Source organism: Malus sylvestris, chromosome 9, assembly GCF_916048215.2.
Source record: "Malus sylvestris chromosome 9, drMalSylv7.2, whole genome shotgun sequence".
Lineage (NCBI taxonomy): Eukaryota > Viridiplantae > Streptophyta > Magnoliopsida > Rosales > Rosaceae > Malus > Malus sylvestris.
The window spans coordinates 13,286,903-13,410,915 of NC_062268.1; the positions used below are offsets into that span (position 1 = coordinate 13,286,903).

The window sequence follows — 124,013 nt, forward strand, 5'->3', positions numbered from 1 at the left end:
CAATCATTGTAGTTGATTACTTCACAAAGTGGGCTGAAGTAGAACCTTTGGCAACCATTACTGAGGCAAAAATAGAAGACTTCGTATGGAAGAACATCCTTTGCAGATTCGGCATTCCCAATGCGATAGTCACTGACAATGGGCGACAGTTCGACAAGAATAAGTTCAGGATGTTCTGCTCTAAATTCAACATCAACTTATGTTTTGCCTTCCCAGCTCATCCCCAGTCTAATGGACAAGTTGAAGCCATCAACAAAATAATCAAGCGAACTTTGAAAACCAGCTTGGACAAGGCTAAAGGTTGATGGCCAGAATTTGTACCCCAAGTTCTTTGGTTATACCGCACTTCGTATCAGACATCAACATGAGAAACCTCATTCTCACTTGCCTTTGGTACAGAGGCAGTTGTCCCAGTTGAGCTTGAGCAAGCAACGTTCCGAGTCCAGAACTATGTGCAAAACGAAAATGACAAACAACTTACCCTCAACCTAGATCTAGTCGAGGAACACATAAACCAGGCTCACTTGAGGAATGTCGCCTACAAGCAACGCATCTCCAACTACTATGACTCAAGGGTCAAACCTCGTTATTTCAAAGTAGGGGACTGGGTATTGAAGAAAAGATTACTTTGCGACAGAGTCCCGAGTGAAGGAACACTTAGTCCAAACTTGGATAGACCGTTTGAAGTTGTTGGCATTAGTCGCCCTGGCTCCTACAAGCTTAGAAGATCCGATGGCAAGACCCTTAGCCATCCATGGAACGCTGATCACTTGAAGTACTATTACAAGTAAACTCACATTGTACAAGTGTTAAGCTTCAGCCGTTTGGCATCTTATGTAACGAAGACTATTTGGCATGAATTCAATAAAGAGGTGATTTAGACAACTCGATCTTAATCCTCTTACATTCTTACCAATGAAACACTCGGGTTCAAAGCTTCAACATGAATGCTTCCAACATGAAACAAAGTCTAAGTATATGTCAACAAGACTATACAAATAAACGAACAACTTTACAGTATATTCGTTCAATCATACATTCCAACACATTCATACATAAGTTAACTGTGCTTTGAAAGTGTTCAACATATTTTGTGTCATCCGACACTTGCTATAATGTGCCTAAACACCTTGCCCTTATTCTCACCAACCAGGTGATGAAATGTACAACCCGTACTCTCCTTCATGCCACCAACCAGGTGAAGAAGGAACTCATCTTCATGCCACCAACCAGGTGATGAAATGTACAACCCGTACTCTAATATCATTTGGCAACTTGCCATTCATGCCACCAACCAGGTGATGAAATGTACAACCCGTACTCTAATATCATTTAGCAACTTGCCACTCATGCCACCAACCAGGTGAAGAAGGAACTCATCTTCATGCCACCAACCAGGTGATGAAATGTACAATCCATACTCTAATATCATTTGGAAACTTGCCATTCATGCCACCAACCAGTGGAAGAAGGAGCTCATCATCGTGCCACCAACCAGGTGATGAAATATGATGAAAGGTGATGAAGGAACTCACCTTTGTACCACCAACCAAGTGATGAAAGCAACTCACCATTCATTCCACCTACCAGAAGACGAGTAGTACAACTTGTAAATGTGAACTCCTAGCATTCATAAATAAGAAAAAACCCTCAAACTTGACAACTCAACTAGGGGAGCACTTATGCCCAACAAGAGTTATAGTCACAAACAAAGTCTTATTGCAAGCCAACAATAACTTCAGTGCATGGCATACGAAGATCAAGCTATTCAGCCCTCTTGCATCTGCTTCAAACATTCCCCTCTATAACAATGCAAACACTACAACTCATAAAAAGCTTCACACACTCTTGATCAAGACAGTGTGAAGCAAAACCAATTTATGGTGCCAACAAAAGCTTCATCAAAGGAGTTCAACCACAATTCTCAAAAGCTTCACACACTCTTGATCAAGACAGTGTGAAGCAAAACCAATTTATGATGCCAACAACAAGAGCTTCATCAATGGAGGGCAACCACAATTCTCAAAAGCTTCAGACACTCTTGATCAAAACAGTGTGAAGCAAAACCAATTTATGGTGCCAACAAAAGCTTCATCAAAGGAGTTCAACCACAATTCTCAAAAGCTTCACATACTCTTGATCAAGACAGTGTGAATCAAAACCAATTTATGATGCCAACAAGAGCTTCATCAATGAAGGGCAACCACAATTCTCAAAAGCTTCAGACACTCTTGATCAAGACAGTGTGAAGCAAAACCAATTTATGGTGCCAACAAAGCTTCACCAAAGGAGTTCAACCACAATTCTCAAAAGCTTCACACACTCTTGATCAAGACAGTGTGAAGCAAAACCAATTTATGGTGCCAACAAAAGCTTCATCAATGGAAGGCAACTACAATTCTCAGACCTTCGAAGCAAATTCAATTTATATAGTTCATCCAAACCTTCGACTACTACAAGGTGTGGCTCGCATCACAATCTCTTGCTCAACAGTGTGGAAGCAAAATTTGTATATGTTGTCTCTCCCACATTTTCAAATTTCTAGTTTCCCAAAAAAATAAAAAATAAATTGGGAAATTCAACAAAGCTTCATCAATGAAGGACAACTACAAATTCTCAAAAGCTTCACACTATCTTGATCAAGATAGTGTGAAGCAAAATCAATTCATGGTACCCAACAAAAGCTTCAACTCCAAAGCTTCACCTACAAAGCTTCAACTTCAAAGCTTCACCTACAAAACTTCAACTCCAAAGCTTCACCAACAAAAGCTTCATCAATAGAGGACAACTACAAATTTTCAAAAGCTTCACACTATCTTGATCAAGATAGTATGAAGCAAAATCAATTCATGGTACCCAACAAAAACTTCAACTCCAAAGCTTCATCTACAAAGCTTCAACTCCAAAGCTTCACCAACAAAGTTTCGACTCGAAAGCTTGACCCACAAAAGCTTCACCCACAAAAGCTTCACTTACAAAAGCTTGACCCACAAAAACTTGACCCACAAAAGCTTCACCTACAAAAGCTTGACCCATAAAAGCTTCACCTACAAAAGCTTCACCTACAAAGCTTCAACACAAAAGCTTCACCTACAAAAGCTTCACACTATCTTGATCAAGATAGTGTGAAGCAAAATCAAGTCATGGTGCCCAACAAAGCTTCACCTACAAAGCTTCAACACCAAAGCTTCACCTACAAAGCTTCAACACCAAAGCTTCACCTACAAAGCTTCAACACAAAAGCTTCACCCACAAAAGCTTCAACACAAAAGTTTCACCTACAAAAGCTTGACCCACAAAAGCTTGACCTACAAAAGCTTCATCCACAAAAGCTTTACCTACAAAAGCTTGACCCACAAAAGCTTGACCCACAAAAACTTGACCTACAAAAGCTTCACCCATAAAAGTTTGACCAACAAAAGCTTGACCCATAAAAGCTTCACCTACAAAAGATTGACCCACAAAAGCTTCACCCACAAAAACTTCACCTACAAAGTTTCAACACAAAAGCTTCACCTACAAAAGCTTCACACTATCTTGATCAAGATAGTGTGAAGCAAAATCAATTCATGGTGCCCAACAAAGTTTCAACCTCAAAACTTCACCTACAAAGCTTCAACATCAAAGCTTCACCTACAAAACTTTTTCGAAAATTTGAAAATTCAAAAATTTGAAAATTCAAAATTTCGAAAATTCGAAAAAAAAAATTGAAAAAAAAAAATTGCATAGGCCTCTTCTTATTTGGGCCTAACAACTTTCATAACAAATATATATGAAGAAGGAGTTTTGGGCTACCACTTAGAAAGGAAATGCCTCATTCGTCAACTCCCTCGACCGGAGACTTGGAGGACTCCTACCATATGCTACTGCACATTGATACTCGGAAGTCTCACGACCACTCAGTGACTTGGATTTTTCAAGTCTCAAAACGAGAAGTTTTCCTCACTCAGGAAATTATGGGAGCACTACCTCAACCTACATGCTTCACTCACAAAGCTTCAACATACAAGCTTCAACAAAAGGAAAAATTCAAAAAACTTAGTGAAGAAGGCCTTGGTGTATTTAACACAATACGTTGAAATGAAGCAAATCTTGTTTATTGATATCTCTGATAAGTTACAAATATGTACATATACATGAATCAAAATAAACAAACAAGAGGGAGCCTTCACAAAGGTTGCTCAAGAGAAGTCTCAGTAGTCGGCAGAGCCCTAGAAAGATGAGGCACCAGAGAGAGATTATTCGGAGCCTCAGTACTAGGCAGAACCCCAGAAGGAGAAGGCACCGAAGGTTGAACATTTAGAGCTTCATTACGCGGTACAGCCCCAGAAGACGAAGACAATAAAGGCCTTTGGAACAAACCCACTAACATCTGATGATCAAGTAAAATCTGACCATCAGATTCCTGCAGCTGGTCGAGCTTCCTCTTCATGTTTGTAGCATAGTTATGTGCGAGCCTGTGCAACTATTTATTCTCATGCTTGAGCCCTCTGATCTTCTGTTTGAGACTTATCACTTCAGCCGCCAATGATTCAACTTGGTGGGTTCGAGCAAATAAACGTTGGGCCATATTAGACACATAACCTGCACACTGAACAATGAGAGCTAGAGAATCCTTAATAGCCAACTCATCATATCGTTTGGAAAGTAGTATGTTATCTTTGAGAGTGAAAATGTTCCTGGCCACCACCGCAGCGGTCATATCATTCTTCATCACAGAGTCCCCAACGGTAAGAAGACCAGTAGGGGATAAGAAGGATGGGCGTCATATGTTGTCTTGAGAAGGCATGGCTGCCTCTTCACCAAAGTTCAAGTCAAAACGACGGTCGGATGGGCCAGACATTCTCAGAAATAATGAATGAGAAATGAGGTGCAATAAATCTCTGAAGTAAGGGGAAAATTCCTACAAGCAATAACTCTTTGAATGTACTCCTTGCACACAATTTGTGCCCTTATAAAAGAAATGGCAACAGGGTTGTTGGTTCAAGAATTGAAGAGGCACTACTTTTCGGATTTCGAAGAGGCACCACTCTCCGGATTTCGAAGAGGCACCACTTTCCACATGCAACATCAGCTCATTGGATACCACATATAACTTTGCTAAAGATCTCTGACAAAGTTTAGACACATAAATTTTGAAGGTCCAGCTACCCTACTATTACCCATAAGGGTAAAGGAACAGCACCACTGCTTGATAACTAGAAAGTCCCAATGTGTGTCAACCTTCGTGCTCCGTGGCAAGGCAGATTGGCAAAAATGCACAACCTTTACTCACATTCGAGAAAACACTCATAACAAGATTATTTGCTTAAAAATCGAAGAGGCGCCACTATTTGAATCTCGAGAGCCAGACTCCCAACATGATTACTTTCTCAAAAATCGAAGAGGCACTGCTATCTGAATCTCAAGAGTCAGACTCCTAACAGAATTGCTTTCTCAAAAATTGAAGAGGCATCGTTTTCTGAATCTCGAGAGTCAGATCCCCGACATGATTGCTTGTTCAAAAACCAAATAGGCACCACTCTTCGAACTTCGAGAGCCAGATTTCCTTGGATAAAACTTGTCTGCAATCTTCACACACAACATCAGCTTTTCAGATACCACAGACTACTTTTTCAAAGCGCTCTGACAACGTTAAAACATGTGAAGCTTGCAGCTCTCACTACATTGCTATGACCAAGAAGGGTAAAGGAATAGCATTATTACTTGCTCAAAAATCAAAGAGGCACCGCCCTCCGAATCTTGAGAGTCAGACTCCCAACATTATTACTTTCTCAAAAATCAAAGAGGCACCGCTCTTCGAATCTCAAGAGCCAGACTCCCAACAAGATTGCTTTCTCAAAAATCGAAGAGGCATCGTTATCTGAATCTCAAGAGCCAGATCCCTGACAGGATTGCTTGTTCGAAAACCGAAGAGGCATCGCTCTTCAAACTTCGAGAATCAAATTTCCTGGGATAAAGCTTGTCTGCAATCTTCACACGCAACATCAGCTTTCCAGATACCGCATACCACTTTTTCAAAGTGCTCTGACAAAGTTAAAACACGTGAAGCTTGCAGCTCTCACTACATTGCCACGACCAAGAAGGGCAAAGGAATAACATTACTACTTGTTGTTAGGGAAACTCCTATATATGTCGACCTCCATCCTCTACGGCCAAGACCTGCAAAAATGCTCAACCCTTCCTCATATCTGAGAGGGCACTCCCAATGAAGCCTCTCGAAATACTCAGCTTTCTTCCCCCCCAATAATACCTATGCAAACTAGCCACACCAGAGCAAGAGTATCTCATATCATTAGGGTCAAAAGCAAGAGTATATCATATCATGCTTTTTCCCTATCTTTTCCTTTGCCCTTGTTCTTACCTGCAAGACAATGAGAAAGAGAACAATCAGTCAGCACTTGGAATCAAGCTTCCAGTCAGGAACTGACTTCCTGGAACCCGTTGTCTGACTACTTACGTGGAATTGCTCTCGAGTACTCATCTTCAACATCTTATGCTTCCAGAAAAGATACCATATCTGCCTGAGGAACAGATAGGGCAAGTAAGAATGATACAAGGAAACATGTGGAGATAAGCGCAACAGAACACGTGTCGATTCATCCACTACTTCATTAACAGTAAAAGTATCCCATATCATCAAGGTTGAACGCACTCTTGATTTGATGGACCTGTTTTGACCCTCAAATTCTTGAGTCGGCCTTATACTCTGGACGAAACCATAAAACCCTTCAGCCCAGTTCAAGAATAAGCCTGTGGAAAGTTACGTCTTCAAAAGTAAAAGTATCTCATATCATCTCTTCTCTATTTGCTTCTCCTTATCCTTGTTGCTGTTTACGACACAAAGAGAAGGAGAACAATAAACCGGAAGCCGAAGTCGAACCTCTGATCCAGGTTGCTTGCTTGGAAGTTTGATTGCTTACTTTGTTTGTTACCTCTTTCGGCAAATCTTCTAGCTCGGCGACTTGGGGGACTCCTACTATAGGGTTTTGTATCGCACTTAACCAAGCCCGAAACTACAAATAAGCTTCAAGTGAAATTGATACATTACCTGTGCATCTTCATCAGTTAAAGATACCACCCCTGGATGAAGGAAAAGTACTTCCAAAGAAGATGCCACATCTACGTATGAGACAGATAAGGCAACTGAAAATGATACCACACTTGGGTACTTAGAAGTTTCGGGATTACTCAATGGCTTGGATCTTGCAAGTCCTCAACCGAGGAGCTTCCCTCACTCGGGAACTTAGGGGAGCACTATTTGTACCATACTTGACCAATCCCGAAACTACTGAGCACCGGTCAACGTTATACCGTCAAGGACCCAGAAGAGTTTCCTTCCAACCAAGAGGCCAATCACAACGCGACATGTGTCGACATCAGAAGCCAATCATAGAGCGACACGTGTCAACATCAGAAGCCAATCACAACACAACACGTGTCAATGTCAGAATGAAACTAGAAACTCTCTTCTATAAATAGAGATCATTCTCTCACAATATTTTCTAATGTCATTTGTACTAAATCATTCACTAGTACCCATTAAAGGAGAGCTTGAACCTACATACTTGTGTAAACCCTTCACAATTAATGAGAACTCCTCTACTCCGTGGACGTAGCCAATCTGGGTGAACCACGTACATCTTGTGTTTGCTTCCCTGTTTTTATCATTTACATTCTTATCCATACTAGTGACCGGAGCAATCTAGCGAAGGTCACAAACTTAATATTTTATGTTATACCAAAGTCCTCACTGATTTTGATTTTGTGCATCAACAAGCCACATTATTGTTAGCTCATTGTCAGGCTTAGCCCACTCCCTCACCATCTTAAAGTAGATAATATCGTTTATTAAAAAAAAAAATCAAAACAAACTTTAGCACTCACTGATTGCATATTTACAAATGTCCTTAATGATCAGTAAAAATAGTTACAAACATAAACTTCACTAAATAATCAAAAACATTTTTTTCTTAAACAGCCAAACATGAAAAAAAAAAAAACATCGAACCTCTAACTTTAAAATTTCACTTGAATGTATAACATTGTTATATAATAAAATTAAGAAATTGTTCCTTTTCAAGGTGTTATTATTGACACTCAAAATATCTCGTTGTACTCCAAGTTTTTATATTTAGAAAGAAAGAAAAATACTCTTATAAGGAGTGCACAATGCGCTTTAAAGTGCTAATAAAAGCAATTTTTTTAAATACAAAACATTATTACATGATGTTAGATGACAAAAATTTAAAAACCGTTTCAAATTTGAGACATTGTGCGAGTGCAACTTTTGCTCCCCTGAACGCCCCCTCTGCATGTGACATGTTGCATGCTCATGATTTGGAGCAGTTGGGTAATTAATTAGAGTTGTCAACTATTTGGACATGTGATGTGATAAATTTCCTCTAACGGCGATGCTTGCTTGTTATTAAGCAAATGCCCTCTCTCTCTCGGAGATGGATTGTCTGCCCTCCCTTTCCCATACCCTCCCCATGCTCTCCTGTTTTGTGCGGTCACGGTTAAGCCACGTCAACATTTTATATTAATATTTTTATAAAAATAATAAGACAAAAAACAAATGTTGACATGGCTTAACCGTGATCGCACAAAATAGGAGAGTATAGAGAGGGTATGGAGAGGGGAGGGCAGACAATCCATCTCTCTCTCTCTCTCTCTCTCTCTTTCTCTCTCTCATTGTCCACCATGAAATGGTTCCCACAAATTCCACATGTTGAATCGTAAACACTCTTCATTTAGGGATTTGGATCCTTGCCGGGATTTTAGGAATCAACTTACATGAACCGTTGATCCATGAAATGGTTCCCACAAATTCCACATGTTGAATCGCAAACACTCTTCATTTAGGGATTTGGATCCTCGCTGGGATTTTAGGAATCAACTTACATGAACCGTTGATAAAAAATCGTGCGGCCACAATTAAATACTTTTTATATTTTTAAAAGTAAAGTAGCCTTGTTTTACGTGAAATATATAAAAAAAGAAAAAATTGTAGCAGCATGATTTTTTATCAACGGTCCATGTGCGTTGATCTCTAGGATCCAAATCCTTCATTTAGCACAAATCTTTTTTTGTTTTTTTATTATTATTATGGAGGAAGATTTCAACTGTTATGTTTTCAGACTATTTAATTATTACAAAAGATTTAATAATTACAAAAGAACATCATTATAATCTAATACATCCATGTTGATGATTTTAAATTATTTATATAGACCCATATGTTCAGGGATAAATTTGACTTTTTATTTTGATAAAAGACAATTGATGATATGGTTTTACCCCCCGAACTTGCCAGCTATTTGGGGGTAAATAAGCGATCATTGTAAAATTAGGTTTATAGCTATATACGCAACGTTGTACATATATAATTTCTTGTTGGAACTCAATGCATAATAAAATTGAGAGTTCATATTACCACATACATGTGAGAGAAATGTTATAGAAAAAATATGGATAATAATTTTTGTCAGAAACCATACCAATTACGGTGTGGCCGTAGTATTTTTATTGTGAACTTGATCATCATTTGTTTTCCTTTGTCATGAAAAAAGCATGATTGGAGAAGCCCCATAAAGATATGCTAAACTAACAATGGCCACAAAATGTATATGATAAATGAAAAAATGCATGATTGGAAGGGTCCCATTGGGATTTGCTTGCTTTTTTATTTATTTTTATTTTTTATTTTTAGTGGAAATGGGATATACGTATATGTATTTACATCATTACATGTTAGAACTGATTCAGTCAGTGAGAGTCACCAGATTTGATTTGTTATTTGGTTCACATTTTGTGAGAGTGACCCCGTTCAGCTCACTTGGTTTCTTTATTCCATGCAAACCTGCAACTGAGGATGATGATATATATTATCCGCTCCCTCGATCAATTTGTAGGCAATTTGAGAAAAGACCTGACCCTTCCCACTTGATATTTCTCTTTCTGCCTGCTGTATCAGTTCTAGGAGAGAGATGCACCTCTTTTAGCCCATATCTATCTGTGCTGCATTAATGCTTTTGCATGCATGCATTTGCATTCTCACTCATTGCAGCCCAAAGAGAACCTAATTATGTTTGTGTATATATATAGTAGCTTAGATCATTCTTCGCATGGAATAACACAAAAAAGATCGTCATCATTTTTATTGATTGCTAGCAAATATTGAAGTTAATTGGTTACAAAATGTTGAGTAATGCTGGGAAGACTACTGTATCACCGTTTAAAATATGATGTATCAAATAATATGCACAGAGAAAACTTTCATGTACCGAAGATATATTGTTAAGAATGAATAAGACATTGACGATAAAATGGACTTTGCATGAGCTTATAAGTAAGTTGAGGCACTTCCTATAATGCCAATTGGTTTATGACGGAAGCTCAACTTCCTGGTATCAGAGGTTGTTCCACAAGTGAAGTCCAAAGGCCACACATGCTCCATGTCACCTCGTTTGTGTTGTCCACGTGTTAGGCTTGAAAATTCGCCACATTTGAGGGGGCGTATTGAGAATGAATCCCACATTGATAGGATGATGGACCTTGCATGGGTTTATAAATAAGTTTGGTTACTTCCCATATTATCAATTGGTTTTATAGTGAAACCTCAATTTTTTTTCTTGTATCTCGCTATCACTTTCTTTCTCATCGATCACTTGACTTATCAAGTGATCATCATGAAAGATAGGAAAAGCAATATATACCCCAATAGAGAGAGGTGTTTCTTTTCCTACATCTACAACCAAATACATAAATATTCATGAATTGATATTACATGTACGCACCAGCTTTTACCTCATATGGTATTAAAATGTTGTGCAAAAATATCATACTCCCAAAAATATTCATCAATCTTGAAGCTTATAATCTTGGAAAACTTATTACATTTTTAAAACATTGCTGCAAGCCTGCAATTACCATTGTAGATGGATACACTTCCCATAACCTCTTATCTTTAAGAGGCCTGGCTTTTTTTTTCCTTGTTGAGGATAAGAGTTCCGTAAAAAAGTGTCATACTGAATATTATATTTTTTTTTTTTAAAAGCCAAAAAAATGTGCATAAGAGAAATATTTGTATTTTTTCAATATAAAAAGGGTAAACAAGTGGTCATTTACCACAGTGGTGAAAATGAGTTGAACTCTTGAATGAAGGCGTGAGTTCTCCTGATGTAACTTTTTTTTTATTTCAATAAAATATCATACAGTCAAGGTTTCTTTATAAATAAATAAAAAAAACTAATTTAGTTGGTATAGCACTGGAAAACAGCAAAGTTGACAAAATTAGTGTTTAACATTCTAAGTGGAATTTCAATATGTATAGATAAAAATGCTGGTAAATAAAATGATTGAAAGTGCTTTTGTTGAAATTATTTTTGGAAACAATCTTTAGAAAAAATGCTAGTAAATCTTGAAAAAACATTCTTGTAGAAAGCACTTTAAGTGCTTTGGGAATCCAAAAACATTTTCTCTAAAAACACTTTCAATCATTTTAAAAGCACATCCAAACCAGCCCAAAGCCTTTTAGTTTTCCTTTCTATCTTCCAAATGAACCTTTTGCATCGTCTACCAAGAGACTTTCCATCAAATTCTATAGATCATTAATATAAGGATTTTATGATTGTGTGTGCCACTGCCAATTAAGTATGGTAGTCGATTGATCATAATCTGTGGAGGCACTATATAACCAGGTACGTGTAGCCTGTTTTTACACATGCATAAAGAGCTTTTATATTTCTTTATTTGATCTCTTAATAATTTGTTTAATTAACGCCCATAACCAAGCTCATGTCATGTGCTCAAAAACACAAAGAAAAGTTACATTAGATTCCAAACCTTTCGCAGAAACCAGAATTAATAGTTAAACAATCAAAGTACGGAGATTTTGTGCTCTTAAAGCCCCTCCATGCATCATGTGCTTTACAACCATTCAATGCTTAAGGTAATGAAAGACACCTATCCCAATATCTAGATAGTAACCAATTGCCATACCCTAGTTAAAAAACCCATTTACATCTAATTGTACGATTTGTTCATCTCCTTAATTGGACCCTTGACCAAAAAATTATTGTGCATTATTACTTCCTATTTTAATACATGTTGGTTGCATAACCCATAGTTTCTTTCCCAATTTGTTAATTGTTAAACTTAATTGGGATCTATTTCATAATGCATTATATATAGTTGAAGGTGGTGGATTGTGGTAGTGATTATGAACTTTCTCTTTAATTTATCGTGTCTCAAGTTCAAAATCTTTTGTAATAAAACACTCGGTGTATTTAGTTGAGAGCGATCATCTCCAATAGACTCCTTAATTAAGAGCATCGATCTCCAATGAGAGATGTTAAAATGTCTTTAATATGTATTTTATTTTTTTAATTAACTGAAAAATTCTCCAATAAAGAGATATAAAACATCCATCTTGACCGGAAAATATAAATAAAACTTAAATTACATTTTTTTTTTCTATTCCCATCTTAAAATATAACAAAGTTTTCTTGTATGAACATGAACATGAACATGCCACAACTAATCATTTAATTAATCCAGTGTTAGTCAAACCCATTAGAAAAGGCCATATAATTAATGATCACAAGGTAGAATGAAAAGGACTTCCATGTTCACTCTATGTATCTGTGTGTCAACTTGTAGGTTAAGCATTATTTTATAGGAAAACTAATGAAAAAAGTTTGAAAACTTTGAGTTTTAACGATAAGGACAAAATAAAATGTAACGTGAATAGTACAAGGATTGACTTTTTAATGTAAAAATATGGTTTTTCGTTAAAGTGAACAGTACCGGAAACTTTTCGTTAGAGTTCCTTTATTTTATGAGTAAATTGTAGATATGGTCCCTTAACTTTAACTCAATTGGAGCTTCTGTCCCTCAACTAAAAATTCATTACCATTGGTCTCTCAACTCATCAAAACGTGCAGCTATGGTCCCTCAACTAAAAATTCATTATCATTGGTCCCTCAATTTTAATTCAATTAGAGAAATGATCCCTTAACTTTAACCCAATTGTAGCAATGGTCCTTCCAACATAACTCGTTTTGACAAATTTTTTGATGTAGTTGACGAAAATGACCATAATTACACACTTTGATGAGTTGAGAGACCCTAATTATATAAATGGTTATTCCAACATAACTTATTTTGACAAAATTTTGACGAAATTGATGAAAATGACTATAGTTACACATTTTGATAAGTTGAGGGACCAATGGTAATGAATTTTTAGTTGAGGGACCATTGCTCCAATTTGATTAAAGTTGAAGGACCATTGTTACAATTTACTCTTATTTTATTTGATCATTTCTCTTTAATTTTCGATTAAAATAAAGGTCATATCACATGGAATAGCATTGGGTGCCGTCTTCCCCGATCTTCCAAGCATCTCAAGACCTAATAATCTAAAAAGAAATTCAATTGGAAACATTATTATACATCCAGTGTGGATACCAAGACAGAAAAGCTTGGAGAGTTAATAATTTTGGCAAAGCAATCTTGATGCCTTGTGGGTTTTGACTGTTTATGGTAATGCAATATAAAATATTTCGGGTACGAAAAATACTCCAATTGCAATAAGAAAAATACGGATTTGGATCATCTCCAGATCTATTTTCTGGGAATCCTAATGATTAACACACGTGGACTGTTGATAAAAAATCGTACGGTCATAATTTTTTTTATTTATATTTTTCACGTAAAACGAGGCTACTTTACTTTTAAAAATATAAAAAGTATTTAATTGAGGCAGCACGATTTTTGATCAACGGTCCAGATGTGTTGATCCCTAGATCCCGGCGAGGATCCAAATCCGAAAAATACTACATTCCAAAAGTTTTCTGACATCCAAACATGCATGAGTATTAGAGGTAAAAGTAACTCAACTTTAATTAAAGAATAATGATTTTTCTACTACAGTCTTCGAAAGATATTATTGCATGCAAGAATTTCTCTAAAAGATTGAGTGGGTGTGAATCACTAGAATATTAATTAATGATTATATATGTATGTATCGATCGAATGGAGTGGATTGGCTAAACATATTAATGAAAATAAAATGTGTACGGCTAAACATATTAGTGAAAATAAAAGGTGCACGGCTAAGCATATATATGTATATTGAACACATTAATATGAGTTCGTAGGGGCAATGAAAATTCCCTATGTTACTAGATTCTATTTGGGATATGATTATTTATAAGCTTAAATTGTGGAATATTGTAGCAAATCTTTGTAATGCTATTTAATCATTATTGTCATGATCAATAGAACTAGTTTAAACTGGTAAAACATGAATTAGTTTAATTTGAAATGTAGCCAAATTTTGAACATGCATGCTGAAGACTTTGCCAATTTTATCTTTGGACTGAGAAAATTTTAACCAGTAATTCAAACACTGCTTGATGGGGCCTCGACTGGCTATGTACGTAAAATATTGAAGAAGAATAAGGGTTTAGTTTTTCAATTTCCCCTAATTCCTATATGAGGGTGGAGCTATGAATCATGCTAGTGCTCGTGAAAGAGTGGTGAGTGAGGGAGAGTAAATAAAGCCGTAAAATAAAATGCAAAAACCAAGGTAGTCAGGCTTCAGAAACCTGGAAGGTAGCAGCTGCCACAGGGCACCTCCTCGGGATTAAACAACAAAAGACATTGATGGGGTTATGATTCTTGAGGCAGTTGCCCCAGCAACCGACGTACCCGAAATTTAATGATAATGCAATATAAAATATTTAGCCCTTAGAATTAAAATATTCCAATCAATTCATCACTCGAAGCCTCCCCAACTCCTTTAAATCCTGCCACCTGCTTCAGACTTCACACGAAAGACCACAAAGCCAATCTTTTTTCTGCATCTACTAGCCCCCATTTCTGCTTCATGGATTCAAAGAAGTCTAACAAGATTAGGGAGATTGTTAGGCTCCAACAGATCTTAAAGAAGTGGAAAAAGCTAGCAAACGCTCCTAAAAACACCACGACAACCAATTCCTTATCAGCTTATAGCATAATTAATAATGCCAATAGCACTACCACTAGTACCAGCAGCAATGGCAGCAGCAGAAGCATGAAGTTCTTCAAGAGAACACTCTCTTTCTCAGATGTTTCCAAGACTCAAAATGTCATCGTGCCAAAAGGGTTTCTTGCAATGTGTGTTGGGAAGGAGCTGAAGAGATTCGTCGTCCCAACTGAGTACTTGGGTCACCAAGCTTTTAGGATTCTGCTCCAGGAAGCCGAAGAGGAATTCGGGTTTCAGCGAGAAGGTGTGCTCAAGATTCCATGTGAAGTGTCAGCGTTTGAGAAGATCTTGAAGATTGTTGAAGAGAAAAGGGAGGTCTTTTCCTTGCACAATGAGTTTGGATTCATTAATGCAGAGAAAGACATGATTGGTTTTTGCTCGTCTCCATCAGATTGTGAGATTACACCTCATCACCCTCAAATGTGCAGATGACGAATACTTTTGATATATTTTGATATTATATGCTCTTCACCATTTTTTTTCTTCTTTCTTTTGCTTTATTTTGTGAAGATAAATGTAATGGAAAGAAGGCAGAGTGTGATTAGAGGAGGATCTAGGGTGGATAATAAGGTAGAGTTCTCGTTCTACATGGAAATTATTAGTTAATAGTTGGATTGGAGATCTTTAATTAAGATCCAAGTTATGTTGTAGCTACCAACACATTAGTGCAAATGATATGAAACTTCCATCTTAATTTGAAGAGCCAAAATTTTATTCAGTTTAAATTTAAATGTCATTGTAATTTTTGTAAGGAGTAATTAGGTTTTCATCCTTATTTTTACTACTCTATTGATTAAAACCTTATTACTTTTCAATTTTTGATCAAGGTCCTTTTTATTAATAATATCATTAATTATTTCAATAATAAAATATTTTTTATTTCTAAATATATTCATTTAATATTAAAAATGTTACAATTAGTATATTTATATTTATGGCTAAATTTTTTATCATATATTTTTATTTTTAGTTTGTACCCATTTTTAATTTGCAACCCTTTTTTAATTTGTACCAATTTTCCTTTCAATTTTAATTTGTACCCATATATTAATTTCTTTTTGTGCCCATATTTTTTAAAATTTTATTTGTATTGTACCCATATTTTTTTATTTATTTGTACCCATTTTTATTTTTGCTAAATGTACCCATTTTGAAGAATGTACCCATGTTTTGATACAATAATTTTTTGGTTATTTTTTATGAATGTACCCATGTTTACACACACACACACACACAATAGTATATTTATATTTTAATATTTGTAATCCCACAAATTATGTTTTTTATTTAAAATCTCATTACTATAAACAACTATAAATTTTAATTTTTAATTTAAAAAATATAGTAACGTACATAGAAATAAATTATCAATTAATTTTAGGGACTTGGATCAAAAATTGAAAACCAACAAAGTTTCAGTCAAAGATTATTCATAACTAGGGACCGCATCCAAAGTCTCCCTTTTTGTAATTTTCATCCTATGTATGCATGAGTGATAAGAGGAAAAAAATTATGTCAAAAAATTTGACTTCAAGCCAAATAGGAGAGAGTAAAATCAGTGGTAAAAGTGAGGAATCAAATAATCTTCATATGATGAGTTAATTGATGACTTTCTTTGTCTTGGAAGAAAACAATATCAAGACAGGAATGCTGAGAACTGGAATAGATGACCATTTTCCAGTAGCTAGCCAATACATTTGAAGAAATGGCTAGTTGTTATTAGCAAATAACAAATCGAATGGTTGCCCAGCATGATGAGCTAAATGAAGAGGAGTGGGAGACTGAAACACCAGTTCAAGCACTTATTTATTTCCTACCAAAGAAAACCCAACAAAAGAGTGCTATTTTCATGCAACAATTTTTTAGAGTAAGAATCTAACATTGAAGTCTTGCCTAATACTCTCTGTTTTATTTGCATGCTCATATTCTAATTAATATGGTATCAGAGTATGCTATTCTTGAGTCCAACCGCCCTGCAATATATTTGTTCAAGTTCCAGAGTTGAAATGTTGTCATACGTGAGGGAGCTTGTGAGAATTTTTCTACACCATTACAGGAAGCTTTGCATAGTAGTTTAAATAATCTTGAGCCAGTCACTCTTATTGGCAGTCGATTTGAGGGTGAATCTTAAATTTCCCTGAACAATCTCACATATCTATTTTTTCAGGAACCAACTCAGATGAGTAATCATGATAGGCTAACTCCAAAATTTGAAGTTGTGAGCGGTGCTACATTTATATCTATTTGTATCATCTCTCTAATAGAGATAGGCCCTACAATAGATGGTAATAATAACATTTTTGTTAAGTTATTAATTACAGTCAGGCAGCACTACTGCAGTCCACTGCAAAGCAGATGTACTTCTTCAAATTAGGTTTATCAAATGCTAAACCAAAAAACAAATATAAATTAAGTTAGTTGATCAAGGCAACATGTCAGCCGCCTAGGCATGCATATCTTGATTTCCCTTCCCATAAATTATAGCTGTTTTGACTAGCTATCACCTTATAGCTTAGCCAAGTTGGGAACTGATGAAAAATTACTGGACACGCAGGGTTTGCAGAGAGACTTAAAAATTTCCAAACAGCAGCATCTTCCAATAACCAATGTTGTGCTTTGTTTGTACTGGTAACTGGACTTGTGGGAAATGCAAGTAGCATTTGTTTTTGTTAATCAAACTGCACCTACATTTAACATAAATAGTTATAATAAGGCAGTTTAAGGATTGCAAGTTATCCTTGTGCTGCCAGCACTGATCATGACGCTGAAACCTCAAGCTTCAGCTATTAAAACTCACATGCAACTCCATTACTTGTCCAGTATCAATCTTTTATAATTCAAACTAACATTTACAATAAGGGAAAAAAAATGAAAATTTAATCATATAGGTGTAAAGTTCGCATATCCACGCATCTTTCATAAAGAAACATGGGACTCTCTGCTAATTTTTGTTCATTTGTTATATAGTGGGATATAGATAAGAGAGTTGTTATTCGCATTGTAAAAAATCTTGAAATGATCATGTTTTGGGTCATGCATAAAAATAAGGTCTGTCTTAGGGCTCGGACGACCAACGCACATCACTCTACATCCATTTGAGGACTTGGAGCCAATCCTCTCCGAAGTGCATTTTCCATGCAGACAACTAGACCCAAAATATCTCGCCCCTTAAATGACGATGAACACGTCACCTGACATGCTATGTCAGGATGCCACCATACAGGACACAGCCGAATGCCACCAACCAAGAATTGCAATAATTGTTAGTACCAAATGACCGATCTACCCCTACTCGAACTCAACGATAAGATATATCAAGGTTGATCATTCTCTAATGCTTTTAAATAGAGCCACCTTCGTCAAAATCAATCTTATACAAATCTCAAGTGATTCTTCAATCAACCCAACAACTTTTCAGCACAACCCAAATTGATTTTCAGCAAAGCCTCTAACCCTTCAGCTACAATCTCAAAGCCTTCTTTCGAAGCAAACACTGCCTATGATCCCTGAGATCTAAAACTCTTGCAACTATAACACCTATGGTATGATTCGGTTGACATGCAATTCCAACCATCTTGATCACCTGATTGAGGCAATGTTACCCTTTTAGTCTAGTCCTTTAGCATTTTCTTGTCCTAACATGGTTTGAATCTTACTAGAGTTTATTACTTTCTTTATATTTTCAAGTTTATTTACTTTTCATGTCATGTAGACTGGCTTATCAGCCTGTAATCACTTTTGTAAACGTTTGTAATCTTGCTTCCATCATGAAATGATTACATCCAATTTCCGCTTTATTTTCATTTCTACTTTCTTATTCAATTACTACTTAGGCATACACTTACTTTGCACTGGATTTCAAGTCCTCATTCACTCAAGGAATAAAAAAGAACTTAATTGAACCAGTGTCTCATTCGGTGCACAATCATTTGGGTTAAGTAGTCAGGTTTATGCGCAAACATAGCACAATCTTACACACACCACTGTCTGTTGGCATCCTGCAACAGGGGCATACATATTCTTTCTTTCTCTCGAGCCATCCGGCGACATTGAGGCCGAAAGCAACACTCAGAGCAAATATGTGTTGAACTTAGTCAGACTCCATCTGAGTTTTGACACCAAAATGTTGAACATTTTTAGTATTAAAAAAATTAGGGTTGTTTAATTACTCTTTTTGTTAGTGTTTAGTTTGTATATTTGTATTAGAGAGAGAGAGAGAGAGAGAGAGAGAGAGAGAGAGAGAGAGAGAGAGCGGGAAGGGACGTAGATGAGAGAAATGAGGGATCTAGAAGAGTTGAGGATGCTGGTGGGAGAGATACAGAAGAAACGTATAATTTAATGTACACAAAATGAATACTAAAAATCAATTACTAAAATCAAAATAAGTTGTTTTAACTTTCAAGATTTTGTTTTGATTCTTCCCCTTGCACCGCACATCATCTTGATCACTCATTTCCAGCTATATACTTTTCTCCCATATCTCAAACTCAAAAAGTAAAACCTAAAAACTAAAAAAAAAAAAAAAAAAAGTTATCAAACAAACCCGTAAACTAATGTTTTTGGATTCCAAAAACACTTGAAGATATTTTTAAGGATTAACTTGCTTTACGAAGAATATTGGTTCAAAAAACATTTTATCTAAAAACACTTCTCAAACTATCCAATTGCTAATGTTTCCTAGAGGCGAGAGCACTTCTCCAAAAACCACTAATAAGAAGTGTTTTGTATAATTGCGGGTGCATCATTAATTAAACACCACATTTTTACCAACTAATGCGTAGTTAATTCCTAAGACCATCTCTAAGAAGATATCAAAAATGCTATAACAGTAATATATGACGTATCATTTACTCCAATCGAGATGTCAAAGCTAACATGGATAAGAAGGGTAAGCTGATATGGACAAAGAGATGTCAAATTTGAAGCTATGTTCAAATATAATTTTCGCTATTTTCAAAGGCATTTCACTTGCCTTACCTTAAATGCTAGCATATTTAAGTATTATTTTATTATTTTTAAATCAACAACAACCCAACTTATATTATTTTTGTTTAAAAAAAATTAAATTTTGACATACCGTGTGGAAGGAAAATATTGACAGTATGCCAAATCGCCAAGTCAGCTATCAAATTAAAAGTTGATGTTTTGAACTTGACGTCTCATTTGGAGATGCTCTAAATCAATTCAAGTAAATTAAAAGAGAACAAAATGACAAAGAAGAAGAGGAAAGTAAACCAAGATAAGCCTTATTACATATGAAAGGAAAATTATTTGTCATATGTAAATCAATCCAAGTGAATTAAATGTGAACAAATTTTTTTCTGTCGTGTCATTATTCTGAGTCAAGTTTATACACATTCTTGGTTATACACATCCTAAAATAGGAGAAGGATTACATAAAACTATAACTTTACAGCAATTTGTTAGATCTTTTTCTTCTTATCATTCTTCTTATAGTTTGCCAAAGACCTCATCAAAATATGCTCAAAATCCTCTTCATCACAAGGGATTTTAAGCGCACCTTCTTGCTCAAACCCATACTCCTCTTCCACTCTATCCATCAAAACCCTAAAATCCGGTGATGACAAACAGCTCATGGGGATGACAAACCTCCGAAGCTCGGGCCCCACGTAAACTGCCAAGAACCCTTTGGGAACTTGCATCATTGAAGCTCCCCCGCGACAGCCGTCAGACAATTCTCCGGCCAGCAATGACCCATCGGAGTTCTCACCGGATTCCAAGAGGTTTATCGCCATATTCTTCCCGGTAACAGCTCCTGGTTTGTGGTTTAGTGGGGGCAACCACACCCACAGGCGCTGAATGTTCATGTTCTTGGGCCATGCAATGTGCCTTGCTATTTGTTGCTTCATATTGCACTGCTGAGGATGAACGATGACGATGATGAATTAGTTATGGATTCGGATATTGGGTTAGAAAGTTGGAGAACTATGCATGCAGCACAAAAGGATTTTATGATTTATAAGAAGAATTCATATTTATTTACAAACGAAACATTCTTTTCTTAGTGTTTTCGCAGAGAAAAAGTTTTTTACAATGTAAGAAAGAACTCTTTCTCTGCGAAACACAAGTTTTGAATTGGAGACGGACTGGTCATGATTGGTTTGTGAGTGTTCGTTAAGTTGGCTGTAATGTGGTGACATATAAAGAGGAATTCAAACAAACCATTGGAGACCAAATTTGGTGAGTGCTCCGCCATGCAATTCTCACAACGACCTCTATATTTGGCTTGTTTACGTGCTTATACTTGGCGGCCATTATGTATTTGGTCAATTAATAGTTAATAGTTAGGGGGTTTGGCTTTTTGTTAGCATCGTTATGGTGTAATGATAAATTAATGAGCTCATGACATAATTTCACAAATTTTCTTTATACAATTATGTGTACCACACATTTACGAATCACGTATATTTGCCACATCTTTCATAGTATGATGAGATTATTGAGTTTTATCACACATGACATGTGTGGTTAGGAATGTAATCAGTAATTGTGGAGTACAATTTATTCATTATGCTAATGTTTTATGCACCCATACTATTTTTTTTATCCAGAATTACAACATTCTACTAGTCTTTTACGTAAGGACGGAGCTAGAAATGTTTTTGACTGGGGGCGTCCTAAAACAACCAAGTAAAACAATGGGTGTTAAGTTGTTGAGGGTCAGGTACAATGAAAAATCTCTAAATTAAAAAGTTAAATTTTAAATTGTAATGCCACAAACGAATGGATGAAGTAAATTCATATAAAATACTTTGCAGAGTAAATTTTTTATATCAAGTTATGATACTTCATCGGTTGAATCCAATCTATTTATGAAACCCCCAGTTCAATTAAGTATGATTTAGGTTAGAAAACGTGGAATATTCGGAACCAAAATCAAAAATTTAATTGTTGTTTTAATTGTCATGACAATTTTTTTCATCGCCCAAAAATCTGAGTGGGGGCGGATGCCCCCTCTGGGCCTTAGGTAGCTCCGCCCTTGCTTTTACGTATTTAGTAAACACATACAAATATAGAAGATTGCCCTAATGATTGGTGGTGTTCCTTGCAAAGCAGCTCGGATTTAAACTCTCCTCCTCTTTCTAGTGTAAATTATTTAAAGTAGTAATATTATTACTTCTATTAATAAACTATTTATTTAGTAAGCTTTTTCAATTAAATACTTAAATAATAAACGCTAAACTCAAAAGGCTTTTTTTTTTTTTTTTTGTCAAAGCGAAGAATATTATTAGATATGAATAGAAATGTTTACATCAATAGCCAGAGTATTAAACAACCACTATGGTTCAAGGCAATCCCACAAATGAGAACCCCGCATACGCGTGACATAATTCGTCACCAAGTGTGCAGCCCCATTACAGGCCCGAGTAGTACAAAGAAAATCCACATAACTCAATTGTTGCTTAATGTGATCAACGTCCCATAACACACCTTCAAGACTAGCCTCTGGCATTAAAAGTCCATTTAACATCTCCACAGGTACCTTCGAGTCAATTTCAATAAGGACCCTCCCATAACCTCTTTCCGTACAAGCCACTAAAGCCCCCTTCACTGCTTCCGCCATCAGACTAGACTCACACCACACACTAACCGCACCACCGGCCCCTTGAAAAATTCCTGCAAAGTCCCTAGCCACCCATCCAAATCCACCCTTTCCTATGTGTTTGCACCAAGCCCCATCACAATTAACCTTAATTATTGGAAATTAAGGCTTCACCCATCTTTCTTGTACCAATTCCCCTTCCCGTCGCTGCAGTCCACGGACAAACGTGTGCTCACCCCCGTCTCTCCTCCAGTTCACTCCACCAACGGTGCATAAGCTCCAAAGCTACCCGAGGCTCTACAACCGTCTTCTCAAAAACCACATTATTCCTACATTTCCAAATGCACCACAAACCACACACCGCCCACCTCATAAACTTATCTGCCTCCACCTCAACACTATACTTTCTACTTATCCATTTCCAACATTCTAAGAAATCCCCACCCTCCACCGAAACCAAGTCCAACTGTAATGGAAATCCAAACCAAAAAATTCTAGCAAAAAGAACATTTGAAGAATAGATGTACCTGTGTCTCCACATCCCCTCCACACTGCGGACAACAAGTCTCCAACTGAACTTGTAACTGCCACACATCCAACCAAATAGGATCCTTAACATGACCCTCACTTGATTGACCTATCCCCTTGCGTCCCAACTCACCATTTCTCTCTATCTCCTGGGCCACCTTATAACTCGATTTGATCGAATACATTCCGTTTCGTGTATAATGCCAGATAATTTGATCCGGGCACCCAAACCTACTAAGCGGCAATCTAAAAATAACATGGGCTTCCTCATTATTAAAACACCCTTCAACCACATCCCTTTTCCATTGCCCATCAAGAGTAATCAACTCCGCAACCATCTGTGGCATCTCCGAAACCCGTGAAGTGGGTAGGAACGTACGTGGAATATGTAACCATGGGTCCTTCTGAATTCATATATATCGTCCATCTCCAACCTGCCATCACAAGCTTCCTTTCAGTATTCTCCAGCCCTGCAAAATACCCTTTCACCCCCAAGAAGTTCCTTTTCTTATCGGTGCATCCAAGAAAGTGAAGAGAAGGTAATATTTTGCTCTAAGAATCTTAGCCAACAGAGAATCCAGATTACAGATAATCCGCCACCCAACCTTTGCAAGCATAGCTAAATTAAAAGAAATAATTTCGTTAAACCCAAGGCCCCCCCGCAGTCTTACCTTTGGCCAATTTACTCCAAGCCATCCAGTGAACCCCCTTATGAGTTTTCTGGTCCCTCCACAAGAAACGTGCTATTACTTGCTCAATTTCCTTAGCCAACCGAATAGGTAGTTGAAAACACAACATAGTATAGTTAGGCAAAGCAGTCGCTACACTTTTAAGAAGGACCTATTTCTCAGCAACTGATAGAAACTACTCTGCCCACCCATTAATTCTCTCCTCCAACCTATTTCGTATGTCCTCAAACACCTTCGTCTTCGAGCCTTCAAAATCCGCTTGGATACCCAAATACTTACCAAAGTTCTCCTGGTATTTTATCCCTAACACTTTTGACAACCAGATCCTCAAAGGTTGGGGACAACTCAAACTAAAGAAAGCGGAGCTCTTCTCTAAATTCACTACTTGCCCTGATCCGCAGGCATATTTTTGGAGTACACCATTAATATTAACTGCCTGTGTTTCCGTAGCTTGACAAAATAGAACCCAGTCATCCGTAAAAAATACATGAAAGAGAGGCTCGGCTATGGGACTAACAATCATGTCCCTAAGCCGCCCCACTCGTTCTTCATTATGGAGTAATGTAGAAAACCCCTCGGCACAGATTAAAAACAAAAATGGCGATATATGACCCCCTTGTCGAAGCCCTCGACATGGAATGATATTCCCCAATGCTTCCCCATTTAGCACCACACTATAGGAAACCGTTTGAACACACGTCATCACCCACTGGGAAAACATCTCATCAAATCCCAACTTATGCAACATAGCATTCAAAAAAGGCCATTCAACCCGTTCATAGGCCTTTGTCATATCTAGTTTCAATGCCATGAAATTAATCCCCTCCTCATTCCCATGCTTCATAGAATGAAACAATTCATGAACCACAAGTATATTATCCGAAATTTGTCTCACTGCCACAAATATCGACTGATTCGGACTAATCACCTTAGAGATGACTTTCTTCAATCGATTCGTCAACACTTTTGAAATGATCTTATACACCACATTACATAAATATATTGGTCGAAATTGGGTCATTTTCCTTGGGTTGTCTACCTTTGGAATAAGCACAATATTTGTATGATTTAACTCATTAAGCATTCGTCTAGTTTGGAAGAAAGATTTAACCATTCCAAGGACCACACCACCCACCGTTTACCAATGATATTGGTAGAAATCGGCATTAAACCCATCAGGACAGGGAGATTTAGTTGGATACATTTGATAAATAGCTTGCTCAATCTCACCATCCATCACTGGAGCCACCAAAACATTATTTTCCACCCTTCCAACTCTACTCGGCACACAACTTATAATTTCTGTAAAATGAGACTCATGACTAGCAATAAACAAGGATTGAAAATATTGAACTGCAATACCTTGAATACCCATAAGATCTGTACACCATAATCTATCCTCCCCTTCTAACCCTCGGATATAATTCCTCCACGTCCGTTTCATCGTCTGAGCATGAAAAAATCTTGTATTCTTATCACCTTCTTTCAACCATTGCACTCTTGACTTTGTACGCCAATAGGTTTCCTCGTTTTTAGTTGCCTATTTAAGCTTCGCTTCTAACTCTCGAATCCGTACCCCATCAAAAATCAGTTTCTGATAAGTAGTTCGAATCTCCTCATTCAATCGACAAATTAACTTTTGTTCATTTTGCCCATACTTTTTACGCCATTGTAACAAACCATGTTTAACCTCTCGTAAATTTGACACCAAAATATGGGCAGGAGAGCCCCCATGAGACCTCCCTCACTTCTGCCGCACCAGGCTCAATACCAAGTCATTTTAGATGTAAATATAATATATATTACCACACAAAATATAAGCAAGTATTATTGGCAAAGTGACACTGACACTTATGTTAGCATTACTCTTTCTCTTTGGCTCTTTCTTGAAAGAATTGAAAGTCACAGCTCGCCTATGGTCCATGAATAATTGTTTTGGGCTACAACACACAACTAGAATACCAAGCACTCTCGTTAGACAAGATATGATCCTTGCCGGATCCTCTTTATGAGGGTTTTGGGGATTTTTTAATTTTGTCCGTTCATCATACATCGTGTGATCAGTTTTCGTCAGGTATTATGTTCAATTTTAAATAATATAATTTTAAATAATTTATGATCGCACGATGTACGATGAAATGACATTTAAGAATTTTCGGAATCCTCACAAAGAGGATCCGACGAGGATCTTATCTCTTCTTAGACCTCATAATTTCAAAAAATTGTGATTATTTCTTTTCTTTTTTTTCTTTGTTTTTTTTTTGGGAGTTTTAACAAAAAACTCACGGTACTGTTCACTTTAACGAAAAACCACATTTTTACACTAAAAAGTCAAACCTGGTATTATTCACTTTATCATTTATTTTGTCCTTATCATTAAAACTCAAAGTTTTCAAACCCTTTTCATTAGTTTTACTTTTTTTTTTTTGTAGAACTGTGATTATTTAACTTTTGTTTTGTACTTTCTTCGTTGAATTAAAATCAGAAAGTCTATCCCCATTTTTTCTTTTGGACCTTGAGTTTAGGATAACAGCACTCGAATAATCGATCCCATTTACATTTACATTTTTAATACAGCCGTACAGACGTCAAAATACTCTAATAAAACAGAGGCATTTACTAGTCACCTTGTCCATTTTTTTGGGCTAGACCAATTAAAACATGCTTTGAACTTTTGTTTTGCTTGAAGATAATTAAAAATACCCGAAAATATGACTTTGGCCCTTAAAATTTAATTTTCTCTACATAAAACCCGACATAAGTTTTTTTCTTGAATAAAACCCATTGACTAAATTCCACATCAGCAAATTAATTAATTATGTTTGATTTCACACATTAAAAAAAATTTGGATGCCTAAAATACCCCTATTTGATTTTTTTTTTTTATAAACCCTATTTGAATATTTGATGTACATAATTAATGTCATGCGGATGGATGGTAAGGGAGAATCATACACACACACACACACACATATAAATGCTTGATATATGTAAAATTCATGCAAAATAATTTACCTTTGTTTGTACCATATTTAGAGCCTCTGTATTTAGACCTCATATAAATACTCGGGGGACTCAAATGTAATTATTTAATAAATGAATGGGCAAATATGTAATAAGTGAGGAGCCCTTATTCTATAAAAGGACTCCTCACTCTCCTCATTAGAGGAGGTCAAGGGCTAGGCCATGGGAAGAGAGAAAATAGGCTAAAGAGCACACTGCCTCTAGCCTTCTTGTATATTCACCATTCATAGTGAAACAATATCAACATCAGTGTGGACGTAGCCCAAACATTAGGCTAAACCACGATACATCTTGTGTTCTTTACTTTCTTGCAGATTCACGGTCGGATTTACGTTGTTCCAAGACCCTCCGGTTTTGTGCATCAACATTTGGCGCCGTTTGTGGGAAACAACATGAAAAGCTGTGTCGGCTCTCTTTCATTTTTTTCATCCTTCCGCCGTGAATCTGCAGAAACCCAAGAACCAAACAACCTAACACCCATACTCAGAGACACACCCATTCAATCAGCAGAGAGAAGAGAGAGAGAGAATGAGATATCAGAGTTTCTAATTCACTATGTTACCCAATAACTCATCTTCCTTAGTCTCTTCTTCTGATCCCTTTTCTTGCTTAAGAAAATGGCCACACCAATAAAAGAAAGAGAAGACCTACAGGCACTCCAGATCTAGATCCGGAGGTGGTGTCACTTTTGCCGAAAACCTTGATGCCTGCTCCTCCTTTGCAGAAGAAGAATGGCGTTGAAATTCTTGAACAAGAAAGGATGGCACACAAGCAGCCTTCGAAACATCGAGAACGTCTGGAAGGCGGAGCAGAAGGGTGACGCCGAAGACAAGAAGTTGGACAAGCTCTGCAAACAGATTGTCGAGGAGTACGAGCATTCCGAGTTCCGCCTTCTCCAGGTGCAAGCCGGCCTCGTCCCGAAGCAAGAGCGATTAGAGTTCTTGTACGATTCCGGATTGTCCGTTAGGCGCCCTGGCGGCTCCGATGCTTTTAACTTACCTAAGCCGGAAGAACCGCCTTCCCCCTCTACCACTGCCCCCACCCTTGCCAAGCAGCAGCAGCTGACTGCTCTGGGAGCTCTCTTCAGAAAATAACCTGTCTAGTTTTAGTCTTGAAGAGTTGGATCATTTTTGCAAGGAGGGGAAAGTTAAGAAGGCTGTGGAAATCTTGGGACTGCTAGAGAAGCAGCATGTTCATATGGATTTGCATCTCTATTTACAGTTAATGCAGGCATGCGGTGAGGCTAAGGCTCTACAAGAAGCAAAAATTGTTCATGACAGCTACAACAGTTTTGTTGGAGGCAGCATGGTCGACATGCTGGAGCCACAACTACTGCTTGCGTCTCCCACAAATTAAGAAGAGAAGAAGGTGCAACCATATTGGAGATAAAACACAGAAATGATTGCTCTGGAACTGAAAAGGTTGTGGACTGGAACAAGAGACCAGACCGACAGTAAAGAGGAAGAAGATAAGCTTTCTCAATAACAATCCTATTATTATTCCTCTTGTATACCATCCGCCAAAAGAAAGAAAAGTAAAGAGAAAGGAATATTGCCCTTAATCATGTCATCAAGCGACATATCCAAAGCAGAAAGCAGAAAGCATAAAGCAAAAGCAGAAAGCAAAAGAAGATAAAAAGAAGCAGACATAATTGCGGTGGTGATGGCATGCAGAAAAGGGAATTATGGGCGTGACCTATTGAGCAGAGGGTCGAATTTATTTTTGAATGATGTGATTTATTTTTCTTATCTTTCAGAGACATCTGTATAACCCCATCAGAGGGTAATCATAAATAAAAATAAATAAAAAAAACGGCAAGCCCAAAATAATGGGTTGGAATGTTATGTGGAGGGCGAAGGCCCATATGCCCAAAAGAGCCAGGCCCTATGGCTTCAAGCTCCAACCTCCATCCCTCCATTTAAAGGTTCACCCTGTATTATCACCAACCAGGTGATCAAAAGTACGTACAGTACTCCAAAATTATTCGGCAGCCTGCCGCTATTATCACCAATCAGGTGATCAAAATTACGTCCAGTACTCCAAAATTATTCGGCAGTCTGCCATTATTATCACCAACCAGGTGATCAAAAGTACAACCCGTCATCATTCATGAACATCACTCATGACAATCACCATCATACATGAGCATCACTCATGTCAATCATACATAAACATTCATGAGCATCATTCATGTCAACATCCATGAGCATCACTCATGTCAATCAACATAAACATTCATGAGCATCACTCATGTTAATCAGCTTCGAAAGCTTCATTTACAGAGCTCTAGCTTCGAAAGCTTTATTTATAGAGCTCCAGCTTCAAAGCTTCATTTACAGAGCTCCAACTTCGAAAACTTCATTTACATAGCTCTAGCTTTGAAAGCTTCATTTACAGAGCTCCAGCTTCGAAAGCTTCATTTACAGAGCTCCAGCTTCGAAAGCTTCATTTACAAAATTCCAGCTTCGAGAGCTCCAACTTCGAAAGCTTCATTTACAAAAGCTCCAGCTTCAGCTTCGAAAACTTCATTTATAAAGCTCCGACTTCAAAGCTTCATTTACAAAAGCTTCAACTTCAAAGCTTCACTTTCAAAGCCTCACCTATAAAACTTCACTTTCAAAGCTTCAGTGCATGGTATACAAAGACCGTCTTCGAACAACTGCCACTTCGGCCTATACATGGATTAAATTTGAAGTCTCCAGCCAACAGACTCTATTGATTGAAGACTTGGGGGACTACACTATGTACCATATATTGGGCTTCCGCAACTGGGCCTCATGAAAAATACTTGGGGGACTTAGCCCATTATTTATGTACTGAGGAGCGAACCCTTATTCTATAAAAGGGACTCCTTCACTTTCATTAAAGAGCATCCATCATTCATGTATTAAGGAGCGAACCCTTATTTTATAAAAGGGACTCCCTCACCTTCATTAGAGAGAGACTCTTAGCCCATCACTTATGTATTGAGGAGCGAACCCTTATTCTATAAAAGGGACTCCCTTACCTTCATTAGAGAGCATCGCCGCGGGCTGAGCAACGGTCTCACCGCGAGCATCACTCATAACACATCACTTATGTATTGAGAAGCGAGCCCTTATTCTATAAAAGGGACTCCCTCACTATCATTAGAGAGCATCGCCGCCTGCTGAGCAGCCGCCTCGCAGCGAGCATCAACTCTAGCCCATCATTTATGTATTGAGGAGCGAGCCCTTATTCTATAAAAGGGACTCTCTCACCTTCAACGCCACAAGCTGAGCAGCCTCGCAACATGTGCTACTTCTAGTTTAGCATCATTTCACATTGAGCACCACCTCATATCGAGTATCAGTTCTAGACGACATCTAGTTACTTCGGCCCACACATGGACTGAATTTCAAGTTTCCAGCCAAAAGACTCTCTTGACTGAAGACTTGGGGGACTACTGTTTGTACCATATTTAGGGCCTCCGTATTTAGACCTCGTATAAATATCCAGGGGACTCAAATGTAATTATGTAATAAATGAAGGGGCAAATATGTAGTGAGGAGCCCTTATTCTATAAAAAGACTCATCACTCTCCTCATTAGAAGAGGTCAAGGCTTAGGCCATGGGAAGAGAGAAAATAGGCTAGAGAGCACACTACCTCTAGCCTTCTTGTATATTCACCATTCAAAGTGAAACAATATCAACATCAGTGTGGACGTAGCCCAAATATTGGGGTGAACCACGATACATCTTGTGTTCTTTACTTTCTTGCAGATTCACGGTCGGATTTACGTTGTTCCAAGACCCTCCGGTTTTGTGCATCAACAACCTTAAAAAAAAAACATTTGATTCAAATAGTGCACCTACTATTAAAATTTTAAAATGTTAGATTTCTTAAAAAAGAAAAATAATATACCCAGTATATGTAAAATACATGAAAAATAATTTACCTACATAATAACAAACCCATATATGCAAAATACATGCAAACTAATTTACCTTATAAATTCATTGTTTAATTTTTAAAAGAAACAATGTTTCTACTTTTTTTTTTTCCAAAAATAAAGTACCTATTATTTAATTTTTACGAAAAATGTGTAAATTGTTAATTTAAAAAAAAAATTTACATATTGTTTATTTTTTATGAAAATAATGTAACTATTGTTTAGTTTTTACAAGAAACAATGTATCTACTAGTTTATTTTTACCCTTTTTTTTTATTTTCACAAGTTAATGTATGTAACATCCCACATCGCCTAGGGGAGTGGATCCTGTAAGCCTTATATGTATATTCCCATCTCTACCTAGCACAAGGCCTTTTGGGAGCTCACTGGCTTCGGGTTCCGTTGGAACTTCAAAGTTAAGCTAGTTCGCGCGAAAGCAATCCCATAATGGGTGACCCACTAGGAAGTTCTCGTGTGTAAGTTCCCATAAACAAAACCGTGAGGGCGCGGTTGGGGCCCAAAGCGGACAATATCGTGTTATGGTGGAGTCGAGCCCGGGACGTGATGGGGGCCCGGGCCGAGATGCGACAATTTGGTATCAAAGCCAATCCCTGGCCAGATGTGTGCCGACGAGGACGTCGGACCCCTAAGGGAGGTGGATTGTAACATCCCACATCGCCCAAGGGAGTAGATCATGTAAGCCTTATATATATATTCACATCTCCACCAAGCACGAGGCCTTTTGGGAGCTCACTGGCTTCGGGTTTCGTCAGAACTCCAAAGTTAGGCTAGTTCGCGGCAATCCCATGATGGGTGACCCACTGGGAAGTTCTTGTGTAAGTTCCCAGAAACAAAACCGTGAGGGCGTGGTCGGGGCCCAAAGCGAACAATATAGTGTTACGGTGGAGTTGAGTCAGGGATGTGGTGGGGCCCGGGCCGGGATGTGACAATTTGGTATTAGAGCTAATCCTTGGCCGGATGTGTGCCGACGAGGACGTCGGGCCCCTAAGGGGGGTGGATTGGAACATCCCACATCACCAAGGGAGTGGATCCTGTAAGCCTTATATGTATATTCCTATCTCTACCTAACACAAGGCCTTTTGGGAGCCCACTGGCTTCGGGTTCTGTCAGAACTCCGAAGTTAAGCAAGTTTGTGTGAGAGCAATCCCATGATGGGTGACCCATTGGGAAGTTCTCGTGTGAGTTCCTAGAAACAAAACCGTAAGGGCGTGGTCGGGGCCCAAAACGGACAATATCGTGCTACGGTGGAGTCGAGCTCCAGATATGATGGGGGCCTTGGCCGGGATGTGACAATGTATCTACTTTTTCAATAGAATGTATATTGAACTTATTAAATTTGGATTAGGCAATTTCACATAAAAGAAGAAAAGAACTTCTTCTTCTTCTTTTTTCTTTTTTTTTTTAAATTAAAAGCAAAAAAAACTTAAACTAATTGAAAGTTGTTGACAAACAAAAGACAATAAATTAATATTAAATAGAAAACTTCATTTTAATCCCTAAAAAAGATGAGTTTTAGATTATAACCATATGTAAGATTAAAATCCAATTTTAATCCCTAGCACATTTAATCATATTATTTATTAGTTGTATTTTGATGTTTTATTTTATCTTTTTATTTTTATTTTAATGTATTAATTACATTTAAATTTAATTTTTATTTCATTCATCATAATATATTTTAATGTCTACATTTAGGCAACTAAATTTTTTATAATATATATTCCGATAACAATTTTGTATGTTCTTCATTTAGGTAAATTAATACATTTGAATATTTTGGAATATCTATCGGTACAAACATGTAGTTACATTGATTCAATATAATGCATTTCGATCAATATAATGCATTTCGTTACGTACACTTTGATACACACATTTGAGTATTGACTTTTAGGTACATTAATTCAATTATTATTTCGGTAAATACATTTAGGTACATACATTTTGGTATTGATATTTAAGTACATACATTTTCGGTATTGACATTTAGGTTCGTACATTTTGGTACATACATTTCGGTATTGACATTTAGGTACATTAATTCAATATAATACATTTCAGTACATATATTTAGGTTCATTATAATATATTTCGGTACAATCATGTAGGTACAAATATTTTGGTACAAAAAAGTCAATTTTATATATATTTGGCACAATCATTTCTGTACACTTATGTATCTATATAATTTTTTTAATATTTTCTCATTTACGTTCATTTCTAATTAAAAAAATTAAATATGTGCATATCAATAAAATTAAAATTTAATATGGAGAGATTAAATAAAAATACACATTAAATAAGAAAAATTGAATGTAAATTTTGATAAAAGTACACTCAAGGGATTAAATTGAATATTTAATCTAGCATCAGGTTTTTTTTTTAATTTTAATTTTTTGCAAGGACTAATGTTCAAAAACCCCTAAATTAAAAGTCTACAAAAAAAAAAAAATTGTAATAGCCATATTAATGTTGGTGGCATGATGTTGTAAATAAGTTTAAATGTGTGGACATCTTTTATCTTACATGGCATCAAATTCAAACTTTGGGTTTTATTTAGATGTTTTAATGAAAGTGGGTTTATGTCTAGAGTTCAACAGTTGTAAGAGGCTAAATCTAAAGCACCAACTTAGTGCATGCATCTGCATTAGCCAGGGTGTAAAATATGGGAGAGATCGATCATAACAATACGTGGGCAATTGGAAGATAGGGATTAAGCCTTACCTAGCTAATTAGAAATTGAGGTTTTGACTTTGTGAGTTACGACAATATGAAATGCTAGCTTAACTCTAATGGTTTCCAGATATATATCCTTGCTGTACTTCTAATGTTGTTAACTAGACTTCGGATACAACGATGGGTACGACAACTAGTCGGAGATGCACAAGCACATGGGAAATTATTGTGTAGTGTGGTTCAAGAGTCATTTTAGTGCGATTCAGTTTGAATATCTCTTTCCGTAAATTAGAATATTTTAAAATATCATTTTTTAGAAAAATAAAAAAACTTACATTATAACATATATGGATGGATTACTAATATAGATGTAGATCTATCTCTATTAGAAATGTGATACAAATGTAGCATGAAAATGTAATAAAATAACATTTTTTTTATCATATTATCGTAAGTCGATTCAATAACTTTGCTTTTTAACCATATCATACAATAAAGTTTCCTAGCTCATGAAGATTAAGTTACATGGTCGGATATTTTGCGTGTTCAATCGCATTTTGGTCGTAGAATAATACAACTTTCATGGAAATAAATCCATATAGATAAGTCCTAAAATTTAGTGGTAGAATCCATGGAAATAAATCCGATCTGCATGCATGTACAATTAATGCACGGTTAGCCCATTTGATTCCAAAATTTAATAGGATACGACTTATATATTTTGGTACTCAATCATTGTGTTTGTAAATGCTATAATAAGCTGGTGATCACCCTATACGTACTCGATTCAGAACTTTAATGTATATATAATATGTGCGTGAAGATTCCATCAAGCCGCATTTGGAAGCCTTATAAATACACCTCCTCACATTCCTGACGTTCACAACATATATATCATGACATATGTTAATAATATTACAATCCCACCATTTTCATCATCGATCTCCATCTATCATTTCCTAATGGCAACTACAAGCAAAAGGGTCAAAACAATCATGCCGGCAATCCAACTCAAACAAGTAATGAAGCTTTGGAAGGCCATAAGTCTCAATGGAAAATCTTCTCCTGCTCCCCCAGGTTTCCTTCCTGTTTACATTGGATGGAATCGCACCCGGTTCCTGATCCCCACCCACTACCTCAACTTTCCGATCTTCGCGGCTCTTCTTCGCAAGTCTGGGGAGGAATTCGGGTTCAAGGCCAACGGAGGCATAGTGTTGCCGTGTGATGTTGAGTTCTTCAAAGAGGTCTTGAACTTGCTTCGAAAAGATGAGAAAAGGTATGGGAGCCTAGAGGTGCCTGAGTTCTTGAAGATGGTTTCTGAGGTTCGTAATTTTGATTATTCCTCTACGATGTGCAGCAAGGAAGATAGCGATAGTTGCGATCATCATCAGGGATACTTAAGACCTTTGCTGCAAAAAGCTAGGGCCTGATTGTTACATGGATATATATTTTCTTTAGTCGTGGTGGGTGGAAAATTGTGAATATATCCACTGTTCTAAAAATCTCAGCTTAGGCATCCGCCCCGATTAATGCCTAAGCGTTTAAAAATTAAGAAATTGCACATAGACTTGTTGAGACGCCACTTAGACCACCTAGGCACCCGTCTAGACCCGCCTAGGTTGCGACTCACTTAGACAGAAAATATATAACTTTCTTTTTGCATCTAATTTTTTTTTCAATAAATTGTAAGAGATTTGTTGAATAGTTAAAAAAACACACATTATATGCTTGTTCCCTATGTTTTCATTATGTTGCAATACTTCATAATGTATATGTCATTCTATTTTGTAGTTTATGATAAAATTATATATATATATATATATATATATATATATATATATTAAGTATAAACAAGCACTTATTTACATGAAATATGATAGATTTATTTAAATCCAACTAGTCCACCTAGGTGTCCGCCTAGCCTCTTAGGCGATAGGCCTTAGCCTACCATCCGACTAGCGCCTAACGTCTTTCAGAACCTTGATATCATTCAATCTTTCTTTTATTTCTTAATAGTTTGGGCTATCTAATTTATAGCTTTGAGATTCTAATTTCATTGTTGTCCATGTATATGGACGAGAATTATTGTCTTATGTTGTACTTTGAATTCACTTATATTAATTGGCATTCTTCAATATTAATGTTAATTATATGATGTTTCCTTTGGGGGTGGAATGTTGGGGATATGAGGGTAGGAAATATGAGATCAAATTTTGTGCACCTAAAATGGGTGTAACCTCTCTGTAGCTCAAATTATATATTTTAAATGAATTTAAATTATTAAGAATCAATAACAAAAGGAGAAGGGCATCCACTGTAACACTACGTCAACTTCTACATATTGAAATATATTGGCATGGCAAAAACCCTACTAACTACTAACGATCACTTGGTAAAAATGCTTCAAAAAATAATTCTCAAGTGGGAAGTGTGCATGCAGTCTAGGAGCCGAATTGTTTGCTGAAGAAGAATACACCACGGCAATGTACCACTTGTTTGTAAGCAGTTACTTCGTAGAAATGAGCTTTTAATTTCATCGAGAAAGAACGAAAAAGAAAAGTTTTCAAAATAAAAAAAAGGAAGGTGATATTGGCACTCCAAAAATCTCATTCTACACTTCTGACAAGTGTATTTTTCTTTCCTAATATAAAAAGTTTGAAATGTAGAATGAGATTTTTGGAGTGCTAACTAATAACAATTCTCTTAAAAAAAAAGAAAGGATAATGATTGTGTTCCCTCGTGGAAAACTTATTTGTTTTTTAACTTATGATTAACATATCTTTATTGTATAAACATTATAATTGGGACCTATTATTTTCTTTATCATTATTTAAAAATCACATAAGCAAAATATTCATTCAATACGTACAACTTTTAGCCATCCATATATGTCAAACCAATCGACGATTTAGGCAACAAATAGCATCTTGACAGTCCATTTGTTTAACATACATGGATGACTAATTTTTTGTAATTGAATGGCTTTTTATGATGAGAAACACAAAACATTATCCAAACAATAAAAGTATGTTGCAAGTGGCCTTTTACCACAGCGGTAAAAAATTGTTGAGGCCTTACATAATAACGTGAGTTTGAATTCTTCCAGCGACTAATTTAACATTTAATCAAATAAAATTTATCGTTTGATAAAAAAAATAAAAAAAACTAATAAAAGCATGTTTCACTTTCATTTATCTAGCTGACATGTCAAGAATCTTATCTTGGGGGGCCCACTTTGAAGGCTTAGCTCGTTCAACATTTTCGACTCAGAAGAGTGTTCCTTCGTCGCACCACAAGAAAAGAACAATAAAACCGTTAATCTGAGAAATTCCGAGGGAAAAAGCAGCAACGCCAGTCATGTCGTTCGCAGCAACACCAGCGACAACGATGACGACATGCCGCTTCGTTACGCTTCGAATTCAGTGCACTGATTCCAAGCCCAGAATTGGTTTCGGAAGCAAAACCAACAGCAAGAACAAGAACAGGAACAAGAACAACCTCAGCCAGGTCCCATGTTGTCTGCAATTGTTCACCAAGATTGATCCTTTTCGTTTTATTTTAATTAAATTAGAAATCTTTACTTGATTCGATTTAGAAATCTGTGCTAAAACTTCATATGTGCCAAGCAGGAATCAACTACCAAACGGTCTGGTGGCGTTCCTACTCGTAAGTGAATCAACCATTTACTTATATATACACACACACACACACACACACAAACACACACACACATATATATATATATATATATATATATATATATGCGTATTGATTTTTGGCTTCTACCCAATTGAATTTTTCTAGAAATTTTACAAAATTAATGACCAATTTGGAGGCTTGTTTAATTATTTTGTAATTTCTAGTCCCACATTTCTGTTTGATTAGTGGGTTCTCCCCGATGCTTTTTATTGCATATGGTTCAAGCTGACATTTCCGTTTGTAGAGGCACCCGGGTTAAGTTCTCGGTTCGATGGAAAGGTTAAGAGAAACCCTGCTGAGCTTGAGTTTGAGGAACGTCTAGCAGCAGTCAGAAGGTAAAAGTTTATGTGTGTATTGCTGCATTAGCATATCATAAGAGCTTATTGGATGGTTCCATATTTGTAATGTTTAGCTTAGAATTGTTTCGATTAAGTATCATCAGTTGTGTACGAAATTCAGTTCAGCACTTGAGCAGAAGAAGGTAGTGGAGAAAAAGGAGTTTGGGCCAATTGACTATGATGCACCTGTTGAGTTGGAGAAAACGGATAAGAAAAAAATTGGACTCGGTGCACAGGTAATATTTTCTGCATTCTGCTTTCTGACTTGTAAATAAATACCATGGTATACTGTACATATCACTAATTCAAAGTTTGTCATGGTATAGATTGGAGTAGGTGTAGCTGTAGTGGTCTTTGGTTTGGTTTTTGCTCTTGGAGACTTTCTTCCTTCTGGAAGGTATGGCATAGTAGATTAAAGGTCTTTTACGTACAGAATAACCTTTATTTTGCCATCTTTCTACAGTCTTCCCATAACCGCTTGATTTATCATACTTTTCTTAGTTTTGGCACATGATTTTGGAAAAAAAATGTGAAACATTAGGGATTTATGGTATCTCATATTCTTAATATTTTCTTATTCTAGTAGTTGTTTGTTGAATATATTCAGAGGAATGATTTTATTTTGATATGGTCTTCAAGTTTTCAGTTTGAGTCCTACTGAGGATACTGCAGCAACTGCCAATAAACTGTCCGAAGAAGAGAAAGCGTCACTTCAGGTAAGTTTTTGCATCTCAAAACTTGTGTAATGTCGTGACCCAACCCACTGGTGTGATTGTATCTCTTGTGCACTTCTCCATCAACACTTATTCTATAATTTCCACTCGCCCAATTCTAATAAATTAAATCCTATTGTGCGTTATGAAAGAATCATGAAAAGATCATTAACACTTTTACCTTCGGTTTGTATCAGACTAGGCTGAAAGAATATGAAGCAACGCTTAGTAACTCCCCAAAAGATCCAACTGCTCTTGAGGTGAGCTGTAGTGTGAAACACAAGATACTATTGTGCTTCCTTTGTTACTAAATCCTGCTACTGCTTGAACTATAATTTTACTTATTGAAGTTGGACTTCGATTCTCTATTTAGTCAACAACTGCTTGAAACTCGTGGTTTTGTTGCTTATTATACTTAATATGCTCAATCATTAACATCAAAACTATTCCTGGTCAAGAAAAATAATCGGTTACCAATGTATGATAACAATTGCTTATGCCAATTCTGGTTGAACTGTTTGACAATAAAGTTTAAACATGAATCTGTTTGACTTGTTAGCTTTCATCCAGAACCCAAGTCCAAAGACAATGATATCTTATTATTTAATGAGAAGTCTTGATAAAAGATTCCGGTACAAAAAAGTTTAGGGGGAGGGGAGGCTACCCCAACCTAGGCCAGGGCATACCACAAGCCTCTTTGAGGACTTACAGAGGGGGTCTGAGCCCTTTTTTGGCTTTTATAGATTGCCCACCAAGAGGGATTGCCGGTAGCGGGACTTGAACCTAGGCCTTGGTCTAGTGAAGAGAGCGATCCTTACCAACTCAAATAACCCTTGTTGGCAAAGATTTTACATTATATATATATATATTGTTCTGGAATCTGGTTAAGGATACGATCCAGTAGAACCCAACCTAATCCTAGTCATCTGTTCTGGATTAAAAGTGAAGTTGGAAAAAATTGAAAATAATAAATGGCTTGATAAGCCTGTCTTCATGTTGCTGCCTTTGAAAAAAGAAAATAACCGCGCACAATCAAGATTCAAGAAGAAAGAAGATAAACATTTTTTTTGGATAAAGAATATTACTACAATTGTGAAGACTAAGGCAAAATCAGGTCTTAATTTGATTGCCGATGGTTCTGTTCTACCATCGAATCTCAAGTGGCAGCCATCTTTTGCAGGGAGCTGCAGTAACCTTAGCAGAATTAGGAGAATATACACAGGCTTCAACTCTGCTTCAAGACTTGATTAAGGTTTGGTCATGTTTTTGCTTTTGGATTTATCACATATTGTTTGTGGCAGCACATGCTGTTTAAAATGTTCTATTAGGAGAATCTCACGCCAAAGGATTGGTTACGCAGGAGAAACCAAGTGATCCTGAAGTTTTTCGTTTGCTTGGAGAAGTTAAATATGAACTCAAGGATTTTGAAGAAAGTGCTGCTGCATTTAAGGTTTCTTCATCGGTCAGTCTCTGAAACTGTGAACACTGAGCTCAACTGATTCGAATAAATTTCTATCACTGAAGATGTGTTGATATTATTAGTTTGCTGATAATTATCATTAATCCCTACTAACGTAAGTTCATTAAAATTCTGAATATGAATGTTGTGTTGCTGTGTGACAGATGTCTAAAGATCTCAAATTTGAAGTTCTGCGTGGCCTTACGAATGCATTACTTGCTGCTAAAAAACCAGATGAGGTTTCCCGTTATTCTTTGTGAATTGAAATAAAATGCATTAACCTTGATTTAAGAATATTCCTGAGATAGCATTCTTATTGACGTCATGAGGCAGGATCCAAACCATTTACCACGGTTCTTAAAAATCTTTTTATGGTATCAAATTTGTCATCTAAAATAATATTACCTGTTCTAGACTATGACATTTCATTTCCATATGGCTTGACCTTGCCTAGCCAACGGAATCTGGTTGGCTCACTTGCACCAATTATTATTTATTGGTCTGATTGCATGTTTGAGTAATATTCTGAGATTTTGCTTCACAATTGTCCCCTTTTTATTCTACACACTCTACTGAGTTTCTTACAAATAGTAAAATTATACTTATTGCAGGCTGTTCAATTTCTTCTTGCCTCTCATGAACGTATGAATGTGGACAAGCCAGACACAAAGGCTGGAAGTAGTGCGACTGAAACAAATTCGCAGGTGGACCCTATTCAAGTGAGTCACAGATTCTATTGTATCACGTAATTTGGCATCATGAAAATGGCTCATGAACAACTATTGCACTTTTGTGTGTTAATGAGAAGAATATGTTTTGACCATTTTTTTTTAATTTGCTCCCCCATGTTTTAAATTTTCTGTTCAGTTCTTTATTATTGTTCATTCAAATGCTTATTGTTATCCAATATTTGATCCTTTGCGGTTGTTCCTCCCTTCATTTTGTTATGCCACGAATAATCAGGTCGAATTACTTCTTGGAAAAGCCTATTCAGATTGGGGCCATATCAGTGATGCTGTTTCTGTCTATGACCGGCTCATCTCTAGTCATCCAAATGACTTCCGCGGTTACTTGGCCAAGGTTTTCTTCTTTTTGGCTGTCCTTTTTATAAAGAAGATTGTCAAAGGCTTTCCGTTTGACCTTTGTAGAGTGCTCTGCATATGTATTCACATACAGTTAAACTCAAAAAAGCCTTAATCAAGTTCCTAATTACCAAAAAAAAAAAATAAGATTCCTCCTAATGACACGGGGTTGGTTGGATGTCTTAGAAAGGAGAAAAAACTACAAACAACTCAGGGTTGGCAACATAAATGTCATTTAGCTCTAACCTAGAAACCTATTGTCTGTTACATGACTGTTGATAATGTTTGGCCTTGTCCTTTAAGGTTCTTCAGATTCGCTCGGTAGCACTTCCTTATTATGAAGAATTGTTCTTTAAGTGTTTCCTAGGGTTATAGAAGCACTTTACTGTGTTTTGGAGAAACACATGCTTCCTTAAGAAGTGCTTCAAGTGAATATCTTGGAAGCGCTCCAGTTTATTGAAATTTTTAGTGCTAACAAAAAAAGCACCCCTACTGAATATAAATAGCAACGATGGTCCTTGAACTATTTTTATGGTATTCTGCATAACTCTTTTTTGCATCGGTATTTTGGCCAGTCTGCATGTGCTAGATGATCCTAGGTATTTCTGACGAAGAAGAGCTTGCATTAAAGTTGGTTCTCTAATGGTTCTGCAGGGAATTATTTTGAGAGAAAATGGTAAAGCTGGAGAAGCGGAGAGGATGTTTATACAGGTAAATATATGCATCTCTGTTTGCAGATGAACTATTTTTCGGTAGATACACACGCATGCAAGTGCACACACATTTCATGTAAAGATGATGTTTATACTGGTAAATATAGGTATGTCTATTGACAGACGAAGTATATTTCTGTAGACACATGCTTACCTGCACATGTACACACATTACATGTAAAGAGTATTCAATTTATAACGCTACTGAAAAGCCGTCTGCGGTTCCAATTTTCGAATCCCATGGAGTATAATTTAGAGGATGACATCCTTTTTGTGTTTGTGTCAACTGTATGTCAAATTCAGATGTCTGATTGGCCTAGCGTTCAGGCATGTTTGTTTAAGTGGCAAGGGATGCAGCTAATCTATCTACCATGGAGTTGCATCAAATTTAGCTATGAACTATGGTGTTTCATGTGCAGGCACGGTTCTTTGCACCGGATAAAGCCAAAGCATTTGTAGACCGATACTCAAGATAATGACCACATTGTTATTCCTCAAGTAGGGTGTGTCATATAGGTCTTGGACGAAATATCTAGTCACGGGTGCTTCTTGCTAGTTCGCTTGACCATTGAAATTCAGATACGCTTCCCTCCAACGGACTGCTCATTTTCTCTCGAAAACCACCTCCCCGACCTCTACCACTTTGAATCACTTCACTCACGGTTGCAGAGACCTGAAGAATTTTCACAATCAATTTTACTCAACTCGTGATCAAATGAGCTGTGAAAGAAGTAGGATGATAGGAGTTTCGAGGATGAGTTTGTATAATTTTGTTATTGATTCTGATTTTCCACATTTTTCAATCATCGACGAAGTCTTTATCACAAAAGTTACCCATAACTGTATGATTGTGAGCTTTTGTTAATCAGAACTATATATTTCGTTACCAAAATTTACTGTTTAAACTGCACTTTTTAACGAATCTTACAGATTATTTGAGTTGGATTTTTACTTGTGAGCTAAGCAGCAGCAACAACAACAACAACAAAGCCTTTTCCCACTAAGTGGGGTCGGCTATATGAATCCTAGAACGCCATTGCGCTCGGTACAAACTTGTGAGCTAAGCATGGTTAAGAAAAACAAGTTTTTTTCTATCGGTATCGTTTTGATACAACTTTATTGATATCAAGGCGAAGAGGCTAAGTGAACGATACAATGAGTCAACGAGTCAACTATAATTTGGCATCCAACTCACTTTTCGATATTTATGGGAGAGGAACTTAAAATCTCTCACAAATGACGAATAATACCGTCAAGATTATATGACGATTAAGAAAAACAAGTTAAATAAAATACCAAACTCCAATTATATGTTGAAATCGATTTCCAACCCTTTGTTCATAACCCTTGGCTAATGTAAAAGGCAAATTAACTTTCTCAATACGAATTATATTTAATATTACACCAATAAAATGCATTTCCCTTCTAACTTTTACCACTACAAATTTGATCAACAACCCAAAAAACCCTTGAACTAAATCCAACCCAAAAGGGCAGAAAAATAAAAAAAATGAACATCAAGCATTATCCTTGGTGGCACTCCTAACAGTGTTCCAAATCTCCCCAAAACCCCTAATCACATGAGGAAGAACAGTCTCAATGCCCTTCAAAGTGACCCCAGAAGCAACCCCAATTCCAAAAGCTTCACCAAATCCAGGCTTGGAGTCAACCTTCATGTTCAGAATTGCAAGGCTATTGTTGGTGCTGTCAATTTTCCTTGAAGTCTCGGCCAAAATCCTGTCCTTTCTGCCCCTGCCGGAAGATATGACCCTATAGAGGGCGGTCTGAAGGTCACCTATGACCTTCAGAGAGGCCTCCTGGGAGTCCAGGCCCTGGGACTCGTAGTGGGATATGAGCTCTTGTGCGGTTGGCAGCTTTGTCTTTTGGGGTTTTTGTGGGGTTGGGGCTGTGGATGTTGTGGGGATTTTGGGGTTTTGAGGGACGGATTTGTTGAAGGTTGGCTTTTCCATTGGTGGGTTGGAAAGATTTGTGGGAAATACAGAGAAAGATCGAAGCTTTTTAGGGGTTTTCGCGTGGGTTTTTTGAGAAGTCGAGGGGAGGAGCTTCCAATGGGGGATTTTGAAGGGTTTATGGAAAGATAAGATGGAACTCCCATAGTCCCATGGGGACAGCGAGGGTAAAATGGTCTAAATATTTGCTTGGTACGAAGCGCTTTGCCATATATTGGACTGGGTCTTTTAGGTTATGTATTGAATTATGTTGGGCCAATGCTAATATTTTTGGAGTAGGCCTGTTGGCCGAAGCTCATCCATTGAGCCATGACACAAGTAACATTTTTACTTGGGAATTGGAAGGACAATACCTAACTCGTACGAAGTTATTCTTCCTGTACGTGACATTATTTTATTACACAAATTTTATAATTGAAATCGCTCCATTGTATTGATCATGTAGATGTAGTTCAAAAGATTAGAACAATCATTTGAAGGTTTTACTGACTATAATCATTATTTGGAATCACTTTTCTTAAGACGTGACGAAGAAAAATCATTACTTCTTATCATAATATAGATTTTATTCCTCTACACAACTAGTCGAAGTTGAGATGAAATTTTTTATGACTTGATAAAATAATTCATAAAATTAACTTCATACCACATGAAATATTAATACGAGAAAATAGTTGAACAGGAATTAAAAGGGTTTAGGGTCCGTACCCTAATTAAAGACGACGATAACAATGATAACGACAATAAAAATACTAACATCTAGAAAAAAAAACCCTAATGAAACAGAAAAATCCTAACTAACGACATCATGGGTTTAGTCTAACAGGAACACTCCTTTAACTAGGATCGACAAGAGCGACTAATGAACATAAAACAACTACGAGAACGATGAGTACTAGAAAATAAAAAATATCTACCCAATCCCAGCGGCGGGAGCCTTGAAGTTGTAGTAAAGCGTGCAATTCTTCTCGAGTCACACCATCACCTCGAGCCCAGATAATGGTAGCAAGGTCATCATAATTAGATGGAAGTCCGTCAAGGACGTGATCAACAAAATCACAGTCATCGAGTGGAGATCCCGCGGCGGCGAGGTCGTCAGCTATGTCTTCTGCCTCCTCTAGGTATTCCTCCATTGACATCCTTCCTTTCGTTAGGGTTTGAATACGAGCCTTGAGATGTAGGACGTGAGCTTTCGCTACCGTAGCGAGTCGCTTCTCCAAGTTTAGCCATACATCTCTAGCACTTGCGCATCCTACCGTGTAACAGAGTAGTGTGGAGTCTACTAGATTTGCACTGATGAGGGTCATACATGTTCGGTCCTTCTTGATCCAACTCGTATAGGCTGGGTTTTCAACCGTGGAGATTTTGCCCCTTCGATCCATCAGAAATTGTGGTGGAGGCTGCTCTAGTCCTTCCACCATGTTGAACATGTCGTAGTACTTTAGAATGGGGATGAAGGAAGACCTCCAAAGAAAATAGTTGGTTCTGGTGAGGTAGACTGGCACAAGTTCGGCTACAGCTTGGGTCTCAGTGAGAGGTAGGAAGTTTGGAGATGATGATGGGTTGGTGTCTATAGGCTCTGAACCAGTATTATGGGATTCTTCTGCCATGGTCAATCAATCGGATTGGTCTGCACACGAAAACATAAAATTTGTTATTCATGCATGTAAATTCACAAGTTCATAACCAAGAACATAAGAACCAGCCAACACACAGGAATTTCATAAATAATCAATCAACTGGAAATTATTTCATAAACTAGAGTTTACTCCTGAGCTAACCAGGAGAAGATTAAAAACACATTGGGTTAATTATTAGAGAGAAATCAACAGAAATAAAGGCATTATACATGGAAGAATAGAGAAGAGAAAAACCTGAGGTACGAATCTATCTATGTTCTTCACCGTCTGTCGAATTCTGTTGTGGTTCCCTGAATCTTAAGTCGTACGTCCTTTTTATAGTGATTTCTTGCGGAGTACTCCTTGTATGCATGGAGCTATAATTCTTGTACTTCTCGTATTCTATCTCTTATATTTCCTGGATTCCTATGCAACTACGATTCTTATGTTTAGGAGAACTTTTATTTGTACGTACCACATTTAAACTGTTCGCACTTTATTTTATTTTATTATTATTATTATTTTAATAAAAGTAGCTCTTTACCATAGTGGTGAAAATATGTTGTGTCATTGCATAACAGTGTGAATTCAAACCCCGTTGGTGACTAATCTAACACCTAACTTACTAACGCTATTGCTTGATTAAAAAAAAAAAAAAAAAAAAAACTGTTTTAGCCACATGCAATGCATGTACTTAATTTAATTATCAGAAACTCATTTCCGCAAAAAGGAGAAAATTAGTAGTTGCAGATATAAAGTAGGGAAAAACCAATCTTTCAATATTAAAGAGTCCTTTTTCTAGTACTGTTTGTCTTATCGTCCAAGCGAAAGTAGACAAATCCTTACCCAACTCCCCCTGCATCTCATTATACCTATACTAAAACCATTGCTCTTGGTTCCGTAATTTCGTCCTCCTTTGTACAGCGAAAGGATGGCTTCGTCCTCACTCTACACACGTTCTTCATCGCGGCCTTTTCTGTTCCATTTCTCTGCTGTTTTGTTCTCTACCTTTCGTTTTGCTTTTCTGTCGCCATTTCCTACTATTGATTTTTTTTTTCTACCCCACATCTACACGTGTTGGTCATCGGGGAAAAGAAAGCGGTGGAAAGGCGAGGAAAGCAGTCGGAAAAGCTCATTTGTTTCTATTCACTGATCTCATAAGGGGTATCCCCTCCATTCGCCATTCTCGAGTTCTCTTGATGGCATCTTCTCTACCCTACCTTCTGCAATTTGCTCCACCGCGGCAATACCTTTTGTGCTTTCTTCCACCCCATAGAACCCGCTTGATTTAGATTCTGGGTCTTGCGATTTTTTATAATCTTCCATGGTAACTAACTTTTGTTTGTTTTGGTTGGTCTAAATTTCAAATTTTTTGTTTTGGCTTGCTGCACATGATATGAGATTCAAATGAGATGATTTGTGTGTGTTAATACTTTTATGCATGTATTTCTTACGTTGATTAAATTTAAGTTATGGTCTCTTAACTTTAATTCAATTGGAGCAATAGTCCCTCAACTAAAAACTCATTACCATTGGTCCATCAACTCATCAAAACGTGGAGCTATGGTTCCTTAACTAAAAATTCATTACCATTGGTCCCTCAACTTTAATTCAACTGGAAAAATGGTCCCTTAACTTTAATCCAATTGTAGCAATGTTCCTTTCAACATAACTCGTTTTGACAAAAATTTTGATGTAGTTGATGAAAATGATCATAATTACACACTTTGATGAGTTGAGGGATCCTAATTATATAAATGGTTATTTCAACATAACTTATTTTGACAAAATTTTGACGAAATTGATGAAAATGACTATAGCTATACATTTTGATAAGTTGAGGGACCAATGGTAATGGATTTTTAGTTGAGGAACCATTGCTCTAATTTGATTAAAGTTGAAGGAACATTGCTACAATTTACTATTTTGGGTGAGTCTCTCAACCTCACAGTTTTAGCCTTATTCTAATTGTGTCCCTGGATCGGATTAATATGCACTTTTTTTTTATAATTTTTTTTATCCTTCCTTCTCCCTTCTTTGTTTTTCCCCTTGCTATTCTCCAGCGACTCAGGAGAGTCCTAACAATAACATTCGAGCTTTGCATGTTCGAATCTACCCCTCGATCGAAGAGTTCAATAATCTCAGCTTGCAGGTGGGTTTTTCCGACGAAGATGCGAGTTTTTTCCAGCCAATTTCAGGCATTTCCAACCTTTTTTGGGTCTAGCGAAGGTAATAGGCATACAACAGATTTTTTTTTTTTTACTTTCAAAATTATTTTAAGTAGTTTTTGTATCTGTGAATTCTTGATTCAAATGTTATATCTCATTTGCATATTGAGGTGTCCTGAGATAAAGTTTCCACACTGTACAATATTGATATAGGACTAGAGATCGAGCACGTACTAAACTATCTAATTTGTCTGATGGACCGCCATAGCTATCGGCCAGAATGTTTAAAATGGAACCATGTAATATATACGACAAACAGGGGAAGAGAACTAAGCTCCAGATCAAGTTTTAGTTAGGGATTTGCATATAATGGCTAGACAACACACATATTCGATCATGTAGACCAAATTAGAATGGGTTACTAATCTGTGGTAAACTGTGTTGATGCACAAAATTAGTGGGAACTTTGGTACAACAGAAAGTGTCAAGTTTGTGACATTCGCTAGATTGCTCCGGTCACTAGTGTGGATAAGTATGTAAATGGATAGAGACAGGGAAGCAAACACAAGATGTACGTGGTTCACCCAGATTGGCTACGTCCACGGAGTAGAGGAGTTTTCATTAATTGTGAAGGGTTTACATAAGTACATAGGTTCAAACTCTCCTTTAGTGAGTACTAGTGAATGATTTAGTACAAATGACATTAGGAAATATTGTGGGAGAATGATCTCCTTTTATAGAAGAGAGTTTCTAACTTTGTTCTGACATTGACACGTGTCGTGTTGTGATTGGCTTCCGATGTTGACACGTGTTGCGCTATGATTGGCTTCTGATGTCGACACGTGTCGCACTGTGGAGGGAAACTCTTCTGGGTCCTTGACGATATAACGTTGACCGGTGCTCGGTAGTTTCAGGATTGGTCAAGTATGGTACAAATAGTACTCCCATAAGTTCCCGAGTGAATGAAGCTCCTCGGTTGGGGACTTGCAAGATCCAAGCCGCTGAGTAATCACGAAACTTCTAAGTACCGAAGTGTGGTATCGTCTTCACTTGCCTTATCTGTATCATAGATAGATGTGGCATCTTCTCTGAAAGTACTTTTCCTCCATCCATGGGTGGTATCTTTAACTGGTAGAGATGCACAAGGTAATGTATCAATTTGACTTGAAGCTTACTTGTAGTTTCAGGCTTGGTCAAGCGCGATACAAACCATGTAGTAAGAGCCCCCCCAAGTCACCGAGCTAGGAGATTTGCCAAAAGAGGTGACATACAAGGTAATCAATCAGAGTTCCAAGCAATCAGTCCCAGATCAGAAGTTTGATTTCGAGTTCCGGCTAATTGTTCTCATTCTCCTTATCTTGCAGGCAGCAAGAAGGATAAAGAGAAGAAAAAGGAGAAAATATAATATGAGATACTTTTGCTTTTGAAGAAGTAACTTTCCACAGGCTTATTCTTGAACTGGGTTGGAGGGTTTTCTGGTTTCCTCTAGAGTATAAGGCCGACTCAAGAATTTAAGGGTCAAAACAAGTCCATCAAATCTAGAGTACGTTCGACCCTGATGATATGGGATACTTTTGTTGTTGACAAAGTAGTGGATGTATCGGCACGTGTTCTGTTACGCTTGTCTCCACATGCTTCCTTGTATCATTCTTACTTGCCTTATCTGTTCCTCAGGCAGATGTGGTATCTTCTCTGGAAGTATAAGATGTTGAAGATGAGTACTCGAGAGCAATGTCAGGTAAGTAATCAGGCAAGGGGTTCCAGGCAGTCAGTTTCTGACTGGAAGCTTGATTCCAAGTGCTGACTGATTGCTCTCTTTCTCCTTATCTTGCAGGTAAGAACAGGGCAAAGGAAAAGACAGGGAAAAAGCATGATATGGGATACTCTTGCTTTTGACCCTGATGATATGCAATACTCTTGCTCTGGTATGGCTGGTTTGCATAGTTTGAAGGTGCGTATTTCGAGAGACTTCATTAGGAGTGCCCTCTTAGATATGAGGAAGGGTTGAGCATTTTTTCAGGTCTGCCTGTCCGTAGAGGATGGAGGTCGACAAGTATAGGAGTCTCCCTAACAACAAGTAGTAATGTTATTCCTTTACCCTTCTTGGTCATAGCAATGTAATGGGAGCTGCAAGTTTCACGTGTTTTAATTTTGTCAGAGCACTTTGAAAAAGTGGTCTGTGGTATCTGGAAAGCTGATGTTGCGTGTGAAGATTGCAGACAAATTTTATCCAAGGAAATCTGGCTCTCGAAGTTCGGAGAGCGGTGCCTCTTCAGTTTTTGAACAAGCAATCCTGTTGAGGATCTGGCTCTTGAGATTCGGAGAGCGTTGCCTCTTCGATTTTTGAGAAAGCGATCATGGTAGGAGTCTGGCTCTCAAGATTCGGATAGCAGTGCCTCTTTGATTTTTGAGAAAGTAATCCTGGTAGGAGTCTGGCTCTCGATATTCGGATAACGGTGCCTCTTCGATTTTTGAGAAAGCAATCCTGGTAAAAGTCTGGCTCTCGAGGTTCGGGGAGGGGTGCCTCTTCGATTTTTGAGAAAGTAATCATATTGGGAGTGTTTTCTCGATGTGAGTAAAGGTTGAGCATTTTTGCCAGTCTGCCTTGCCACGGAGCACGGAGGTTGACACACATAGGGACTTTCCAGTTATCAAGCAGTGGTGTTATTTCTTTACCCTTATGGGTAATGGTAGGGTAGCTGGACCTTCAAAATTTATGTGTCTAAACTTTGTCAGAGATCTTTGGCAAAGTTATTTGTGGTACCCTAGGAGCTAATGTTACGTTTGGGGATTGTCGACATATTTTACTCAGGAAAATCTGCTTCTCAAAATCCGGAGAGTGGTGCCTCTTCGATTTTTGAACAAACGGCCCTGCTGCCCTTCCTTTTATAGGGGCACCAATTGTGTGCAAGAAGTACGTTCATAGAGTTATTGCTTGTAGGAATTTTTCCCTTATTTTCGTGCTTCAGAGATTTATTGGACCTCATTTCTCCTTCATCATTTCTGAAAATGTCTAGCCCATCCGACCGTCGTTTTAACTTGAACTTTGGTGAAGAGGCAGACATGCCTCCTCAAGACAACATATGGTGCCCATCCTTCTTATCCCCTACTAGTCCTCTTACTGTTGGAGACTCTATGATGAAGAATGATATGACCGTTGCGGTGGTGGCCAGGAACCTTCTCTCTCCCAAATATAACAGACTAATTTCCAAACGATTTGATGAGTTGGCTGTTCAGGATTCTCTGGCTCTCAGTGTTCAGTGTGCAGGTTTTGTGTCTAATATGGCCCAACGCCTATTTGTTTGAACCTGCCAAGTTGAATCATTGGCGGCTGAAGTGATAAGTCTCAAACAGGATATTAGAGGGCTCAAGCATGAGAATAAACAGTTGCACATGCTCGCACATGACTATGCTACAAACATGAAGATGAAGCTTGACCAGATGTAGGAATCTGATGGTCAAATTTTACTTGATCGTCAGAGGTTTGTGGGTTTGTTCCAATGGCATTTATTGCCTTCGTCTTCTGGGGCTGTACCGCGTAATGAAGCTCCAAATGATCAATCTTCGGTGCCTCCTCCTTCTGGGGTTCTGCCCAGTACTGAGGCTCCGAATGATCACCCTTTGGTGCCTACTCTTTCTGGGGCTCTACCGACTGCTGAGACTTCTCCTGAGCAACGTTTGTAAAGGCTCCCTCTTGTTTGTTTATTTTGATTCATGTATATGTACATATTTGTAACCTATCGGAGATATCGATAAATAAGATTTGCTTCATTTCAACGTATTGTGTTAAATACACAAAAGTCTTCTTCACTAAGTTCTTTGAATTTTTTTCTTTTGTTGAAACTTGTATGTTGAAGCTTTGTGAGTGAAGCATGTATGTTGAGGTAGTGCTCCCTTAATTTCCCGGGTGAGGAAAACTTCTCGGTTGGAGACTTGAAAAATCCAAGTCACTGAGTGGTCGTGAGACTTTTGAGTATCAAGGTGCAGTAGCATATGGTAGGAGTCCCCCAAGTCTGCGGTCGAGGGAGTTGACGAATGAGGCATTTCCTTTCTGAGTGGTAGCCCAAAACTCCTCTTTCATATATATTTGTTATGAAAGTTGTTAGGCCCAAAGAAGATGAGGCCTAGACATTTTTTTTTTTTCGATTTTTCGAATTTTCAAATTTTTGAATTTTCAAAATTCCGAATATATATATATATATATATATATATTTTTTTTTTTTTTTTAAAGTTTTGTAGGTGAAGCTTTGGTGTTGAAGCTTTGTAGGTGAAGCTTTGAGGTTGAAGCTTTGTTGGGTAACATGAATTGATTTTGCTTCACACTATCTTGATCAAGATAGTGTGAAGCTTTTGAGAATTTGTAGTTGTCTTCCATTGATGAAGCTTTTGTGGGTGAAGCTTTTGTGGTGGGTGAACCTTTTGTGGGTGAACCTTTTGTAGGTGAAGCTTTTGTGGGTGAAGCTTTTGTAGGTGAAGCTTTATTGGGCGAAGCTTTTTTAGGTGAAGCTTTTGTGGGTGAAGCTTTTGTGTGAAGCTTTGGTGTTGAAGCTTTTGTAGGTGAAGCTTTGGAGTTGAAGCTTTGTAGGTGAAGCTTTGGAGTCGAAACTTTTGTTGGGTACCATGAATTGATTTTGCTTCACACTATCTTGATCAAGATAGTGTGAAGCTTTTGAGAATTTGTAGTTGTCCTCCATTGGTGAAGCTTTTGTGGTGAAGCTTTGTTGGGTATCATGAATTGATTTTGCTTCACACTATCTTGATCAAGATCGTGTGAAGCTTTTGAGAATTTGTAGTTGTCCTCCATTGATGAAGCTTTGTTGAATTTCCCAATTTCTTTTTTTTTTTGGGAAAATTAGAAATTTGAAAATGCAGGAGAGACAACATATACAAATTTTGCTTCCACACTGTTAAGCAAGAGATTGTGATGCAAGCCATACCTTGTAATAGTCGAAGGTTTGGATGAACCATATAAATTGAATTTGCTTCAAACAGTCTTGATCAAGAGTGTGTGAAGCTTTTTACGAGTTGTAGTTGCCCTTCATTGATGAAGCTTTTGTTGGCACCATAAATTGGTTTTACTTCACACTGTCTTGATCAAGAGTGTGTGAAGCTTTTGAGAATTGTGGTTGAACTCCTTTGATTAAGCTCTTGTTGGCACCATAAATTGGTTTTGCTTCACACTGTCTTGATCAAGAGTGTGTGAAGCTTTTGTGGTTGCCCTTCATTGATGAAGCTCTTGTTGGCATCATAAATTGGTTTAGCTTCACATACACTGTCTTGATCAAGAATGTGTGAAGCTTTTGAGAATTGTGGTTGAACTTCTTTGATGAAGCTCTTGTTGGCACCATAAATTGGTTTTGCTTCACATTGTCTTGATCAAGAGTGTGTGAAACTTTATATGAATTGTAGTGTTTGCATTGTTACAAAAGAGAAATGTCTAAAGCAGTTGCAAGAGGGTTGAATAGCTTGATCTTCGTATGCTATGCACTGAAGTTGTTGTTGGCTTGCAATAAGACTTTGTTGGTGACTATAACTCTTATTAGGCATAAGTGCTCCTCTAGTTGAGTTGTCAAGCTTGAGAGTTTTTGATCAAGAGTGTGTGAAGCTTTCTACGAGTTGTAGTTGCCCTTCATTGATGAAGCTTTTGTTGGCACCATAAATTGGTTTTGCTTCACACTGTCTTAATCAAGAGTGTGTGAAGCTTTTGAGAATTGTGGTTGAACTCCTTTGATTAAGCTCTTGTTGACACCATAAATTGGTTTTGCTTCACACTGTCTTGATCAAGAGTGTATGAAGCTTTTGAGAATTGTGGTTGCCCTCCATTGATGAAGCTCTTGTTGGCATCATAAATTGGTTTTCCTTCACACTGTCTTGATCAAGAGTGTGTGAAGCTTTTGAGAATTGTGGTTGAACTTCTTTGATGAAGCTCTTATTGGCACTATAAATTGGTTTTGCTTCACACTGTCTTGATTAAGAATGTGTGAAGCTTTCTACGAATTGTAGTGTTTGCATTGTTACAAAGGAGAAATGTCTGAAGTAGATGTAAGAGGGTTGAATAGCTTGATCTTCGTATGCCATGCACTGAAGTTGTTGTTGGCTTGCAATAAGATTTTGTTAGTGACTATAACTCTTGTTGGGTATAAGTGCTCCCCTAATTGAGTTGTCAAGCTTGAGGGTTTTTGCTTATTTGTGAATGCTAGGAGTTCACATGTATAAGTTGTACCACTCGTCTTCTGGGTAGGTGGAATTAATGGTGAGTTGTTTTCATCACTTGGTTAGTGGTATGAATGTGAGTTCCTTCATCACCTTTCATCACATTTCATCACCTGGTTAGTGGCACAAAGATGAGTTCCTTCTTCACCTGGTTGGTAGCATGAATGACAAGTTGTCAAATGATATTAAAGTACGGGTTGTACATTTCATCACCTGGTTGGTGGCATGAAAGAGAGTATGGGTTGTACATTTCATCACCTGGTTGGTGGCATGAAGATGAGTTCCTTCTTCACCTGGTTGGTGGCATGAGTGGCAAGTTGCCAAATGATATTAGAGTACGGGTTGTACATTTCATCATCTGGTTGGTGGCATAAAGATGAGTTACTTCTTCACTTGGTAGTGGAATGAGTGGCAAGTTGCCAAATGATATTAGAGTACGGGTTGTACATTTCATCACCTGGTTGGTGGCATGAAGGATAGTATGGGTTGTACATTTCATCACTTGGTTGGTGGCATGAAGGAGAGTACGGGTTGTACATTTCATCACCTGGTTGGTGGCATGAAGATGAGTTCATTCTTCACATTTCATCACCTGGTTGGTGAGAATAAGGGCAAGGTGTCGAGGCACATTGTAGCAAATGTCGAATGACACGAAGTATGTTGAACCCTTTCGAAGCACAGTTGGCTTATGTATGAATGTGTTGGAATGTATGATTGAATGAATATACTGTGAAGCTGTTCGTTTATTTGTATAGTCTTGTTGACATATACTTAGACTTTGTTTCATGTTGGAATCATTCATGTTGAAGCTTTGAACCCAAGTGTTTCATTGCTAGGAATGTAAGAGGATTAGGACCGAGTTGTCTAAATCACCTATTTATTGAATTCATGCCAAATAGTCTTCGTTACATAGGATGCCGAACGGCTGAAGCTTAACACTTGTATAATTTGAGTTTACTTGTAATACTACTTCAAGTGATCAGCGTTCCATGGATGGCCAAGGGTCTTGCCATCGGAGCTTTTAAGCTTGTAGGAGCCAGGGCGACTGATGCCAACAACTTCAAACGGTCCATCCCAGTTTGGACTAAGTGTTCATTCACTTGGGACTCTGTCGCAGAGTAATCTTTTCTTCAATACCCAGTCCCCCACTTTGAAAGAACGAGGTTTGATCCTTGAGTCATAGTAGTTGGAGATGCGCTGCTTATAGGCGACATTCCTCAAGTGAGCCTGGTTTCTGTGTTCCTTGATTAGATCTAAGTTGAGGGTAAGTTGTTTATCATTTTCGCTTTGCACGTAGTTCTGGACTAGGAACGTTGCTTGCTCAAGCTCAACTGGGACAACTGCCTCTGTACCAAAGGCAAGTGAGAATGGGGTTTCTCCTGTTGATGCCCGATATGAAGTGCGTTATGACCAAAGAACTTGGGGTACAAATTCTGGCCAACAACCTTTAGCCTTGTCCAAGCTGGTTTTCAAAGTTCGCTTGATTATTTTGTTGATGGCTTCGACTTGTCCATTAGACTGGGGATGAGCTGGGGAGGCAAAACATAAGTTAATGCTGAACTTAGAGTAGAATATCCTGAACTTATTGTTGTCGAATTGTTGCCCGTTGTCAGTAACTATTGCATTTGGAATGCCAAATCTGCAAAGGATGTTTTTCCATATGAAGTCTTCTATTTTTGCCTCAGTAATGGTTGCCAAGGGTTCTACTTCAGCCAACTTTGTGAAGTAGTCAACTGCAACGATTGTATAACGGACTTTACCCTTCCCTGCAGGTATTAGGCCGATCAAATCAAGTCCCTATTGGGCAAAGGGCCAAGGGCTGATCATAGGAGAGTGAGGAATAGTTGTGTAGCGTTGACACTTATCACATGAGTGAGATATTCTGATGGCATCTTGGTGAAGTGTTGGCCAGTAATATCCTTGGCGAAAAGCCTTATGTGCTAGGGATCGAGATCCAGCATGATCTCCGCAGACTCATTCATGTATTTCCCGAATGATAATTTCCGCCTCCGCGGGCGTAAGGCATCTTAGGTATGGTAGGTTAAAACCCCGTTTGTAGAGTTGGTAATTAATGGTCAAGTAACAGGTAGCCTTGTATTGAATTTGCTTAGCTTGGACTTTATCGTTTGGGAGGGTACCATGCGTAAGGAATTTATAAATCAGGGTAATCCAACTATCCCCCTATTGTAAGTTGCACACTTCCGCGGCCATGGTGCTTGGTGCTGCCAACAATTCAACCTGAATTTTTCTCACAATTTTGTCTTCCACTGCTGAGGCGAGGCGAGCCAAAGCGTCTGCATGATTGTTTGCCGCTCGAGGAATTTGGGTGATCTAGTAGTGGAAGTGCTTGAGCAACAATTGTGTTTGTGCTAGATATGCTGCCATGGAGCTATCCTTAATGTCAAAGTTGTTGGTGACCTGGTTAACCACCAACTGGGAGTCACTGAAGATATCAATTCGTTTAACCCCAAGATGTTTGGCCAAACGTAAGCCTGCTAGAAGGGCTTCATATTCGGCCTCATTATTCGATGCCTTGAATTTGAAACGAATAGCATACTCCATTGCCACTTTGTTAGGGGTCATAAGGACTAGTCCTGCTCCACAACCTTGTTGGTTGGACGAGCCATCAACATATAGACTCCATGCTAGGGCTGTTGGTTCTATTTTCTGAGCTTCCGAGGGTAATGAAACCACTTCTTTAGGCGTAGAAACAATGTCAACAGGATATGTGAAGTCGGCGATGAAGTCTGCCACTGCCTGGCCCTTCTAAACTGGCTTTGGTTGGTAGGAGATGTCAAACTCACCCAAATTCTATCTCTTATTTGATCATCCTCCCCGAAGTGTTAGGACTTTAGAGTATCTGTCGAAGATGATTATTGGTAAGCACGATGATGGAGTATGCTTGGAAGTAAGGGCAAAGTTTTCAAGCAGACATGACCAATGCTAGAGCCAATTTCTCAATGTTGGAGTATCATGTCTCCGCATCTTGTAAGGCCTTGCTAGCGTAGTAGACAGGTCGTTCGACATTACCATCATTTCGAATGAGAACGGAACTTACTGCTGAAGCCGATACCGATAGATAGATAATAAGAGTGTCACCAACCTCAGGTTTGGAGAGCAGAAAGGCTTTACTCATGTGGTCTTTGAGGTTCTTGAATGCCTCGGCACATTCATCGGTCAATGTAATGTACTTCTTACTTCCCTTAAGTTCTTTGAAGAAAGAAGCATATCTGTCTGTGGCCTTAGAGATGAACCTAGTTAAGGCTACCACTTTGCCAGTAAGGCTCTTGATGTCTTTTGAAGTTACCAGTTCCTTCATGTCGAGGATTGCTTTGATCTTCTTAAGATTAGCCTCAATGCTTTGTTGGCTTATCATAAAGCCTAAGAATTTGCCAGAGCCTACGTCGAAGGCACATTTGTTGGGGTTCAACCTCATTCGATACCTCTTCAAAATGGTGAAAGTTTCAGATAGGTTGGTGATGTGTTGGTTGGCATGTTTGCTCTTGACTAGCATATCATCAACGTAAACTTCCATGTTCTTCCCAATCTGTTCGGCAAACATTGAATTGACTAGTCTCTGATAAGTTGCCCCTGCATTCTTTAGGCCGAATGGCATGACTTTATAGCAATATAATCCCCTATTAGTAGTGAAGGATGTGTGTTCTTGGTCTGAAGGGTTCATGAGGATTTGGTTGTATCCTGAGTAAGCATCCATGAAGCTCAGGAGTTCACACCCTGCCGTAGAGTCTATAAGTTTGTCAATGAGAGGAAGAGGAAAGATATCCTTTAGGCATCTTTTGTTTAGGTCGGTGTAGTCGACACACATTCTCCACAAGACCTTTTGGAGCAGGAGACTTTCTTTGGTCGGATTTTTCTTAACAAGGATCACATTTGCTACCCATGTTGGGTAATTGACTTCATGGACAAAGCCTATGCCTTTGAGTTTTTCAACTTCTGCCTTCATTGCTTTGTATCGTTCAACATCATAAGATCTTCGCTTCTGTCTCACCGGCTTGGTCTTGGGGTCAATACTCAAGCGATGACATATGATATCGGGATAGATGCCTGGCATTTCCTCGTATGACCAGGCGAAGACCTCAATGTTCTCTTGTAAAAAAGAGATCAATGCTAACCGAATGGGTGGTGACAATGTGCTGCCAATTTTCACTATGCGATCTGGATAATCTTTTGACATAGAAACCTTCTCCACCTCTTCAGCGGGTTGTGCTTGCTGGGTGAAAGAGTCATCTCGAGGATCGTCGGGTTGACTGTTGCCACCGTGAAGATCCAAGTTGGCTTCGTCCGGGCTGGTCTTTAAGACTTGGTCATGTATAGAAAAGGTTTCCTTGAGCACATGCAGGTGTTGTTACTTGACCGAAGTGTTGTAACATGACCGTGCACTAAGTTGATTTCCTCTGATGTAACCATTGCCATAGGGGGTTGGAAATTTCATCAACAACATATGTGTGGATACCATGGCCTTGAGATCATTGATGCCTGTGCGTCCAAAGATGACATTGTATGCCGTTAGGCAATCAACCACCAGGAAGTTAGTGGTAATGGTAGCTGTGTAAGGGCCTGTACCAATGGTGAAAGGTAAGTGTATGCTTCCTATAGGTTGCACGATATCACCGGAGAAGCTTATCAGAGGAGAAATCGAGCGATCAAGCAAGTGTTCAGCTACATTAAGTGCCCTGAAAACTTCAGCAAACATGATATTGATCGAAGCCCCCGTGTCTACCAGGATTTGTCGTACTTCAAAGTTGGTTATGTGAGCCTCCACGATCAGTGGGTCGTTGTGAGGGTAGATGATACCTCTTTCTTCTTCAGGGTAGAAACATATTGGATCCTAGTTAGGCTTTTGATACCTGCCTCCCCTTATGTCTGCCACGTGAAACACTTGGTTGCCAGGCCTTAAAGCTCGTTCGCTGTTTTTCATGGCCCTATTGGAAGATTCAGATATGGGTGTGTCACTGCTTATGAAATATATCACATTCACTTGGCGTTGGTTATGGTTATCCCTTGAAGGGTGAAGGAAGAATCGATCAATTTTTCCTTCACACGCCAAAGCTTCAATATGATCACGAAAGGTGATACACTTCTCGCCGTCATGGCCGTTATGCTCGTGGTAGCAGCAAAACGTGCCCGTGTTCTTTGTGGGCTTGTAACCCGACTGCCTCGGCATTGGCTTCGGTATCAGGTGTGCTATGCTAGGGTAAATGGCCACGCATGTGGCGTTCAAAGATGTGTATGTCTCATACCTTGGGGTAGCGCATGTCCAGACATGTGTTTGGCCCACTGTGTTGACTTCCTAGGGGCGGGCATTATCGTGGCGACACCCTTGGTTATCGCGATTGTGTCCCTTACTCTTTTTAGTAAAATGAAACTGGTGAGGATGGAAATCTTTCTTTTTGCCTTAAGATTGATATGTCTGTTGACTTGGCGAAGAAGTAAGGCAGGGGGAGGCACCGCTGCCGTTTGATGGTCGAGGTATTTTCATTTGGTTGGATTTGGCTTCCACTCCCTACTTGCTGATAAGGGGTGGCTGTGGAGGGTTTCCCTTGATATGTCATTGCCTCAGCAGAGGCATGGTTGTAAGCATGTGCCATCACCTCATAGTAAGTCTTCCAAGTGTTGGCATTGATCATGTACTTTGAAGAAACAATCACGTAGGACTGCCGTGAAGGCTTTAAGGGTAGTCTTGTCGTTTGCCTCAGCACAACGGGAATACTCATGGCTGAAGCGGCCAGCATACATACGTAATGACTCGTCTGGCTTCTGGCAAATAGTGTACAAGTCATTCGCAGAGTGCAAGCGATCGATCTGGAAAATGTGTTGAGAAACAAACAGTTTCCTCAATTCCTCAAATGAGTCTACCGTCTCAGGTGGAAGACAGCAATACCAGTTTAGAGCTCCACCAGAGAAGATGGAGGGGAAGAAAGACATCGCTCTTCGTCGGTATGCATCCAGTATGCCATGGTGGACTCAAAGAGGTTAAGGTGTTCAATCGGGTCCTCATTTCCAGTATAGAGTTGCAAGCCAAGCTTCTGCTTTGTCTTTACTCGGAGAGGGTGTCTAGGATCCTCCTTTTAAAAGGGCCAGGCCTAGGGTGGTTCCAATCAGGTATCTCAGCTTATCGTTCGGCCTTCAACTTGTTTACTTCCTTAAGGAGTTGTAAGACAAAAGGGTTCTGAGTAGAGTCATGTACCACTGAAGCTTTCTTTCGTAAATCTCCATCTCCTCTTAGAAGTAGGAAGGTTTGATCAAGAGCATGTGATTTTTCCTTAGACTCGCCGTACTGACTTCCAAAGTATGTCTGTCAGACAATCTCTGAGTCCCCTATACCTTCGTGTTCCTCTAGGACTTGTTTCCCCTTCCCCAAATTGGTAGCCAGCCTGGGATATGGGAGGGGACCGAGTCTTTCAGAGACCCTTGGGTCAATGATCTTCAAGCTTACGTGGATGAGATTGTCTTGACGTTGCTTTAGGAAGTCTCGACAGTTGTGAAATACGGTTTTCGATCCTTCCACTCTTTCTGTAAGGAGGTACCTTCCTCCACTCCTCCTGCTTCGGTCGAAGCAGCTGGGTTGAGAGAAGTCTTATGTTGGTCACCATTTCGATGAGTAGCTCACTCTATAACAGGAATACCCATGTCGAGGGCAAATGACCCTTCGTGTTGGGGGGCACCCAGTTGATGGTTGACTTCCACAAGGATGATGAGCTCGTGTGTTTTAGTATATCTAGCCTCGTGGAGCATCTCGAAGGCCTTCTCATATTGCTCTTGGAGGATCTCATTCTTCATCGCTATCTTGTTGTTCTGAGCCTTCAGCTCATCGACTTTAGCCTGAAAAATAAACTTCTTTTGTTCCTTCTTTTGTTGCTTCGCACCAGGTGCGAGGGGGGTGTCGTTCTGTGTGCTGTGGCTTCCTTCGCTCCCTATGATGGAGAGGGATGCTTGGTCAAAAGAGAGTGTACGAATGGTGGAGACCAGCTTGACGAAGCTGAAGAGAGTGGGAATAAGTGTCGTTCCCACAGACGGCGCCAAATGTTGATGCACAAAATCAGTGGGGACTTTGGTACAACAGAAAATGTCAAGTTTGTGACCTTCGCTAGATTGCTCCGGTCACTAGTGTGGATAAGTATGTAAATGGATAGAGACAGGGAAGCAAACACAAGATGTACGTGGTTCACCCAGATTGGCTACGTCCACGGAGTAGAGGAGTTCTCATTAATTGTGAAGGGTTTACACAAGTACATAGGTTCAAGCTCTCCTTTAGTGAGTACTAGTGAATGATTTAGTACAAATGACATTAGGAAATATTGTGGGAGAATGATCTCCTTTTATAGAAGAGAGTTTCTAGCTTTGTTCTGACATTGACACATGCCGTGTTGTGATTGGCTTCCGATGTTGACACGTGTCGTGCTATGATTGGCTTCTGATGTCGGCACATGTCGCACTGTGATTGGCCTCCTGGTTGGAGGGAAACTCTTCTGGGTCTTTGACGGTATAACGTTGACCGGTGCTCGGTAGTTTTGGGATTGGTCAAGTATGGTATAAACAAACTGGATACATTCATTGTATGCAATAATTTTTTTTTCAAATGATATAAAGAAATTAATGAATGCATTTTAGATCGAAGTTCAAATTTTGTAGTTTCTCTTTTTTTTTCGTTAAGATAATGTTCTAGAGACTTATGTCGTTCGATAGATGCATATTTTGCAGATGGTGAATCTAGAACACATGAACAATTTACCATACTGCAGTGCATATAGGTGCTTTTCTTGGATGGATAGTCACAATTTATGAATCAATTGGTATATGACAATTATACCCATGATCTTCCCAGAGTGTTTTAAGCTATACTAAACTGTTTCTTACGTTAATTATTTTGTAGCAAAGTCATCTTTTCACTATGAAGCCACAAGCAACTGGTTATAGAGCTTCCTGTGAGTTAAAGTGTCTTAAACTTTTGATTGAACATTTTTATGGTGTTTTTTTTATCATTTTTGTTATCTCTGTAGCTGTTTTGAAATTTTTTTTTTTTTACGATTTTTATCCAATGTTTATATGTGTAGCCACTCAAATTAGAGTTTACTGTTTTTATTTCGAAGTAGGAAAATGTTGGAAAAATAGGACTCCTATAAGATTTTGGTTTTTTGTGGGTTTTCAAGTTTTTTCTTGGCTTCAATTTGTGTTTTTAAATATGTCTGTGATGTTTACATTGACCATTTCATCGTTTCGGCTTGCAGAAAAATTGCAGTTGTCAATCTGGATCCTGCCAACGATGCATTGCCATATCCTTTTCAATTTTTTTCATGTTTTGTTGTTCGTAATTTCGTTGTGTGATTAATATTTCAAATGCTAAAAATGCAGTCCATATATACTTCAATTATAGGCACTAATTTAATAAATCTGTGATGAGCTCACGACCTTTTGATTTGATGAAACCATATGGCATATTACAGCTTCCTTCAACGTACTCATTTAATTTATGATTGTGCTAATTTTTGTGTATTTTTTGAAGATCTCTTTTTTTTTTTTTTTCCTCATTCAAATATGCACCACTAATGCTTTGTTATGTATGTAGCTCTATGTTTCGATTACATGCTCTCAATTTCTAGTTATGCGTTTTTTTGTGTGGTGATTAAGTAATTTGTGATTGTGTTTGGTTAGGAAAGTGCAGAAAAAATGGGTGCCCTATAAATTTAGTAAAAATGCTAGAGAAAAAAAGGCAATCCCAATTGGCAGCGTACACCACGTTCAGAACTCAACGGAAAAACAGCCATAAGTCTATAGTTGATCCGAAAGAGTGGCAGGTTTGACAATGGTTGCACTGAATTCATTTTTGCTCACTGTTTGAATATGAAAATCTGTTAATTTTCCTTTCAGGTTGAACCAAAAAGTCTCCTGGATGCACATTTTCTTAATAGCGATGTTAAGGTAAATTTTGTTTACCCTTCTTCCAAATTAATTCAATGGATTATGTCTTCTGAGTAATGTTGAAGCAGGACATTGTATCTTAGAAAGTTTACGGTGTATAGTTTCTGCATAAATTTATTTTGGGAATAGTATATATATTCATATATGGAGTTTCGTGATACATGAACCGGAAATTATACAATTTAGTGTTTTTTTTCAACAGTATGCCATTAGCTTCAATGATTGAGATCTTTGGCATGTGCTCAACATCTAAATAAATGCTTGATCAACCTCTCCCATGGTAGGTAAATTTGATTTGGAAGGAAACACTTCAACTCTTTTTATTTATTTTTTATGATCATAACACTGTCATACAACGTATTACTATTATGAATGTTATGCAGGAAAAAAAAATTGTAAAACATTGCTGATCAACCTTTGCTACCACCAAAATAAAATTTGTATAAAGTTGCTAATGGACAATAATAGGTAGCTTGCATTTCCTTTTCATGTACTAACAACTTTTAGTTTATATTATTAACTTTTTTTTACGATATATATACTTCTCTTTACCTGCTCACTTGAATTTTCATTTATATTAACAACTTCTGTTTTTTTTTCTTATTTTTATCAGAGAAGCTTGTATATCATGAAAAATAAAACAAGGAAGATCTAAAGTGACAGTCAACGAAATTTAAATAGTGCTAATTAGTGTATGTATGTAAATATAGCTGTAAACAGGAATGTAAACTCCACCGTTCAACACCTAATATGATCATACTTATGTAGAGAACTTATTGTATGTTTTACACTTTTAAAACCCGCAGCAACGCGCGAGCTCTATTACTAGTATTATCTATTCGTTGAGGAGGGATTTGACTGTAGCTTAGCTACAGTCAAATCTTTGCCACTCGATTTTGCTTTATTTACACCAGTACCATCAAGGTTAATTATTAAAATTAGAAGGGTAATTTTGTCTCTAACCAGTTTCAATATTTATGATTTTGCCCCGTCTATTCATGTTTGTTGTGAAATGGACCCTCGATTTGTATTATTTATATTTCTACCATTGCCAAACAGCATGAGCTGCAGAGACAGAGAGAGGGAGATACTCCATTCCAAGTTTGACATGAAGTTTGTTTAGTTAAACACTTGCCTTAGCCATGAATCTTAATTTTCTGTTAATATTGCAGATACTTCATTCCAAGTTTGACTCAAATTCAGATGTCAGTACATCAGCCATGAAATCTTCATTTCCTTGTGATGGTTCAATTACAAATTTTGATTCCTGGTCGAGTGGATTTGATATTGGCGCTTGCGTAGAGGTAATTTCTAACATATTTTTCTTTCAAACTCGTCTTTTGAATTTTTGCTACATAAAACCTGTAAATATTCCTGTTTGCACAGAAATCAAGTGCCCCGGTTGTACTGTAATTGGTATATAATGTTGCTTACTCTAATTAGAAATCTGAAATCATAGGTAATAGAGCATATGGAGGAAAATCAAGCATCTGAGTTTGGCAACGTGGTGCCAAACATATGGACTTGAGTGGTGTTGATGAAGAAGAATTTTCTGGAATTTAACGACCTCAAAGTGTTGGTGCCTGATCGTATTCATGAGCTATTTTGTAGCGGCTTATTAGTTTTGGTGAGAATGCAACTTTGCTTTTTAGATTCCTTCTTGATAACAAGTATTTATTAGTAACATTGGTGAATAAGTATCTAATCTTATTTTGTTTGCATTGATTTGGGTATTTAATGAAAAAGCATGTGAATGTGATACATGGATAAAGTTTGATTTTTTTTTCCTGAGTTAAGCATTTAGCTACTGGATTGCATGAAATTAGTATTTAAATAATTTCTTTGATAAAATTGTTCTTGCTTCTTATTTTCTTTTTGGGGTTTATTTGCTGCATAATTTGTTTGTTAATCTTTGAGTGTGGAGAAGATTTGTTTCCTTATTCTATTAAAATAGTCCAAGAAGAATAGAAGATTGTTTCATTTTTTATTTTTTTTTGGCTTTGAATATGAATTTTCAAATTTACGCCTCATCATATCCTAATGAGGACATGTGTGGAAATTATTCATGTTTGTCGTGGATAATATATTCAACGCCCAGCAGCAAAGCAAGAGCACATTTTCTAGTTCTCTCTATTCAAACTAAGCTTTCTCTAAGTGGTTGGATAGGGATTAATCGTTCTATTCAATGGTGGCGATGATGACATACCTTGGAGGCCAAGGAAAAGGACAAGAAATAGTTTCATAATCAACTTTGGTCATAGGCAGCAGCAGAACAAGGAAAGTCCCATGACCTAAATAGAGAAGACCGCTTCCTGGTGTTTGGTGTGGTTGTGGTGTTGGGACAAGTAATGAGGATGACACAAGGACTTAATCATTATTCCATATAATATTCAACCGTATAAATACTTTAAAATCTTTTCCGTGGACATCCACCCTCCCACTGTAGTCCCACTACTTACACAACCCAGCAACCCTCCCCGGCTCTCTCCCACCCAACATCCCCTGCTGCAAATTAAATACAAGGTAAACAAAACAAGGAATTTAATTGGGATGGGCTGGGCTGGGCTGAAGAAGATTGAAAAGATGCAGGGGGTGGCAGCGGGTGCTTCGAAAGGGAGGGAGAGAGGAGTTGAGGGGGAAGAGAGGAAGGAGGAGCTGTGGAAAGGGAGAGAAAGACTTGCAACTAATTCGACCGTTGGATTTGCATCAACGGATGAGACCAATACGTCAGGAGGATCCTCGTCAAAAATGACATTTCATCACACTTGACAACCAAAAAAAAAAAGCTTTAGAATTAGCAGACAGGGTTTAGGGTTTGCGGGATTAATCTATCATAATTAAGGATTAAGAAAGATTGGAATTCTTTCGGAAACACGAATTAAAAGTCATTGATGGTGCTTCCATTTATTCATACAATATATACGATCGAATTCGTCCATACATGCATCAAATTGTTGGCACATGAACACAACACCTACGTACGCATCAAGTTTACATATTTTTTCTTACACCTTGGACTGAATGGAATTCTTTTATCATCAATGTTTAGACCAAGACCAAAACCAATTCCAAAAAAAATGCCAAAAGAGATCCCAAAGATGAGTGCTTTAAAAACTTCCTGTGTGTTAGATTTCTGAGCAGCTGAAAATACCGGCGAGCAAGAGAGGTTCGCTGTTGGAGGGCCGCATAGTCCTGGATTCCCTTCAAAGCTAGAGCTGGTAAAAGTATCTAACTGACCTCCAGATGGTACAAGTCCCTGAAGATCATTGTATGCCACACTGAAGAAAGACAAGAAATTCAGACCTTTCAGAGAATTAGGGATTTCACCGGACAGATGGTTATAAGAGAGATTCAGTCTCTCTAAGTTGGTTAGGTTGGAAATCTGTTCTGGGATGCTGCCAGCGAAGTTGTTATGACCAAGGTCCAACACATGAATATACTTCAATCGACAAATTTCAGAAGGGATACTGCCAGTAAGGCTGTTGTTACCCAGACATATAGTTGGGGGGAGATTGGACAGCTGATTGTACTGATGATTAGTAGGGTTGTTGGGCATCAAAAAGACTGGCAACTTAAGATAACTTCTGTCTATCATATCACCGGCCTCTTTCGATGTCAAAGCTGGCATCCCACAAAACTCAATGGGAAATCCTCCGGTAATGAGGTTATTAGACAAATCCACGTAGAAAAGGTTGGGCAGACTCCCCAATGAAGCCGGAATAGGACCAGTTATGTGGTTAAATGGTAGGTCCAAGACTTTAAGATTTTTAAGCATGGATAGCCAGGTTGGTATTTGACCAGTGAATTGACAAGCGCCCAGGGCAAAAACCTGAAGACTTTGGAATCCAACTGGGTTTCCAAGGCTTTTATCATCTGGCAGAGGCTCATTGAAAATATTCTTGGCCAAGACCAGAGTGGTTAGATTCTTGCAACCCTTCAGAATCCTAAAAGCCCCCGCAGCATTTCTCAAGTTGTTGTTAGAGATGGACAGGAAAGACAACGATTCTAATGCGACTACTTCAGGTGATATCTCGCCTGTGAGCTGGTTGCTGGCAAATCTAATAGCTGTTAAGGACTTGCAAGAGTAGAGGCTTTGAGGTAACTCACCAATGAAGTTGTTGTTGCCAAGGTCCAGAGTGGTGAGACGTTGGAGAGTTGAAAAATTGAAGGCAGAGAGCTCTCCAGTCAAGTTGTTGATCCGCAAATTCAAGGTCGATAGATTTGTGCAGTTGGTGAGAGATGGAGGCAAAGGACCTGTAAAGTTGTTGATGTGGAGGAGCAGCTTTTCCAACTTGAAAAGGCTACCGATATGGGTTGGAATTGGGCCAGAGAACAGATTCGTAAAGAGCTCTAGGACCTTGAGATTGGTGAGGTTCATGATACCACCGCTGATGGGTCCAGAGAGACTATTGTTAGGCAGAGAAAGCTGTTGGAGATCAGCAAGCTTGAATATCTCACCAGGGAGAGAACCAGAGAGTGCATTGAAGCCTGCACGAAAAACTTGGAGCTTGGAGCATGATCCGATTCCAGGGGGAATTGTGTCAGTGAATTCATTGAAAGACAAGTCGAAGAATGTAAGGGAAGCATGGCTGCTGCGGTTGCTCATGGGTATTGACCCGGAAAAGCTGTTGTTGCTGACATTGAAAATTGATATTGATGGGACAAGGACTGAAGCCGGGATTATTCCATTGAAGAAGTTGCTGGACAAGTTTATAATCTGAAGGCGGCTGCTTCCATTAGAAGATGGTGGAAAGCGGCCGATGAGACGATTGAAGCTCAAGTCAATGACCTGAAGACTTGGGAGGGAAGAAAGCAAGTCATTTGGGAGAGAACCCAATAGGGAATTGTGGGAAAGATTGAGGTGGGTGAGACGAGTGAGGTTGGTGATGGCCAAAGAGACGACACCAGATAAGCCTCTTTTCGGCAACCACAGCCGGATGACGCGGCGATGGTCAAGTGGGTCGCAGGTGATTCCATCCCAAAGGCAGCAGTCAGTCGAAGCAGACCAATTCAAAGGTGCCTTGAAAGGCAAGGACAAGAGAGCATCGCGGTCGAGTTCGTCGCAGGCAGCATAAGCAGAGCAAGGCAGCAGAAAAAGTAGACCGGAAATTAGAAGAAGCTGCGTTGCCGAGACGTCCTCCATGAATCTGTTCGTATCAACCTTCATGACCATCACCATCGCATGGACCTATAGTATAAGCAAGTAACACTGAATGACATTTTATAAGAAAGAGCTTGAGTCAAATTCACCCTTTGACATTGACTTTGTGACATTTTCCAAGAAAGATTTTGAGTCAAGTCCCCCAAAAGACAAGAAACTTTTTTCTTATTAGTGTTGGCTTGGTGTTTTTGGGAACTCATCTTCTCGTTCTTGGCAGTCTCTCTCTTTTCTTTCATTTCAACCATATGGAATAATTTCTATGTACTGATCTATATCTATATCTATACACACACACACAGTGACACACAAACAAACATATTTATCCTGCATGTCTGGTCTCAGTTAACTTTTGAGAGCTGTTAGACTTGGTCTAGATCCCACTAAATAATTAGAAACTAATTAAGTTGGTTAATGCATCCGGCAACAGACTATTCCAATGTGTTCAAGATTATACTATGTTGACTGCGGTCAATAACCTTAAATATATAGTACCTTGTTAGTTGGGAGAAATAATATAATGCTGTATGAAATCAGTGTTCATTAACATATAAAGAAAGGGTTCAAGTGGCTTTCTGCTATCACATCTTTTAACATAGTTTAATTTGACTACAATGAATTGCATTATGTGAGGAATCACATTTTCTGCATAGTAATTTCTCACCTTTATGCTAAACCTTATACAGAAATAACCAACAACGATGATTACGTAATATGAACGCGGAGCCACGTCAGCTATGTTTGTTGTAGCCTTAAGTAATTTAGCATATATTATTCATCATTTTTCTAAACATAAAATTGTATCCAAGAAGGATACCCAGCATGTTACTAGTAGCTTAGTATATATAATAAGTTATTTGGTATCCTTCTTTCACTGTTCTAAAAATCTCTGTCTAGCACCGCTTAGGTTCCGTCTAGGCATTAAGCGGTTGGCCACCGCCCCGGTTAATGCCTAAGCGTTTGAAAATTAAGAAATGGCGCCTAGACCTGCTGAGGCATCCGCCTAGACCGCCTAGGCACCCGTCTACCCCGCCTAAACCGGCCTAAGTTGCAACTCACTTAGACAGAAGATAGATAACTTTTATTTTGCATTTTATTTTCTTCAATAAATTGTAAGAGACTTGTTGAATACTTAAATAAACACACATTATATGCTTGTTCCCCTTGTTTTCTTATGTTCCAATACTTCATAATATATATGTCATTCTATTTTATAGTTTATGATGAAACTATATATATATTTTAAGTATAAACAGACACTTACTTACACGAAATATAATAGATTTACTTAAATCCACCTAGTCCTCCTGAACCCCACTTAGACGCCTAGGCGCTAGGCTCCAGCCCGTCGCCTTTAAAACCTTGCGTTCTTGTATCTAATTTTTTGTTTTTGAAACTAATAAGTATTATGGAATTTAGCATATATTATTCATCATTTTTCTAAACATAAAATTGTATCCAAGAAGGATACCCAACATAACCTAAGCTTCCTCCTTTTGTCAAAACATCAATACAAAGATTAGAGAGATTTCCTTTCGTTTCTTTGTTCTTCGGTTATGTCTTTCATTAATTTTAGTACAATAGTTATCACCTTATACATTATTAAGCCAGCAGTCAGTTGACTTGTACATTAACCGAACAACCAATATTGTAGACAAAATTTACAAACTAAATTATGTGTCACGAGTAAGGATGAGCATTCTTATTAACCTTAAACAAAAAATCAATTATGAACTTTCATGTCCTTTAGTTTCGAAAATTTTGTCTAAAAATTTAGTCTCCCTAGCATTATCCATAGTCCATTAGATCAGATGAGCGTTTACTTTGAAAGGATTAGTGGCTGCTGGACTGGCTAAATATTCACATTCACATAATATAATAATGACTGTTAGTTTAAACATGAAGTCAAAACTCGGGAGTTGACAACCTACCTCTTAATCTAGTCAAATTTATGTTTATGCGGAAGTCATTTGCAGGAAGCAATTGAAATAATTAAGGACTCGGTTTAGAAGTTTTTTCTATCTTTGTATGTGGTCTAATATCCTAGTAAATAAAGTGTTGAGTTTCTGCACATGCATCTAGTGGCGGAGCCAGAATTTTATGGCAATGAGAGGCGTGACAAAGAAGTTCTCAAATATTGGTTGTTCACATATACTTTTGGCAACACAAGTTCAAAGTCATTGATTGTCATACCATATATGTGACGAATTCCATACACGGATCAAAATGTTGGCACAGCAAAAGCTAGTACCGATGAATGGAATTCTTTTATCATCAACGTTAAGACCAATGGCAAAGCCAATGCCAAAGAAAATCCCAAAGATGAGTGCAGTGAGAATTTTCTTTGTCTTTGGCTTGGATCTCAGAGTATCTGTAAATACTGGTTGAAGGCTTGACAACAAGTATTTGTCTATCTTTTTAAGCATGGCTAGCCAGGTTGGTATTTGTCTTGTGAATTGACAAGCGCCCAGGGAAAAAGCCTCAAGACTTTGGAATCCAACTGGGTCTCCAAGGCTTTTATCATCTGGGAAAGGCTCGTTCAAAAAATTCATGAACAAGACCAGAGTGGTCAGATTCTTGCAACCCTTCTGAATCCTAAAAGCCCCCGCGGCATTTCTCAGGTTGTAGGCAGAGATGGAAAGGAAGGACAGTGATTCTAACGCGACTACTCCAGGTGACATCTCGCCTGTGAGCTGGTTGCTGCCATATCTAATAGCCGTTAAGGACTTGCAAGAGTAGAGGCTTTGAGGTAACTCACCAATGAAGTTGTTGTTGCCAAGGTCCAGAGTGGCGAGGCGTTGGAGAGTTGAAAATTTGAAAGCAGAGAGCTCTCCCATCAAGTTGTTGACCCGCAAATTCAAGCTCGATAGAATTGTGCAGTTGGGGAGAGATGAAGGCAAAGGACCTGTGAAGTTGTTGGTGTGGAGGAGCAGCTTTTCCAACATTGAAAGGTTTACCAACATGGGTGGGGATTTTCCCGGAAAATTGGTTTGAGTGGAGCTCTATGATGTTGAGATTGGTGAGCTTCACAATGCCATCGCCGATGTGTCCAGAGAAGCTATGGACAGGAAGTGAAAGCTGTTATAGATCAGCAAGATTGAGAATCTCATTAGGGAGAGAACCAGAGAGGGCGCTGAAGCCTGCACGGAAAACTTGGAGCTTGGAGCATGATCCGATTCCAGGGGGGATTGTGTCAATAAGTTCATTGAAGGACAAGTCGAAGAATGTAAGGGAAGCATGATTGCTGCCGTTGTTCCAGGGTATTGACCTGGAAAAGCTGTTGTTGCTGACTTTGTAAATTGATATTGATGGGACAAGGACCGAAGACGGGATTGCTCCATTGAAGAAGTTGCTGGACAAGTTTATAATTTGAAGGTGGTTGCTTGCATTAGAAGATGGTGGAAAGCGGCCGATGAGACGATTGAAGCTCAAGTCAATGACCTGAAGACTTGGTAGGGAAGAAAGCAAGTCATCTGGGAGAGAACCCAATAGGGAATTGTGGGAAAGATTGAGGTGGGTTAGAAGGGTGAGGTTGGTGACGGCAGAAGAGACGATACCGGATAAGCCTCTTTTCGGCAACCGCAGCCGGATGACGCGGATATGGTAAAGTGGGTCGCAGATGATTCCATCCCAAAGGCAGCAGTCAGTCGAAGCAGACCAATTCAACGGTGCCTTGAAAGGCAAGGACAAGAGAGCATCACGGTCGAGTTCGTCGCAGGCATCATAAGCAGAGCAAGGCAGCAGAAAAAGTAGAGCGGAAAGGAGAAGAAGCTGCGTTGCCGAGACATCCTCCATGAATCTAACGTATCAATCTTCATTACCATCACCATCGCGTGGACCTATAGCATATGCAAAGACCCAAATGACATTGACCAAGAACGAACCCTAATTGAAAATCTATCACAAAACAGAGCAGGGGCAGCTGCTAGTTGCTGTTCTGAATTTTTCTAAATTTAATCCAACACCAATGATCTTTTCCCGAAAAGCTTCACGATCAAATAAAAACGTCAATGGACGCTCCGAACATATGGTAAATTATGTATTTTGATCAACGGTGTCGAGGATAATACGCCATAAGACGCTACATTGCACTAGAATGAGCAGCCAATAACACTAATTATTCGAGAACCAAGTCACAGGAAAAACAAAGAGAATTTGGTACGACTACGAATCAGGCACCCTCAGTACACATCAAAAAACCTATCTGTATATTTGCCTCTAAGTAATCAACATCTCAAGATAAGGGGGTCCAATAAACTGGCACAACCGCAATCGTTATAAACAACTCTCAGAGAAAGACGGGAGCCATAACCAGCGTGATTGTAGCAAGCATTTTAATGAGAACGTGCAGTGAAGGTCCGGCTGTGTCTTTGAACGGGTCGCCCACACTGCAACACAAAATAAACCGGATCATATAGTAATTTTCTATATCTTAGATTCAGAATCGAGCACCGACAAACAATGCAAGGAACAATAGGTTAACTGGAAATTTCATGGCACGTGAAAGAACTGAGCAAAAGAATTGATAATGACGGAGAGAGAGATGATATCGAAAGAACTTACGTATCTCCTGTAATGGCAGCCTTATGGCAATCACTTCCTTTGCCACCAAGAACCCCCGTCTCAATGTACTTCTTTGCATTATCCCAGGCACCACCTGCTGTGTTGAGGAAAAGTGCCATAAGAATACCGGAAACAGTTGCAAACATCAGCATGGACGCCACAACTTTAGCACCGAGTAGAGGTTGCCCAGTATAAAATCCAAAGATCCGGAACACAATACCTGCAAGGAGTACGAGCAAGAATTAATCCTTCATCATGCAGCATTAGAAAGTTTCTGTATAGCAGAATGGTCAAACATGGAAGAAAATGAAAGGAAAATAACAAAACAATGTCAGCTAAGTTGTGGGATAACGAGAAATAAAGATAAATGCCAAAGATCAACATGAACCGCATGCTAAAGCAGCATGTTGGTATGTTTTCACCAAACGCTAAACATTTGACAATAATGCTAAGAGTTGCATCCTTTTCATCAAAAAGTAAAAAATACTAGCTCCTTCCGTAAAGACTGCGACCATTTGAATCAGAGAATCAAATTGCAAAAATCCTTGGTAAACCCACATTTATAAAAGTTCAAAATAGGAAGCACCAAAATTCAATGAACAAACAATTATATAAAGAAGCCTGATCCTAGAAAGAAGGAAAAAAAAACAACTATCATCTCTAAACCATAAAGAAAAATACACCATTTGTAGCAGACTCTCAAGTTTGTTCAAACGTAATTATGCGGGAACACTAAACTCCTATTGTGCAATTTGTTTCATTCAATGCCCCATGATTAATTTCATCACAATTCATTGCAACTCAACCAAAGGAAAAGAGACTCAATAAATGAAGATAAGTATGGTAAAAGTACATTTAGACTGTGCACTAAATAAGATTTTATAACTTCTGCAGTCGTTTATAGAAATAATGCAAATCCAATGCACACATTTTAATTCTCTCAAAAAGCAGCCATGATAAGAGATCGAGTCCACTGGATAAAGGAATACAAGTGAAACAAGATAATTAACCCACCAACAGCAATAGGTGAAATAATAGCCAAGGCACCAGGTTTTATCATCTCCCTTAAAGATGCAGATGCTACAATAGCGACACAACGAGCATAATCTGGCTTCTCCTTGTACTCCTACAGAAAGCAAGTTAGGAAAAGCATAATTAGAAGGGTAGTTTGATTATTTATCCAACAGTTGTGCGCACACTGTTTGCGTACCATCATGTACACTAATTTTTCATCATATTCTTTTCTACATTCTCTCCGTTCACTTTTTAATTCTTATTTCATTTGTTTACAATTATACCAGTATGTTTAACTAGTATTTGAATGGCATTTAGGACAATATTTATTGTGGTGAGACTCTGATTCCAAACAAATGCTTTAGCATCATTATAAAGATTAAGAATATGGGAATTTCTACAAAAGCAATACTCACCATTATCCCAGGCCTCTCAATAAATTGTCGCCTTACTTCCTTAACCACCTCTTGAGCAGTTCGGCCAACTGCTGAACAGGCCCAAGCGCTAAATAAAAATATCAGCATAGAACCCAACAATCCGCCAACAAAAACTTCTGGAATGGCAATATCAACCTGGAAAACAGTTAAAAGTGCAAATTAAGACACAACTGAATGGTATTTGTCAGGGGAAAATATCAACAGTGGGATGCTGTTCTGTTTACCTGTTTGAAAGGCTCACGTGCAAATGCAGCAACCTCATCCATATAAGCACTAAACAGAAGAAAAGATGCAAGTGCAGCAGATCCTATGGCAAATCCTTTGGTAGTAGCTTTTGTAGTGTTTCCAACAGCGTCTAGAACATCGGTGATCTCCCGAACACTTTCAGGCTGCAAGGATATATCAAATCCAAATTTGTATAAAATAAGAAAAAATAGAAAGAGTAGTCTTCACAACTGAAACAGAAATCTTAAATTCGTCATTATAAGATACCTGCTGACTCATCTCTACAATTCCACCAGCATTATCAGCTATTGGACCAAACATATCCATAGTGAGAACATACGCAGCAGTACTGAGCATTCCCATTGTTGCTACAGCTGTGCCAAACAGCCCACCAGTTGGAATTCCATTTTCGTCTATAAGGCCAGAGGTCTGGCCCAGCCAGTAAGCTGAGATAATAGATACACTAATGACAAGAACCGGAAGAGCAGTTGATTCAAGACCCAAACTGACTCCAGCAATTATATTAGTCCCATGACCTGTGGAGCTTGCAAGAGCTAATGTGCGTACAGGCTCATGTTTGTAGTCGGTATAGTACTGGGTGATAAAGACGAAAACATATGCTGTGATGATCCCAACTAGCCCACACAAGGCAAAGTTAAACCAGGCTGATGGTGCTTGCTCAGTGTAAAGCAGCCATCGGGTAGACTGTACAAAAGAAACAATCGCAATGACAACAATATCTTAAAACTCAAATAAAAGGAAATTTATGCAAGCCTCTGAAGCATAAACTTCAAAAAAAAAAATATTTCAAATGATAACCCGAGGAAAAAAGATAAATATGACTCGATGGTCAGCGAAGTATTACCGCACCAAATGTCAGAACAGCCAAGACTATTGTAATAGAATATCCTCTCTGTAGAATTTTCATTGGATCCTCGGAAGAAGCCTTTCCGCTGGAATCACGTGTACCTCTAATTGAGAATATTCCGACCGATGAAATCACCAGATCAAAAGAGTGAACAACCAGAGGAAACAAGATGAAACCAGATGCATCTGCACAAGCAGTGAAAGAAAAGGTGAGTGTTTAAGAGAAATGAATGGCCCGGTTTAAATAAAACCAGTAACAACGCTAATGAAATGGCCAACAAACATATTTGTCACCAAGGTTGAGTGACTGAGTGTGAATATAACACCACAAATTGTGCTTGCCTTCAATTTTACAACGTTGAGCCATCGTTCCCCCGAGTATCATAGCACTAATAATCTCAGCAGCAATACTTTCAAAAAGATCAGCACCACGGGCTGCGCAATCTCCCACATTGTCTCCAACCTCAATTTCAATTATCAAAGTACAGCCAATAAATTTACACATTTAAAGGTAGAAGGCATAATACTAATATATTGGTGTTGTCCTCAACTATGGATAAGAGGACTAATAAAACAGATGATATGAAACACATAAAAATGGAAAGTAGGTCTTCAATATACATAAGTACTGCATAGGATTTCAGGGTTGGAAGAAGAAAAATACCAGATCTGCAATCACAGCAGGATTCCTAGGGTCATCTTCGGGAATTCCCTGCTCTACTTTTCCAACAAGATCTGCTCCAACATCAGCTGCTTTGGTGTATATTCCACCTCCCAACTGAGCAAATAAGGCAACAAAAGAAGCACCGAATCCATATCCAACAAGCAGAAGAGGCACTGAAAATTACATAAACCAAAGTCAAGCACTAGGTCAAAAAAAAGAACAATGGAAATAGCAATTGATGTAGAATAGTGAGAATAGAAAGCATAAAGATGAATATGCACTCAAACAGCTAACATCATCATATAGGTACTAAGTTGAGACCATCATATTTAAGCATTAAAGCCAAATTTACCGCTTACTGTCTAGATCAACAGGTTATACCAGGGCAGACGGGCAGCAATAAGTTTGTAAATACATTTTCAAACAGATTGGAAAAATTTACACTAGGACAGAAAAAAAAAAAAAAAAACTATTATCTAAATAAATCAACACAGGAAACCCATGACAACCCAAAAGATTAAGAGGATACAGCAGTACAGTTTAATGTTTCAAAATAGGATCATTGACATAGAAATTCTTTAAATTGATGCAATAAATATCAATCATAAGCCAAGGAGCAAGGAGAGTCAACACATACAGTCAGTAACCTTCATTGAACCTGGCGAATCCACTCCCAACCAAACATAAAATGTGGCATACAGGATGGCTATACCAAGTACAGCCATACCAACAACCACCAAAGCAGAAAAACCACCAGCACGAACAGCTATCTGCACATGGTATTTCCCCTTTAAGACATGAATACGATGTGTTCTCAAACAGTAAACTACATAGGACACATACCTGTAATGCCTCTCTTGCAGACCGTCTTGCAGCACTAGAGACTCGAACATTTGCACGAACTGAAACCCACATCCCAACATACCCAGCAGCACCAGAACACAAAGCTCCCAAAAGAAATGCAGCTACCGTAATATAAGCTGAAGTGAACCTGCATCAGACAATCATCATCAATATTTAGTGACATAGCTTTTCTTTTGGATTGGGGTGAAGAGGACAGGTATGAATATAAAAATCAAATTATTACCTCCCGAGACCAGATGCTTCTTGCTGAGGTGTCGGTCTGCGAAATAAATATATGCAGAAAATAACCACAGCTAGTAAAAATGCCATCTTAGAGATGGTCCCATACTGGGTCCTGAAGAAACCTTCAGCTCCATCACGTATTGCATCTGATATCTGAAGAGGGAAATGAGAAGCTCTAAATTACTACATGCAGAGCTAAAGAATGCCACCCTTCAACTACATATCAGTACCATCTTTAGAAATTAAATTAAGACTTGTCAGACTATCCCAGCTCTGTTTACTACCCAAAATGCAGTCAGGCCATTGAGTATTACTATGCCTTTCATCACATAAATACTAACTTATGATTCTTTGGACTCTTCAAATACGAAAAATGAAAAGACTTCAGTGACAACAGTGAGGAACTACATGTAACACCAATACTTTAGCGAAACCTCTCATGAATCCGTGTTGTGATTGATATATTATCCCCTCCGTACTGAATTTTAATAAAAAGAGGGGCTTGGTGTTTGGAACATGGACCACATTGGCTATTATTTGGGTAGTATGGATAGAAAGGAATAGACAGATATTTGAGAATATAAGACTGAATTTTAATAAAAAGAGGGGCTTGGTGTTTGGAACATGGGCCGCATTGGCTATTATTTGGGTAGTTTGGATTGAAAGGAATAGACAGATATTTGAGAATATAAGATTGATTATTTGTCGGAAAGAGTTCCCTTCTGGGCTTCCCTTTGGACATTGTCATCAGATTTCAGGTAGAGACCCTTTTTTTAAGGTTGGAATTATGTTGTTAAAAATGCATTTTGTTGTTTTCTTGGACGTCTTCAGTTGCTAGTTTATGAAGGCAGATGATGATTTTGGTCTTTGATTTTTTTCTGTTAGAGGACATCTTGTTCAAGTGTTATACCCTTTGCTTTTTATTAATAAAGTCTTGTTTCCTATGAAGATACATAAACAAAAGAAGGAAATAGACCCTCATTGGGTACATCCAATAGACTGTGAATGAACAGAGTATAGATATGTTAACTTTAATGGCAGTTTACAGATATAGAAATTGTAAAAAGATGTACCTGACCCATCTCCAGAGGTCCCTCATCCTTTGCAAGAACCCATTTCGCCAGGTGCATAGACACCAAAAAGCTGATAATACAAATTGCAAAGACGAACACAATGATAGGAGAAGTACTTGCTCCAATGTAAAAGACCACTCCAAGCGCAATAAGTAAAATAACAAAACGAACACGGACATTTATCCGCATCAGAATCCGAAAAATCTGCACAAACATACAATAGAATAAGAATTCACTTATAGAAGTGTCAAATATAATGTCATATATGTTCATAGTATCATGTAGGTTGGCATAAGCATGCACTAATTTGCTTTCTATAACCAAGGTGCCGAGCCAAAAAAAAAAAAAAAAAACAGTATGTAAAGATGAGTTTCAAATGTCTAGCCTACATAAATGGTTGTTATTATGAACAAATTCAATGTACAGCTGCTGCCCAGATGAATTATAAAGCGACTTTCTTCTTGCATCAAATTCTTGTCACCAGCAAAGTGAATGTTGTTTTTCTCAAATTATTTCTCTCAATTCAAGGCAAAACAAACAAAATAAAGACAAAATGTGCCTAGATGATAACATAGCAGTTTAATTCCCACATTAAAATGACACTAAGTAGAAAAACAGATACTAAAAAAGGGGTACAACATTCTTACCAATGGGTTGTAAGATTTACCACGCATGTTAGGGAATGTCCTCGGTCTGTCTTGGTAAGGCCCCAAATTACCACCCTCCACATCAACATCCATGACCATAGAATGGATGGAATTCACCTTCCGAGCTACAGGAAAAGGACTGTACTCGCCACCTTGGGGCAAGTCGCCCCCCGAACCTGGATGCTGAATTTTGAAAGTTATAATTCAGCCAGGAAAAAAGACTTCTTGCACTTCACCGCATACAAGTAAGAAGAAGTAACTTAGGTTAACAGTCCAGCAGTCGTCTAAACTCAAAAACTACTCTCCGTATTCCCTCCCGGAATTCAAAAAACTCAAAATTTCAGCCTTTAACGCCAAGCAACTTCGCTGTTAAACAAAAGCCATTAGTTTGTTGACTATAATTTGCTTTTTTTTTTTTCATATTACATTCGTTGAAAAAACAGCATAAAAATTTAAAATCACAAAGGGAAGGGAATTAGATTAATATGTCAGAAATCACACGAATGAGCTACCTTTTTCATTACAATAAACTTACAAATCTATTATCCATTGTATAACAATTGACTCCGAAAATCGACATTTCTGACACAGAACACATTAACCAAACAAAACTTAAACCAAATGTAAAATCCAGTCCTATTCACTAGACTGAACTGATCATTCCCAAACCCAAACAGGATCACGAAAGCTGTTCTAATGCCGAATTCGGTTTCCGAAACAATGCAATCAGAGAGTAAACACAGTAAACGAAATACTGCCCCAAACAAACGCTGAATCTCTCACCTTCACCACTCATTTTCTCGGCCAACAAACCAAAATTGATGATGTAAAATTCAAACAAAATTCACACAAAACCGAATGAGATCCAAATGCAAAAACCCTAAATTTGAAAATTGAGGGTCCCAAATCGCTCTACTTAAGATCAATACAGAAACCGGAAAACGATAATTGCAGTGAGAGAGAGAGATCGAAGAATAGTATAATCTTACCAGTGAACGAGTCGAATGATGAATGTGATTGCAGAGAGAAATGTTAAATTAGGGTTTCAACAGCTCCTTGGAGAGACGAACTCGTAGACTTTTCACAGACTGATGAGAGAGAGAGAGAGAGAGAGAGGCAAAATTTCCTTAATTTAATTTTTTTGAAATATATTTTTAATTTTTTCTTAAAAGTGAAGTGAGGTTTTGGGTGGGGGGGGTGGATTTGATGAACAGTGTCATTTCACGATTGACACTGTGACGGATATTCGATCGTTATTGCATACGTGGCAAATTGACATGTCACCGCACCCAATTGGACGATGCCATGTTAGTCAATGTCATCCTGTCACATGGCGCACATTGGGTAGTGCTATATACCACACCAATTTTAACTTCTCATATTTTCTCAATTTTCAATTATTGGATTAACAGAATGGTCGAAGAAAATTAATGATTAAAAATTAATAAAAACGTCTGGATAGTAAAACTGAATGTGTGAACAGTCTGATAATCAATTAATTTCCTTCTAACAGAAATAAAAAAATGGGGAGATGAAATATTATAAAAATAGGGAGATGGAGCATATTCCATTCCATACAAATAATTTGGTGGAAATCAGATCCCTCAATGAAAGGGATCCTCAATTGTTTTTATGAGAAATGGGATTCGTACTGTGGCTACTCCACGTTCTTTTACGATTAACAACAACAACAACAACAACAAAGCCTTTTCCCACTAAGTGGGGTCGGCTATATGAATCCTAGAACGCCATTGCGCTCGGTTTTGTGTCATGCCCTCCGTTAGATCCAAGTACTCTAAGTCTTTTCTTAGAGTCTCTTCCAAAGTTTTCCTAGGTCTTCCTCTACCCCTTCGGCCCTGAACCTCTGTCCCGTAGTCACATCTTCGAACCAGAGCGTCAGTCGGCCTTCTTTGCACATGTCCAAATCACCAGAGCCGATTTTCTCTCATCTTTCCTACAATTTCGGCTACTCCTACTTTACCTCGGATATCCTCATTCCCAATCTTATCCTTTCTCGTGTGCCCACACATCCCACGAAGCATCCTCATCTCCGCTACACCCATTTTGTGTACGTGTTGATGCTTCACCACCCAACATTCTCTGCCATACAACATCGCTGGCCTTATTGCCGTCCTATAAAATTTTCCCTTGAGCTTCAGTGGCCTACGACGGTCACACAACACGCCGGATGCACTCTTTCCATCCAGCTCGTATTCTATGGTTGAGATCTCCATCTAATTCTCCGTTCTCTTGCAAGATAGATCCTAGGTAACGAAAACGGTCGCTTTTTGTGATCTTCGCTAGATTGCTCCGGTCATTAGTGTGGATAAGTATATAAATGGATAGAGATAGGAAAGCAAACACAAGATGTACGTGGTTCACCCAGATTGGCTACGTCCACGGAATAGAAGAGTTCTCATTAATTGTGAAGGGTTTACACAAGTACATAGGTTCAAGCTCTCCTTTAGTGAGTACGAGTGAATGATTTAGTACAAATGACATTAGGAAATATTGTGGGAGAATGATCTCGTAATCACGAAACTTCTAAGTATCGGAGTGTGGTGTCGTCTTGACTTGCATTATCTGTCTCATAGGTAGATGTGGCATCTTCTCTGGAAGTACTCTTCCTCCATCCAGGGGTGGTATCTTTAACTGGTGGAGATGCACAAGGTAATGTATCAATTTCACTTGAAGCTTACTTGTAGTTTCAGGCTTGGTCAAGCGCGATACAAACCATGTAGTAGGAGTCCCCCAAGTCGCCGAGCTAGGGGGTCTGCTGAAAGAGGTGACAGACAAGGTAAGCAATCAGAGCTCCGACTGATTGTTCACCTTCTCCCCATCTTGCAGCAGCATGAAGGATAAAGAGAAGAAAAATGAGAAGAGATGATATGAGATACTTTTGCTTTTGAAGAAGTAACTTTCCACAGGCTTATTCTTGAACTGAGTTGGAGGGTTTTCTGGTTTCCTCCAGAGTATAAGGCCGACTGAAGAATTTGAGGGTCAAAACAAGTCCATCAAATCTAGAGTACGTTCCACCCTGCTGATATGGGATACTTTTGCTTTTGACAGAGTAATGGATGTATCGGCACGTGTGCTGTTACGCTTGTCTCCACATGCTTCCTTGTATCCTTTGCACTTGCCCTATCTGTTCCTCAAGCAGATGCGGAATCTTCCCTGGAAACATAAGATGATGAAGATGAGTACTCGAGAGCAATGCCAGGTAAGTAATCAGGTAAGGGGTTCCAGGCAGTCAGTTCCTGGCTGGAAGCTTGATTCCAAGTGCTGACTGATTGCTCTCTTTCTCCTTGTCTTGCAGGTAAAAACAAGGCCAAAAGAAAAAACAGGGAAAAAGCATGATATGGGATACTCTTGCTTTTAACCCTGATGATATGAGATATTCTTGCTCTAGTATAGCTTGTTTGCAGAGGTATTATCGGGGGGAAAGAAAGCTGAATATTTCGAAAGGCTTTGTTGGGAGTGCCCTCTCAGATATGATGAAGGGTTGAGCATTTTTGCAGGTCTGCCTGTCCGTTGGGGATGGAGGTCGACATATATAGGAGTCTCCCTAACAACAAGTAGTAATGCTATTCCTTTACCCTGCTTGGTCATAGCACGGTAGTGGGAGCTGCCAGTTTCACATGTTTTAACTCTGTCAGAGCACTTTGAAAAAGTGGTCTGTGGTATCTGGCTCTCGAGATTCGGAGAACGATGCCTCTTCGATTTTTGAGAAAGCAATCATGCTGGGGGTCTGACTCTCGAGATTCGGAGAGCAGTGTCTCTTCGATTTTTGAGGAAGTAATCATGTTGGGAGTCTGGCTCTCGAGATTCGGAAGGCGGTGCCTCTTCGATTTTGGAGCAAGCAATCTTGTTGGGAGTGTTGTCTCGAATGTGAGTAAAGGTTGGACATGTTTGCTAGTCTACCTTGCCACGAAGCACAAAGGTTGACACACAGGGACTTTCCAATTATCCAGCAATGGTACTGTTCCTTTACCTTCTCTTCGATTTTGAGAAAGTAGTCATGTTGGGAGTCTGGCTCTCGAGATTCGGAGGAAGGTGCCTCTTCGATTTTGGAGCAAGCAATCTTGTTGGGACTGTTTTCTCGAATGTGAGTAAAGGTTGGGCATGTTTGCTAGTCTACCTTGCCACGAAGCACAGAGGTTGACACACAGGGACTTTCCAATTATCCAGCAGTGGTACTGTTCCTTTACCCTTGTGGGTAATAATATGGTAGCTAGACCTTCAAAATTTATGTGTCTAAACTTTGTTAGTGCTGTTTCTTTGCTATTCTTTTACCTTTCTTGGTCAGAGCGATGTAGTGGGAGCTGCAAGCTTCACGTGCTCAACTTTGGCAGAGAACTTTGGCAAAGTGATCTGTGGTACCCATGAGTTATTGTTGCGTGTGGGAAGTGGGTGATTGAATAGTAAGATTCATGTGCTTTCTACTTCACCAGAAGTCTTCGACAGAATGCCCATAATTTCTGCAAAGCTGAGTGTGCGTGTGACAGGTGCTGACAAGGCTAGAAAAGTAGGTGCCTCTTCGATTTCTGAGATCGGCCCTCGTGGTCTCTGAGCAGCCCAACTTTTGAGAAAGCGAGCGCCTCTTCGATTGATTCGGAGAACGGTGCCTCACCGATTTTTGAGAAAGCAATCATGCTGGGGGTCTGGCTCTCGAGATTCGGGGAGCAGTGTCTCTTCGATTTTTGAGAAAGTAATCATGTTGGGAGAGTGGCTCTCGAGATTCGGAGGGCGGTGCCTCTTCGATTTTGGAGCAAGCAATCTTGTTGGGAGTGTTTTCTCGAATGTGAGTAAAGGTTGGGCATGTTTGCTAGTCTACCTTGCCACGAAGCACAGAGGTTGACACACAGGGACTTTCCAATTATCCAGCAATGGTACTGTTCCTTTACCCTCTCTTCGATTTTTAAGAAAGTAGTCATGTTGGGAGTCTGGCTCTTTAGATTCGGAGGACGGTGCCTCTTCGATTTTGGTGCAAGCAATCTTATTGGGAGTGTTTTCTCGAATGTGAGTAAAGGTTGGGCATGTTTGCTAGTCTACCTTGCCACGAAGCACAGAGGTTGACATACATGGACTTTCCAATTATCCAGCAGTGGTACTGTTCCTTTACCCTTGTGGGTAATAATATGGTAGTTAGACCTTCAAAATTTATGGGTCTAAACTTTGTTAGTGCTGTTTCTTTGCTATTCTTTTACCCTTCTTGGTCAGAGCGATGTAGTGGGAGCTGCAAGCTTCACGTGCTCAACTTTGGCAGAGAACTTTGGCAAAGTTATCTGTGGTACCCATGAGCTATTGTTGCGTGTGGGAAGTGGGTGATTGAACAGTAAGATTCATGTGTTTTCTACTTCCCCAGAAGTCTTTGACAGAATGCCCATAATTTCCGCAAAGCTGAGTGTGCGTGTGACAGGTGCTGACAAGGCTGGAAAAGTAGGTGCCTCTTCGATTTCTGAGATCGGCCCTCGTGGTCTCTAGGGAGCCCAGCTTTTGAGAAAGCGAGCGCCTCTTCGATTTCTGAGATCGGCCTTCGTGGTCTTTGAGCAGCCCAACTTTTGAGAAAGCAAACGGCTCTTCGATTTCTGAGATCAACCCTCGTGATCTCTAAGCAGCCCAACTTTTGAGAAAGCAAACGCCTCTTCGATTTCTGAGCAGGCGCCTCTTTGATTTCTGAAGCTCCGTCGAGTGCAGATTTTTATAGAGGCTGGCATTAAGTTCCAAAGAACACTTGAATCTCCACCAGTAGAAGCTTCATTCTTGCACTTCTAAGATCTTGATTTGTCCGACCTCTTCTCTCTTCAACACCTTTGAAAATGTCTGGCCCCTCCGACCGTCGTTTTGACTTGAACCTTGTTGAAGAGGCAGCCCCGCCTTCTCCAGACAACATATGGCGCCCATCCTTCGTCTCCCCAACTGGTCCTCTTACCGTTGGGGATTCCGTGATGAAGAATGATATGACCGCTGCGGTGGTGGCCAGGAACCTTCTCACTCCCAAAGATAACAGACTACTTTCCAAACGGTCTGATGAGTTAGCTGTTAAGGATTCGCTGGCTCTCAGTGTTCAGTGTGCAGGTTCTGTGTCTAATATGGCCCAACGCCTATTTGCTCGAACCCGCCAAGTTGAATCATTGGCGGCTGAAGTGATGAGTCTCAAACAGGAGATTAGAGGGCTCAAGCATGAGAATAAACAGTTGCACCGGCTCGCACATGACTATGCTACAAACATGAAGAGGAAGCTTGACCAGATGAAGGAAACTGATGGTCAGGTTTTACTTGATCATCAGAGATTTGTGGGTTTGTTCCAAAGGCATTTATTGCCTTCGTCTTCTGGGGCTGTACCGCGTAATGAAGCTCCAAATGATCAACCTCTGATGCCTCCTCCTTCTAGGGTTCTGTCCAGTACTGAGGCTCCAAATGATCCCCCTCCGGTGCCTTCTCTTTCTGGGGCTCTACCGACTGCTGAGACTTCTCCTAAGCAACCTTTGTGAAGGCTCCCTCTTGTGTGTTTATTTTGACTCATGTATATGTACATATTTGTAGCTTATCGGGGATATCAATAAATAAGCTTTCCTTCATTTCAACGTATTGTGTTAAATACACCAAAGCCTTCTTCGCTAAGTTCTTTGAATTTTCTTTTGTTGAAGCTTGTATGTTGAAGCTTTCTGAGTGGAGCATGTAGGTTGGGGTAGTGTTCCCTTAATTTCCCGAGTGAGGAAAACTTCTTGGTTGGAGACTTGGAAAATCCAAGTCACTGAGTGGGATCGGCTATATGAATCTTAGAACGCCATTGTGCTCGATCCTGTGTCATGTCCTTCGTTAGATCCAAGTACTCTAAGTCTTTTCTTAGAGTCTCTTCCAAAGTTTTCCTAGGTCTTCCTCTACCCCTTCGGCCCTGAACCTCTGTCCCATAGTCGCATCTTCTAATCGGAGCGTCAGTAGGCCTTCTTTGCACATGTCCAAACCACCGTAACCGATTTTCTCTCATCTTTCCTTCAATTTCGGCTACTCCTACTTTACCCCGGATATCCTCATTCCTAATCTTATCCTTTCTCGTGTGCCCACACATCCAACGAAGCATCCTCATCTCCGCTACACCCATTTTGTGTACGTGTTGATGTTTCACCGCCCAACATTCTGTGCCATACAGCATCGCCGGCCTTATTGCCGTCCTATAAAATTTTCCCTTGAGCTTCAGTGAATCCTTAAATTTTTTTATATTTTAATTCATATATTAGCTTTGCAAAAGATTAATTTATTTGTAACTATTTACTTATTTAATTCTCATGATGAAGTTTCAATTTTTGTTAACCCAAAGCACACCAACTTTCAACAATCTCAAGCGATTGAGCGTTGATGTCTATCCTTGTGAAAATGATGCAGTATGGACCTCGAGTGCGTTCTGAATATCCTCAAGGTTATGCCGATTTTTTAAATTAAAGTACGATATTCATTGAAAAAAGGGGAATGGACAAACAGATGAATGGTTAGTGGTCTTTTGACGAGGATACGATGCAGACAGAGAAGCAGTCTGGATTCACAAGTGAGCATTTGAAAAAAAGAAGAAAAAAAGAAAAAAAAAAGTTAAGATGCAGAGATTCAAAGGTGTTGGGTAGAATTATAATTTTATAATCATAATACTTAATCGTGAATGTTTTGATGTAAGTTTTTTTTTTTTTTTTTTTTTTTTTTTTAATTTTGTGTAAGTTAACCATATAATGATAAAAGTAAATTAAGATTTTCATGTTGGTTTTTGAATGTCATGCAAGTTAATCATGTTGGTTTAGCTCATTCTTTAGTTATGTGCTAGACGCAGAAAGGGTTAACTGACCATTGCATGGTAATTTCTTACGTTTTGATTCACTCCTTGCTGAATTATGATGTGGGACACTTAAAGATGAACTCTATAGTTGATATTGTTGGTCGAGAGTTTTGAAGCCAGACTTACATCCTCCTTGCATGGACGGATCCACTATAAGCCAGAGGGGGCAGATGCCCCCACTCAAATTGTTTTTTTTCCCCACAAAAATTGTACAGTTTTGCATCACAATGACCAACCATAATTAAAATACAATTAAACTCTATATGTTAATTGATATCAAGGGAAATGCTAATAAGACTATTAAGAGTCAGATTCTCCACCATCTATTGTTTTTTTTTACACAATTCTCGTATCAACATTATAAAACATTATGCCAAAAACATGAGGTAACGGAAAGTCTCACTTTAAAAGAGTCTCCTTAGCATTTCTCTTGGTATTAGTATGACTGACTTCCAGAGGTGAAGCCAGAAATCTAGACTAGGATGGGCCTTCAAACCATACAAAAGAAATTTGACAAAATGATTGCAATTTTATTGCATGGGAGGAAAAACAAAGGTTTTGTTTTTTGTATTGGCAAGGAAAATTTTAATCAAACAAGAGTGATAGAGCTTAAATTTTTAATATTGAAATGATTATAGCATAGGAACAAAACTTGTTTATGAGCTTTAATAAATAAAAGATTAGTACATTAGATTCGAACAAATATTTTAAGTCAAGACTTAAAAGTAGATCTAGTTCTAAACGGCAAGAGCTTATTTTATATCAACTGGAAAAGAAAAAAAAAAAAAAAAAAAAGAAGAAGGTATGATTTTTATATGGTAAACTTAAGGATAATTACTACCGAAAAAAAGTGGGCTTAGTTATTGTGTGGGATTGGATATATGGTTAAAAAGAAGACAAATTACAAGGGTTTTTGTACTTTCAATTTAAAAATAAAATAAAAAAATTGAAGGATGTGGCATACGCCAGCAAGTCTCTCGACCCCAGGAACACTTGGAATTGCAAAAACCGACTAACCAATGAGCCACGTACTTACTATTGTAACAATTGCAAATAATACATATAAAGGGGTAAAATTCCAGGAGAGGCCTAGGCCTATGATGGCCTCTACGTTGCTCCACCACTGTTGACTTTGCCAACAATGATTTTAAGTTTTTTTGCATGAAAAATTTTATGGATTAATATATAAGTGCTTTGTTCAATAAAATTTTTAGTTTTTTTAATTGTAATTTCGTTGTTTGAGGATGCCCCCATTCATACAAATATCTAGCTTATTCCCTACCTCTTTTTAGTCAAGGTTTTCCCATTATAGTGTCTGGATTGTGGCGAGAAACTTTTATAAATACGCCCTAACATCGTATTAATTGTTTGAAAGCGACCAACCGATTCATATTTGGCAATCGACACCCAAGCTAAGCATAAGGCGACATCTTCACTAGGAAGCTAATCAACATTTCTAGCGCTCTCTTTGTCTGCCATATGAGCTAATTTTGAAAGAAAAATGTAATGATTGAAGAAATTTGGTAGTGAAATATGAGAAAATTGAATTTGTTATGGATTAGCTAAAAATGGATGGGATAACATTATTTTGGCCGCTTAAGATTTTTATTGTTAAAATTGATTAAATTAGATTTGAGTTGTTGGATTTAAAATAATAACCGTTGAATCTTTATTTTTAAACTAACTATTGGATTGCAACAATAAAAAAATCACTACTACACTTTAAACAGATGTTGGAATATGATGTAGTTAGGTGCGCAACACTGGATCAAAACCCAAGAGCTCGCATCAGCCATTGAAAAGCAACAACGGTATAATCTAGGCCGTAGAAGAGATGCTTATCGTGCACTCACCCATAGATAATATGTTGGTTCCATTATCCCCCCACCTTCCCCACATCCCTCGGGCGAGCCCCCCTGCGCAGGGGCACCCCCAAAATACAGTTTTGGGCCCAAATTTTGGGTTTTTTTTTTTCCCACCGCCCATTGAGACAGCCTTAACTTCTCCACAACCATCTTCATCTTCTCCACATTCATCTTCATCTTCTCCACATTCAATTCTAGTCACCACCCAACTTAACCATGAACTTCTACACCCAGCTCCAACATCATCTTCTCCACGATACACTGGCCAGAAAAACTCCACTCTATGTCCTCTTCACCGGCCCAACCGTTTTGCTTACCCATTTTTATTATTCAACCTTCATTTCCCTAGCTATTATCGTGAAATATGGTAAAATTGGAGTCTAAGTGGTTAAGTATCAACAATGCCAAATAGTGCCTGCAAAAATTCTGTATAATTATAACGTGTCACAAAGTTTTGGCGCAAAGAAAGTAATTGCGAACATATGCAAATAAATCAATTGTAGGACAAATTTCACATAAATGTATAATTACTCGAATGTAATTTGATACACGTGGCGTCCCTTCTAGAGCTGGTGAAATTTTGTTACTACATCAACAAAGCCAAGTATTTAATCAATATATCATACATGTTACACTTCCATAAATTCTTTGTTTCGAACCAAGTAAATATTCTTTAAAATTCAGAAATGGAATAATTAACCACCAGTCTAACCGACGTTCCATATATATGGTGGTTGTTACACAAAATAAAATTGTAATTTAAATTAGCAATTTCAAGGTGTCACTCAATAATTCAGTGCGAAATATGCCAAGAGAATTGCCAAGGGAATACAAAATCACCAATGTATTTAATTAAATGGTAAGATTTTATCCATATATATACGTCATTTAGATCATCGGTCAAGCTATTAATACATAAACTCATAATAATGCATGACTCATGCATGTCTACACAAGTAATCCCTCTTTTGGCAACCCAGGATGATTACGAATAATCCATGTCATACCATATCTAACTATCCCACCTAACAATTAGTTTTTTAGGTCATTAGCTCAAAATATAGGTACATTTCGACTTATTTTTAGACATTTTTTTCTTATCAAAGGATATAAGAAAATGAGAAAAATTTACGTCAAAACTTCAGATACAAAAGAGTGAATGGTCTTAATCAAATAAAGTTATCGAGCTAGCTAAAAACCCTTGCATTTTATCGAATACGTAAACCCAATCAATGTAGTACTATTAATGCTCAAATATTTGATCCGATATTTATTTTTATTTTTATTTTTATCATTAATTCAAAGAAAAACTAATGAAAATGACTTCAAAACTTTGAGTTTTAATGATAAGGACAAAATAAAGGGTAAAGTGAATAGTACCAGAATTGACTTTTTAGTGTAAAAATTTGAATTTTCGTTAAAGTGAACAGTACGATGAGCTTTTCGTTAAACTTCTCTTAATTCAATGTTTTTACACTATGATCTTTTATTATGACTTTGGTAAATGACAAGTTGGTATATTAGTCTCAAGTATATGTACGGTACTATTTATTTGAATTTGTAAGAATTATACCCCTTATGTAACATATGTGTTATTTTCTATTACTAATATAATTTAAAATTGCATGGGACATTAATTTTGACATCCATCAATGTTATAACCAGGACGTCTCATATTCGAGGTTCTAAGCTGGTGAGTCTATTTGATTGTGGTCAGGGGAAAGCTGAAATGCCCTTGTGAGTCTATTCAGTTCTCGATCCCAGTCACCCTTTTTAATAAGGAAAAAAAATAGGGATACTTTAGATGCGGTACCTAATTCTTAACATTCTTTGATTAAAACCTTAATGGTATTCAAAGTTTGATTAAAGTCCCTTGACTTTGTACACCTCATTATATTACTATTAATATTTATATTTTTATAGTTTTGACATTAATTGTTTGATATTTTATGAGATTTATAATCCTATAAATTTAAAATCCCATTTTATAATACTATTAGAAACTTAAAAGAATTCAAACATTTTGACTGAATAAATGGATAAAAACTACGTAAAAATAAGAAATAATAAATGGCAAAAGAATGTATCCATAGTGTTAAAAAAATGGTACATTTCACATATGTACATTAATAAAAAGAATGGGTACATTATAAATAAATTAGGGTACATATAAAAGATTAAAAAATTATGAATATAAATGAATTTTAAAAAAAAATATATAGGCCCTAAAAGAAATTTATACATGGGTACAAAATAAAACTAAAAAGTAAATACTACAAATTTAAAAAAAAAATGTTGCAAATTAAAAGTGGGTACAAACTAAAAATATAAATATATGATACAAAGTTTAGGCATAAAACATAAATATACCATAAGTAATTTTTTTCTATCATTGATTAAATATACAATGTCACATAGGTACAAACACAAATAAAACTTTAAAAAAATATGGGCACAAAAAGAAACTAATATATGGGTACAAATTAAAAAAGAAAAGAAAATTGGTACAAATTAAAAAATATTTGCAAATTAAAAATAGGTACAAACTAAAAATAAAAATATATGATAAAAAATTTAGCCATAAATATAAATATACTAATTGTAATATTTTTAACTCTAAAGGAATATATTTAAAAATAAAAATATTTTATTATTCAAATAATTAATGATGTTATTAATACCCAAGGACTTTGATCAAAAATTAAAAATGAATAGGATTTTAATCAATGGAGTAACAAAAAGAAGTATGGGAACCTAATTTCTCCAAAAAAATATTATAACACTTAAAATAATAATATTATTTGACGATGGTATTCCTAACAACACACAAAATTCCACGTCAAGGATCACAAAGTTGATAGCGAAATTTTTTAATTGGAGTGGAGTTATAAAACTATTGATCATCAAATTAAATACCCACTTCCTTCTCCTTCACCATGAGATTTGATCTGAACCATTCATTTGAACCACAAGACATCTATAAATAGACTCCTTTTATTCATTAGAAGAACATGTACGTTTAACTAGAGAGAGCTTGAGTGAAGTATTTTGAAGCAATTTCTTTTGCAACTTTGCTGAGACATTGTTGGGGTAAGAAACACATTAATCTTCTAGCTTCATTTCTTTAATTTCTAATTGAAGTAAGAGCTTTAGAGGGTTTGTGATTCAATTTAAATATAGTGGTCATATTTCATGTATCACAACAAAAGTGATCTATGTTAGACTATGTATACTGCGTTATACGTACTTTAATTTTTTCGACTTCTAAGTTTTAAATCTAACTCTACTATGTGTCTACAGGTGACCTTAATCTGCAGAATGGCTTGTGGAGCATTACTATTTGTTGCTTTGTTAAGTTTGATTGTTGGGAGCTGGTGCCTCCCAGAAAATGCAGAACTTAAAGATTTCGGTACTAATAAGGATAATGGCCCTCCAGGTAACAGTGAGAAAAAGGGAAATAGATGGGCAGTTCTAGTTGCTGGGTCAAATGAATACTACAACTATAGACACCAGGTTAAAGTTTGTCCAAATTTCATTATATAGTATCTAGTAATATTATTTTGGTTATGTTATTAATTATACAATTTATTAATTTTTTTATGCAGGCTGATATATCCCATGCATACCAGATACTGAAGAAAGGCGGACTGAAAGATGAGAACATCATTGTTTTTATGTACGATGATATTGCATACAACCCGGAAAATCCTAGACAAGGTGTCATCGTCAACAAACCAAATGGCCGTAATGTTTATAAAGGAGTTCCCAAGGTTTAACTTTTTAGCATATATTGATTTAGTTTCTAGCTAGTAATTTGGTAGTTTAACATTGTTAAAACCATGTATATTTTTTAATGCAGGATTATACAGGAACTGATGTTAATTCAAACAATTTCTATAATGTTATTCTTGGAAACAAAAGTGCTCTCACTGGAGGGAGTGGCAAGGTTCTGCTTAGCGGTCCAAATGACCATGTTTTCATATATTATGCAGACCATGGTTCTGCAGGATTACTTGGTACAATGAAGGAAGAAATTTTTAAAATTTTAGTTTTCTATGAAATTAAATAAATACTGCATAGTTAACTGACATATGAATCTGTATTAATGTATTCAGCTATGCCTACTGATGGCGATTATGTTTACGCTAAAGATCTCATACGTGTCCTGAAGAAGAAGCATGCTTCTAGAGGTTTCAAAAGCATGGTATGAATTTCTACTTATATGAAGAAAAAGAAAATAGAATCGAGCGTCATTAAATTTTGAATTAATTTTTGGTGGATTTCAGTACCTTCCAAGGCTTTGATGCATTTATATGAAAAAAAAAAAAAAATAGGTACTTTACGTTGAAGCTTGCAAGTCTGGGAGCATGTTTGATGGTATCCTTCCGAGAAACCTAAATATTTATGCTACTACCTCGGCAAATCCAGAAGAGAGCAGTTATGGAACATATTGTCCTGGTGAAGATCCTCCTGTTGCTCAAGAGTATGGTACTTGTTTGGGAGACTTGTATAGTATTTCCTGGATGGAGGATTGGTAATGCAATGCTTTCCATTTTGAAGATTATTCTGTTCTAAAGAGTACATTACTTTCCAAGTTTCCAATATACTTTCGATCAAAGGCTCGTACTAATATTCTTTTGTTTTGGTGGCTATTGCAACATATTTTCACATTTGAGAGCAGTGACATAAGTGATTCGCGCAAAGAAACTTTGCAGCAGCAGTATGAAAGGGTAACATGCATATTGAATTTTATATCGTTATGTGTAATAATATTAGCAAAAATAAGAATTGTATATATGACCATGTCGGCTAAATTACAGGTTCGAAGAAGAACAAATAAATCTCATGTTATGCAGTATGGAGATATGAGTCGCAGACAGCAGTTCCTTGTCACTTACATGGGTGGATATCTTTCTAAACATAGTACTTCCACCAGCGATATCTCTTCACCCTTAATCTCAAGGGTTGTTAACCAACGCGACACTAAGCTCCACTATTTTCAGCACAAGGTTTCTGCTCTAAACTTGGATGTTTCTAATGAAATATATACACTAATTTTAGTTTTTGCAACGTAACAATGCCAAACTTTTCGGCTAGAGAAAATTTTCATATAATTTGATAATGCAGCTCTGCATTCAAAATGTTTTTCTTATGATTATAAGTTTTTCAGTTGCGTAGAGCTCCGACTGGCTCTCAGGAGGAATTGGAAGCTCGAAAGCAGATACTCGATGAAATTGCTCATCGGAAACATGTGGACGATAGCATACATAAAATAGGGGAGCTTTTGTTTGGACACCGGGAGAGCTCAAACATGTTGATGAAGGGTAGGCCTCGAGGGCAACCTCTAGTAGATAACTGGGAATGCTTCAAGAAGCTTGTAAGTCCTCGATCTTTTAACTGTTTAAAGTACACCCAGTATACCTTTTTCTCCGAGATTTTGATATCAATCGGGTTCTTTCCATGCAGTTGAAGATTTACGAGAAGTATTGTGGACATTTTTCTGCATACGGAATGAAATACACGCGAACTATAGCCAACATGTGCAACGCTGGGATCACAGCAGAGAAAATGGTTGTGGCGTCTGATCAGACTTGTTCCAAAAAACCCCATGTTTAGAACTTCCTTTCTGATAATCAGATGAATTAATAAAAGGAAACTGGAAAAGAGTGGAGGATCACTACTAATTACTAAAAAAAAAATTAATGAAAAGGGAGTTTACTATACATCGAACATTACAATAAAATGTTACAAAACTGTGACAATTTGTGGTTTATTGTTTACAAACTAAGAACAGATCATCCTCGCTAATCAGAGTTAAGGTCAGTTGGTCAAGACTGTGTGCCGACCTGCTTGCGCTCAAGTTTGAGTCCTTGTTCCTGTAGATTAGAGTATAGCTTTGTCAAAACAGAAGATAGGCTCCTCTCACTGCATTATTGTCTAGCCAACATATCTCGTAAGCTACCAACACCCATATACACTTCAGCAAATTCTTCATCGTTTCTAGCCAACATATCTCGTAAGCTAAACTCGATATTTCTCCCCTTTAGCACCCAGTATCTAGGTTTTATCCTCTTTTCCAATGAATAACTGAAGTCCTTGGATACTCCACCAAATCCGTCACTGGTTTCTCCATTGTGTTCACGAGGAATTCAAGCTTCGGACTGAAAACATCTTCAATGCTATACCTGAGTAAAGGAGAAAATTTGCGGACCATGAATGCAATACCCCTCCACGACAGCCCTTTCTTCATTAAATATTTCAACCTGCCCACCAAATTCTCCACATCAGTCCATGATACAACAGATTAATTCACATTTCACCAAGAACTGGAGAATTCTAAATTTTTTGAGCCGCAAATTTTAAATGAAATTAAAGAGCATTACCGAGGAAGTAAAGTTCTATCAGTGTCAGAGACGAGAAGCTCTGGATACTTTTTGATAACCTGAGGAAGGTGGGGTTCGGAAACACCAATGCTAGCAAGAAATTCCAGCTTCACCTTGAGAGTTTTGCCGATGCTGGCAGCAAATATTTTGGGACAACGCCCCATTATGCTCCCAACTATTTCTTTATCAAATTCTGGACCTTCCACGAATGAAACTACCTGTATAAAGCAGGAATACCAGTTAAAACTTAACTCCAAAAAATGTGGCACCTATGTACATTGCAGTCTCGTTCTCATAGACCCCAGGATCCAAGGAGATTGTGGTCACCCATCTTTTAATCTTAATCGAACAGTTGGTGGTCATCAACATTTGTTCTTGTACTTTCTCCTCTCCACTATTGGATTAAGAAAGAACAGTAGGTAACCACAATTTCCTTGGACCATGGGGTCTAGGATAATAGGACTCATATACATGGTTCCCAAATCCTTCACAGAGAGACTGATAAAATGTATCCAAATGCTGCGTGTTGGATGAGATTTTCACTCTCTAAGGTGGGACCAACTTGAAAAGATGGGTGATTGGACTAGGTTTCATGACGACACGTAAACGGTACACTACAAGCCGAACCTGCACAGTTTCCTTTCTTGGCCGTGTTCCCCATTCATCACCATAGTTGGGGCAACTTTACAATGACAGTAAGCGACAAGTCATATGATATGAGATTTGGTCATGGGGGATTTCAGGGTATTTAAAGTATGTATCGGTTTAAGTTCACTGAAGTATCTTGTTCAAAAATAAAATTAAACAAAGTTGTACAATGTGTCACAGGGATTGCATATTGTGGACACTACTGCAGTCTACCATAAAATTTGCAAACTCAGCACACACAAAAGGCATCTTAACGGTTTCAAATACAATAAATTCTTTTTAAAATTTTGCATCACTTCAACTTATTCTTTTTATGGCCATTTCAAATTCAATAATATTAGCTATAAGGCATGAAACCGAAAGACTAGAGTATATGGCACTGTATTACCAAACAAATTCCTTTGGTATCTCATCTTCAACATAAAACGGAAATTCATGAAACAGCCACACAAGTATTTTCTACACGAAAGATTTAAACAGGAAGATGACATGAGGTAATATTCATGAATACAAGGAACAAACATATTTGTGAAAATATCAATAACCTACCTGAAGAAATTCTTGAGGTTCCGTGTCAATATCTAAGGCCATCTCCAACCGAAGGCTGGCCAGAGGGCTCATTTGAGCCCTCTGGTCCTCCAAGATTCCCCAAGATATTAATATTTTAATGAACAGTACAGGGCCATATTTGCCTCCGTCTCCAACCGAGGGCCAGAGGGCTCGTTTTAGCCCTGTCACAAAAAACCGTCTCCAACCGAGGGCCAAAGGGCCATAAGGCCAAACATAATTTATTATTTAAATTTAAAAACTACAACAACTTAAATTTAAAAACAACAACTTATATTTAAACACTACAAATTAAATTTAAAAACAACATTAACTTAAATTTAAAAATTACGACGACTTAAATTTAATATCCATAATCAATATCATCTTCATCATCCGCCATTGTAGGAGTATAGTCAGAGGTAAACAATTGCCACCGAGCCATAATTTCTTTTTTTTTCCTATCAAAATAGGCCTTACTTATTTGAGTGTAATTCGAAGTGTTCCTTTCCATATTCTTATCATCCATCTCTTCTTGTATTTGTTTGGCTCGCTCTTCATGTCTACACTTCCTTTCTTCCGCCTCACGGGCATTTTGCTCCGCCAGTAATCGAAATGAGGCCGCCACTTCATGTTGAGCGGCGTAATCAGCATTTGCCTTGCCCTTTTCCCTCAACCTTCGGGCCTTGTTTCGTCCCATAGCCCTAGGTAAAGAAATTTCGGACGGAGTCGGATTTTCTACCCTTGTTTGTTGAATGGTAGAAGATCCATCTTCATTCATATCTACAGATGGGAATGCAGCTTCCAAAGAATCCACTCTATGTTGAGGTGGATCTTCAAATAACACCCACCCTTTACAAATTTCCCAACAACCGTGAAACTGAAAGGGTTTTGAGCTGCCCTCCATATACAATTCCTCTGCTTGGCGTACCTAGAAAATATAATTAAAAAAATTTTAGGAAATTAATTCACGAAATTAATGTAATATAATTAAACATTTAAAATAAACTGTAAAAACACTAACTTCGTCATAATAATTGGCGCCGCTTTCATGTCTACTTGCTGCTGCTAATAGTGCTTGATGTCATTTATTCAAACTTGGATGAAGATGTTTCTTCCATCTTGAAGAACAACTTTCGTGGTTTCGGGTATTCGGTGGAATGGTGCATTAGTAGAACTCTAAGTATTTTTTGGACACACGAGTCCAAACACCTTCACTTGTTTGAGAAATCCCCCTCACACTATCTTCTGAGATCCATCTATAAGCCTTGCAAAGAGCTTCATCTTCTTTTCGGGTCCAAGCCCTACCTTTCATTGCAGATGAGGCCATTTTTTTATAAAAAAAATGAAGGAAATATTGCAAATGAAATGAAGAAATATTATAGATGAAGGAAATATTGAAACAAATATTATAGATGAAGGAAATATTGGAAAATATATTGAAATAAATATTGAAAAATTGAAACAAATATTATAGATGAAGGAAATATTAGAAAATATATTGAAGGAAATATTGAGAAATATATTGAAGGAAATATTGAAAAATATTGAAGAAGGAAATATTGCAAATGAAGTGAAGAATTGAAAGAACTTCACCATATTTATAGAAGAAAAAAATGTTTAAAATAAATTTAAAAAAAAAAAAAAAAAAAAAAAAAACCAACTGCTAGTTGCAACGGCTAGCTGACTCAGCTAGCCGTTACATTAAAAAACATTTCAAACTATTAGTGTTGGTTATAACCGACACTAATAGTAGAACTATTAAAAAAAAAAAAAGCTCTTTAATGCTGTCGGTTTTAACCGACAGCAATAGGAAACATTAAAAAAAAAAAATAGCCAGCCCGGGGCTGGCTGGCTGGCCGAAAGCAGCCAGCCCTCCAGCCCTCTCCGATCCCGTGGGGCCCTCGCAGATTCCAGAGCCCTCTGGCCTAGCCCTCGGTTGGAGACGGTTTTAGGGCTATTTTCAGCCCTCTGGCCCTCTGGACCCTTCGGTTGGAGATGGCCTAATGACTTCTACAGATAACCTGCCCCAACTTCTTGTTACTAATACCCAATTCACCAATTTCTTCGACCATCAATTTTAGCATGCTGGTTGAGCAACCCAAAATATGTGGCCAGCTTCTGATTGCACGGCCAACACTCAATTTTGGTACCTGTTATGAAACATAATTTCACATTTAGCATTTAGCTCAAAATAATCAACCAACATTTGTGTTGGAAAATTTGGAGTCCTATAAGTTACATAATGTTTCTGTGCATAAACTAAAATGAAGAGAAAGCAGAGCTGAAGTTGGCAGTACCTCTTTAAAAGCAAGCACTCTCGTTTTGATGACTTTAATGTTGCAAAAAATAACAGGTGGAAATAACAGAAATATGTTTCTCATTACTTCTCTAGGGACTCCAATATTTTCAAGATATTCCACAATAGGTCTCACTTGAGGATCCAAGGACAACAAAAGAAGACGTGGAAAGGTTCACCGAAAAAAAAAAGAAAAAAAAAAGAAGACGTGGAAAGGATTCAATTAAGCAACGGACAGCAGCATCTCCAGAGCCCAACATATCCAGACCTCTACACCTTGCTACAATCTGTAGCATGAAATGAAAAACCAACTAAAAATAAGATAAAGTGATCCAGACACACACGATGCACGTGAAAATGAATCTCTAAATAGCAAAGAAAAGAAATAAGAATAACTTGCATATAGACATTCATGCACTATAAAGATTTGAAAGAGACATACCAGACCTTTTAAAAAAAGGATAGGGTTTGTTGCAAGTCATCATCAATAGGAATTGATAAGTGCATCATCATACGACGAGCATTTTTCCCAGTGAACCCACCATCACTACTGTCAGAAAATAATATTTTCTTCACATAGTTTAACCTATAAGCAAATGTAAAATAAGAAACCATTCTGCCACAGATCTAAAAAATAATTTCACTTGTGGATTCATATGTTGAGAATCAATACCAAATTCCTGCTCTTTATCCATTTCATAAGGTTTCCAATTTTATAAGGTATATTGGTCCTAATTCAACTTGATTACCAAATTTACAAACTCGAATGTAATTTCAATGATTTTCATGTGGCTTTGCCTGAAACTAATCAGGCTGCACATTCCCAAAGCTTGTAATATCATCTAATGTACCATTTCTCTCATGCTTCCCAGTGAGCACTATTTTACTACCTTAGAACATAATCAAGAAAGCACAATTATGTTAATAGTGCAGAACCTCATACAACCTTGAACGAATTTGCTTCACATTGTATGTCATATCAAAACCCCTTCTCAGGGAGCACATAGATTATTGTCTAGCACAGAATACATAATAGCGTAGTACATGATTAGAAATATTGATTTTTGATAAATAAAGATGTCATAGATAAGCCATAAAAAAATGATGAACATGTCATCACTTCTTAGTTCCTACAATAAGAATGTCATCACTTCCTACCCTATACAGTTTCTGACAAATAGTTCTAATGCCAATTGCTAGTTCACAATAACCAAAATCTCGATTACTAAAAAAAAACCAATAGATTGTCAACGAAACAAATAATAACGAACCAGAATGCCCTTACCTTCTCAATGAGCCGAGCCCCGGAAGCGTCTCTGCAGATAAATGCCTGGCAACATTCATAGCCGAAGACAGATTCAACCCGACCACACCCTCCAAAAACGCAACCTTTCCATTGTCACCTTTCTCTATAGCCAAATACCTCACCTTCCCTTTGAACGCCCCCAATTCTCTCCCCTCCTTCTCCCACTCTCCCCACATCCCCAGCTCATCCAACTCCACAACCCCATCCATCAACCAACATCCGCAAATACCTCGGCGAATTCGATGAAACAAAGGCGGCTTCCGCCTCAGAAGCCCTAAATTCTTGAAGAAGCTCCAAAAGGGCTTCTTGGGCAGTTTTTATTTGCTCCGGTTGGTGGTCCGGCGGCAGCACAGAGCTGTTGGGCGGCGCGGAAAACATGGGGCAGTGGAAATTTTGTTGGGTTTTGGAGGGTTTCTGGAAAAATTGGATCTTGGGTTTGTCGGTGAGGTGGAGTCTGAGAGTAAGAGTGGGGTTTGAGGGGTTGGGGAGATGGGGAGATGGGGTTGTGGGGGTGTTCGGTGGCGAGGATAGTCTGAAAGTTATGGGGAAGTTTGTGGGGATTGAGGGGAATTTGGAGGAGGAGGACATGGTTGGAGGAATTAAGCATCCATACAAGGAAAGAAAGTCTTTTTCTTTCTTAAACCCTAAAACCCTGGAACTGTCAAGAGAAAGCTCTCATCTTTTTCTTTTGGATTGAGCTAAAAGGAACTTTGACGGGACACGATGGTGGAATGAGACGAAGTTTGGAAAATCCAAATATAAGGGGTAAATCATTTACCTGTGTAATTGTAACCTCATAAAATGTTTTAAAAATATCTCAATATTATACACAAACTTGTATTTTAATTGCAATTTCATATATCTATTAGTTAAACTGTCACTTTGACGTTAAGTGATGTGTGACAATTGCAAGTTCCACTGTTTTGTTGAAGTAGCATAAATAATAGAGAAATACCCAAAAATATGATATTTTCTTAATCTTAATAGGATTTTTTGAATATGCAAACAGCATGCACATGTCATGCACAACAATCAGACATAAATATGATTTTTCATACACCTTAAAATGTCCAAATTGCCCTCATATATAAACAGTTGCGAAGCCAGGAATTGACGAGGGGAGGGGCGAAGTTAAAAGATTGCAAGTGAGGCATTCAATAAAGTACGATAATTAATGCGAGCTTCATCGTTTTGATATACTATACTCCAACAACTTAAACTTATCAAACCAACTGATGATAAAACATCGTTTGTCACTAGCTTTTCTTGGCATGATATGGTCTCTAGGTTGACAAGGATCATTTTAGAAATAGTGTCTATGAATTGCTTCACGATAATTACGTGGATAATCAAGCATTCGATGTCTATGTCTAGGGTATGCAGGAAGATTAGCCAATATTTCATCTAACGCAGTGGCCTCACTTTGTTGTGAACTACTCGGAATTTTTGAAGGAGGACTTCTTGGAATATTTGAAGGAGATGATGACCACTTGGAATAATTGAAGGAGAAGGACTACCCGAAATGTTTGAAGGAGAATTTAAGCATTGTTTCTTATAGTATCGTTCTATTATGTTACAGTAACTGTAAAATGGAGAGGAACAAAAAATTCTTAGACTCTTAATCCTAGAGTAGACTATACTAATATGCATAATAATTAATCCAACCAAAAATCCAATTAACCAATACCAATAAGCATACAAATTATTCAATAAATAAATATTCAATTCAACTAATCATATGAATAATTGTATACATTATGTACTAATTCAATTAATTAATCAACAATCAAGAATTCAAATTTTAATTTTCACCCTAAAAAATAATTTCATATAAATAATCATAGAATCATATCAATAATCAATAACCAAATTAGTGCATTATCATAAGATTCTATACCAATTAAACAAAATTTATATTAAATAATTAATTAGAGTTAAGGATTATAAATTTAAGAATTAAAAAATTTGCCTTTGAATGGCTGGAAACCGGCGGCTCAGCGGCTGGAGAAGTGGAGGGTGGCTGGTGCGGTTGCCAAAAGAGCCAATGGGAATTAAAAAAAATTATTTTGTTGCTGCTGGGATTTTGAAGGGACATGCAGAAAGCTTGAAAAACAAAAGGAGTAGGGACATGGTCACACGGCACCGAGACTCTGAGAGGAATTGATTGAGAGCAAAAGGGCGACAGGCGGTTCCCCCATATATATTTTTTTTACTTCCAAACATACGAAACGGCACCGTTTCACTTATTTTTTTATTTATTTTACCAGGACCAAAACGACGTCGTTTTGGCTTGGATTTTTTTAAAAAAAGAAGAAATTTCTGCAGATCCCCGGACGACAGACGGGGAAGGCTGAACCACTGAACCAGTGGGTTTTCCGGCAAGGGGAGGGGCCGACCCAGAGTTCCAGTCCTATTTTCCGTCGAGGGGAGTGGCGGTCACCACTCCTTGCCCTCACGTGGCTTCGCCACTGTATATAAATGAGTTATTTCCTTCTATTTTCTAATGTATCTCTCTCTACTCTCTCTCTCTCCCTCTCTTCCTCCATACTTGATATTTATTGGATGTTCTTAGATTAGTGAAAGATAATGGAAAGCCCAATTGGAAGATTTTATTTATTTGAAGATTGTTTGTGTTTGTTGATTGACCATTTTGGGAAATAAACACATTTATGTGCATGCAGTTGCAGATTGGGGATATCTTCCTCAAATCATCATCTTCTTCCTCAAATTCGAAAACCTAGTTGGAAGATTTGATTTATTTGGAGATTGTTTGTATTTGCTGATTGGCCTTTTTGGAAAATGAACACATTTATGTGCTTGTAGTTGCAGATTGAGATTTCTTCCTCAAATCATCATCTTCTTCCCCAAATTTGAAATCTCATTCAAAACCCATCTAGGTCAAAACAAATCTACAATCCAAAAAAAATTCAGATGTTGAAGAAAATCCATTATGAAAAACTAAATACACCATTTTTTCTTCTGCAATCTCTTTTTCTCCTTCGCCGATGAACGTCTTCTCCATCTAAATTAGAAGAAAATCCCAAATTTGTTATATGTATCAGTACGTGCAACGACGTTAGTTTTGTTGTGGACGTGCATCGTGCAATTAACAGCGTTGAGGGTATGTGAGGACCTAGATTCCGAAAATCCCTTAGAGATCTATAGTTTACAAATCTTTGATCAAAACCTAGATTCTGGAAATCCCATTAAAAATCATCTATTTCCAATGACATGCACACGACATGCACATAATATGCTCACATATCTGAGCCAACCCAAAAATCCAGAGCTCGCAGCTCTTTCTTTGAAATTAGAAAAATGACGTCATCACCTGTGATGTCACCACCATATACACTATATGCACATCACATGGATAATACATGCACATAATTGGAGATCGAGCAACTAGTTGTTTTTCGCATTAATAAGAAACTTTAACGGCAATCTATTGGTATATTGGATACAATTAAAACATAATTGTCATGTATATAAGGTTACAATGGCAGTTTGAAAAGTATTGTTATGTATATCAACCACCGGTTAGTCGTACACGTGGAAAACATGATACTCGTTGTCGTTGGACGTGCATGACCCTTAACATCCTCTAAGCTTTTTCATAATTTTGTTTTTTGCCAAGGCCAACTAGGTTATGGTCATACTCGCTAAATTCTGGGACCCAACATACGTGCATTATAACTAGTGAACATTCCTGTTTCTCATATTAAGTTGTAGCCATGCAGACTATATGCACACCATATGCACATTATGAAAAAGGTTTTACAAATTTCTACAATTGGACACTTGAACCAAAAATTGTTCCATCTTAGTTTTGTAGCACGTCGAAAAGTAAAGTTTATTCCACAACTCATAGGCCCTAACATGAAACACACACCCTAATTTAACTTCAAAGTATTAATTCATCCTATAAACAACCAATTTATTCCCTAAATCATTGATGTAGAAACTTGGAACTACCTTACTATGCCTGCTAAAACTTCAGTTGCTGGAAAAAATGGAACTTTCCGACCAAAACAGAAAATATGGTACAAAACCTAGCTCACTCCTCCCACCTCTCTCTCTCACATCCCTTTGTTCAAAATCAAAGGTGTGAGGTCAACCCAAAACCCAACTCACTATTCTCACCTCTCTTTGGACTTCCCTCTCTTTGAAATCTAAGCTCAACCCAAAAATTCAAAGTTTACAAAGCTCTCTCCACATCCCTGTCTTCCAAATGAGAAAAGTGATGCAACAGGCTGATGATTTTTAGTATTTATATATGAGTATTTTAGTAATATCGATTTTGTGCATGGTAAGCATGGCTTGTGCATGACCGGTTTTTCCTATTTCTATCCCAAGATTAAGAAAATATAATATTTATGGGTATTTCCCTAAATAATATGCCACTTAGAACAAAATATTTTTTTTTTGAAATGTTAATTTTAGAAGGAAAAGTTTTTAAAAATATAACTTTTAACATTAGTTGACGAGCCACTTAGTACTACTGGTAGTAATATTTCTTTTCATTTGTAAGTGAGAGATCTTAGATTTGATTCTCGCCAAAGGCAAATTTGAACCACATTAAACTTAGCTCACTCCACCATTTTCTTAGTGTAGATAACATCGTTTGTTAAAAAAAAAAAATATATATATATATATATATACACACACACACATACATATATATCAAGAGTGAGATGGTTGGCTGGGCAAATGAGAGAGTAATAATTGTTTGATGATATATTAAATGATTTGAAATAATTTATGACAATTAAATATTTTATTAGTTGTTTGGCCATGCGACACAGATTGGCAGTCACGTTACTAGAAATGTAGAACCCATTGTCACCATGTCATCATTTAACGGCTAACTTAATAAATATTTTAACGGTTGTATAAAATTGAAATAAAATAATAACTACATGTATGAGACAGTGAAAGATTTGAGATTTTAATATCGAGTTGTCTCAATATAAGCTCAAAAAAAATTAGATGAAAATAACATTGAAAAAGTAAACAATAACCTACAATTTTTCGTTCATAATCTTTATACAAACAACATTACAAGCTACATAGACTAAACCTATCCATTACGAGTTTTCATACTCTAAAAACGTGTCATAATAGTTTCATTGTCAATATAAGAAAAACATATTTCTCAATGTAAATAACTAAGCTATCATTTAATCATTGATCTCTATTTTGTTACAGAGTGGAAATCTATCATTTAACCATTGATCCTCATTTTATTATAGAGTGGACTCTTAAGTATATTCATGGCTGAAATGCTCCATCCACTGATGCAGTTGCAACCAGTAAAACCAAAACCAATTCAATAAGTAAATACACATATTGGTTGAGGTTGGGAATAGGGACAGGCTGATAACCAATTAGAAATTAGTTTTGGTAGGAAATGGATCATCTCCGGATCTCTTCCTCCTAATCCATCAAGTTTGGGGATCCGGGCCATTGAAATTTGATCAAACGGCTACAAACAGGGGTCCACTTTAAAAATTATAATAACTTTAATCGTTGGATCAAATTTTAATAATTCGGATCTTCGTACTTAATGGATTAGATGGAAGAGATCTAGAGACGAGCCTTTTCCGTTTTGGTAAAGTGAGGTAAAGTAAAATGAGGATAGGTTGGACAAAGAGAAATTGAAATTTGTGCTTCACCTTACCAAACGAGGCTTTATTTTTTAATTTTAAAATGGTTCGAACTTCAAATTGAAAATGGTGAGCTGCTCGTTAATGCTCTCTCACGTGGATCAAAGCCTCTTACATGTCTATGCTTTAATGTTTTTTAAATGACATGACTTAAAATGACATCATTTTGGACAAGTAATCTTTAAAAAAGAGTCTTTTTCTTTCTCCTTCTGTTTGCAGAACCTGCACTGCAGTCTGCACCCATTCCTGCACTTATCCTCCACTACAGGTCCACAGCGCAGACTTGGGTGGCTCTCAGCGGTCTTCACAGCTACTTATCCAAGCTTCTGAATGGTCTCAGAGCCACTCCAGTCCTTTAATAATCATTTTCTGATGTGAAAATGAGATGTTTTAAAAATATTTAAAAAACAATTGTACAATTGCACTCAAATTTGATGGGGAAAATATAATTTACCCCTAAAAAAAATTGTTGCATTTTAAGGCCCTCAAAATGTAAATGGGGCCAGGTATATGCAGCCCATTAAGGGAAACAGAACATGGGCCGGGTTTTGCAAAAACAAGGATGAAGCTTTTCTCCCATGTCGAATTCTGGTTGCAATTTCAAAACTTTTTCTCTTTTTCTTCAGAAATAGCCTTCACCATTTGATGTCTGTACAGAAAATTGGAGCAAAAATTGAGGACCTGTAAGTAATTTTTGATTTCTTGGTCTTTTTATTTTACAAGCATATTTTGAATTTGCACATTTCAATACTCATCAATCATCATTGTTCATAGAGTTAAAAAAAAAAATCATCATTGTTCATAAATTGTATATATTTACATGTAATGCCAATCATATTTACATGAGAATTGGAACAAAGTTTCAGGCTGGCAGAGAATTTGAATTTAAATAAAAAAATCCAACATTCTGGGATCCAAAATTTCAATTGAAAAAAGAAAAATTGAGGAAAAAAAAGTGTGACAATTATTCTAGGGGTGTGCTATCCACACATTTATTTTTTTTACTTCTCACACACCCCTTGTTAATTTCTCGCCGTTGATATTTTTCAATTCATCTAATCCGGCGGTCGAAAATTTAAAATGGTGTGTGAGAAGTAAACAGAAGTGTGTAGATATCACACCCCTTATTCTAATGAGGTCACTGGAGCAATGTTATATCTGTAACTCACAGAAACTTGCTATCAATATTTATGCAGTTGTCCCTGTGAAGGAAAAGTAAATCGAAAAATAATTAAAATTCAGTTCTCAATAATTTGTTTCCAAAGGTTGTTTGTCAGTCTATAGTTTATGGTGTCTATACCTGCTTCTTCTGCTTGATTTTCTGATTGTGAAGATGTGCTCGACTGGCTCTTTGAGGTTTCCGAATTCTTGAGCTGTGGATCGCTTATTACTTCCTGCAGAAGATGTGATTTTCTCAAGTATTTTAGTTAAATTTGATGATCATTATAAGAAGTTACAGTTGCTATTGGTTTTTATGGCATTGGAATACCAACTTAGGCCTCGTTTGTTGTCTAAGATTGAATCTGATCGGATGATTCGCTTGATTATGTGTATGTTGAACGAAGAAATGGATGTTAACTTCATTGCTTCCAATCTATAAATAAAATGGTAAGATTTGGAGGATATGTTTCGTTCATGCCTAATCCATCGTCTACCTTCAGCTTGGACAAAATTTGGAAGTTCCATCCATTTCTTCCTTCAACATTGATTCCAAAGAGCTGCCCTATCCAATCTAATCCTATACACTTAATTGCAATACGAAGAAACTTTAGGGAAGGTAGGGAGTTTCTATTTAAATTTTTATGGGTAGACTTATGCAACTAAATGCTTCCGAACTTCAGTTTTCTTGACTTACTTGTTGATCGGCAACACGACTATGATTAGGAGAAGGGCCAGCATTGCCTCCTATTATCTTGTGGTTCATCTTTTCGTCAGCAAGTTCTCTCTGTTTATTTAGTTCTGGCAGTATCACAGTGCCAAGATCCGGCCTGTCCTTCCGTCTAAGTTCTGCACATTGGACTGCTAGCTTTGCAAAGCTCAAGGCTTCTTCATATGGCCAATCAGGCACAGATGGGTCCAGCATCTTCCCGAATGTGCCATTTTCAATTGCACATTCGACATGGTGAGCCAACCCCATAGGTGGTCTGTTTGTTACCAATTGAAGAAGCATAATGCCTAAGGAGTATACATCAGATTTTACACCAAGCATACCTGTCTGCTGATACTCAGGATCAATATAGCAGAATGTTCCGGCTGTTGCTGTCATGAGGCACTGCGTCATGTTTTCAGCAACAGCTGGGACAAGTCTGGCCAATCCAACATCACTAATCTTGCTCACATAGTTGTGATCTAGCAAAATGTTGCCTGGCTTGAGGTCACGGTGCACCAAGGGCTCCGGCTTCGTCTGGTGAAGAAAGAGTAGGCCTGTGGCAATCTCAGCTGCAATGCGGAACCTAAGTTGCCAAGACAAAGCTGGAGTGTTCCCTTTTCTTGAGAGACAGTCGTCTAAGCTTCCATTCGCCATGTATTCATAGGCTAGAATGCCGTATTCCGGGCAGGCTCCTAGAAGCAGCACCATGTTGGGATGTCGAATGCAGCTAAGTATGTCGATCTGCATCAAATCATGAAAGAAGAGGTTAGGTATAAATTTTTCGATATCATATCTTTTTACCATATATCTTTGTAGGATGCAATTTAGAGCCAAATGTAAGATAAAAAAGCATGTTGTAATAGAAAAAAACATGTACAAACATGTTTAACTCGTCACAAAAATATTACAATGTCAAATAAGCTAATTTCATTCGGAAATCTTTGTCCTTTGCATGGAGTTCACTTCTTATACGTACCTTTTCCAATGAAATTCTTTTCAGCACAAAACCAAGGTAAAGAAAATTAACGAATCATGATAGCTAATCAAGATTCTCAGTTCCTTACCTCTTTCTGAAACTGTGACCTTCCTTGAGCAGCATCCGGGCGCAAGACCTTGACTGCAACCAGCGTGTGATTAAGATAGCACTTATAGACAGGACCATAACCTCCTTCCCCAACTTTTCGAGATGGCAAAAAGTGTTCTGTTGCTTCTTCAATCTCCTCAATGGAATACCTCCTATACTTGTCATCAGTGTGGGCTAGATTTGACAATAGCTTCCTCATGTCCTCTGCTTCTCTAAGAGCCTTACTTTCTGTGTTTACCCGTTTATTTGACTCAAATTCTGCAATTCTTTTAGCTGCATCAGCTGCTTCAATGGCTGCCTTGCACCTAGCTTTTTCTTTCTCTGCAACTGCCAGTGCTGCTTCTTGACCCAGTCGTGCCTCCTCTAGTTTTTGTTCCTCTTCAGCCCTCCAGCTGTGCAACTTCATTTCCTGTCGTGGACATAAATTTAAATGGAATCTTGAAAAGATTGCAGAAAGCAAATCTGACTTGCACTCACTTTCTGTTTAGCTGTAATTGCTTCTCTGCATGCCGTACTGTACATGTCCATTGTTTGCTTCAGCTCTAGCTTTAGCCTCCTCATCTCCGATTCTACTTCATCCTACGTCAGTTTAATAAATGCAGTGCAAAAATCATCTAGATAATGTGAAAGGAAGGATATTTGAACAAAAATGTTGAGAAAGTGATGATGGTGGAAACAATCATCATATAAGATGTAAAAGGTTTGAGATTTTCGGTTGCTTACCAGGTTCTGTGATGACCATGATGATGATGTTCGGCTGCTTTCATGTGAAACTGATGAGAAATCTTGCTGAAAATTGAGTTCCGCAAACTTAGGTCCTAGGCGCATTGATCCAAAGCTTTGGTCTGAGCTGGTAGATAGCCGCCCTCGGTCCATATAGTCATACATCACAGATGAAGCTCGGTCAGTGCTCGCCCTGTCAGAGCTTATAAATGATATGTCACTTTCCGATTCTGAGAACCCTCCACCAATCATTCCATTACTAAAACCTCCTCCTCTTGCATATGCGTATCTGTTTCCAATCAAGATGGTGATCAGTTTTCTCAGTAAATTGGCATCAATACTCACTACGCATAACAACATAGTACAAAGAGATTGTCTGCTCATCACATCATATTGTATCTCAAAAAAAGGTTTAGTATGCTACGGCTTACCTGGCTGCTTCATCTTGCAAGTTACGAGGCTTGAACGATGGTCTGGCTGCTGGATGTAAAGGATCAAAATAATAATTTTAGTACTCAACCAAACTTGGTTTTCAAGAAAGCTTAATAACCAAGAGAAACAAACCTTTCAAGTACATATTTTGTTTAGGTGTTTCAGCTGCTTTAGCACTTTGCTGATTTAATGCCTCTATTTGGGCAAGTAGCGGAGAACTGTGAGGTGCTGGACGAGAAGCATGTCGCTCTGAATTGATTTTCCCTTTGGAGATGACATATATGGTGCAGAAATCAGGTGCCCCTTTTGATACACTGCTTGGAATACTTGATGACTTGAATCTGAATGAGTAAATCATCGATTTTTAAGCCCACTGAATGAGTCTACACAAGCTATAGCATGGATAAACGTGTCTGTATATATTGGGTTTACACGTACCATTAAAATGTGTCATATTGCCTAGTGAATTCCATTATGAAATTGCCAATTCTGTGCTTAAATGAGAGTGCAAAATACGTTAACCATGACAGTTTGAAAACAATCAACGTGTTCCTGCTCGAATCAGCATCATGCTAATATTTTACGGAATATTGAGTAACAATATTTTCATCGATAAATAGTGTGATTCTTCCCTCGTGGATAATGCTTTTTCTTGTTGTAGCATTTTGTTTCATTGCCATTCTTTGCATGATCTTGGTGGAAATGTTAAGAAAATGTTAATAAAAGTAAATCATAAGACAGGGCAATTACCTTATAAATCCATGCTTTGATGGAGCTCCCAGAACCAAAGTCTCAATTGCAGCATAGGAAGCATACTCTGTTAGTGCTTTTGGTATATCTGAGTCTTCAAGTATGATATCAAGGCAGTTTATCTGAAAAAACAAATCAGTCAAAAGTAACAAAGATACAGTTATATGAAACTATGAATCGTAAGAAATGCGATGATAATTCCTTCTTCCCAAAAGGGTACATTTATTTGATTTTTAAATGATGTTATGTACTATTTAAGACAAGTTTTTGTAAGACATGCTTTGATATGCATTCACTACAATATATGATAATGCATAAGAAATTTTAGGGTTGTAATCGAAAAAATTTAATAAAGCATTTAATGCAGGTTGGTCATGGAAAAAGCTTTCGAAGGAAGAGCTCCGAAACCTACATCCTTACGAGTACAATAGCAATGGAAGGTAACGAACAGATCCTTGGCCATCTTTTCGAGTTGCTGTTTGCGCGGGGATTGAGACGGATTGTTTATATTGCATACAACAGCATTGTTTCCAGCCACTGCACCCATCAAAAAAAAAAAAAAAAAAAAAAAGCTGTATCATTGCCTTCCATTGAAAAGTAATTTTTTAGCTAGCTATAGAGAGAGAGAGAGAGAGATTACAGGGGCAAACTGATGATGTCTTCTGAACATGTAGTAGAATGACAGTTTGACCCCTGGTGAGAACATGTTCAGCAGCCCATCTGAGTGCATTTTGGCTCCCTTTCTGATTGTCTATGGCAACTGCCACCAATCCATTTCCTCCTGCTTCCTTCTTTGCTCCATTTGCTTTTTTCGCATTCCACATTTTCTCCAAATCCTCTTAACTATGAAAAATAGAATGTTTCTAGGTCCGAGAATACTAGAATGATACAGAAAAAATTAGCATGACCTCTAAGCAAAGATGACATGCATAAATCAAGAAGGTTTATAGGACACAAACAAATCAGGTAGAAACTCTTCCATGATGCGTAAAAACTAACCTAGAGATTCTTGAGGCCTAAAACCTTTTGTTCCTAATTAAACAAATATAAACATAAAAATAAATGGAAAAACTACTTTAAAATTTAGGGTTTACAAGAACTTATGAGGCACAATAGGCACAGGAGTTTTCACATTTCTTTGGTCTTCTTTTTCTGTTCAGAAGCTGGCCGTTTTTCTATTTCGGGTTTTCAAATAGAAGCCTCACAATTCAGATAAAAATGAAAAAAAAGCAAAGTATGTGGAAGCCTCACGATTGAGAGAGTTGCTGCCAAAACTAGAAGATCAAAGCATAGGCCATGGATAAATCCCCCTCTCACAAAATACTATTTTTATGTTATGATACATCTAGGGTACGGACTTAAATTTTGGATTTTTTTTTTTAAGCTAACTACTTTAAAGATCTCGATTATTTCTCTCCTTATGTATCCTATTTGGTTAAACTTGAAGTAGTAACAATCTTTTTTTCCAAAGAGTAGTTTCTATCTTTCACTTATAAGTTATCTTCACAAAGAGTTTTTTTTGGTTAAACAGTAAAGGGTAATTCATGCAGTAAGATTGCTCTTTATCTAGACCCGACAGTTTTTTACACGACATGGTAACATGACACGAAAATGACACGAAAACGACGGGTTTCAGGTCAACACAATAACTAATCGGGTCATTATCGGGTGACCCGTTAATAACGGGTATACACGTGGGTAATCCGTTTCGACCCGCTAAGAAAACTAAATTATAATTTTAAAGTTTAATTACTAAAAAAATTATTATAAAATACAATAGCCATATTGTATATATTGGTATATTCTATATTAAATATATATTTTGTATTATAATTCTATATAAGTTAAAAAAATTAAGTCTTATTCATTTATTTATTTTTATTATGAGAATTTCTTATTATCATTAATAGGATCAATTTTACTTAACATGTTGTTGTCTAAAATTAAAATCAACTAGTATAGTATTAGTATAGGCAATAAGACATCCCTACAAATATGAAACATGTGAAAGAATATGTAGGAAGATGAACGGTTCGGATCTTTGATATCACGTCCCAATATTTACGGTTAATTGAAATATGAGTCGATATCATATAGTTTGTAGAGACTTTATAAACACCAAGCAATATTTTTACTAACGGTAAAACTCTGAACATAATATCAACTATCCGAACCATTCATCTTCCTGTATCCTCTAATAGATCATGTTTTCAAAAAACAAAATCTAAAAAAAAAACAAAATTTGGTGAGAAAAATGAAGCATAAATGTAAACAACAATCGACGGTTAAATTTTGATCCATGATTTATTTGATTATAGTGGCACATTTCAAAGTTAAGCCCTAGTTGTAAAGCTTGTCATTATGAGCGTTTATATATATTTTTTTTCTATATTTCTCACACTTCTACATTAATAAAAAAAACTATTAAAGACTTTACTTAAACAATAGCCATAGTATAAATGAGAAGAGAGTGCTAATGTAGAAAGTCTCACTGAAAATATCATCAATATAACTCTTGAAGACAATAAATCAAGCCAAAGTTCCAATACCGTTTCCCATGGTGATTGATGAAAATTGAAGAGTTTGATTGTAAGAAAATGTGCAAGGTTCCAAACATTGAAACATAGCTCCCTTAATTATGCAAATCTTTTGAACATTTGATATTTTGTAATGTTCTAATGTTTTTTTTTAAATTATGCTCTTATTTTGGGTATGTAAATATGTAATACTTGAAAGACAAATGCGTTTTTATGTTTTGAATGTGATAATATGGTATGTATATACTTATTTAGTATTATGTTTTTCATTTGATGGTTCAAAATATATTTTCCTTAACGGATAACGGGTTGGGTCATATTACCTGTTAATATTATCGGGTAGATTTCGGGTCAGGTCATTTTACCCTTTTATTTTAAGGGGTGTTACACAACACGACCCTTTAATATATCGGGTATAACATGAAAACGACACGAACACGGGAAACACGACATGAATGCCAGGTCTATCTTTACCATGAGTAATTTTACCGATTTGAATATTATTGAAACAAACCAATATTTATTGAAATATTAGTCAATAGAATTGTTGAATCACAAAACAAATCACACTACTTCTAATTGAATCTAAACCTTGCATAAAACTCCACATCTATTGGTTGCACAAGTAATTAAGTGAGGACAATATTGATGCGATTAGTGTAGTATAATATCAGCATGTAGTATGTACTACTAATATAGACATTTCCTATTTTGACACTTTGGTTTCAACCTTCTTGCCCACGCGTGTGAAAGATATGTTTTTTTAATCATGACGTTCTTGATGGAGTTAGAAATTTAAAACGATGGGATCATAAAATTGAAGCTTCCAAAAAATGATCATACTTTTGCATAGAATTCCCAATTTATAATTTTTTTTCCTGCTAAAAATTCATTCCCAATCAATCAATCAATCAATACAAAACCCTAAAACTTCCCAATAAGCCCAAGATGAGAAAAATATTGATATGATTAAGATTTCGTGATACAATCAAGTGCGATGAAGGTAGGCTGATCGAACTTAAACACCGAAGAAGCTTTGAATTGAGAGATATGAAGGCTGGGTGGAGAAGGCATTTGCGTATTTGATAAGTCTTGAGCTTATTTGAGAATTAGCACGAAATTTCAAAGAGGGTATTTTATATGCTAGTGGGGTCAACAGTAGCCAATGCCCCAGATTGGCTCCACCATATACCTCTTCTTTCGGATAGTAGAATATGAAGTTCTTTGGATTCCTCCTTATGGTCTCGTACTCCCTAAATAAGAGTCACAAACCATTATGTAATGCTTTGAAAGTTTTAAAATGCGCTTGTTAAGTTTCTAGAATGGATAATCACCAAACTTTATACAAAGTGAAACGAAGCTAATCGAAAATAATAATAATAAAGATTGAAAACCGAATAAGTTGCTGTAAATTATAAAACAATATTGAATTTTTTGTTTGTTTTGATTTTGGTAAGGATCTGTGCCCTGGTGCGAATTTCCCAAATAAGGCAGTAGAAACATGAAGTGGCCGTGTGAAATGTGAGGTTCGATGAGTTCAATCACAAAGAGTCCCTCCTTTTGTGAAGAGGGTCGCACGACTAATGTGCAGGTATCTAGACCCAAGAATTACTCCTTAATAGAAGCTCAACTTACTTATAGAATTAATGCACTTTTTGCACTAAAACGATACATAGTGGAAGTTTTATAAATACATTTAGGGGTACAAGTTGGATTGAAAGTTTTTGTTTTGACTGATTTCGATAAAATAATTTCCAACTTTTGGCTGATCCTAATTCGCCCTCTATATTTTGAAAATTTCAAAATTTTTGGCATACTGGAATGTATCTTCCGAAAGTTATATAAATTTCTAGAACGCATTTGATTTTTAAGTTTGAACTACCTGAGATGATTGATTTCATGTTGAAATTATATTTTTTCAAAAGTGAAAATCTACTACAAGTGGTCCTTTATCACAATAGTGGAAAAGTGTTGAGCCATTTCATGATGGCGTGGGTTCGAATCCTGTCGGTGATTAATCTAACCCAAAAGCCTTATCCCCCCACGAGCCACGCAGACGCACCTCCCTCCCCCTCCTCTCTTCCCCTTCTCCTCCTCTCTTCTCCCCCATCTTCATCTTCTTCCCCCGACCCCCTACCTTCAACCCAGAAAAAAAAAAAACCCAAATCCTATCTACGCTGCCATCTCCAGGTTCGTAAGGTGAAAATGAGAGGAAATGGGTGTGGATTTAAGGAGTGGGATGTGTAGAGGAGAGAAGAGGGTGGGTGCCGGGGGGGGGGGGGGGGGGAAGGGGGTGGGGGTGAAGAGGAGAAATGGCTGGAAGGTGGGGGTGGGGTGGGATGGGGTGGGTTTTTGGATGGGAAGGGAGCTGAAGAGAGTGGAGGAGAGGGAGGTGGTCGGGAGGCTTGGGAGGGAGAAGAAGGGTGGGGAGAGGTTGCGGGGGTGGGTTCTGCGTTTTCTAAGTTTTTATTTTTATTTTTTTATTTTATTTTTTTTATAGAAGATTCAGGTTTTTTCTTTTTAAATTAAAAAATTATTATTTTTGCCATGTGGCAACCACGTCAGCGCTTAACGGATTAATAGATGGAAAATGTAACAGAGGTATTATTTTGAAATAAAATAGTATGTGAGGTATGAAAGTGAAATGTTTTAAAGATGTTGTATAAAGTTGTAATAGACCTCAAACCTAATGAGGTATTATGTAATTTACCCTAGTTTTTTTAGGTTTCAAATTGTTTGTCATATTAAAGATTCCAAGTTATTATTGAAAGAAATTTGAGATATATAGTTTAGAAATATTTCAAAATTTTGAAAATGGATGTTGAAATTCCATTTTTTTGCAGAATGAAAATTGAAAGACATTTCTCATACAAACATTTTTTAAATGAAATTGGTACTCATTAATTCCGATCACATCCGTCCGAATTAGGCCTAAATACACCAATTGAAAATTTTTCTTTTTTTTTTTGGTTTTTGATCCGGTCGAGTGTACTCTATCAAATTTATAATTCCATTTAGAAGCCTTCGTTTCAACTTGGAAACACACCAAAAGACATGCTTGAATTTAGAGAGAGCATTTCTAACTAGTTTTATCAACTAATTAATTCGCATTACACCAAGATGATACAAGAGTGTCATCCCCCAACACCTACAGTACAACCCCATTTCCTGATCCAAAAGAAATGGTAGCAAAATAATAATGACACAAAAAAAATAAAAAATAGTTCTTCATTTCTTTAAGTTCAAATCTCTCCCTGCACATGCATGCTTCAACTTATGGGAATGGTTCATTCCGAATGAAGTTAGCTGAAACCTGTACACCTGCATTATATCCTCTAATTTACACATTGGTTTCCCTAAGTCCCAACCAGCCAGTAGTATTTGGAATGAAGAAGCAATCATTATTTCTCAAATCACACCACTTGTGAAGGGTAATCATCTCCTTCGCTAGAAACACTTGATCGGTAATCTCCATCGCTTTCTCCCTCGTTCAATTCTTCAATCTTCTCAACGACTTCATTCAAATCCAGCCTTCTCTCCATATCCTCCTCACAACAACTCACTCCAATCTTCAAGAGCTTTAACAGTTCTCCTCTACTGTTCCCCACTCTCCCCATTTCTACATCAAACACCTCACTTGTTCTCTTTTCCTTGATCATTCCATTGACCCAATTTGCTAAATCTGCCTTACTATCATAACTTTCCTTGAGGTAGTTCTCTGGGAACTTTCCGGTTAACACCTCCAAGATTATTATTCCGAAGCACCATAGGTCGGTCTTCTTTGTTATACGTCGGTGCTGGGCGTATTCAGGTGACTTGTATGCCATCATCAGGTGTTGAGCTTGCTCCATGTTGATCACGGGGAGTAGAGCATAGTCGTTCAGTAGGGGCTCAAAGTTTTCGTCTAAAAGCACATTAGAGGATTTCAGATGACCATGGGGTACAACCAAGCTAGGGAGTGTGCTGTAGAGGTATGTCAATCCCCTGGCTATGCCTTTGATTATTCTCAAACGTGTTGGCCAATCAAGCACAGGCATATCTGAATTATGATTGCCTGTGAAAACAAAAATTTACCACCATGATGTTATTTCACTATGAATTAGTAAATCAATTCGTACTATATTTTAACGATCACACTCTCACTCAGCTACGTGGATTCCACTGAATCTTAAGAGAAACGTCATGAAAAATGTAGTCAGTAAATATGGTAGGTGGAACATAATAGTACTCATTCAAGCATGCACATAATTAAGGAGACCTAATGTTAAGCTAACTTGTGACACAAGAAAAAAAAAAAAACTCACCGTGAAGATGAGAAGCCAAGCTACCATTCTCCACAAAGTCAGAAACCAAGAGCTTCTCTTCCCTTCTATAATAATAGGCCACCAGAGGCAACAAGTTTTGGTGTGTCAATCTTCCAAGCCTTCTCATGTGCTCATGGAACTCCTCTCTTCCCACATTGTTCATCTGCTTATACCTCTTGACCACCACAACATCAGTCATGATCAAAGCCTTGTAGGAAGCCCCAAAATTCCCGCTCCCCAAGATTTCAGCCGAGGCTCTGAGAAGGTCATGCAAATCAAACCTCTGTCTGTCATCCCTCACAAATGACAACTTTCCCTGGTCAGCTCTCTTTGGATGTGGGTTAGTTTCTACCGACTTAACATCCATTTGGCTGCTTGCAGCAGCTGCCGTATAATTGGAGGACTCGTCCAATGATTCAGTCCCGTCTAATTCTGATCGTTGCTTTCTCTTGTTGAGGAACATGAAAATCGCAGCAATGAGGGCCAGTAGAAGTAATAGACTCACCACAATTAGGGCTACTTTTAGACCTGACGGCTTCTTAGACGCACCGCATGAATCCCCCGTGCATTCAGGCGGTGGGGCAGGAGTTGTAGGAGGAGGAGCAGGTGGAGAAGGAGGAGGAGGAGGGGGGCTGCATGCTCCCTGAAGAGGGGAACCACATAGCTTTCCATTGCCTGCATTTTGGTTAAAATCAGATCCAAATTCATAAATGGTTAATGGTGATGATTTAAATGAAGGATGATGACCCTAATGGGAAAATTTTGATGATCACATCCGTTGCAATTTCACTTTGAATTCAAAATGAATCAGTCATCTACATTTCAGTTTCAATTCAAAACTAATCAGTCAAACAAATATAGCAACAAAACTAACGCATGAACGATATTAATTAATTACCTGCAAAGTTACTTGGATCCATCTTTTTTAGGCTTTCTGGAACTGGACCCTCCAATTCATTTTGAGATACATTCAACCTCTTCAAAGCCTTGTGCTTAAAATCAGGTATTTGGCCACTAAACTTGTTCCCCTCAAGACCCACATCGAAAACCCTAGGCAAAGTAGCAAGGGAAGAAGGGATTTTGCCGGAAAACTCATTGTTTGCAAGATACAATTTCCTCAACAAATGCATACCTTCAAATTCATCGGCTGGAATCTCACCAGAGAAATGATTGTAGGACAAATACAAAGACCTTAACTTTTTAAATTTCTTAAGGTCCGGCAATGGACCATCCAACACGTTATTCATGAAGCTTAGGGTTTTCAAATAAGGCAACTGAGCGAGAGGCTCCAAATCCAGCTTTCCCTGTAAACCCAAGTTTTCGAGCTGCAATCCCCGGACATTCCCATTAAAGCAAAGCACGCCAACCCAATTCGCCTTGTTACCATTACACGGGTTTTTGTTAGGATCCCAATTTCTAAGAGCCTCGGTGTTGTTTCCCAATTGCAACGTTTTCTTGAACTTCAAAAGGGCATCGGTGGTTGTATCCATTGGTGAACCAAACGGTAAAACCGCCATGCATGATACATAACCAACAAAGAGGGTAAGAAAAAATGTTGGGGTAGGGTTTGGTGCGCGCATAAGCCTAGTCATAGCCATATGCGCGCCCATTACCATGCAATGTTGTTGTAGTACAAACCAAAAGGGGTTCCCAGCTTAATTAATCAGAAATTGAACTGGTTTCTAATTAAATGAACAAACTAAATCCCCTTCCCTCCCTCCCTCCCTCCCTCTCTCTCTGGGTTTTTAGTTTTGTTATTGGTGCTTATTGACAATGGGAATTAGAGGATGTGCAAAAAGGTGGGCGTGAAGGGACCAAAAACCAAAGAAGAGGAAGAGGTGGAGAGAATGATATTGGAAGAAATCAAGGAAACCATGGTCTGTGAAAATTGACAAGGTCTAATTAGTGCGGCATGACAGCTCAATTGGGTTGTTTTTGTGTGTTGGATAGAGGTTGAGTTTAAGGGAGGAGATATCTAAGGCCGGCCTTTCAATTGGAAATGTTGTTTTGCTATATTTTGTGAGCAAAGTTTTGTTGTCTTGCCAATTATAGGGTTGTGATGACTGATCGTGCTAATTTCCTTAAGTTCCACAATGATGAATTTCCTTAGATATTTCATAACTAATTAAAAGAGGAAATTAACCAAATTAATCAACTTATTCGAATGTTTTTTAAATTTTTAGTTTTATAGTTCGAGATGGGATTTAGATGTTAAACTTATTTTGCCAAGGACGAGATTAAGTTGCAATAATCACAATCAAGAAAGCTCGAAACCTTTTACATATAAAACACTGCAAACCTACTAACTTGATGAACCTCCTTTGGAAGTTGCCATGGTAGCTGATTTCCAATCTCAGTACGCTGCAAACCTTCTCCTCTCTGTCAGATTGTTCTAAGCTCTAACCAAGAATAGGACTTAGTTCTGAATCGAGCACACATCTGTGAGAGCAGAGGTTACAACATATATATATATATATATATATATATAAGCACATATATATCCTTCTTATAACTTGACAAGGATTCCCTATTAAAATTTAATAGAAAACAACTTATGTTTTCCAATCCATATCAGTTTACATGCTATAACAGAATCCTTCACAAACAAGGATTTGCACACAGCTTCTCATGGCTTTCCTATTCCAATCGGACTTAATCATTCACTGTCAAAATATCCAATCTCATGTTCATATTCTTACATTAGATTCTTAGGACCATATTATATATGTACTATATCAAGCAAGGGTTAATTTCTAGTTAGAAACCAGAAAGTAGAAGAAGTAATGCATATGGTTTGTATCTGCTAACAGGAATATAGTGTTCAAGCAAGATTTGTTTTGATATTGGCACCTTCCTAAATGGAGTAAATTGGTTCTCTCAAACTTCGGAAAACCCTAGTGCTAATGTGTTAGTTTGTTTTTACCCTTATTGAAGCTAAGTTATATTTATTCTGGGTGATGCTAGACCATCAAATTTTCAAACCATCTTTTGTAAACTGACACACCCCGACCTAAATCAAGGCGTGCTGGCCGTCACGTGAGGGAGACGTAGCCATGTGTGCAGTGCGGAAGTGATAAGGATATAAAAATGTGAATAAAAAAAAAACCCAATTTAACTAATTTACACTAGATGAAAATATAGGTGCTAGAGACGAGATTTAAGTATAATTACACATAACCAGAGTATAGGTAACGTAAGTGCAGTCCAGCAGGACAAATACTAATTATACAATACCAGAAAGATGGTCCTACATTAATTACAGTCTGTCAAAACCGCTGTCAACTCCTCGCAAGCCACCAACAAGCACACCTACCTAGAACCTGGAGGGGCGCAAAACAAAAAGTGTGAGTGGGCAAAAACAAAACTTTTCAAAACCATTTCACTTATTAAAAGTAATAACCCCTCGCCGTAAAACCCGTATAATTACCCAGAAAATAGAATACATATCTATATCGAAACCATAATTGAAATAGCCAAATCCACATGTACGTCATGCCAAATATCTCAACATAATGAAATAAGTAAACCAGGTGAAGTAAATCAATGAAAAGTAATATGTTAGCCAGATCCACCTATTGTGGCCTTTACGGCTGAACCTATAGCTCATCAAATATGCCTACACATGAGTTGGAACCACCTAGAGTGGTCTGTACGATAGGACTGGATGTAAATAAATACGCTCAAGTGATACGATCACGTGAAGACTGTGCGAATAGTCGCGGGTCACCTACGAGTCAGAACCACCTATAGTGGTCCGTACGACAGGACTGTGCACCTAACTTGGATCCAAGGTGAGCATGCAGTTCGGGAGGTGAACATCACGTGAAGGACTGTGCCCTGTCCATGGGTAGGAGCATTAACACCGGGGTGCAGGTTTATGAATTCTAAATGCATCAAATGTAATCATAACCATGCAACTCACATCCACAATATATAAACCCACCTGGAACTTACCTGAGCATTCGCAGCACCAACAATAATATATGCAACTACTAAATGCATATTCTAAGTATAAAACATTTGGCATGGCATTCAAAACATAAAACCATTTAAATAAGTTTTATGGGAAAAATACCAAGCATATCTATATATATATATATACTGAAAACCAAAAGCCCACTCACTGATATGTGCAAGGGTCGTAACCCCCGAGTCTCGCTTGACTGCACTCGTCCTCTGGAAACGTCTCATATATGTGAAACAATTATTTTAACGTTATTTTAAGCATATAACCAAAACTAGGAAATAACTTCTCATACGTTGCTCAATTGGGGTATTTGAATATACCATCGTGGCCCACTCAAGCCCACGAACATCCCCATATTTTTAGAAAAAATTTCTAAGTTCCCACACGTCCTCATGCATTGGCCAAGGCATGGCCACACGCGTCGCCCACGCGCAGGCGCGTGCCTGGCACACTGACGGATTCCTTAACGACGTTAGGGAATATTTCGTTAAATAATAGCATATTCCATCAAAATTGACCGAGTATTCATCTTCTCCCTCGGTTCGCCGGAGTCCCGCACCGGCCACCGCTGCACTCGTCGGTTTCTAGAAAAACTTTAAACCTTAATATCTCACTCATTTCTCAACCAATTTCCATGAAATTTGTACCAAAATGAAGCTCTGGACAAGGAGAACAAAGTCTTACCACTTTTATGTCCTAAACCCAATAGAAACTGGTCGAAAAAATTTCTTGAAAAACTGGCTAAGTCTGCAACTCAACGAACTAGAGTGTCTCGACGTCCAAAACCTTCCAAAACTTCTCTAACAACTTCGTACATTTGTTTTAAGTTCCCCAGAACTTTAAAACTCTGAGAAACACCCATGATCACGTCGGAGCTCACTGGTTCTCGAGTTCCCAAGATCTTTCCTCCAAATTAAGGGTATAGTTCGACTCCTGAGCTTCCAAGGAACCCGAACGTAACCTCCACTAGCTCGATCTACGACGATTTGAAGGGATTTGTGGCTGGCCTTAGGTGTACAGAGAGAGGGAGTTCGAGAACGAGAGGCAGTACATGAAGGTGAACATATGTGAAGGTGTGTGTGTGTGTCTTGATCCGGATTGAGCACCCATATACAATTCTTAAGCTCTAATTGGGCCACCAATTATAGGCTAAAAATTATCCAAAACAACCCCAAATTTCAATTGGGTCCAAAGAAGTTGGAAATGAGATAATTGGTCCATTTCCTTAGTCCATTTATACATTCACAACCTAACGCTCAAGGGTAAAATCGACATTTCCATGCTATCGGGGATAAAATACATTATAATTCGGGATGGGTCGTCACAAAACTACATGATGTGGTGATTGATGGTTGGGCTTCTTTTTAATGATTTAAAAAAAAAGAAGTCTAACCATTAAATGACACATCATATGGTTTACAAAAAAAAAAAAAAAAGTCTATAAATTTGATATTCTTAGTATTTGATACCATAAAGTCAATTGAAGAAAGTTGAAGTTTCACCATAAAACCAATTTGGAATATGGAAGTACCCCAACTACTTATAAGCACATGCAATGTTTCTCCTCCTATCAATGTGAGATCATTAATTCTCAACACACCTCCTCATGTGTGGTAAATTTCAAGCCTAACACGTGGACAACACAAATGAGGTGACATGGAGCATATGTGGCCGTTGGGTTTCACACATGAGATAACATGGCTTTGGTACCATGAAGGAAGTTGAGGTTCCACCATAAAACCAATTGGCAATATAGGGAATAGTCCAACCTTTTATAAACTCTTGCAAGGTTTCTCATTTCACCAGCGTGAGACTGTTTTATTTTCACATCCTAACACATTATCCCAAGTGCAACCTAACCCCAATAATATTTCCAAGGGAACCGATGCGACGATCGGTTAGAGGCCTATTTGGAAGTGATTTGAAAGCAGGGATGGAGCTAGAGACTTTTTCAAATGGGAGCATCCTAAAACAACAAGGTAAAATTAAAAACTGCAATGCATTTTATATACTAAATGAAACACTTATTTGTTAATTCATAATATTTTACGTGTAATACATTACAATTTTCCTCCATTTGCTTAATGTTTAAGAACAACCCGATTTTATTAAATCTCTCTTTCCCTTTGTATATATTTCAATTTTTACAAAGAATTCATCACAATACATATACCTTTTTTTTTTTTGAGTTACATTTTGATAGTTACCAATTAATGTATAGCTTAACAGAGAGATGCATTAAACAAATAATTTATCAAGAGAAATTAAATGATATCCACACATCTCTTTAATCCTTTTATACACACTTGTTTATTTTTGTTCATTAAATAAGTACTCAACCTATTGAAAATGTAATATATGTTAAGCCCCAGTTAATTTATTCTGTTAAATATACATGTGGCAACAATCGATCCCAATCTTTAGCTTACTTGGACACCATAATAATAATAATAAAAATAACATTAAAAAAGACATGAAGATGAAAATGAATACACAAATTCACAAGTAAAATGGAAAAATGAAGATTGGGAAATATCAAGCCCACACCACCTCCAAACTCAACCCACAACCACTAAAACCCCCAACCTTTATATTCAAAATCAACCAACTAGATGTATCATGATCAACGTTAATATTAGTTGCCTCAAAATCTAAATTTTAAATACGACACGCCCCGACCCCCATGTCCTCGGGACATCAGGATGGTCACGTGCTGGCCGACACCCGAAGGGTGACGAAAGCCATTTAATTTAAGTAAAAGCTAAGAAATATGCTAAAACGGACAATAGGAACTAATAATACCAAACTAACGTCCAACTGCTAATTAATAAAATTATGGTCATACACATAAGTTCAGAGCATAAGTCTATTACAGAGTATAAGCAGAACTTAAGACAGAGAAGTGCTATATTACAATAGGTGCAGAAGCAAAGAAGATATAGCACTGAATCACTGGTAGGGAAATGCCTCGTAGCTCAGGTCATAATCCTCGTTCATAGGTCCTGAAGGGGGCGCAAAACAAACGTGAGTGGACTAATTTGATATATATATATATATATATATATATATATATATATATAACAGTTATCAACATACTAACCCCTAAGTTTATGAAAATACATATATAATGAAAAACATAGGTTTTCCGAAACCTAGCATGCTGTGCAATGTTTCAAAACATAACTTGTTTATATAATAATCACTGGTGAGTGTCTGATAACCCCTAGGCCCTATGCCGGCTCCCCGTCTCTGAGCAGACAGTCAGAGGAAAATACATTTCAGGCCCCATGCCAGCTCCCCGTCCCTATGCTAAATAGCCAGAGGAAACACACTCTAGGCCCTATGCCAACACCAAACCATCGCCCGGGACGGACTGGAATCTATCCCTACGTCTCGTAGCGAAAAGGACCACTAAGTAAGTACAAAACCATTAACATATTTATATTGAAAAACAACTTCATAGTATAAAGTCATCCATCATCTATACTATAAAGAGGTGTTCTAAACATGTTCTAAGTATCATATCATCATCCATCAGATATTTTATAAGAACATGGGTTATATGAAAAATAGTAGTAATTTAATCTAGCCTCAGTAAACATGTTATATTACAAAACATTTCATAAAACATAACATTAAATCATGCTTTTCATGTATGTATTTCTACTATTAAAACATTCTTTTGAAGGGGTCCACTCATCGTACATCGATGG

General features: G+C 37.8%; 11 protein-coding genes, 2 long non-coding RNA genes and 1 pseudogene across 19 annotated transcripts; 6 read left to right on the plus strand and 8 right to left on the minus strand.

Annotated features, from left to right (window-relative positions):
* The first annotated feature begins 14,812 nt into the window (after positions 1-14,812).
* On the plus strand, positions 14,813-15,743 carry LOC126582490 (protein SMALL AUXIN UP-REGULATED RNA 51-like). Its single transcript, XM_050246646.1, has one exon. The coding sequence runs from the start codon at positions 14,897-14,899 to the stop codon at positions 15,464-15,466; it is 570 nt and encodes a 189-aa protein (XP_050102603.1). The 5' UTR covers positions 14,813-14,896; the 3' UTR covers positions 15,467-15,743.
* A 4,590-nt stretch (positions 15,744-20,333) lies between these two features.
* Positions 20,334-21,162, minus strand: LOC126583140 (auxin-responsive protein SAUR71-like). The gene has a single exon (XM_050247435.1). It carries the CDS (start codon positions 20,902-20,904, stop codon positions 20,458-20,460), a length of 447 nt encoding a protein of 148 aa, XP_050103392.1. The 5' UTR covers positions 20,905-21,162; the 3' UTR covers positions 20,334-20,457.
* A 13,280-nt stretch (positions 21,163-34,442) lies between these two features.
* LOC126633811 (auxin-responsive protein SAUR21-like) lies at positions 34,443-34,877 on the plus strand. The gene has a single exon (XM_050304364.1). The coding sequence runs from the start codon at positions 34,443-34,445 to the stop codon at positions 34,875-34,877; it is 435 nt and encodes a 144-aa protein (XP_050160321.1).
* A 1,817-nt stretch (positions 34,878-36,694) lies between these two features.
* Positions 36,695-42,343, plus strand: LOC126582837 (uncharacterized). 3 transcript variants are annotated; one of them, XM_050247061.1, is made up of 15 exons: positions 36,696-36,954; positions 37,077-37,113; positions 37,391-37,481; positions 37,606-37,720; positions 37,811-37,881; positions 38,131-38,200; positions 38,395-38,457; positions 39,378-39,449; positions 39,558-39,659; positions 39,821-39,895; positions 40,268-40,375; positions 40,620-40,736; positions 41,393-41,449; positions 41,755-41,831; positions 41,862-42,343. In XM_050247061.1, exons 1-15 carry the CDS (start codon positions 36,805-36,807, stop codon positions 41,908-41,910), a joined length of 1,254 nt encoding a protein of 417 aa, XP_050103018.1. In that variant the 5' UTR covers positions 36,696-36,804; the 3' UTR covers positions 41,911-42,343. The 3 variants fall into 3 exon arrangements, with proteins under 3 accessions (XP_050103017.1, XP_050103018.1, XP_050103019.1); XM_050247060.1 differs by having other exon boundaries at positions 36,695-36,954; positions 41,755-42,343; XM_050247062.1 differs by lacking the exon at positions 41,755-41,831 and having other exon boundaries at positions 36,699-36,954; positions 41,871-42,343.
* Positions 42,344-42,803: 460 nt separating this feature from the next.
* LOC126582838 (uncharacterized) lies at positions 42,804-43,578 on the minus strand. The gene has a single exon (XM_050247063.1). It carries the CDS (start codon positions 43,419-43,421, stop codon positions 42,969-42,971), a length of 453 nt encoding a protein of 150 aa, XP_050103020.1. The 5' UTR covers positions 43,422-43,578; the 3' UTR covers positions 42,804-42,968.
* Positions 43,579-62,068: 18,490 nt separating this feature from the next.
* Positions 62,069-64,032, plus strand: LOC126582296 (uncharacterized). Of its 2 annotated transcripts, XR_007609426.1 has the most exons (6): positions 62,069-62,237; positions 62,311-62,361; positions 62,564-62,641; positions 62,745-62,829; positions 63,534-63,665; positions 63,821-64,032. It is a non-coding gene; the product is annotated as an uncharacterized LOC126582296 (long non-coding RNA). The 2 variants fall into 2 exon arrangements; XR_007609425.1 differs by lacking the exon at positions 62,069-62,237 and having other exon boundaries at positions 62,261-62,361.
* A 1,303-nt stretch (positions 64,033-65,335) lies between these two features.
* LOC126633812 (tyrosine-sulfated glycopeptide receptor 1-like) lies at positions 65,336-67,526 on the minus strand. The gene has a single exon (XM_050304365.1). The coding sequence runs from the start codon at positions 67,502-67,504 to the stop codon at positions 65,336-65,338; it is 2,169 nt and encodes a 722-aa protein (XP_050160322.1). The 5' UTR covers positions 67,505-67,526.
* A 2,170-nt stretch (positions 67,527-69,696) lies between these two features.
* Positions 69,697-70,482, minus strand: LOC126633813 (receptor-like protein 2). The gene has a single exon (XM_050304366.1). The coding sequence runs from the start codon at positions 70,480-70,482 to the stop codon at positions 69,697-69,699; it is 786 nt and encodes a 261-aa protein (XP_050160323.1).
* Positions 70,483-71,535: 1,053 nt separating this feature from the next.
* LOC126582295 (pyrophosphate-energized membrane proton pump 2) lies at positions 71,536-79,279 on the minus strand. Of its 2 annotated transcripts, XM_050246391.1 has the most exons (15): positions 79,085-79,279; positions 78,096-78,278; positions 77,449-77,652; positions 76,377-76,528; positions 76,133-76,280; positions 75,927-76,059; positions 75,290-75,462; positions 74,968-75,088; positions 74,624-74,811; positions 74,026-74,463; positions 73,758-73,922; positions 73,513-73,668; positions 73,097-73,208; positions 72,083-72,302; positions 71,536-71,907 (listed from the first exon to the last, which is right to left on the minus strand). In XM_050246391.1, the coding sequence occupies exons 2-15, from the start codon at positions 78,192-78,194 to the stop codon at positions 71,808-71,810; spliced, it is 2,409 nt and encodes an 802-aa protein (XP_050102348.1). In that variant the 5' UTR covers positions 78,195-78,278; positions 79,085-79,279; the 3' UTR covers positions 71,536-71,807. The 2 variants fall into 2 exon arrangements, with proteins under 2 accessions (XP_050102348.1, XP_050102349.1); XM_050246392.1 differs by lacking the exon at positions 79,085-79,279 and having other exon boundaries at positions 78,096-78,299.
* Positions 79,280-90,813: 11,534 nt separating this feature from the next.
* LOC126583828 (vacuolar-processing enzyme-like) lies at positions 90,814-93,493 on the plus strand. The gene is made up of 10 exons (XM_050248352.1): positions 90,814-90,875; positions 91,086-91,298; positions 91,391-91,555; positions 91,645-91,801; positions 91,901-91,989; positions 92,120-92,319; positions 92,467-92,515; positions 92,606-92,794; positions 92,956-93,162; positions 93,252-93,493. Exons 2-10 carry the CDS (start codon positions 91,104-91,106, stop codon positions 93,399-93,401), a joined length of 1,401 nt encoding a protein of 466 aa, XP_050104309.1. The 5' UTR covers positions 90,814-90,875; positions 91,086-91,103; the 3' UTR covers positions 93,402-93,493.
* On the minus strand, positions 93,485-99,642 carry LOC126583829 (uncharacterized; annotated as a pseudogene).
* A 5,739-nt stretch (positions 99,643-105,381) lies between these two features.
* LOC126634185 (U-box domain-containing protein 35-like) lies at positions 105,382-110,618 on the minus strand. Of its 3 annotated transcripts, XM_050304680.1 has the most exons (12): positions 110,492-110,618; positions 110,133-110,370; positions 109,905-110,029; positions 109,493-109,614; positions 108,875-109,083; positions 108,742-108,790; positions 108,311-108,599; positions 108,065-108,166; positions 107,568-107,996; positions 106,489-107,244; positions 105,934-106,027; positions 105,382-105,835 (listed from the first exon to the last, which is right to left on the minus strand). In XM_050304680.1, the coding sequence occupies exons 2-12, from the start codon at positions 110,314-110,316 to the stop codon at positions 105,822-105,824; spliced, it is 2,373 nt and encodes a 790-aa protein (XP_050160637.1). In that variant the 5' UTR covers positions 110,317-110,370; positions 110,492-110,618; the 3' UTR covers positions 105,382-105,821. The 3 variants fall into 3 exon arrangements, with proteins under 3 accessions (XP_050160637.1, XP_050160638.1, XP_050160636.1); XM_050304681.1 differs by having other exon boundaries at positions 108,742-108,787; positions 110,133-110,618; XM_050304679.1 differs by having other exon boundaries at positions 110,133-110,618.
* On the plus strand, positions 108,506-110,232 carry LOC126634187 (uncharacterized). Its single transcript, XR_007627243.1, has 2 exons — positions 108,506-109,039; positions 109,860-110,232. It is a non-coding gene; the product is annotated as an uncharacterized LOC126634187 (long non-coding RNA).
* Positions 110,619-115,113: 4,495 nt separating the features above from the next.
* LOC126634288 (pollen receptor-like kinase 4) lies at positions 115,114-118,244 on the minus strand. Its single transcript, XM_050304793.1, has 3 exons — positions 117,232-118,244; positions 116,334-117,008; positions 115,114-116,083 (listed from the first exon to the last, which is right to left on the minus strand). The coding sequence occupies exons 1-3, from the start codon at positions 117,947-117,949 to the stop codon at positions 115,443-115,445; spliced, it is 2,034 nt and encodes a 677-aa protein (XP_050160750.1). The 5' UTR covers positions 117,950-118,244; the 3' UTR covers positions 115,114-115,442.
* Positions 118,245-124,013: the final 5,769 nt, after the last annotated feature.

Bases quoted from the DNA above. Each gene is read 5' to 3' on its own strand.
- LOC126583140 (XM_050247435.1), bottom strand. From the start codon at position 20,904: ATGAAGCAACAAATAGCAAGGCACATTGCATGGCCCAAGAACATGAAC.
- LOC126582837 (XM_050247060.1), top strand. From the start codon at position 36,805: ATGTCGTTCGCAGCAACACCAGCGACAACGATGACGACATGCCGCTTC. The intron at 36,955-37,076 runs GTCCCATGTTGT...TGTGCCAAGCAG, and splicing joins ACAAGAACAACCTCAGCCAG to GAATCAACTACCAAACGGTC. The intron at 37,721-37,810 runs GTAATATTTTCT...GTCATGGTATAG, and splicing joins AAATTGGACTCGGTGCACAG to ATTGGAGTAGGTGTAGCTGT.
- LOC126633811 (XM_050304364.1), top strand. From the start codon at position 34,443: ATGCCGGCAATCCAACTCAAACAAGTAATGAAGCTTTGGAAGGCCATA.
- LOC126582838 (XM_050247063.1), bottom strand. From the start codon at position 43,421: ATGGAAAAGCCAACCTTCAACAAATCCGTCCCTCAAAACCCCAAAATC.
- LOC126583828 (XM_050248352.1), top strand. From the start codon at position 91,104: ATGGCTTGTGGAGCATTACTATTTGTTGCTTTGTTAAGTTTGATTGTT. The intron at 91,299-91,390 runs GTTAAAGTTTGT...TTTTTTATGCAG, and splicing joins ACTACAACTATAGACACCAG to GCTGATATATCCCATGCATA. The intron at 91,802-91,900 runs GTACAATGAAGG...TAATGTATTCAG, and splicing joins TGGTTCTGCAGGATTACTTG to CTATGCCTACTGATGGCGAT.
- LOC126634185 (XM_050304680.1), bottom strand. From the start codon at position 110,316: ATGTGGAATGCGAAAAAAGCAAATGGAGCAAAGAAGGAAGCAGGAGGA. The intron at 109,084-109,492 runs GTAATTGCCCTG...TTACTCATTCAG, and splicing joins TCAAAGCATGGATTTATAAG to ATTCAAGTCATCAAGTATTC. The intron at 107,245-107,567 runs GTAAGGAACTGA...GATTTGATGCAG, and splicing joins GGTCACAGTTTCAGAAAGAG to ATCGACATACTTAGCTGCAT.
- LOC126582295 (XM_050246391.1), bottom strand. From the start codon at position 78,194: ATGGTCATGGATGTTGATGTGGAGGGTGGTAATTTGGGGCCTTACCAA. The intron at 77,653-78,095 runs GTAAGAATGTTG...ATGTTTGTGCAG, and splicing joins GTAAATCTTACAACCCATTG to ATTTTTCGGATTCTGATGCG. The intron at 76,529-77,448 runs GTACATCTTTTT...TTCCCTCTTCAG, and splicing joins GACCTCTGGAGATGGGTCAG to ATATCAGATGCAATACGTGA.
- LOC126634288 (XM_050304793.1), bottom strand. From the start codon at position 117,949: ATGGTAATGGGCGCGCATATGGCTATGACTAGGCTTATGCGCGCACCA. The intron at 117,009-117,231 runs GTAATTAATTAA...ACCAAAATGCAG, and splicing joins GGATCCAAGTAACTTTGCAG to GCAATGGAAAGCTATGTGGT. The intron at 116,084-116,333 runs GTGAGTTTTTTT...TTGTTTTCACAG, and splicing joins CTTGGCTTCTCATCTTCACG to GCAATCATAATTCAGATATG.
- LOC126582490 (XM_050246646.1), top strand. From the start codon at position 14,897: ATGGATTCAAAGAAGTCTAACAAGATTAGGGAGATTGTTAGGCTCCAA.
- LOC126633812 (XM_050304365.1), bottom strand. From the start codon at position 67,504: ATGGAGGACGTCTCGGCAACGCAGCTTCTTCTAATTTCCGGTCTACTT.
- LOC126633813 (XM_050304366.1), bottom strand. From the start codon at position 70,482: ATGTTGGTAAACCTTTCAATGTTGGAAAAGCTGCTCCTCCACACCAAC.